General features: G+C 40.6%; 3 protein-coding genes and 2 long non-coding RNA genes across 10 annotated transcripts; 2 read left to right on the forward strand and 3 right to left on the reverse strand.

Annotated features, from left to right (window-relative positions):
- The first annotated feature begins 3,708 nt into the window (after positions 1 to 3,708).
- LOC118563219 lies at positions 3,709 to 22,612 on the forward strand. Of its 2 annotated transcripts, none has more exons than XR_004931111.1 (3): positions 3,709 to 3,937; positions 15,623 to 15,713; positions 21,694 to 22,612. It is a non-coding gene; the product is annotated as an uncharacterized LOC118563219 (long non-coding RNA). The 2 variants fall into 2 exon arrangements; XR_004931110.1 differs by lacking the exons at positions 15,623 to 15,713; positions 21,694 to 22,612 and adding exons at positions 5,916 to 6,028; positions 6,280 to 6,356.
- On the reverse strand, positions 17,805 to 22,000 carry LOC118563220. The gene is made up of 3 exons (XR_004931112.1): positions 21,933 to 22,000; positions 21,700 to 21,830; positions 17,805 to 18,156 (listed from the first exon to the last, which is right to left on the reverse strand). It is a non-coding gene; the product is annotated as an uncharacterized LOC118563220 (long non-coding RNA).
- Positions 22,613 to 26,294: 3,682 nt separating the features above from the next.
- Positions 26,295 to 53,190, forward strand: march1 (membrane-associated ring finger (C3HC4) 1). Of its 2 annotated transcripts, XM_036137515.1 has the most exons (8): positions 26,295 to 27,307; positions 38,554 to 38,604; positions 39,856 to 39,911; positions 42,365 to 43,183; positions 45,164 to 45,344; positions 45,426 to 45,570; positions 51,107 to 51,151; positions 51,256 to 53,190. In XM_036137515.1, the coding sequence occupies exons 1-8, from the start codon at positions 27,221 to 27,223 to the stop codon at positions 51,558 to 51,560; spliced, it is 1,689 nt and encodes a 562-aa protein (XP_035993408.1). In that variant the 5' UTR covers positions 26,295 to 27,220; the 3' UTR covers positions 51,561 to 53,190. The 2 variants fall into 2 exon arrangements, with proteins under 2 accessions (XP_035993408.1, XP_012725281.3); XM_012869827.3 differs by lacking the exon at positions 51,107 to 51,151.
- Positions 53,191 to 58,797: 5,607 nt separating this feature from the next.
- Positions 58,798 to 85,196, reverse strand: LOC118563068. The gene is made up of 10 exons (XM_036136676.1): positions 85,130 to 85,196; positions 81,919 to 81,987; positions 80,092 to 80,160; positions 78,278 to 78,346; positions 77,084 to 77,134; positions 65,463 to 65,525; positions 64,992 to 65,135; positions 60,785 to 60,837; positions 60,494 to 60,598; positions 58,798 to 58,996 (listed from the first exon to the last, which is right to left on the reverse strand). The coding sequence occupies exons 1-9, from the start codon at positions 85,194 to 85,196 to the stop codon at positions 60,536 to 60,538; spliced, it is 648 nt and encodes a 215-aa protein (XP_035992569.1). The 3' UTR covers positions 58,798 to 58,996; positions 60,494 to 60,535.
- Positions 85,197 to 116,260: 31,064 nt separating this feature from the next.
- LOC118563221 (lisH domain-containing protein C1711.05-like) lies at positions 116,261 to 131,854 on the reverse strand. 4 transcript variants are annotated; one of them, XM_036137517.1, is made up of 10 exons: positions 131,590 to 131,847; positions 125,690 to 125,770; positions 125,289 to 125,360; positions 123,397 to 123,459; positions 122,817 to 122,891; positions 121,316 to 121,390; positions 117,939 to 118,103; positions 117,749 to 117,791; positions 117,228 to 117,304; positions 116,261 to 116,446 (listed from the first exon to the last, which is right to left on the reverse strand). In XM_036137517.1, coding segments are annotated over exons 1-10 (741 nt in total). In that variant the 5' UTR covers positions 131,678 to 131,847; the 3' UTR covers positions 116,261 to 116,444. The 4 variants fall into 4 exon arrangements, with proteins under 4 accessions (XP_035993410.1, XP_035993411.1, XP_035993413.1 ...); XM_036137518.1 differs by having other exon boundaries at positions 125,732 to 125,770; positions 131,590 to 131,846; XM_036137520.1 differs by lacking the exons at positions 123,397 to 123,459; positions 125,289 to 125,360 and having other exon boundaries at positions 131,590 to 131,854.
- Positions 131,855 to 144,179: the final 12,325 nt, after the last annotated feature.

Consider the following 144,179-nt stretch of genomic DNA (forward strand, 5'->3'; position numbering starts at 1 on the left):
TCTCGAGGGGAGGTTGACTTTGAAGTTCTCCTTGCAGCCTTTTTGGCACGACGTCATGGCGGTCTTTGAGCGGCATGTTTCACGGAGTCCCAGATTTCATCTCTCCACCTCTTGTCCGTCTGTCTTGACTCTGGGATCCATCCACGGCGTTCAAGGCGCAGTCAGGATCACATCAATTGTTCGTTCCTCAGGAGTTTTCTCCACCTATGATGGGAAAAGGGGGGAGAACAAAGTTTAGTTTCCTGCTGAGATGAGTTCAGCCACAAGTTCAAAAGAAATGAGCAGGAATCACCTGCAATGCCCCCCCCCCTCTCCTCCGCCCCATCACCTCTCTGTCCTAACACCCCCTGGCATTAAAGCATTCCTGTTCATCATTAGCAGGATTTATGTCTCAACCTTGTCCTCCATGCTCCCTTGTTCTGCATGAACCCACTCCCCGGCTACTAATCACAGGCACCCTCTTAACCGCCACCTGCCTGGCCTGTAACCTGGCTTTGGTCCACGCATCACGCAGCTTGTAGCTCGGGGTTTACGGCCTCCTTTCGCACAGAAACACGTCTTACCTCAGGGGAACGGGACCCTCGAGTGAAGAGGCATGCAGCGTCTGTGTGGACAGTGGTGTCTGTGGTATTTTCTCCTCAGATTCAGGAAATCTGAAACAAAGAGGGGTTTTATTCAATATTATACTTGCACATGTGACATGGGCCAACTGGGCTGGTTGGCTGCTAATTAAGGCAATTTTAAATGTAATGCAAATAATCTGATGCCGGTGTTGTTGTTGAGCCTCTGCTGCACCACACCTGTGTCCCTTGGACATGCACCAAAAAATGTTTAATTAAAAAATACTGAAGATATATCATGCAATGGCATAAGCTTACTCTTTTTGATAAATCCCATTTTAAACTTGTGTCCTCATCATACATACTTTTTTTTTTTAAAGATTTCTTTAACCCCTTAAAAGGTAATTTTAGCAATTAAAGTGTCTTTTTTTCCCATCCCCTATGCAAATCTCAAATTTTGTTTATTTGTGTCAAAAGCAGCATTGATTAATCTTCTTCTTCTTTTACAGTAGCTATGAATTTATTGCTCTATATGAGTAATTTTTATATCATAACATACAACAGATTCTAAAAAAAATTAAAAAAGTTGATGTTTTTCCACATCAGATATATGATAGTTGAAATTACAGGAAACATTAAATTCAAATTAACTTGATTTTTTTTTTATTGATTTCGAAACCAGTCTGGATTAAAGAAAAGACAAGATAATTGTAAAGAGGCACAGAATGCTCTCCTCATTAAAAGACGCATGAAAAAAAACGATTACAATACACGACCTTGCCACATATGTTTTATTTGCATCAACACAGACGAAGGTATGCCAAAAAATAATTGATTAAAAAAAAGCGCAGAGATAGCTGTGTATTTCCTGTGGCCTGGTTATAAATTTAACCATGCCATAAAGTTAATCCCTCTTGAACACTTGCAACTGTTTTACTGTGCGGAGCAATTGAAAAACACCTGGGACAAAGTGAGAGAGGAGACCTAACACGTGATTATTTTTAAACGTCCCCCAATAAATCCACTTCAAGTCCCGTGGATCACAGACTGCGCGCGGCCAAGCCCAGGAAGGAGATAAAACTGCTGGATGACTTTACGACCCCCTCCACGACCATCTGACTCTTTCTGAAAGGAGCGCCTGGAGGTAAGGCTTCCTTACACTTGGCACTGCTACTCCATGTCATGTTAATAGAGCTCGGGCTGCATTTGCATGGCGTTTTAACACTGTGATTAACAAAAGCCCGCTGAAGCGCCTTCAAGCTCGTGGGGTGGGGTGGGGGCAAATGTGGTCACCCCCGTGGATGACCTGCGATCTCCCGGCGACCATTCTCTCCCCTCCTTCCTTTCTTCAACCACTATGCCCCTCTATGGAAGACCGAAACTGACAGAATTTAAAATAAAAGCAGAAATATATAAAAGTCCCAATCGATACACTTAAAACATCTAAAATTACTTTTATATCAATTTCCAATTTATTTACATGTTTTTTAATTTAATTAACATTCACATTTTTTATTTCTTGATTTTCAATACATTGCGTATTCAAGCATTTGATTTTAACTTTATTACTTTTGTTTGTTTTTATGTTTTTTTATTTATTTATAAATGTTTCTCTTTTATTTCCCCCTTGAACCTTTTTACTGTTCTTTCTCTTACATGTTCTTATTTCTATGTGTTCTATTTACATTTTTCTGTCCCCCTTTTTTTTTTACTTTTCCTTATGTATTTCTTCGTTGGTCAGTCAGAAGAAAAGTAAAGGATCCCTGTGCAGATCTGTTCCCTCCATAGTTATACTTCAGCTGCTAAATGGAGGAATTGATCTCCACACAGATTTTGCACCTTCCCTTTAATTGGTCAATAGTATAGGCGCTGAACCAATGAAGAACAGCCTACTTCATCTGCATAATGAAGCAGAAATGCATAAGGAAAACAAACAAATAAAAAACAAACAACAAAAAGACAGAACTATGTAAATGTAACGCATTGAGATCAAAAAGCTTTTGGGGGAAAAATACTGGGTAAGAAAATTCAAGGGGGAAAAAATACACAAATGCACCTATGAGTAAAAGAAAAACAAAAGAAACCCAGTAAAATTAAATAATATGGTTAAATAATGTGTTGGAAATAAAGACAGAAAAAAGGTGACGGTCAATTCAAGTGTTAGAGTAAATATACACGACAGGCCTACTTTAAACAGACATCTGTTGAGTTTTTTTTACATTTATTTAGTACATTTTAACGGTATTGTTTATATATCGTTATATTTATATATTTCTACTTTTAATTTTTATTTCTGTCAGTCTCGGTCCTCCATACAATCATCGTCACATGAACCCCAATCACACAGCCTTATGCCTTAAATCAACCGAGGTATTCGGACAATGTTACGGTTATATCTTGCTTCCTTGTATGTTTTCTTAAACTAAAATACTTTTTAAGGGCTCTTAAGCTTGTAGAACATAGTTTCCAGGTATTTAGGGACCATTTTTAAAGAAACCCGATAAAAATCATTCCTTTTTTTTCAACAAATGGTTTTACTGATCGCAAACTCTCAAATGCTAACGTTCAGCCTCCTGCTAACAGAAAGATATATATTTATTTTATTAGAGAATTTAACTATTTCTAGATTTTTTTTTCTGTCCTAGAAAGCCAGTTATTATAACTTTTTGACTCATCGAAGTGAGGTTAACATACTTTTCAGCCAGGTATTTGCGTTTTTACACCGGTTAGCCCTGTTAAAAGCGTTAATTCGGTTGCTATGGTTACCCGCCGTTCAACGGGTTTTTTAAAGTGGTTTACAAATTTAGTTTAGCTTCCAGAGTCGGGACAAATACGTTTAAAATTTTAGTTTTGTTTTAGTACAAAAAATATAATTTATAAAACATTTCATGCAAAAATATATTATCTGAAATCTGTTTATAGCCTACATTCAATTTGATCTCTCTTTTTTTTAGTGAAACTGTGTATTTTATTTTATTTTTTTATGCTGTAGGTTTAAGAACGTGTTTAAGCCGATATTTCTGGACAGAAGGACCGGCCGTGTAAATGTGTGGGTGAAGTTTGAGGAGGACTCTTACCTGGCCTGGCTGAAAACACGGGCGCTGCAGTAGCTGCCAGCAGCAGGAGCAGGTAAAGCAAGCTGAAAACCTTCATGGCTTGGCAGCAGTCTTGGACTGGTTTCCAAAAAGTTTTGGAAACTTCCCCTGGTTTCCGATGCTGTCTTTTGTTTTTCTCCGCTGTTTTTAGTCCGCCGAAGGGGAGAAAAATCCAGCGAACAGAAGCCTCTCTTTCCTAGAACCTGTCGGGAGATCCGAGAAGAACCTTTGGGGTCCAGCAAACGTGAGGCTGTGTCCTTCTCTGTGGGCAAAGTGACAAAGGTGCATCTCTCCCCCCATCTGTTTTATACAGCCCTTTGGAGGGAGGGGTCCACCCTGACTACAGCCACCCCTCCATCTCTGCTCTGGACACACACTCCCCCTCCAGCACACACACACACACACACAAACTCAAGCGTTGCACATATTGACCCCACATGTAGAGAGCAATTCAAGTGACAGGAAGCCCCCCCTGGTTCCATTGCACCCTAACTGCTCTGCGCACACAGTCTTGTGCTGCCCTTTTTTTTTTTGGCAAGTGATTGATATATTCAAAGCGAGCGGAAGAGGCTGGCGGAGTGGATTTATCACCATCGGAGTTTAAGAAGCTGTAGCTGAAAGTAGCAGGTCCTTCATGACCCAGATCCCTCTGGTTCTCCCCCTGCCCCCTGCATTAATGAGGACACACATCTGGGGTTGGGCGTTGTAGGGGTGGGTGGGGGGGGGGGGGGTTTGGCCTTTTGCATCAAGCATTTAGCAGCTGAACTGAATGAAATCCAAAGACCTGTTGCGCAAGCCAGTTAGTCTGCAAAGACTCAAAGTCTGTCTGAGATCTCATCTAATGTCTCCCGACTGTCTGCTGGCTGGACAGTTCTTGCTTTGAGATAGTTGTTCTGAGTTTCTGCTATTTCTAAAGAACAGCTTTACTATATGTGACACAACAGCTTGTTATAGTTAAAGTAACCCCCCCTCCTCCCCTCGCCTTGTTTTACATTCAAACCTTTTTAATAGCAGATAAAGATAAAATGAGAAACATGTGGTTTTCAAAAAGATAATTTCATCCATCATTGAAAACGAGATATCCACACCAACCTCTGTATAAAAAAGTAATTTCTCCCTTTGTTAGGTGATAATGTACCAGTGATTAACCACATTTCTTTTTTTTTCTTTTTTTTTTTTTTTTTGAAAAGTTGAGTTAAATTTCAACAAGTCATACCCAAGACAAATTACTGCCCAACTTGTAGGATCAGCAAACCATTTGAATAGAACTAGTCTGACAATACGAAGTAGACTAAAAGACCCAAAGATGCAGCACATCTTGTCGAATACTGAGCCCGTTTCTGCTGGAGGTTTTTCCTTCCCGTTAATGGGGAGTTTTCCTCTCCACTGTCGCTTCATGCTTCCTCAGTATGAGGGATTGCTGCAAAGCCATCAACAATGCAGACGACTCTCCCTGTAGCTCTACGCTTCCCCAGGAGTGAATGCTGCTTGTCTGGACTTTGACGCAATCAACTGGTTTCCTTATATAGGACATTTTTGACCAATCTGTATAATCTGACCCAATCTGTACAATCAGACTCAGACTCAGACTCAATTTAATAATAATATGATTGAATTTGACTTTGTAAAGTGCCTTGAGATGACATGTTTCATGAATTGGCGCTATATAAATTGAATTGAATAATTTCAAGAACAGATGATAAACTGAGTCCCTGACATCTATTATTCTGTAAAGGCGTACAAAGTCATTTAGGAGAATGCGTTACTTCTGTGAACCACAGCGAGAGCCATTAGCCACAAATGAAACACGGTGAACCTTACCAGGAGGTCTACCTACAGAAATTGCTGCAAGAATCCATCAAAGATCATCCAGGAAGTGACAAAAGAACCCAGAATAATATCTAAAGCACTTCCTTTCTCAGTCGCCCCAGTTAAGGCCAGTGTTCACTATTTAACAGTAAAGAAGAGATTGAGCTAAAATGGCAAAAGCCATTAATTGCTGTTCTGACTTTTCCTCAAAAACATCTTAAACATCCCCAAGACTTTTGCGTAGATGTTATGTGTCAAAAAGTCAAAAGTTGGGACCTTTTTTGAAGGTGTGTGCCGCTACATCTGCTGTAAAGCTAGTGCAGCATTTATAGAAAACATAACAACAATCAAATGTGTTTGTGGTAGTCTGATGGTCAGTCGCTGCTTGGCGTCTTTAGGACCTGAACCTCTCGCCGTAAATGATTGAACCATAATTTCCGCTCTCTTGCAGGAATCCTGTGGGTCAATGTCCGGCCATCAGTTTGTGACCTTAAGCTCAGACGAGCAATGATCCAAAGCAAACCAGCAGGTCCACCTCTGAACACTGCAAGAATTTAACTAAAAGTAGGTAAAATCCTTTTGAAATTAGTGTATTTTTCATTGATCTGAGCAGACTATTTGCCAATGGAATAAGATTTTTGCCCTTAAAATAACAACAATTCATCTCCATTGTCTTATTTCAAGTGCAGGATGTCTCATTATCTTATTTTAGGGGTAGAAATTCTCATTCCATTGGCAAATAATCTTATTTAGCTGCTCAAATCAAGGAAAAATATACTCAAAAATTGTACTTACTTTTAGTTCCCTTTTTGCAGTGAAACATCTCAAAGCCAAACAAAATGAAGCTGTTGGTGTGTTCAAGTCGAGGTTTGGACTTCAAGCGGTCTGAAATTTAAGGGTGTTACCTTCAACACGTCGTACATGAAAAAAAAAAACACCAATGTGACAGAAATTCTGCACAGAAAAGTGGGCCAGAATTTCTTTACAGGAGTCAAACAGACTCGTGAGTTATCGCAAACCGTTGATGGCCGATGTTGGCAACAACGACGACACTGCCAGTTACTAAGCTTATATTCTAAACTGGTTAAAGCTTTTTTCACTTAATAAATAAAATGAGTTGAAATCGTTTTTATTTTTTTTTATTTTTGTCTTATATTTAAAAGTAGTTGGTTGGTCAGAAACGTTTAGGTGTGACAAAACCTCCCCCACAATAAATCTATTAGAGGGGAAATGGTTTCCCCAGCACCGTGTATAGGACCAAAACAAACGATGTCTCAAGGCATTTTTTACAAGATAAATCAAATCAGTCCAATAGACCAAATTATAACACGCATTCCAGTTTGATCTGTTCCTTAATACAATGCAGTCATGTTCAGTTTCTATTGTGCCGTCTGATAAAGTGGTACCTAAAAAAGAGATTACTGCCTGACTTGTTTCTAAAAATATTTGCTCATAGATGGTCACAAAATCTTTTATCTTAGACTTAGAGACTTAGACAAACTTTATTGTCATTTTGTATGCACAGAGTGCGTACAGAACGAAATTTCATTTGCATACAGCTTAGGAATTTCAGTGAATTGCAGTGGATTCCAGAATAAAGTAACTTTGCAGGATAATAAAGTAACGTTGCAGGATAATAAAGTAACTTTGCAGGATAATAAAGTAACTTTGCTGGGAAATAAAGTAACTTTGCAGGATAATAAAGTAACTTTGCAGGGAAATAAAGTAACTTTGGAGGATAATAAAGTAACTTTGCAGGATAAATTAAGTAACTTTGCAGGATAAATGAAGTGACTTTGAAGGATAAATACAGTAACTTTGCAGGATAGTAAAGTAACTTTGCAGGATAGTAAAGTAACTTTGCAGGGAAATAAAGTAACTTTGCAGGATAATAAAGTAACTTTGCAGGGAAATAAAGTAACTTTGCAGGGAAATAAAGTAACTTTGCAGGGTAAATGAAGTAACTTTGCAGGATAAATGAAGTAACTTTACAGGATAAATGAAGTGACTTTGCAGGATAAATGAAGTGACTTTGAAGGATAAATACAGTAACTTTGCAGGATAGTAAAGTAACTTTGCACGATAAAAAAAGTAATTTTGCAGGACAGTTTCTGGATAAAGTGCACAGTGCTTTCACAATACAGCAATTGAGATGTAATGTCCACTTAGAAACCATTTTACATTAGAAATTATATGATAATAATAATAATAATAATTAATCCCAACAGCCGTGCACGGCTGTGTGTGACTGTTGGGCTGATTTGCGGTTAATGAGTCCCAAACAAAGCACTTCTCTGCATGTCGTAGGTTGGAGGGATTTTCCTGCAGCAGGTAACCCGTTGGCTTACTGGTGGTGTGGGGACTCATTATCGCGTCTGCTTACTGTGGTCTCTGTGGACTGACTCCCCATTCAGCACCCAGCTAATGAATTAACACATTAAGATGAAATGTCAGCCATTACATGTGAATGAGGATTAGAGAAGCAGCAGGACGCTAATGGACCACATGGCTCATGACAGTCAGAGACTTTGAACAGGCATCTGGACCGTCAACTCCCTTAGACGTCAAAAGACAACCAGTCAGAGTCTGATTTTCTTCATTTAAAAAAAAAAAAATCTTCTTTCTTATAAGTGTGGTGTCCTCTTGTGAGTCCTCATATTTTTTAGGAATGTCCCTTTTTATGGCTTTATGATGTTTGCAAGAATGCGTGGTGGAACGGCAGAGCTGCCTCGTGGTTTGGGTCAGTGCACACACAGACAAACGCTCGCGTACACACATTCATCCCGCTGCAAACACTCTGCTGAGGTATGTAGTTTGTTTCTTTGGCGAGCTCTCTTTGCATATCAGCTGCCATTGTCTTTTAAAAAACTTTTATTTTCCCAATCTGAATATGCTAATTTGGCCTCCATTGTCATTCAGAGCCACCCTGTATTCACTGCCCTCGACCCGCTGCCAGATCTGCGCTTCGCCCCGGTCTCTCTCGGCTTCCGCCATGTCTGCGCTTCAAAACAGAAACGAGACAATCGCACCAAATTCTCCCACCAGGTTTTCTGTGTGAGCGATTAAGGCACGTTGTAAAATTTGCTCTTCCTGGGGATTATACGTCTTTACGAGGATTTACTCGGCCTGTTCAAACACCCTGCAAGAGGCAGGCACACACACAACAGGCAGGGCAACCTTCCATTAAACTATTTTTCAGGGCGTTTGGTACGACTACAATCTGTAGGCCAACGTCACTTTAATTCCTATAAGAACCTTAAGCAAATGAGATATAGCGTTGGGTCATCAAGAGTTGTAGCCCTTTCATGCACCCGTGATGGAAGAATTAGCTCCTGTGCTTTGAAAGGTTAGACGTTTCTCATCAACCCCAACCTCAAACTCCAATATGGCTGCCGGGTGTGTAAAAGCAACCATGGCGGACGTAACTAACTGTCTTTACTCATGTTTGATGGTTTGTATCTCACTAAATCAGCCACATAGTGCTCTGCGTCCTCTATTTGTGAAGATGTCCCTGCAGCCTTTTAATGGCCAGAATACTGAGAAATATGTTGCTATCACCGTGTTTCTGAGCACCTCAATTAGCTGAGCTGCAACCGGACTTGATACAGTGGTAATTTGTTGGTGACGTCCCCAGAACTTAGTTTCAGCTTCAGGTGTGAAGTACAGGTCGAATTACATCAATCTAAAAGTGCAGAATGAGCCATCCCGACTTATTTCTGTTACCCTGAAACGGCTCCAGCTGTTGTTCTTTGGAGCCATTTTATGGTTCCTAATATGCTCAACAGTTCACCAAAACCCGATTGGTGTAAATTTTGTCATTAGTGCCATATCAGAATCAGAATCAAGTTTAATTGCCAAGTAGGTTTGCACTTACAAGGAATTTGACTTGGTATTGATGGTGCAGACAAAAAATAAGAATACAGTAAAATAAGAAGGATATATACACGGAAGCTGCATACTCTCAGCAGACTGTGCGTCAATGTTACGCAGAAGCTTGTAAGTCCTGAACGGGGGAGAGAGACAGTGTCCAGATTCCTGGTATGTAAGGTTCCTCTAAGTTCCTGACACGTCACCATGTGACACCTGGATTATTAGGATTTCACAAAATATTGGGTCCAACAATTCATCTCCTGTAATTCTACTATAATTATGCTAATGAACATGTGGTGAGACATGCACACCACATAGATGAGGCATTGGAGGAAAAGCAATAAAAATGCTTGTTTGATTTAAAATACCGTATAATTGGGTTGCAGCGGCGTAGCTGACCCCAAATGTTTTGATTTAGAATCTGAGTCTGTTGGCATGGTCTCTACATTGATACAGAAAACCATTACATACCACTGGATGTTAAACACAGATAACAAAATCTGAATATTTGAAACAATATAACTTTAAAAAATTAGTAGCTCAAGCAGACTTCTTTTGATTGATTTTTCTTTTAGGAATCGGACCGATTCTCACCAGCTGTTAGCTTGACTTACTCAGCCAGAGCTTTCAGTTCTTCTAAACTGAGGTCGTTCAGATGGCTATCTGCTGACTCCTGATCGTTATCTCACAGAATCATTAGTCAAAAAGTCTAACAAATTCCTTTTTAATAGTTTTACAAAATGCTGCATTTTTTCAACCTGGTCAAAGTTAATCAAAAATGAATAAATAATGGAATCAACAATTATAAAATTGATTAGTGCAACTGTTGAATCTATGAAAGTCAGTATCCTACATAAACTTCCATTTGTTCAACATAAGCATTAGATATAATTGTTCCAATTTACAACATTTATTACATTTTGTTTGTCAGAGGGGGTAGATTAATTTAGCTTTTTTGTAATTTTTCCCTTTCTGCTGTTTTTGACTGTACAGTGGGAAGGTTATTTATTGTTTAAGAGGGTTAACAAGTTAATTGTGAAGTTATGAGCCATGAGAAACTTTGCAATGTCTACCAACCATTTCAACATCTAAAATCTATGCAGAAAACTAACAGCTGATCATTGCAGAGCAGCAATCCTTAGCTTTCAAATTTAATGATCCGTCTGAAATGTTTTAATTTCCTCATTTAACTCTTCGTCTGTAGTCAGAGGCGTTCTAAAGAGGATGTTAACACAGGAAGGCATTTGACTGTACAGCTCCTTCTGGTGTGAACGTTACAACAACCATCGCCTTCGTAGTAGCTGTGATCTTTACGACTGCATTGGAAACTTCACTTTATGCTTCCTCTGTCATCGTCCTGACCAGGATCCACAGATAAGAAACTTCCTCACTGATAAAACGCGTTAAGAACGACAGTGGCTCATAAAATGACTCCAGTTAACGTCAAATTGCTCATATGCCGTGCTTTGCTAAAATATTTACATCATTCCTTGAACTTTCACGTTTTGTCACAAACTTAAAAAGTTGGAAAGTTAAAGAAAAACAACATGTGGCTTTCAATTTTCTTGCAAATGAAAACCTGAAAATTATGGCATTCGTATGCAATTATCCCCTCAAATCTGATTTGTCTAAATATAATCCAGTACAAACAATTAAATACATTTAATCACAATAGAAATCCGTCAGTCCTGTGAAGGCCTCAGAGGTTTGTTTGATAACATTATTGTTCAAATGGCATCATGAAGATCAAGGAACTCAGCAGACAGGTCAGGGAGAGAGTTTAAAGCAAAGTTTTAAAACGATGTCCAATCTAACAGGAAGCTGCGCCACCAATCGTCAGAAAATTTAAAGAGTACGACACAACCAGAGATCTAGCAAGACAGGATTGTTTACCTAAACTGACAGGAAAGGCAGAGAGAGTGTTAATCATAGAAGTAGCCAAGAAGCACATGGTAACTTTGGAGGAGCTGCAGATGAGCTCAGGTCAGAAGATTTAAAAATCTGATGACTATAAGTTGGCTTCATCACAAGTATCCGTTATGAACAAGTCTTAGGATGAAAAGTATTGAAATAAAACCATCATCAAACCACTCGGCGTTTGCTGCAGACCAAAAGAAGGTGTCCCGGTCAGATGAGACTTTTTTTGCTATGTGTGGTTTGAAACAAGCAAAATATGATTTTTTTTTTTTTTTTTGCACATCAACTGACCAGGTCAGACGTGTTAGAACCAGTGGGAACGGTCACATCCAGCCCAAATATGATCTTTTCAAGTCACATCCACATGTGGTCCTGAATCCGATTCGTCTCTGACCTTTTGGAATGTGACTTCAGTGGGAACCAACAAGCCACATTTAATACATCTTTTAATGCGTCTTTCAATGCGTTGTAATCTGCCCCTGTTGCAGTTACTCTCGACTTACTAAATGTTTGAGTGATGTCGGCCTCTGTGATGCTGTTAAAATCCTGGCTGCATCTCTGCAGTCAAACAGACCTCTGTTTAGCCATAACTTTGTAAAATGCCAGAGTTTCACTTTCGTTTCATTTCCCCCTCAGCACAGTAAATGGCTTCCCGTTGGACACTTTACCTCTTAAAACCTGTTTCTTCCATATTCTTTTTCCAATGCGGGTCAGTTTGGAGCTGCAAACAGCTGGAATTGGAGTTTTAAAAGTAACGGGAAGGGCCTTGCAGAAAAAAAAAAAAATCTGAACTGAGCATCAATGCCTGCAGTGGGAACATAGAGTTAGACTTAGACAGATGTTACTATCATTCAAATGCACAATGTACGTTTGAGCGAAATTTTGTTGCAAGGCTCCGAGTAAAAACATAAGACAAAAAAGAAACATTATAAATATTTCAGGAATGTAGCGAAGAAAACAAAAAAATTATTTTATATGTACAGAAAAGTTGTATGGTCTTTGTTATGTTATATCTAAGTTGTGTGTAAGACAATATGACTAGTGCAAGTCTGTGTAGCTGCAGGATGTATTGGAACAAAGAACTGACCATATCATGGTGCAGATGGTACATAAAAGAAACAGAAACTAATAGAAAATATTGCAACCCTGAACTTAGCATGGTCCAGTCATAGCTCAGACCAAAATCCAACTGAGAGGAAAAATAATGGGCTGAGAAGTTAGTCTTTAGATGGGCAAAGCTGGCGGAGAAACACTAAAATACTTTCAGCTCTAATAGCAAAGTACTGACTCTGGGAGCTGAGTTAATACTTTGCTAAACTTTTCAGATAAAAAAAAAAAGAGAACCTTGCGGGATGTTTCCTCCTCCTCACAGCTATGCACTGCTTTGTTGTGATCAATCACATAAAATCCCAGCGAAACACAGCACAGTTTGTGTCTGAAAAGAAAAATGAAATACGTTTGAGGGGTGTGAATACTTTTGCAGCACACTGTATATAACTGGAGGTTAGCTTTACTTCTCCGTGTAGTTTCTTCTCCAAATAAATCCTTATCCTTCCATTGTGATTCTTCAAATTATTTATTTATTTTTGACTTTCGTAAATAAAACGGCACAGCAAAGGACGAGCGCTTCATTTTTAGGAGCCAAGCCTGAACTTAAACAGCTCAGATGGAGATGAAGAAGGGTTGTATGCTGGAGAACAAGTTTTACATTTGAATATTTCCTGAAAGCTGCCATCTATAAACCTTTATATAAACAGAAAATTACAATAAAACAAAATCCACACCAAGCCAACTTTATTTGTAAAGCGTTGTAAGAACAGCTGACATTGACCAAAATCCTGGACAAAAAAAAAAAAAAAAAGAATGATTCAAATAAATAACATAAAACTTTAAACTCCAGCGCTCCGATGGCGTAATTACTGCCGGAGATGAAATGCTTCTTGACGTCTGGACGCTTTGGGGTGTAGACCTTCAGTCTGTGTGCGCGAGCGTTGATTGTGATCTGATGGGTCTGTTCGTTGTCCATCGTTAGATTGATAGCAGCTCCTGTTGTCATGCCACAAGGTCGTCAGAGTTAATGAGGGTCTGCAGCCAGCCGGAGCTTAATTACTCCTAAAACCCTTTATCTCTGATGGCCCGTTGCAGAGCCCAATGAACCTTTTCTGCACATGAACAGCAGTGAACTCCCAATACACAGTAACCAGAGTTTGGACCTTCAGGAGTGTGGACCGTAGCGGACATCTCACAAGCAGAGACCCAACAACACCGGCACAGAGTTAGAGTTTGTTGTTTTCTCCTCACAGTTTCTAAACAACAGCATAATCTCCCATCTGATTAACCCTGTCTCTGTCATAGAGCCTCTCCTCCCTGGCTCTGTCGGCCCGCTAGACGGCTGACTCTATAGAAGTGACGGAGAGCTCAGAAGTCAAAGGGCAAACTCTACAGGGAGCAGCATGGGCTCCGGGGGCCAGAAGTCACTTGTTTTGTTTAATCCTCACCCAGACGTTTAACTTCGCTGGACTTGCAGGGTTTGTTTTTGCACAAGATGTTCTTCTACCCAATACTGTCTTTATCTCGTTTACCTATCACCCAGAGTCCTCAGAGGAACCAATTTGTTGTCCTTGAGTTAGGACAGTTGGGGTGACAGAGGATTAATGTCAAAAATGTAAGAAAAACTAGATGAAGGACGATTAAATAAACCAGAACATTTGAGAGCTTATATATAGTGTTACTATAACAGCTGTTCCAAAGTTTTCTTACGTCGCATCCGTGGGGCCAGACTTTCTTGTAACGTTTAAAAGTGATCTTGATCAATAGTTCCCCTTTTTTTCTGAAGGTTTTTAGATTTTTTTTAAAAACTTGTTGATGCTTGCATGACAGCGTTTTGTTCAGATTGTGGTAAAAGATAAGAAAGTGGACAAGAGAGTGAAGGAAAAAGTAAGAATGATCGGACTTTGTTAACGGTCTCCGGCAGAGATGAAGTACCTGAAAGCCGAGTTTTAAAGAAAACTGTGAAAATTTAGCAAACACCAAAGTAGCTGAGAGTTTTTTTTTATCTTCAGCAAGTTTCCCGGCCCTGAGAGGCATTTTTGTCTTTGGTTCACAGCCACAAAAGCTGCATGAAACAAGTTACCTCATTTTTACAAATTTTAGTTAGATAAAAAAAAAAATTAATAAAGAGCAACAGCTTGATTTTTGTTTTTTAGGTTTTATGATAAAGGAAATCATCAAACCTTAAAAAAGGGAACATACATTTTCTTCAAGGGAACCTTCCGCTTTTATAAAAAATGATTTGAAAAAGCCGCACAGTTTGAAACCAAAGTACAAAAAAAATCTACTTCATGAGAAAGAATAGAACTTACACTATTACTGCTAATCTTTACAAAAAAGTTTGCTTTCTAGGTGTTTTATTGCATAAAAACACCCAGAAAACTCTTAAACCTCGCATTTTTAATTATCTTTACATATATACTTATCTTTATCTTTTTTTAAAAACATGTTAGGGAATCACTTTGCAGCCTTCAGGTAAATCTGTGATTTACCTGAAGACATAGGACCACATTCTTGTTTTTGTGCCAGACTTCTGGTCACAAAATTCCCAAAGAGCCTTTTTTATTTTTTATTTAGTTTTATGCTAACATAACACTGGTCACTGTAGATTAGGGACGTTTCATACCTGAACAGGGAGGAGATCAGCATCACTGAACAGAAAACGAGTGACGAAGCATCCAATGAAAAACTTTTTAAACTCTTCAGAAAGTCCAGAAGATGGTTGATTAAGACCACGTTAAAACGTGTTATAAAGTAGAAGCCTTCAGGTTACATTTTTCATGAATTGGCGTTATATCAATAAAATTGAACTGAATTCAAAAGAAGAACAATGCATGTAAAGGTTTGTGTTTTTAGCGGTTGTGTTTGTCTGTGCTGTGTTCACTGTGCCTTTAAATTTCCCCACAGAGGCATATAAAGTTTGATTAGACTGAATAAAACCAAACCATGTATGACCCAAGACTGCCGCACAGCATTTGTCTTTCTGTTCTGGTTTTGGATCCATGATAAATTCATTAATGAATAATAAAACCTCATCTACTTTCATCAGTCTTTGGCGATGGACAAATCGTTGGCTTTAACACAAAAGAGGATGAAGAAGCAGAAATTATCATTTTCAGTCCCAGTCCAGCTGGAGCTTAAGATGGCTTCAGTTTGTTGGCTTTAAACCTTCTGTCCAGCCGGTTTGGTGATCTCTTTCTGTTTCTTGTTAACTTTTTGGTGAACCTTCTTGCCTTCGTACGGTGCGTCCTCTGAAATGGTGAAATCAAACCTTGCATCAGAACGGTTAACCTTTGCTGTGGTGCTTTTTGGTTGCGTTAGGTGGTGCTTACCCGCTCCTGCTTCCTCCGGCTGGATGCAGACCGAAGCCAGGCTGAAAAGGGAGAAGATGACGAAGGCTAAGATGATGAAGGTGAGCTCGAAGCCGGAGAACGGCACTTCCATCTACACAGCTGCCCAAACAAAGCATAACGAGTCAAACCCACATTAACATGCAGAATTAAAAGCAATAAAAGGCACAGAAAGTCTCGTTCTTGCTACGAGAAGCAGAAAAAAATGGTTTTAAACATGAAGGGATGTTTATTATAAAAACATTTTTTAAGAATATTTATTATTTTTCTGATGCATACATTTTAAAACCGTCCAAAGACAACTTGTCCTGTCACACCGTAATAATCTTTTACTACATCGTCATTTACACAAGGTTGTGTTTGTGTGTAGTTGATAGAATTATTCTTACTATTTCCTACATATTATGTTATTTACTATTTTCTTTATGTACATTGCATTTGTCATATATATTTTCTCTTTACTACTAAGAAGTTTTATGGTTTTAGATCTCTGTCTTATAGTTGCAGAAGGCCTGCAGAAAGCAGAGAAATATGTTGTGACTATAAACATTTTTATGAACTCTATTCAGCCATCTGGAGAGACTACGCATAACTGCACTGTGTGAACTGCTTGGTTTTATCTTGAAGGTCACAGTTTTGCTTATCCCTACCCCTTAGATTCACAATGGAACCAGGGATTCCTTTTCCTAATAAATAGAGAGGAGGCGACGGATTTTGGTTTGAAAACTAACATCATTGTTGTCTCTCCTTCTTGTGTTGTTAATTAATGTTTTAGGTGTTTGAACCTGACAGTAGTGCATAAAAATTACATATTTTTTGACGAAAACAGATGCAGAAAAAGAGAGCCATGCTTTCCGTTTCTTTTCGAGATGATTTTAAGTGCTTCCTCTTTCATGTAATGCTCTTTGTGGTAAAAGACCGAGCTCCCTTCACTCATATACAGTTCCCTTCAAGACCACCACAGACGTTTACTGACATGTTACCTCAGGTTTTTTTCATCTCTGATGTTGCATTTGTTAATTAGCTTCATACGTACTGACATGAAAAGTCTCTTTAGCCTGGCTAAAGCTCTCCTCACTGCAGATATAACCCTTAATCTTTGAAGTTCTGATGATCTTGATTGATTAATGCAGCAGGAACTGCAGATGGAAATTAACCAAGAAGCTAAACTAAGTTTGGGCTGCGTGCTTTTCCTTGGATATTAGTGCAAACACAGGAGGACAACAAGTGTGCTTTTACATCAGTCGGTTTAATAGTCTGGTGGGTAGAGTTTTCTTTCTGTACTCCACCTTTAGCTACGATTTAAAACTGGACTGAGGCGATGGAAGCGGCTGAAGAAATGAGGGAACATGTTTTGTAATGAAAGTGCACTACCCACTTCTCTCCGCCAGAGGGCCTACACGTATTTTCTGCTGCTTGCTTAAAAACCTAGTTTGAGAAACTTGGGCTCTGCTCCGTGTTTACACTGCGGATTTAATAGTTCCTGGCGTGAAAAGCAAGGTTTAAAAATGTCTTGCTGATTAAAACTTTCATCCATACATAAACATTTTAAAATGCATGTTTAAATCCCATAACATCAGCAGTGTCACACATCATGGCAAAGCTGAACAAAGTTAAGGAATGGGAAGCTGTTGTGGTGTGGGCGACTAGACAAAACTGGAGGAATAATCTGCATTAATCAAAGCGTCTAAAAGGTACACAGGTATTGGCAACTTTTGGTTCACTTTAAGTCCCTAAATGGCAACATTTCTAGGTCAGAAAGTCTCAACAATCTTCCGCCACAAAGCCTCAGCTTCCCAGTCCCACCAGAAAGTATTTATGGTGCTTCCCTACAAACATTGAAAGCGCTGCACGGAAACTGTACAGGTTGAATAAATATTTGACCCTTTAACTGGTTCTGCTTGTTAAAATAAAACTGTCAATAGACATAAACAGGTTTCACAGCGAAGTTTCAGTCGTGAAAGCCAACCATGAAAAGCCTGTCGGTTCTTCCAAACAGGTTTAGCTCTTTAATGACCACAATGAGGGAGTCACACCTCCACAACACTATGTCTCCTAGATTTGTTTTGTAACCTCCAAAAACAGAGAACATATGGACTTTTCTCACAAATAAATACGCCCTGTTAGGTTGCTGTTGTGAAACTTACTGGAAGAAGAAGTTTGCGGGCTGTTCCCCAGATTGAGGAAGCTTTCCTTGTTCCCTCTTGACATCCGTAAGGCGAGCAGGCAGGCGATGCTGTCATGAGCCACTTTGTTGGAGCAGGTGTCTCTTTATCGCTTTTTCTGCTTGCACAATGTAAGCCACTCCTTTGTGCCTCATCCTGGGAGCAAGTTACGCGAGGTCCGCGAACAAACACGCATTCAGAGGTCAGCCCGGCAGACGTTGTTTTATGAACTGATAAAAAGCCACGGCCACACACCAGGCGGCACGTTGAGTTTTACTCACAGGAAGGAGTTCACAGGGTCACACCAGCATCTCTGCGCTTTTGGGTTTGTCGTCAGTTTCTGCAGAAAGACAGAAAAAAAAAATGGCTTCATCTCTTTAAATACACTTGATCTCTTCTCTTAAAAACAATCAAAAATGCTAATAAGAATAAAGCAAACACATTTTATAACACTGTAAATATAAGGATCTGAAAGGAAATATTCATTTGTAGTTTTTTTTTTAAAATAGCTCAGAGACTAACGTTAATTTTGATCTACATTCTTATCGACATAAAGGTTGCAAATAAACTTTTATATTAACAGTTGTATTGTTTGTAAACGTTAACCGACTTAATCAAAGTGAGTTACAGTTCAGATACGTCTGTGTTTTCTTTACAGTGAGGAGTTTCTTGGCGTGTTGTTAATGAGTGATTGTGGGATGGAGCAGTCTGCTGTGAAAAAAAATAAAAATAAAGAACTCAATTTACCGGGCCGTCCACATTCCAACCCTCTGGTTATGAAATACGTACCACAATAGAAACAACGACATCCCTGATTAAAGTGAGTGAAATGAGTCTCCATTGGGCAGCTTGGCTTATTGTGACCAGCTGCGTAAGTCTGTCATCTGCGATGGGGTCTTAGCTAGCCACCGCTCCTCCGCATCGAAAGAGGTCGGCTGAGTTGGTTTGGGGATCTGATCAGGACGTTTACTGCAGTCCTTCCCTCAGTGCTTTTTTTGTTTTGTTTTTAGGAGACATGTCTCACTGGGACGCTGGGATTTTTCAGTAAAAATCCAGAAAATTGGGTGTAACCTCTGTACAAGAACAGCCAGGTTGAAAACCCGCACGACCAGCCGCACTGGTTTGTATCTTCAGGTGTATCTGACACAACTGCATTTGAAACCAACACAATTCTGGGCACACAGGAACTTTTTAAGAAATACGACCCACTATTAGGCCCCATACTGTATGGATTTTAGAGATGCAAAACTTTCTGGTGCAGCTTCACCGAAGATGCGTGGAGAGGGTCTAAGATCTGGTGAAGAAAAGATCCAGCAACACTTGAAGTACTAGAAAGCAACTTTTTTTTGCTGATCAACACTTTTTGGCTTATCTTTACATAAATAATCTTGCTGTGTCTATCTATCTATCTATCTATCTATCTATCTATCTATCTGTCTGTCTGTCTGTCTGTCTGTCTGTCTGTCTGTCTGTCTGTCTGTCTGTCTGTCTGTCTGTCTGTCTGTCTGTCTGTCTGTCTGTCTGTCTGTCTGTCTGTCTGTCTGTCTGTCTGTCTCAGTATCCGTGCTCTAATATCACTAATTTATTTAATGGAATAGGAATATCCTTTGTGGTCCCTCTGTTGGGATATTCTGGTGTACCAGCAGCAAGGTGACATGCAAACTGAATAATGCCGAGTCACACAAGGTTAAATATTATTAAAAAAAGAAGAAATAAGAGACAGTAGGGACAAATTTATATTATAAGAAAAAAGAAAAACACTTTACAGTTATTAAAAATAGCATATGCTGGTTTAAAAAAATTGTTCACCATAGTAGGGGGAATTAAAAATGTGCAAAATGTGCTTCAATATTTATCCATAAAAAACAACAGAGTGCCTACCAGGATATGGAAAAAAGTGTGTAAATACTAATGCTTATATAAATAAGTGGTGTCTGTGATCATAATCAGATGATCTGTAATAGCAGCGATAAAAAACAGGTGTTAAACACAACCTTCAGAGCACCCGTTATTAAACACAACCTGGAGACTTTAAAAGTGCGTTAATGAACTGAGCCGAGCTAAACTCTGACGGGTGATTTTAAAACAAACCGCAAGAAGATAAGAGACGGTCGGCTTGTAGTATTCTGACCTTTTATTTTCATTAAAGCAGTTTTACTGTGTGTGTGAGCATACTTGAACTTGCAGTGTAGTGAGAACATGTTTCTTTTCGTATTTTACCACCAAAGTCAGGACCTTTTTTTTGGTTTTCAGTTTTTTGGGGGCTAGGGATTAGGTTTAAAACTAAAGTGTCAACTAGGTTTAGGTTTGGGTTTAGGCCTTAGAAAGGGTTGAAAATGAATGAAAGTGAATGGAAGTTAAGGCAAAGTCCTCAGTAAGCATGTAAAACAAGGATGTGTGTATATGTGTCCATTTTCTTGTACATTTTAGCAGCTCTTAATCTAAACAAAACTCTGCGCTTTCAAATATGGTGCTCACATTGTTTTGTTTGACTTCTGTGCTTATGAGCTCAAAAAGAGGACATTTCATAATTTGGCTTTTTGCCCCACACTAAATAATACAAAAAACAAGGATTGTGAGGTTATGCTACTGCATTAAAATATGGATTTATTTCAGAACATTTTACACATCCTTATTAAAGGTGCTAATAAATCTGGAGGTCGCTGTTTTTAGCCACAAAACAGAAACACTTTACCTCCTCTTGGCTGGAGCTCCTTGACTTTGCACTCAGGAAGGACAATTTGCTTTATGTATCCGTTTTAAGCACTGGTGAATGTATTATCAGAGAGCACCATCTGAGCAATGAAGGCATTTCTGCTTTTAGCAACAACGTGAAAACCAAATCTGTGAATGACGTTGAATTCAGAGGCTGCAGTCGGCTGGTTTACACGAACCTTCCCCGTCACGATTAATTCAAGCCAGATGCTGATTTAGATTTTGAGTTAAGTACAGAAGCTATAGAAAGAATACAGCAGGCTTCTTTTTACACTGGCTTCCTTGTTTATCTCAAATAAAATGAATTTAAGTTCTGCAATTTGCCACCTCCACTAAATATGTTTGATATATATATCTACAGTATCTCTCTCTCTCTCTCTCTCTCTCTCTCTCTCTCTCTCTCTCTCTCTCTCTCTCTCTCTCTCTCTCTCTCTCTCCTCTCTCTCTCTCTCTCTCTCTCTCTCTATATATATATATATATATATATATATATATATATATATATATATATATATATATATATATATATATATATATATATATATATATATATATATATATATATATATACACTTAATGTCTGAACTTTGTGAGCGCTTCAACACCGTGAGCGCTGAGCGAAGTCAAGTTCCTTGATTGTTCACACTATAGCCTATTCTGATTTTAAGTGTTACATACCATCAAACTCACATTACCCCAGAAAGTTTTAGTTTTAATGTAACCTTTTCATTTTATAAGCATTTCTTCTGACTTTAAGAAATTTAAATGTCATAAAAAGAACTGATATCATTGTAATACCAGTGGAATCGCTACTAAAGTTTGTTAGCAGTTATGATAATAGATTGGTTGCTTCAGTGCCAAGAGAGATGTTTCCATTGATAGTAGAGAAACTTATACATTATTTTATATATATGCTATTTTTTTAAAATAAAATGTAAATTAAAAAGATAAAATAAAATATCATCTATTTTTTCTACAACTGTGCTACAACTTTACTTTGTTTAACCTTCCGAGCGATGCCTGTCTCATTTGCTATAAAAAACAAAATAATTTCCAATGTAAATCTCCCATGGGTGTGAATAATTTTGGGTTTAACTGTCGGATCATTTGCAGCAAACATACTCAAAGCATTTTTTTTTTTTTTTTTTTTTTTTACCTGCAGCCGTACCTTCTGAGCGTGGACACTCCTCGTTGATCATCCCGATGAGCGTGAAGAGGGCGAACACCAGAATGGAGAACATGATCGTCCACACTTCAAGCTCGGTCAGCGAGGCCATCGATCCGGACGCGCTCCCACGGCTGTGTGTTGACAGTAATATCAGTAAAATCACCAGCACCGCAAAGGTACGGGGCTCATCACAGCGTATAAAAAAAAATAAAAAATCAGAGTTAAACACTTACCTGCTGGGTCACAGGAGCATTCAGCGGCAGACGATCACGCTGCAGCTGCAGTTCAGGCCTTCTGCGCCTCTCTTTCTTTCACACTGTTGCAAGAGCTGCGAAGGGCTGACTTACACGTTCGGTCTCGAGTTCAAGAGAGATCATGTTCACCGTAATTATTTATAGAGCCCGCGACTCTACAGCTACGTTTTCACTGAATGCGGGAGGTTTTGAGGATACTGAAATGAAAGTTAAGCCAGGTTCTTGTAGCTTACTTCGGTTCTGATGTTCCACTATGTTGTGATAGACGTCTGGTTGCATTTGAACCCGTCTGTTCTTCTGAGCTGCTCTGCATTAAAGCACATTGGCGACCTCAGTCACCACAAATGGTGGTTTTTCTTCATTTTTAGCATTTAACCGAAGAACAAGTGCACAATCGACCTCCCTTGTTTTCCTATTACGTTTTTTTTTTTTTTATGATTGTGCACGTCTAAGTACATGAGTTTGAGAGACCACTTCTCTTCTGGGTTGTGGCTTACAGGACCAGTGCTGCTGCAGGTTCTGCATTTTTCATCTTTGTTCTGCAAAGTTCTTAGCGTAAAGATGTTGCTGCACTGTGCAGAGTTTTGAGCTCATTTCTATAGCTGACATGCAAATTTATTCACACATCACAGTCACTTTACAGCCTTAAAACTTCAATGTTTTATGTTTTAGACCAATACAAAGACGCATGTAGTTGTGAAGTTGTGAAGGATATATGGGTTTCAACATTTTCTTATACATTTATATCTGAAAAGGGTGGTAAGAACATGTTTATAGCCTTGTTTATTCTGATGGCCCTAAATAAATCCAGTAAGTGCCTTCAGAGGTCGCCTGTAGTACTTGGTAAATGGAGTCCGTCTATGTGTAATTTAATCTCAGAATAAATGCAGATGTTCTGTCTCTGGCCTCAGAGGTTTGTTAGATAACCTTAGTGAATAAATGGCTTTGTAAAGAAGTTTAAAGCAGGGTTAGACTCTAAAACAACGCTCCAAGCTTTGAACATTTCACCCAGCCTTGTTCAACTCATAATTTTAAGATAAAAACCGTATGGCACCACTGCAGACCTACAAAGACACCGGAAGGCCAGTTTAAAGGAGCGATAAGTGAAGTTTCACCACTAGGTGGAGCTGTAGACCAAAACAAGACGTGTGACAAGCCCGTCCTCTCTCTACCTCCACTCCAGCTGCAACCCGCCCCCCCCCTTTCCCCTTCCCTTCTCACCCGTTGGCTCATATGCACATATTTGAATAAATAATTAGCAAAACAGCATCACCTTTCGGGGGAACATGCCTAAAGAATAATTAAGTAACTCGTAACTTTCTAATGCTGTTAGCAGGAGAACGTTTCAATCCGCCGGACGTGCTCTCTGTCGTTTTCCTCCTACACAACAGTGTCAGCCGTTCACATGGACCCGCGCGGCCGGCCCGGCTACGTAAACAAGAGACCGGAGAACAACACAGATGGATGGTGTGTGATGTCATACCATATTACCTCTAAAACGATACCTTTAGTTCTTCACATCACTATTTTTTTTAGTTCTTTCTATTTAGAACATGGGTCTTCAACGTTTTCCAGGCCAAGGACCCCCAAACTGATGGCGAGATGGAGCGGGGACCCCCTAATTATATATATTGTATAAAATTGTATTATATCCAACTGGTCCTATAGTGCTATATGTAAATGTACCTTGTTATTGTGCATTCAATACTAAGATACTCAAATAATACACAGGTTCATATATTCATGTTTTTATTTTAAACATGTGCGAGGCACAGTGAGTAGGGTGGCCATGCCACTGCCATTTATAAACATAACATAACACAATAAACTGATACCTGCCAAGATCAACAATGTCTGTCAATTGCATGCAATCATGCATAAAAGCTATTTAAATGGACATTTTTAAAACATAAATGTGAAAAGGAAAATAAGTGATGCTTGTTAGTGCCACTGGCATGCATAAACATACCTGTTATATTGCATACAATACTGAACTATTAACATAACTGACAGATTCATGTTTTAATTTAATTTTTTTTTTTTTTTATTCAACCAAAACTTTCGCGACCCACATGCAGTACCTCCGCGGACCCCCTAGGGGTCGCGGACCCCCTGTTGAAGACCCCTGATTTAGAATATTGACATTTTGCTTATTGCTCCTTTAAGTAACCGGTCATCAGCGAAGAAGCAAAGAGGTCCATGATAACTCTGGAGGATTTCTAGAAATCCACAGCTAAGGTTGGCGAACCAGGTGACAATATAGCTTTTAGTTGTACTTGGTAAAAATCTGCGCTTTATGAAAATGTGGCAAGATCTTAGATTGAATTGTTTAAAGAAACCATAAGAACTCCCCTCTGCAGTTTGCAGCTAGCCATGTAAAAGATACAGTAAACACCTGGAGGAAGTTGCTCTGGTGAGACGAGATAAGATGGCAACCATTTGGCCCACAATAGAAAACCACGTGTGTGGTGGAAAACGAACGTTGCACGTCGTCCCGAGCACCACATCCTCTTGATAAAACATGTTGGTGGCAGCATCATGCTGTGGTTTTGCTTTCATCAGAGAGGCTGGTCAGAGCTGATGGAAAGATGTGCCTGAAAACAAAACAAAGTCTAGAGACGGACAGACGTCTTTTACCTTCCAGCAATAAAACGGTGCATTGTTTTAGAGTCATGCCCCAAAACACACGCACCCTCTAAAACGAGAATGTTGAAACAACTTAAATGAATTGCCTCGATTGGCAACAAGTAATCTAAATGGCGTTCACCTAATTTAATTTATTTACAATGGTTTAACTTGACAACTTATAGACTAAACTGGATAAACCTGATTTAATTACTCGTTACCAACTGAAGCAACTAATTTTAAGTTTTCTCTTGTTAGAGTGCAATCACCGCAAAAGGTGATTCTACAAAGAGTCATTCAGATGTAAAAAGGTGTCAAATTAAAGGGTTCCACCAATGTTGTGTCGACACACACAGAAAACTTTGCAAAGAACTATTTTGATCTTGGGCGCTTTACCGACAACGTGACACAAAGACACGATTTGTTTTAAATTTTAACAAAACACAGATGGGAAAGTAAAGTTTTAGCACCAACAAATGTTATTCCAAAAAAAAAGCTGGAAGCTATATTTTTACCCTGGGTCTCAAAGATTTGACTTTCAGATGCTTTTTAAGCCTTCAGTTCTTTGGGTGTTTAAAAATACAAATGAGGATGACGATGAGAACCTTAACAGAAACTGAGTGACAAAGCAGCAAGAATCTAAACACTAAAGTACTAAAGATTAAAACAGCTGCAAGCTATTACAATAAAGTCTGAGTCATAGGAAGTGAAGATTAAAGAAATAAAAATTGCTTTAAAACTTTTTCACACTGTAAAGGCAGTTTTTTATGTTGTATTCAGACTGAACGCGATTTGCGCATCAGGGGCGTCTGGTTTACATGCGAGGTCAATGGTGCGTTTCACCCGACGGATGCAGCACGTTTTGAGATTTCAAGCGTCTGAGCGTCCAAAGCGGCAGACCAGCGTTGGAAAATCTGAGCTTTTACAGCTGGACGCAGAGTGTCAGCCAATCAGAGAGACGTCGCTATGTGATATAGTGGCGTAAGGACCACGAAAAGCCGGGAAGTGGACAATGGAGGACAAACTCATCGCCGTTGTCTGAGCCGATCCTATTATCTATGATCAGTCGAACTGTCTCTACAGAGACAGTAAAAAAAAAACGTGTCTGGAGAAGGATTAGCGCGAAAGTTGGAATCTCGGGTAATTTATCGTAACTTTTACTAAGGTAAATGTTTCCTTGCATTTGAGGAAAAGAGCTGGGTGGCTCCTCCTTATGTGTGTCAGACGAGTCGGTCCACGTTTTGCTCAATGCGTCAATAACGCTCTGAGCAAAGCGTCCAAGTTGAGGCGTCGGACGTCTTTTTGACGCTCAGATCGTGTTCGGTCTGAACGCAGCATAAGTTGTTTTGTTTTTTCAGGAAATCAGATGCACGAATTTTGTTTTTTTTCATTCTGAATTAAGAGCAAATGATAAAAAGTAATCAAGTTAATCTATTGTAAATTAAAATTTCCTACATTAAAAGTATTACATTTCAATTTACTGTCCAAAATTAGAGCAGCCTGAGGTAAAAAACAAACAAACAGCCGTAGACATAAAGAGGCATTTATTTAACCTGTGGGTTTGCAAGCAAATTTAACACAAGTAATTTGCTCGTCACTTAATTTTCGGACCTTTATTTCCATATCTAGCTTAAATTTAAGATCAACAACGTCTGTAAAAAAACAAAAAACAAAGATGTGTTGAATAAACCTGTTTGGATCTATTTTTTTGGGGGGTGCAGTGTATCCCTCTTAACCCCAGTACCACTGCTGTTTTAGTCATGCCTTTAACTCCCCCACTTTCCTATTATATCAGTCATAATCCTCATGACCCAAAGAAGGCAGTTGTAAAACAGGATTAACCCTTCACCGTCCACACACCTACTGAGTGTGGTCTGAGTCACGTCTTCACTTCGTGTCCAGTTGAACGAGTGATGTTGCTTTATTTCCAGGCAAAGGGAGAGGTGTTTTAATGTCTGTCAGCATATTGCTTCACTGCAGGGAGTCTGCAGCCCGTCAGGCAGTATATATATATGTGTGTGTGTGTGTGTGTGTGTGTGTGTGTGTGTGTGTGTGTGTGCTGTCCATGTGGACAAGTTGTGTAAGCTTATTAGCTACACCACTGGTCAGAGGAGGAGATTGGGGTTAGTCTAAGCCTTAATCCTGGTGGACCTTATGCCTGTTATACAGGGAGCACGACAAAATCCTGGCCCCGCCCCCCCCTCCAGGACAATCACCACACAGACACGCGTGTCACAACAACACACTTCTTCCCCCTGCTCTCTTGTTTACCACTCTCAACTCTTCCTCTCTTGTCCGTCTACCAGCAGGAAAGGGGGAGGGAGGAAGAGGAGCAAACGGTGCGCACTGTTGAGTAGTTTCCCAGTCGCCATGACGACCTCACACCCCTCCATCCTCAGAGCTGTCTCCTCGTTGCCTCGGTGACCTGATCCCGTTCTGTCTCCGTCTGTGATCCGGATTGGGCCGACAAGGGAGAGCAATCCGGGAGCGGGCGTCTTGTTTTTTTTTTTTTTTTTTCTCTAAGCAGAAAAACTAGATAACTAATAAATCCTGCGGACGGGACAGGAGGATTCACATGGGGGCAGCCGACGTGATGGGAATGCGGCGGGAGTAGCACCGCAGCGTTGCTCGGAAACAGCAGCATGCCGGTACAGCAGATAACTGTGGTCCCGGCGAGAGAGACGGCCGGCAACGGGAAGAGCGCTCCTCGCTCCAGAGACAAGAACGAGGTGAGATTCTGACCTCCGTAACTCTGCTCCCAAACAGAACCGTAGAACCTGAAGAAGTCATCTATGTTTTGTGATGACAGGAATCTAAAAAAAAACAAAAACATCCAGTATGGTTTTTAAATATCAGCTTACAGTACTTTTTTTCACTTGACTTGCAGGGACATCGTTGATAAGCTTTTGTCTGATTTGATAGCGAAGGTTTCCATGTGTCTACATCACACACAATTTGTCCTAAGACGTCTCGATTCTGGTCGTAGCGAGACAGTCACAGAATGTCAGAGAACTCCACAGGATGCCGCGTTGCTTCGTTTCACGTTGGGCAACCTCATATCGTCCCACATTGCATTAAAAATGCACGAGGCTGCAAAGTGTTTTTGTCTGAGTGAAGGCAGCGAGAGGAGGAGGCCTAAGGTCATCCTGTTTAGGGTGGATAGCCGAGTTCCTGGAATATTCAGTCTTTAAGCCGTCTGTGTCAGGATAAAACATCAACATCCCAAAAAAAACAAACTTAACAACATTAAGGGTAGAAGGTCGTTTGCTGTGTTTTGTTACGCAACTCTGACAACAGAGGCTTTGATCGATGGCTTCGGTCTTGAAATACTCCTGATTTCAGAAGTTACTGCAGAAGTAAACAATATAGCACAGTTGGATAACGCAGAATATTTAGGGGTTTCACAACCGTTAATTCAAATCCCACAAGCGTGTTTCTCTGGTCAAGCAGGTCAAATAGTCATAGATTAAAATGTATTTTTAAACCGGCTAAGACAATTCTCAGACTACAATAGACCAAAAATAACTCCCTGTCCTGGTTCCCTGGTTTTAGGTCTTGCTTTCCCTCCAATAATACGTGATCCTATTGACTTGTCTATTTAAAGGCTGAAAAAGTGGACCAAAAACTTCAGCAGCTGTGTTTTTACGTACGTCTGTGGTCTATTTTGCTTAAGCTGCTTCCATATAATTTCCCCGTTTTGTCTTATATTGTTTGAGTTTTCTTAAAGGCATACTATGTAATATTTTTCAGTTAATTAATGTGTTCCATACCGTTTTGGATGATTAAATGAGTAATTTCAGGTCAAACAAAGGTTTTCTCGGCCGCCCTGGTGGTCTGTGGGGGAAATACCGCACTTGCAATTGCAGGAGCCCTCGGCCCGCACCCACAGGCTCAGAAGTCTCGTGCAAGACCGCGAGAGTCGGTCTTGCTTTACGGTGAGAACTCCATGTGTTTTTGCCCTGCCATTCACTATATGCACGCGCGAAAGCAACAACAAAGAACCGCGTGTTAACGTTAAATAAACATGCAAGCATATCGAGTTTTATTATTATTATGGTTATTATTATTTTATTTACTTTTTGAATGTTGGTGAGGCGGTAGCGTGAGTTTGGCGAGGCGGCCGCCTCGCCAAGATAGAGCTGCGGGAAACCCTGATGTTCATACCTTCACTGTGTTAGTCATTGTTTGTACTGCCGTTTTTTCCCACTTTTCGTTGCGTTCGCCTGTCTGCTAAGCTCAAAACAACCGCGCCTGGCTTGATGGAGAAACCAGAACAGCTGAGCATATTTACGATGGGGGGAGCCTCGCTGGAAAATCAACCCCGGTTGCATAGTATACCTTTAAAGGGGCCACGACAACACCTTTTATTTTTCTGACGTTTTGTGGGTATAATATGGTCTGTTGTGCATTAATGTCTAAACTGAACACCAAAGGATCTGCACAGGAGCGGTCAGCTTTGTTAATTTGCTCAAAAATGGTCAGATCAGAAAACGGGTTGTCTTTCTATGTATTTTATATTCTCCAATCAGAGCACACCATCTATGTGGCTTTGTATTTCGGGCCAGTTGTGTTAAATCGCGCCGCCAGGTTAAAGCCTTTTTGTGAGCTTGGCGGACCAAAGGCTTTAACATCCTGCAACACAAACACTTCAGCAGCCATAAAACCATAATGGATTTGTAACGAAGTGTTGCGCCGAGATGGGAGGTGTGGGTGGGGAGGAGAAGGGGTGCGTTTGATCGGTTTTCCAAAATATGTTTGTAGCCAATCAGAGCGAAGTCACCTGGGTAGAGCTGCATATCATTACCGTAAACAACCCGTTTACTGAGGAGGGACATTTGGCCTTTTTAAATAAAGTTCTTTGGAGAAATTACATACGCAGCAACATCATCTATGTGAAATGGTTTATATTAAAAAGAGGTTCTGCGTGCAGAAATTAAACCTGTTCTGTAAACACACCAAATCATCTGCAACATCCTGAATCGTCCAACTATTTAGAGCTGAAAGTTCAACATTTAGCATACAGTCTATGAGAGCTGCAAAGAAAGGGAATAAAAACAGCAAGTGTCTGACTTGGAGCATATTTCACTGTTTGGAGGCATCGACTGAAAACGCTCGCCCACCTCTCATCTTCCTCTTTGGCTTCGGGTTAACCAGCGGTAACTGATCTGCCGACCCGAGTGAGCGTGAGGGAACATACATTTGAGTCAGGTCGGACAAATACTGAGGGGCAAGACCATGTAAATGCTTAAAAAGAAATAAAAGAACTTTAAAATCAATGTGAGGATGCCAAACCAGGAGTGGTATGTTCTTGTTTCTTTGTATCAGTTGAAAGGCGTGCAGCAACGTTTTGAACCAGCTGAAGTCGCTTAATTAAAGACATAAAGACCATTACAATAATCTAAATAAGTCATAGTAGAAGCATGAATTAAAATCTCAAGGTGATTTGAACGAAAAGGTTTAACTTTGGCCAATTGATGATAAGATGATGATAAAAACTGGACTTGAAGTTTAATAATTAATCGTCGTCCCGTCTCACACCCAGGTTTGTTGCTGTCTGATCAGTATGGACTCTAGAAACATCGCTGGGTTTAAATAATAATACCTCAGTCTTTTGTTCATTAAATGCAAAAAAAGTGAACAATACAATTTAGAAAATGATTCACTCCAGAGTGCGTAATGAAGAGAATCCTGGGGATAAGCAGTGACCGTCATCCAGCCTTGAAGTAACAAATGCATTGACTACAGCAATGTTCAGTATTATCACACATATTAAAACGACCAATGTCTCTACAGTCCATCCGCAAACAACTTTCTCTATTTTGAGCTGAGGTATTTTTCATAACATTGGTAATAAATTTCACTGAAATCAGAGGATTTCTGCTTCTGAACATAAATAAGTAGAAAAAATTTACTTATGATTTCAAGTAAAAATGTTTTGAGGTCAAACCAGAGTTTAATCCACAATATCGCAGTGTGGAAACAAATTTAACACAAATTTAATAAAACTATGTTTATTGTTGTGGTACATCAGGCCTTGGACATGTTTTGGTTAATTAAATATTCTAATTTCCTTGACTTTAGATCTTTAAAGTGTGCTTTATATTTGAAAAGTTAAGACTACAGTTTCTCCCATGACGTGGGGCATTAGTTGTATGTTCCTCTGCTAAATGTACCGATGACCCTCAGCCTGTGGGAAATGTTTAATGAAAATAATACCTCTGGTGGCTACAGTAAAGCTTCTGACATTTTCAGCAGTGATATTGCTCAAGTTCTGGCCAGACCTCCTAAATTCTGCCTAAATAATAAGAATCTTAAAAACTTTTAAAAAAGTCTACAGATTATAGCATCACTCCTTTTCCTTTTTTAAACATGCATCATTCTTTAAACCTAAACCTCTTCAAAACATATGTTGGACAAATGCAGAGCACGCTCTGCTCCACAGCAGCTAGCGTTGCTTTTCTAAATACGGCTGGAGGTGGAACCAGAATATATCCGCTGGTCCACGCCACAGCACCTAATCCCCCCCCATCAGCACAAACAGGCACATGTCCACACAGACGCTGTAAAGTCTCTGCTGCGCCTCACACTCTGAGTGTTTCCAGAGGAGCAGAGGCTCAGGTAAGAGTTACACATTTTATTCTGCAGAGTAAGGTGGAGGTTCAGCACGCTGGCGAGATGTGGCGATTTTTTTTTTTATTTTTTATTTTTTTTATGTGGATTTGTGATCTCCAGTTTTGTCTTGAATTGTTCTTTAGTGGTCACCTCCTGGTGTTTACCTGCGTTTTACACCTGTAATGCTGCCAGTCATGAGCCCCTTTTCGTGTTTGTTAGCTGCAGACTTTATTTTAACATTATTTTTTTTTGAGTAATTTCTAGATTGTAGAGTATTTCTAACGTAAGCACCAATAAATTATAGACACCTATAGAAAATCACGGGCACAGCTAGTGGTTGTACTTTAGGTGTTAAGAAATAAAAGTGTGTCATCCAAGTTTTCATCTTCACCCTCTGTGGGTGAAAATTAATCTGCTTGAAGTTGCTGATAGCTTCCTAGATGTGTCTCTGCGGGGCCATGTTCTCAGAACCAGAGGTAAAACTACCGTGGTATAACATAGGATACATGCTTTTATTCAAACCAGAAACTATGGTTATAATGATATATAGAATCTCACTGTTTTTTAAATTGTTTTTTTTAATTCTAAACATAAGCAAAAACAATAAGAAACACCCTCTAATTTAACTATTGTAACATTTTGATGTTGTGCTTCTCATAAAGAGACAAAAGCATAACGAGATATTAGCCCGTTAATTATTTGGACCGTCAGCTCAGAGGTGGCCAGTTGTAGTTTTAAAACTGTTACCTAATTTTTAAAAAGAAATTATTCTTTCATGAGGAAATTTTAGTGAGACACCAACTCAGAATCCACACATAACACTCAAACACAAACCAAAGACACCCAGAGAAAAAAATAAAAATGAGCATTCATAGAGAAGACATCTTAAAAAATACAAAAACACACTAGAAAAAATAGCTAAATTTAAAGTTAAGCTGTACAGCAGAGGAAAAAAACGACTTATCAGAAGGAAAAATTGTTAGCAGATGAGGAAGATTGAAGAACAAACAAAAAGGTGTAGCTGCTCTCTTTGAGCCAGCTGATAGGCAGTGCCCAGCAACAGATGGGGGTGGGGCAGTGTTGTCGTTATTGATCTTTGCAGCTGGAGAACCTCGTGTCGCTCTGGTGCTTCTGGCATCTGAGTGAAAACACTTTAAACCGTAGGAGACAGGCTCAAGCCCAGATCCCTGATGATACTAATATTTAGTAAAGCCTAAGCCTGGAAATAAGTTATACCAGTTATTAGTCATCATGTTACTGAAAACATAGAAGTTAAAACATGATTTTTAACATTTAATGAGTTATTTGTGTGCAATTGTAGGTCTGTGTGATCTACAGTTGCAGTTTTCTGGGAAATAGTTGATAATGTAGCGCATGAATAAGCAGAATGTGGCATTGATTTTAACTATTGGGTTTTCTAGAACAGTTTAATAAACTTCAGATGTTGTTATCTAGAACTGTGACTCCGGAAAATCATCCAAAGTTTAGTCTAGCCTTGTTTGTAATGTGTCCAACATTTAAAGGCTCCTACTTCAGTCTGTTGGATGAGTTAGTTGTGTATTCGGCACTGCTAGGAGGTCTTAAAAAGTCAGAAAATATTGTTTTTAGCATTTTCTGATCTGAGTGCTAAAAAAAGAGAATGAAAAACTGTTTTACTTTCCTGTCTTATTTGCTTAAAAATAAAATGTAAATTTCTAACAACAATATGCATGTCATACAGATTTTATGTTTTATTCTCCCTTCATCTTGATTTGTCACATCACACACTGGGGTCAACCTTAGCCGTCACTATTTTGGTTTTAGGGTTACTGGCTGAAAAGTCATAGATGAACCGGAGCTTTGTTTCCTAAGCTGGTTCTGGTTTGGATGCCAAGCAAAGCAACAAAGCAAAACTGCTGATTTTATTGATCTTTTACAGACAGGTAGGATCTCAAACTCTTACAAGAATCTACATGTTGTGTAGAATAAGTTGCCTGTTTGTTATTTATCTTAAGACAGAGCTGATCCGATTCAGTCCTGATGCCAAAAAAACGAACCAGTCACAAGCCGGCTTTGCTGTTGTGTTGATTTCTGATTTTTTTGACACGTGCAGAAAGTAAATCGGACTAATGTGCAAGCATTTTCTAGGTAAAAGGTCCACACTCGCATGTCCAGAATATATTAAAACTGCAGAGAAAGAAAGAACATGAAAAAACAGGAAACTTATTGAATTTTTAATAGAAATCTGCAGGAACCCGACTATTGCAACACTTTCTCTTTACAAGGACTGAGTTTTACTTTTCATCTTCCCCTTAAACCATCTCTGGTGGAGAGGCGCATTTCCTGGTTTGTTCAGAGTTCTTGTCTCGGTGTTAGATTACAAATTTCTAATAGTCTGAAGCACAGTTCTGATCCATTTTGAAAAACATTAAATACAAATAAAAAAAGAACTCTAAAGATACAGATTATGATGTTTATTATTTTATTAGTCGGTTGCTCTGATGATGTCAGATGACGGTAAACCACAGCAAGAACTCACGCTGTCCTCCATTTCACCATCGTCCAGAGGAAGATGTAGGGGTGTCCTTATGCTTCTGGGTGTTTTTTTTCTGTGCAAACCAAAACATAATGATGTTTAATGAGTCTAACAGAACCACAGAAATAAGGGAACCAAAAAAATCATCTGATCCATTTGTTTTCCCTAAAATGAAAAGTAGATTTCTTAGAAACGACACATGCAAGAAACTCTGAGCTTTGGAGTTTAAACCTGCTGGTGGATGTTTGATTGTAAGACATAACGTGTTGCTGCAGTCGTCTTTAATGGCTTTACACCATTTCCACCAAAAGTAACTGAACCGGAAATTAAACTTAAAACTTGTGACAGTGTCAGCTGAGTTGAGAGGCAGCTCATTTGTTTTATAACTCATAATTATTTCCCGGTCTTTCCCTCATGCGCTGGACTCTGTATAAATGTAAACCTCGGACACATGGAGGTGTTAGTTAAGAGTAACAGTCGCTCTGACTCCAAACACGACTGCTGATTTTAAGGCGGCTGGCTATCGGGAAATCCTTTGATCAGCTTAGAGTCTCCCTCGTTTATTTCTCTGATTTACCCAGAGGACACCCGTAGCCGTGGCTTCATGTGGGCTGATAAACGCCTCCTCCTCCTCAACGTCACTGTGGCCGCACACAGGCAGCGTCCTAAACGTTAGTTTTAAAAAGATTTAATCCACTACAAGTAATGAGCCAGAACATTAGTGTACATTTTACTTCTGCCATTATCAAAGCAAAAAGGTTTTTTTTGTCTTCTCCAGAATGTACTTAGTTTTTCTTTTCTGCCCCCAGACCTAAAAAAACAATAATGTCCATCGTTTCTTGAAAAATTTTCCTCTTCGTCCGCTGGGAGATTTAGAAGGCCTCGAATTTCATTTTCGGTTTCTATGATGTAATAAAATCTCTCCAGCTGATTCAGTGTGAATTTTACCATTGGGGAAAATTTAGGACATGATGATTATCCATTTCCATAATTTGTTTCTACTTGTAAATTGGGACTTAGTTCTGATGATCTCTCTGTTTCTCAGTGGTTGACGACTAGTAAAACTGAAGTTGACGCCGATGCTTGAATTATGGATTTCAGTTACTCTATGTGTGCTTGACTGATTGTAATATTAAAAAAGCATAGCTCACTAAGTTATTCTTTTGTGAAATTGGTTTTTAAACGTATTAGTGGTCTTGTCCCTGACATTGACACGATCCTGGTTCAACTACAAAGGGCAGCAGTAAACGGAAACTGCAGACCAGCCCGATGCAGAACTTCTTTTGGACGGAGCATGTTTTACTGTAAAAGGGCCACAGATCTGGAATACCGTTCCTGCTGAACTAAAATCTCTTCCAGATCTGAATAAATATAATAGTAAAATCAAACAACGGCTCAAATCAAATCTGTGAACTTTAATCTAGTGTTCTATTGTTATTGCTTTGTGCTGTTTTTATTTGCTGTTACTGATAAATGTTTTTTGTAATGCACCAAGGACCAGGTCTGCGAATTAGCATCAGCTCAGTTCCTGTGAACATGCCATAAAACGCTCCTCAGTCTGTCCCTAAAAAAAAGAAACCACCCCTGAAATCACACGAAGATTAGCAAATCTAACCTCCAGCTGAAACATGTTTGCTGGGTATGACGTTGCAACGTGTTCCAGCTTTACTCAGAAGTCACAATTTTTCTCAGAACAATTAGTTGGAAGGATAAGATTTCGACATAACAGACCCAAAGTTCACCAAATCCATCTTTAAAACCGAATATGACTGCTGTATATGTAAAGAATAACAGCATGCTTAGATGGATTGTACCTCAATAGATCTGCGAGACACAGCCTCTGTCGGTAATCTGGCTGCCGTAGCATTGAAATATCTAAAAGATATGCGCTGGTTCTGGCTTGCTGTTGGTAGTGATCAGTCTGAGAGCAGCAGTTAGCAAATTTCACTGGTTCTCTGACTTTTAGCCGGAGTACGGCTCAGATCTGTGATCTGACCAACAGAGAGAGATCAACCTGAGTTTCAGGATCATGACGCCCTCCCGAATAGATGCAGGTCTTACTAGTCTTCTGTTTTTGCTTTTTTGTCACACACAAATGTTTTAAATCGTCAAACACATTTTCACATCAGGCAAAAATAACCAGAGGAAAGGCAAAAAGTAGTTTTCAAATGATGGATTCAGTTATTATATAATCCTCTTCCTCCTGGCCCTATGTACGTAAAAAAGTAATTCCGTCTTAAACATCTCATGGCAGCAGCAGCTGCTGTCAGGTGTTTGTGATGACGCAGAATGAGTCTTTTACGTCGTTGTTAGGAGATTTTGGTCCACTCTTCTTCTTTTTTTTCCACCCCAATTGGAGGGCTTTCAGGCTCGATTTTAAGACTGTACGTCCCTCCTCACTACCACACTCCAAAACCGTCTTTTTATGTTTGAAACATTCCCACGTGGACTTGCTCCGGAGAAATGTCCTCCTGCATAACCCAAATGCATTTGAGCTTAAAGTCACAAACTCATTTTCAGACATTCTCCCTCAGGATTGACGATTCTAACAGTAGAAGCCCTGCAACATCACGCCGCCACCGCCATGTTTGACTGCAGGTGTGACGGGACACACCTCCTAAAACGTTTCACGTTCTCTCACCAGTCCACAGAATATTTTCCCAAACGTTTTGGGGATCATCAGAATGTGAGACAGACTTTATGTTATTTTTGATCACCAGTGGTTTTGGCCTTGGGACTCTTTGATAAATGTAGTTTTTCCTCAGGCTCTCTCTCTTATTGTTGAATCCTAAACTCTGACCTAAACTGAGGCAAATGTGTCCTACAGAGCTTTAGATGTTGTTCTGGGTTCTTCTCTGACCTCCTGGATGAGTTGTTGATGCACTCTTGGAGGAGTTTTGGTGGGTCGGCCTCTCCTGGGAAGAATCCACACTGATCCTTTTTTTTTTTTTCATTCATGGTTAAACTCTCTCTGGATGTCTAATCTATAAGGGGACAAATATATTTTCAAGGCACCGTAGAAAGTGACAAGAAATAGTTTTTCTGCTACAGGTTTTCATAATAAACAGTTGTTGGCAACTTCATTTCCAATAATTGAGATATTCTGACATTTGTCCTGACTTTTGACTTCTTCATTCCTTTACTTAATCTTTTACGGTATAAACAGACCTAAACTTATCAATTATTACCTCAGGCTGGTTTAATGCCGCCCCCCAAATGATAGAAATATCCTTTATTGGGTCTCAGTGGGGAGGTCTGAGTGTACCAGAAGCTATGATGGAAGAAGGAATTTTCACACAAGGCAAAATATAATAACAACAAATACAAAATAATAGAGTATGGTTAAATTTACAACATGGAAAAATTAAAAACAAGAATATTGTCTATTTATCAGAAATAGAAAACCCAGATTAAAAGAAATGTGCCAATGGTTGGGACAATTTTACAGGTTTTTATTGTAGATGTGCAAAATGTGCCCTTGGAGCAGAAATTGGACTTATCTAGATGCTGAGGAATATTTGAGTTTTAGGACATTGACTTAATTTTTCACAAACATTTCTGCTTTTGATTATTTTTATTTGCTTTATTATTCTCAAAGGAAATTTGTCTGGCTGCTACATACTCCAAACCATGGCTGTCAAACTACATTCACACATTAAAACACTACTATAAAGATTCCATTATAAGAAAAATAAATACATAAAAGGAGCATGCCACATTACATTCACAATAGAAAAAAATTACAAATGTATAAAGACCCTACTATAAAGAATCCGTTATAAGAAAAATGAATACATAAAAGAAGCATGTCAGTTTAGTTTAAAATTTTGGATAGCATTGCCTACTTCCACAATTTACTGTTTTGCTTCATCTTTGTTTTTAGAAATAACAAAAGGGTGGAATCTGTGGTGTAGGTTTGCACTCTAGAGGATATATTTAAGTAACTTGTTGGTGAAAAAACAGAAAACTTAAATGTTAAAACCAAACAACTGACTTTTTTACCATGGCTGCGTACTATAAAAACGACCCAGCACGAAGCAGACCAAGTCTGTTAAAGTAATCATCTAAATCCCGAATCTTTAACTCCTGCAGCGAGGAGCCGAGGCCACGGTTGATCAGGCGATGGTCGAGTTCAAGGTCTGAACGTTAAGTGGAGACGATCGCTGTTCCGACAGGTTCTAGATAAAGTTGCTTAAGTTGCCTTTAAATAGCCACGCGCTGATGAGCAGCATGGTGCCCCTGGAGCGGGACAAACGCCTAATAGGATTGCTGGCTTTAGCCCGGATCACAGTGAAGTTATGAGGACATGTGACCTCTGATGTTGGATTTTAAAACTGTAAATACAGCAGGATCAGGCAACACCCAGTGCTGCAGAAACAGGAGGCGTTAAAAGCCGGCTACATTAAAAACCATTGTTTTTTTTTGTTTTTTTTATTAATTTATGATGGAGACATTTTATGGGAGTAATTGCCTTTAAATGTCCTATTTGCAAATTAATGTAACTATTCACAGATTCTGATTTCATTATTTTATTTTTTTTAGATGAGACTGAACGATGTTTACAGTTTTCTTTAAGAAATCATGTTGTTAAAGCAACAAATGCTAGTCTTCTGGTTTTAGACATAAAAGCAACAATCTCCACTGATTCCCTTGACATTTTAGTATTTATGGTAATTGTTTTGTTAGCTTTGGGAGGGTTAAGATCACACTAAAACTGTACAATCATCTAAAGATGGCGGGAACTAACACTTTGTGACTTGTTTAAAATCTCAGGCCTGTCTTTCTGTTCATGAAAGCTTCACATTTGTGTCTGATATGTAATGGTTTCCTGTCTTGTTCTCCCTGCAGGGGAAGAAAGCACCTGGGCGCTCAGGCAGTCGATCCAGCAACATCTCCAAGGTTACGTGCAAATATTGAAACCTAATCAGTTAAATAAAGACTTCTCAATGTCTTCCTGGTTCTCTGAGGACACGCTGTTGTGCCGTTTAATGTGTTTTTCTTTGATAACATATTTTGCATCAAATCCGACAGAAAAATATTTGAGCTACTATCATCTGTTCGGGAAAATCATCACATGCAAGGTCACAAATCCCAAGGTTTTACATAACATCTGATATATTGTTGCTCAACAACATTGAGTCATCGCCCACATTGTCGTATTTTTCTTCCAGAGAGTTAGACCTTTTTAAAATGGCAATAATTAGTCATTCAGGTCTCTTTGCATTGTTGTTCTTGTTTTATAAAGACATTTCCCTATTCTGTAAAAGGTGTTATTTGCTGTTATGCTCCTTGCTTTTTTCTTCTTTTGCACAAAGACAAATATGCCTTCATGGTCAGCAACACAGACGGGAACAAAATGAGTGAAAAAGCAGCCAGAGATGCTTGGAGAGCCATTAATCAGGACCCTTATAAAAGATTATCTATCTATCTATCTGTCTGTCTGTCTGTCTGTCTGTCTGTCTGTCTGTCGTCTGTCTGTCTGTCTGTCTGTCTGTATGCTATCTATCTAGGATCTATTATCTAGCTGATCTATCTATCGATCTCTCGAGAGCAGCTAGGAGCGACGAGCTAGCTAGCGAGCGAGCGAGCGATCGAGGAGCTAGCGACTAGCGAGGAGCGACGAGCGATCGAGCGATCGATCTAGCGATCTAGCTATCAGCTATCTAGGAGCGAGCGATCTATTATCATCATCTATCATCTATTATCTACTATCTATCTATCTATCTAGATCTATCTATCATCTATATATATATATATATAGTAGATATATATATATATATATATATATATAATATATATATATATATATATATTATATATATATAAACTACACAAGATTTCTGATGTTGTTTGTTGCATAATCCCAACCTGAAAACAGAACATTTCATGTGCATCTTTAAAATCTCTTAATTAATCTTCATCCCTGGCCTAGATGAGTGTCGGGACTCTTCCCATTAGCTATATTTGTTCCAGAAAAGTCACATAAATTTTCAATCTCTGAATTATCCCACAACACCTTCATAGAAAATATAATAAATCCATCAAACAATAAATAATAATGCAACAAATTCTAGATTTAAAATGACAAACTCTGACAGACTGTTGCTGAAAAACAAAGCAGAAAATAGAGGATTTTGTTTTCTTTTACAGGCCAGCAATGCAGCTTCAAGGGCATCGATAACGCCGTCTGCTCAGGACATATGCAGGTGAGACAGTTCTTTACATCTGAAGGTGCAAAAAGAGGGACTAGATACGTCACATAAAGTCAGGAGTGGCGTGTAATGAGCAAAAGAGAGATAACAGCTTGTCACACTGAGACCCAGCGATGTGTCCTCACAGCGAAAAGGACAGCGTGTAAAACAGAAAATGGGAAAATGTGTCTGAACCTTCTCTGCCGTGTACCATCCTCTCCTCACTTCTCATCCATTCCCCATATCACAGACCCAGTCTCTATTTTTTCTGCTTGTATTTTTTACTGTTCAGTACGTAAAATGAGGGGACGATATGTCTCCCACCAACCCTTTCCCTATAACCCTTTCAACAGGAAAAATGAATTCTGTTTGCAGCAACTCAAACATTTTCACCTTTTCTCTTATTATTGGTTGCAGATGTAATTTTGATATTGTCATTTTTATCAGAACATTGGATTATTCTGGTTCAGATGATCTGTGATCTGAATTGCCTTGTGGTTTGTTCCACGCCTGATATGAAGTTTTCAGATGATTTCCTCTAATGATGTTTTCCAGTGGCCTATTCAACCATAAATCTTCTATTTTTCCAAGTTTAAAACCAGAAATGCTAAATGAGCATTAGTGCGTCCAACAGGGAACCCACTGCTGCACAAACGCCTCGCTAAGATCAGGGGTGGTGCTAGATGTTTGGGGGCCTGGAGCACAAATGCTGTGTGCTGCCCCCCCTCCCCCCACCCGGAAATAAACAATAATACAGGATTTGCGGGTGTGTTGCTATTTATTTCCAAAATAACTTCTCCATAATAATGTTTTGAAAACAGCTGCAGCATTTAAGAGGAGAAATTAAAATCCTGAAAAAAAAAACATTAAACTCATTTTGTATCAACAATGGTGCACAGACTTCCACACAAGACTGTTTTACCAATCAAGGAGGACAATTAACAAAGACTATAGATTTTAAATGGGAATAAAATGAGGAAACAAATAAAGTACAATTAATAATTTAATACAGAACTAGGACTCATCCAATAAAGTGCTCTTAGAATAAGACTTTTTTTATGCTTGTTGATGAAAACCCCTAAAAACCTTATCTTAGATTAACAGACTTTAATGTTTTGGTTCAGAGTAAATCCTTTTTGTTTTTAAATAATGGCAGATCTAACAGGCTGAATGTGGGATCAATTCTCATGTCTTTGTCACTTGTATTTCTCATTTTTCAAGTTTTTTTTTCATTTGTTCAAAGAAGTTGACTGTTACTTTAGTGAAAAATTGCACCTGAAAAGATGCTTTGCTACTATTTTTTTGTAGACAACAAAAAGTTTTTTTAAAACCTTTTTTCCATTCATTCATGACTTTGTTAAAGTTTAACCTGTAGCTTGGGTACCTATTTTCATTACTCAACCACTTATTTGGCTCATGGTGGTGGGGGGTGGGGGGGGCACCACAGGAGATAGGAGAGAGGTCCATCTTTTTCTTAAGCAAATATTTTCGTATTGCTTATATATAATAACACCCTTTAAACACTTTGATTTTAAATAACATTTGTACAAATAATAGGCTCAGGGGAACTGAACATGAATGCGCACCACAGTTTTCAGATGTTTATTTGTAAATATGTGCAATAACTCTTCATAATTAAGTGATGCCGCAGGTTTTTTTTCCCCACATAAAATCCATCGATGTCGTGTCTCTGTGACAAAATGAGAAACATTCAAGCAGGAACTGTATTTCAGCGCTCCGTGGTCGTAAAGCTGCTCTGAAACACTGGGAACACCGAGAAGAATCCTGATCACTGAACACTAAGCAGCAGCAGCACGATGATTGGAGGATTTCCAAATTTTAATAAGTCGTGCAGGTTGTGGAGAGGAGAGTTGGGTTCCTCAACCAGTGTGCACTGCAAAAATGGATCTAATAATAAGTAAAATGTTCTTAAAATGTGTGTTTTTGTCCTAGATTTGAGCAGTTAAATAATATGATCTGCCAATGGAATGAGTATTTTGACCCCTAAAATAAGATAATTAGATATCCTGCACTTGAAATAAGATGATGGAGATGAGTTTTTCCTATTTTAAGTGCAAAAATCTTATTCCACTGGCAGATCATCTTATTTACCTGCCCAAATTAAGGACAGATACATTCATTTTAAGAAAATATTACTCATTTTTACTTCCGTTTTTGCAGTGTGAAAAGAACCTAAAACATCTCAGTGTAACAGGGCTGGAGGAGACCCCTCTCTTAATGAGTTGTTTTTCCCTCCATTGTTTGAAGGCAGATATTCAGCAGATGCATCTCTCAAAGCCTGAGAGATAGAAATCTGCAGAATATTTTATCTTTATTTTTCCTTTCGATGCATTCCATCAAGTCTTTTGCACATCTGGTTCATAATATTCAGGCTTTTCCCCATTCTGTTTCATCCATTGCTTTTATGTTTTGCTCACATCCATCTGCATCTGTGTTTGTGTGCGTAGCTCTGCCCAAGTGACGCGCTTAGATGATATCCCCGAGTCACACAAGCCCAACAAGCACAGACAAAATCCCTCTGCCATGACGGTCACCGGCACCGCCCTGAGCTCCACGGCTCAGGTCAAGAAGAAGCAGGTGAAGAGACGCCACCGCCGCAAGCGGAGCAGCTGCTCCACCTTGGACTGCTTAGATCAAATCGCCAAACGGGAGCAGAGCGACCGCAGTCCCAGCCCTGACCGGAGCGAGCTGGGCGAGAAGAGGGAGCGCTCCTTCAGGAACCGCAAGGAGCTTCCTCCTCGCCTTCGGTGCTCAGGCGCTCCCGAGTCTGACTCTTCCTCTGAAGACGAGGCCTGCCGCGAAACCCGCAGCTGGAGCAAGGAGAAAGCCCGACGGGCGCGCCGCCGCAGCGTGAGCAGCCGGGAGAGGGATGCGACAGGCAACGGGCGCAGGGGAGCAGGGGACGACAACTTGGAGATAATGGAGCTGCAGTCAGTAGAATCGGATGAAGGGAAGGAGAACCAGCCTCTGGTGGAGGACGGTGGCGGTCTGAAGAAGCGACACGGCAACAGGGGGTCCGTGAAGAGCCACTCCTCACAGGCCGAGAGGTCCCGAAGCAGAGAGAGGGACAAGAAGGGCTACAAGTCTCGGAGCTCGAAGGGGAGCTCCTCGTTGCCAGAGGATGGCGAGGAGCTCATCACCAAGAGGTACCAGGAGAGGGGATCAGGAGATGGAGACATGTCAGTGCCCATCCCGCAGAACCACTGCGAGGCTAATGGGGGCACAGCGGGACCCTGTTCAGACGACTCTGAGCTGGAGGTCTGCAGGTTAGTCTGGGAACTCCACCAATGGACATTAAAGTAGGGGCAGACTCACAAAAACATCAGGAAAGTCAAAGAACCCATAAACACATTAAAGACGTTCCATAAATGCTGCTTTACAAAAGTATTCATACCCCCTGACATAATTCACATTTGGTCAAGATACATGCATAAAAGTTTATTTTGTTTTATTAGGATTTTATGTGACAAGCAAACACAAAGTGGTACATAAAGGAGACCTGTGAAGAAAACAAAACAATGTAGCATGTGGTTGTATTTAGGTCCATTTACGATGATACCTCTGGTTAAAATCCAGTGCAACCAATTTCCCTCTGAACTCACCTTATTGGTAAACAGAGTTCAGCTCTGGGTAATTTAATCTGAGCTTTTCTGTGAAGACTTCAGCGAGGTTTGGTAGATAACAACATTAAACAAAGACCCTCATGAAGCCCAAGGAGCACAGCAGAAAGCTCAGGGAGAACGTCGTGGAGAGTTTTGAAGCAGTTTTAGGTTATAAAACAACATGTAAATCTTTACAGAGAGCCGTTCAGTCGATAGAAGAAAGTACGACACAACAGTAAACCTACGAAGTCCTGGATTTCCACCTAAACGTTCAGGCTGGGTCAGGACAGCATTAATCTGAGAAACAGCTAAGAGGTCCTCGTTAACTCTAAAGGAACCACGGAGATCCACAGCTCAGCTGGGATGATAACCAGTGAAACTATTATTCCTGTACAAATCTGACCTTTACTGACAAGAAACACAAGGCTACAGGTCATCCTGAACACCCCATAACTACAGTGAAGGGTGGTGGTGGCAGCATCATGCTGTGGGAGTGATTTTCCTCAACAGAGATGGGAACGATCTTCAGATTTAACGCTGGGGGTCTAAATCCATAACCTAACCCTAGCCAGATTGTTGTCGCTCCGCCTAGCTCCACTCACATACATCTGGGACATCTTCCATAGAAAATTATTTCTCCAACCAATTTTATTGTCTGGCCAATCAGGACGCAGGGCTGGAGTTTCATAGATGTGACGTGAGACTGTTTTGATAGCAATGGCGGCTCGCATCGAGGAAGCAAGCGTTAACATTGATGCTGCTATTTCTTCCGTGTTGTCCAATCTACCTAATATTGTTTCATTAAAAGAACATCAGAGAACGGCTCTGAAGGCTTTTGTTGGTGGAAACGATGTTTTCGCCCTTCTCCCGACCGGATTTGGCAAGTTTTGTTTTCCGGAGCGGTTAGCACAAACCATATTAGGAGGCATTTACTCCTCAACGCGGTCGGCCCGGGATCGACTCCGACCCGCGGCGCTTTGCCGCCTGTCTTCTCCCCTCTTCCTGTCAGCTCACTGTCAATAAAACGCGTGCCACTAGAGCCGCAAACACAAAAAAATTTTTTTTTTCCTGCGTCGCTCTCACAGTGTCACGGGTTGGCTTCGGTGTGAGTGGTTGAAATAGCACGTCGATAAAGATAACAGACAAGTGGCTTATCCAATCATATGCAAGGATTTTTGATTAGGCCCAGCCTTCAATAAAGGCAATTCCTATGGAGAGGTCCCAGATGTATGTGAGTGGAGCTAGGCGGAGCGACATACATCTGGCTAGAGTCAGGTTACTAAATCCATGCAAACCTGCGAAAGAAATGAGATTTGGGTGGAGGTTCAACCTCCAGCAGGACAACAACCCTAGAGACAGACGGCAAAAGCTTCAGTAGCACAGATTTAACTACAGTAGCACAAACAAATGCACTTTACACTTTACTGGACTTTTATTTGTTACATTTTTTTAAAACCCATGTATCATTTGTCTTCCATTTCACTGTTATTTGGTGCCTTTTTGTTGGTCTGTCACCGAAAATCCAATGAAATACTTTCTAGTAACTCGGCGCAATGTGAAAAGGTCCAGGGGTGTGAATACTTTTGAGAGGCATAGTAGATTCCCTCGCTGATCTGCACATGTGCGTTCTGTGTCGCTGTGCAGGATCTGCCACTGCGAGGGGGACGACGACTGCCCGCTGATCACGCCGTGCTGCTGCACAGGGAGCCTGAGCTTCGTCCACCAGACCTGTCTCAACCAGTGGATCAAGTCCTCCGACACGCGCTGCTGTGAACTCTGCAAGTTCGACTTCATCATGGAGACAAAGCTCAAACCTCTGAGCAAGGTGCACGGGATGTTCGCGAAGCCTGCCGAGCGTTCCGCCGTCAAACCCTAACCCCTCTCTTATCCTGTTTCGCTCTTCCAGTGGGAGAAGCTGCACATGTCGAAGAGCGAGAAGAGAAAGATCTTCTGCTCGGTTTTGTTTCACCTGATAGCGATAGTGTGCATGTTGTGGTCCGTCTACATTCTGGTCAGGAGAACCACGGATGAGATCCGGCTGGGGAAGAACGGTCAGTGCGTTTCCATCGTCCCTCCTCACACAGCAGAGACACGCAGGGTGAAATATAAAACCTCGACGCCTCAAAGGTACCCTGTGCTGGTTTCCTGTTTCTCATTTAAAAACAGGAACTAATGGATAGAGAACATAGAAAGTCATTTCTTCATACTTACTTGCATCAAAGCTACTTTGTTTTTTTTTAATGGTCTTAATCAATTGTTCTTCTGATTTACTAAAGATCCATTAGTGGTTTTCTTTGGACTTCAGTATTTTTTAACCTATTTTCAGCTCCAAGAGCTGAATAAAATTGTTTTATTCTTGCAGCTCTAGGAGAGAGAAAGCATTTCTAAATTATCTAAGAGCCTTCAGCCACTTAACTCTGACCTGTAATTCATACCATAGATCAAAAGGCTCCTTACCAAAGAGCCAATTTTAGATTGGATCATTAGGAGTTTCATTATCAGCAGTCTAATGCCAACACTATTTTATTTCCATTTCTGTAATTACTAGAAGCACCACAGATTACACAGTTTGACAAACTGAAAGTAGTGTTTTAGCATCATCAAGGTGACACATTCTTTAGTTTTAAGGCTGGAGATGTCTGCTTTTTCTGTTGGTGAAGATTCTCAGTCATTCAGGTCATAATTAGTCCAAAAAAAGGTTAAAAAATAAAACAACATGACTTCTATTCTAAAGCTGAAGACATTTTGCTTCCCATCCAGGAAGCGTTCTCAGTTTAAAATGTCTGGAGTCGTGTGGAGTTCCAAGCTTTATAGACCTTGTTGTCCTAAAAAGCTTCAGCTGTCCACCTGCACCTCCAGGACAAAGGACACTTTTTTTAGGGCCAAAATGTTCACATTTTGGACAGAGAAGACAGATGGTTTGAGAGAGGGGTGAAGGAACCCATTTATGTAAAACCAGAAAAAACAACTTTAAACAGAGGAAGAGGACTCAGGTTTCTACTTTAAAAAACTTGCAACACAGGGATTGACTTGATTCTTGCCAAGTTTCACCCCAACTCACACCTCCATGCATGTGACCACAACATTCCTCCTGTGAGCCAGGCTAACGAGGAGCCTAACGACTCTCCATTGTTGGGCCGATCAGTTCCAGGTGAATCTACAGGTGAATCTAAGCTCTAATGAGGCCTGCAGGTCTATAAAGCTGGAACTCGACACTACTGCAGACATTTTGAATTGAGAAATCTTCCTGGATGGAAAGAGAAACTTCTTCACCTTCAGAATAGAGGTCCAGTTGTTTTATTTTTTAACCTTTTTATTTTTTTGGACTGATCATGACCTGGATGACTGAGAATCTTCACCAACAAGAAAATGCTAACATGATGCGCTGTTGTTTTCACACATTGGTGCGTGGATTGATGCTCCATGCTTATTTCCTGCTGTTATTCTGCTCTGTTATTTTTTACTGTATGTACGTAGTTTAACATTATTATTTGATATGTTTGGATAATTTACTGTTGACACGATAAAACATCACAGGGTACCTTTAAGCTTTCACCTGTCTGACTCTGACTGTAATACTTTAAAGCCGTTTTTCATTCATCATTGCTCTTTTTTATGTGTTTTTTTTCTAACTTTAGTTAAAACTGTGATTGTGTTGTTTAGTGTATGGTACCAGTAAAAAGTTTGGACTGATATACTAATTCTAAGGGACTTAATCGATGGCTGGGCGCCATAAAAATAAAACAAGCTTTGTACTGGTACTGGAACCTCCTGTGGTGTTCCTCTGAACATTATTCTGTATAATCTGGACAAAAGTGTCAAGGTCAATTATTTCTCACTTATCACTTTTAATTAAGGAACGGGCAAAAGGAATACCGCATAGTTTTATAGCTGAATAAGTAAGTGCATAATGCAACGTTCTGTAGTGCAACTGTAAAAAGTGACACCAGAACAGGGAGAGCTTCCAGTTATCCCTAAACTGTAGTTTCTCAGGCGGATACAGTGAAGAAGGAAAGCTGGACCGAACCAGAACTCTATGTCAGCGTACGCATCTTTCAACAGCAATAAGATACCAAGCTCACGCTGCATTTAACTGAATTACTGGCTTGAAACAATGTCAAGCTGAATGTGAACATCCCAGATACAGAAGAAAAATCATTGGACGTCCAGATAATAATAATAATAATAATAATAATAATAATAATAATAATAATAATAATAATAATAATAATAATAATAATTTATTATTATTATTATTATTATTATTATTATTATTATTATTATTATTATAATTATTATTATTATTATTATTGTCCTTTTATTTATTGAAAAATAATGTCAAACAAATCTCCAGTTAGTTCTTTGGTGGCCATATTTTATTTGTCTGTTGAATGAAGGGAACAGAAAGCGTGCCAAACAACTATTTTAAAACTGAAGTACCGTGGTTTTTACGTATCATTACATCCCAACTTACATTAATGTTGTCAAGTACTTGAGTTAAACTTTATTTTAGGGCTTTGAAATACTTTAGTTTGTGCGTCAATGGCACTATAAACTCATGTTTTAAGAATTAGGTGCAACCAAGTGCATTATTTGATTCTACATGTTCACTTATTTTTATTATAATGATATTTTATTTGTTGAAATAAAAAAGGATGGATGTTCTGTTTTCCAACTAGTCAAAAATTAAACTTTGTGTTTTTCAAACTCAGTTAACTATATTTTCCAAGCTTGAAGAGTTTGACCATGCAGGATAAAGAATATGCTTGAAAAGCAGCCAACGATTTTCTTTAAAGAGGAAATATCATGGAAAATCCACTTTTTTAGCCCTTAAATACATTATTTTGTGTACCTCATGATATAGATATCTTTATATTCTGCTTGGGTCATATTTTTCCAAAGCAGTCTAGTTTTCTACCTTACAATTTTTGAAGAACATTTTTTGTGGAGCTGCTAAACAAAAGTCATGGACTTCCAGCTAGCCAATTTCACAAATCCGCCATTTTTATTTTCTTTATTTTGTACTCAGAGCCCAAAGAGGCAAGAGCTACAGGTGGAAAAGTCTAAATGTTAGGTTCTTCATTACACCGTCCTCCACTATACTATAAAAGTGCAGCCATTTATCCCCAGCATACTACAGAAATGGCTGAACGAGGTGAAAGGATCGCTCTGCAACCTGGAAGGGTGCAAGGTGTGAAGTGCCTCATCTGCATTTAAAGAGACAGCACCAAAACGAGTTACTGTCAGACGCACCTCAGAACAAGAGGGAAAAGAGAGGCAGTCAGGCAACAATAACGAGAAATTCAGACCAAAGCATTGCAGTTCCACTTCATATAGACCACATCTTGAAGGTTTTCAATGTGAAAAGGTAGGCATTAAATGGGAGAATGTGTCCTCTTTAAATCAAAATTAGACCCATCAAACCCCTTTACAGCAACTGAAAGCATCAAAGGATCAAATATTTAAACTTACAGGAATAAAATGTCTGATGACATTTTAAGGTTAAATTACCCATTTCAACCCTGTTGATTTAGGTTACATATTTTTTTCTGTTTTTGAATAATTTACAAGACAATAAATAGTTTTGTAAAAAAAAAATCCAATATTTATGCACGGTAAAAGAAGACGCAAGATATGCAGGGACATTATTTTGCTGGAAAGAAACTTAAAATTCAAGCTTCAAACTTTCATGACCATCAGAAGGAATAAAAATAATCCCCACAAACAACCCAAACCAGCTGTTTCCATGAGACGGGTTTCAAATTGTTGCGAACCGGTCTGGGCTTTAAACATCCAGTGAAACCTCAGTCTGTGGAAGAAGAAGTTGAAGATGGGAGGATAGTTTCAGTTGTGTGAAGGATACTTGATTTTACTACAAAATGTGTTAAAACCTGCAAACTGGTGTTATAAAAAGTAGACAACAGCTGCGATTCCTCACAATGTGCTCGTTGAATCTGGCACAGAAGCACTTCAGCAGATCTGAGGATTCAAGGCAAGGCAAGGCAAGGCAAGGCAATTTTATTTATATAGCACAATTCAGTACAAGACAATACAAAGTGCTTTACATGATTAAGATATACCAAAATAATAAAATGTAGATAGAAAATAGAATAAAAGCAAGCAGGGATAGAATGTAGTAACAAAAAAGAACATTAAAAACAGTAAAACTAGAACAGTCAAAAGCAATTTTAAACAGATGTGTTTTTAATCTTGATTTAAAAGAACTCAGGCTTTCCGCACTTTTTGTTTTCTGGAAGTTTGTTCTAGATAAACAGAGCATAGGAACTAAATGCTGCTTCTCCATATTTAGTTCTGGTTCTAGGTGTGGAGTAGACTGGAGCCAGAAGACCTTAGTGGTCTGGAGGGTTGATACACTGATAACAAGTCTGTGATGTATTTAGGTGCTAAGCCATTTAAGGATTTATAGACTAACAACTTCAAATAGAAGACGTCTTGGTTCTGGACAGTCGTCTATACCTGTAATGGAGATGAATCTCATGGTAGTTTTGAGCCTTTTATTTGAGCTTCTCTTTTCCCAGAGTGGAATAAGAGTGGGTCTGTGGGGTGAGAAGGAGGATGTCTCACATTAGTTGTATTAAGTGCAACAGTTTGAACTGATTATCCTGAAAGAATCTGCAGGACGATTCTCCTATTTATGTCTTCGCTGAGGTCCTTGAACGTTTTCATTCTTCTGAGCATTGGTCAATATAATGAGTTCTCTCACATTGATCCTTCTTTATGTGCAAACTTCTAGCTGCACTCAACCATGATCATCAGCCAGGCGGTGACAAGCCAGAACCTTGTCAAACTTCATTATACAGCCTTTAGCACCTTCTGTTAAAGGTCTGGTCAGGTCTGTTAAACTATATCTGTGCATATTTGAGCTGGCGTGTTTAGTTTTGATCGTCTGGTCACTCTGTGCACCAAATTATTGCACAAAACATCCGCTAACAAAGAGGTAAGAACTGATGCTGTTGGCCTAAGGATGCTCAACCTAGTAAAGAAACCTTTAAATAATTTAAGGTCCAAACAGGTTCAAATATTTATATAAAGGAAAAACCTTTTATTCCCTGCTGTTTGTTAAAGGAAACTACAACTTTTTAAAGATCATCTCAAGAAGAATGACCTGAAATGTTCTGGGTCATTGGAGAAGACGATGTCCTGACTTTAAACTGAATGAAATGCTGTGAAAAGGTTAGAGAAGCAGGCAGGATCTGGTTTAAATAGTTTGGGTCTGAGAAAAGTGTGCTGGTGAATAGTTTATGGAAGCATGAACTGAAGGGTAAGACAAACTTTAGATCCTCTCTAAGATGTGATAAATTAGAGCATTTTATGAATCTGGCCATCGACTCTTCTGGATGAGGTTTATGAAAATAACACCACAGAAGTGTAGTTTGGTTGACTTCTTCCTGTTTTTCACTTTGAAAACCAGAACCAGACCCTCTGAGTGTTGTGTTGTGTTCGGTGTTGTGTGCTGTCGTCATACTTTAGAGGCACCAAACATAGATGCAGTGTAATAAACATTAGAGTCCATCTGAAACATTAGCCTCAGACAAACACAGATATTACTCCCACTCTTGATTGCAGACGAGTTACGGAGATTTTCTCTTCTGAAGTACTATTCGGCTCAGGGTAAGCACAGCTCTGCACACAGCCCCACCTTGACCTCCACCCCCCCCTCCAGCTCTCACCCTGCAGCCCTGCTGACCGGAACTGTGGGTTTTCTGTGTCCGCAGGGGTGCTGGAGTGGCCCTTCTGGACCAAGCTGATCGTGGTGGCCATCGGCTTTACAGGCGGCCTCATCTTCATGTACATCCAGAGCAAAGTCTACCTGCAGCTGTGGCGCCGCCTCAAGGCATTCAACCGCATCATCACGGTGCAGAACTGCCCGGAGAAGAACCTGCACAACCCTCAGGCCCGGCACAGCGCCCTCGCCAACGGCAGGCACGAAGCGGTGGAGGTCCCGGTCGCTCCGGCTCCGGACATGGACTCCGACATGTCGGTGGAGGCCGCGGTGGCGCCGGATCAAAACCCCGTCTGACCGCCTCTCCTGCGTGCCGAATCATGCCCTGCTCAGTTTCAGCGGCAGAGCCAGGTTTGAGCGAGGCACGATTCTGACTCCTGCAGCGGTTTGACTTCCTACTCGGCTGCAGCGATGCAGCAGATGAAGCCAACAGCAGCGATCTAAAGCTGTCATGAGCGCAGGCGAGACTGAAGATAACCGGAGGACACGAGTCAATGGTGTGCTGATGCCATTTTATAGTATGCACTTTCTAAACCTGCACTAATATAAATTACATAGATTACTCCTGAGGATGCTTTCAGTCAAAGGTCTCAGTGTGCTTCAAACGAGCCTAAAGTAACTTAAAACTCCTTTACCGCTGGGAAATATTTCACGTTCTGGCATCACAGCCACAAACCTTAATAATATTAATGGGATTTTATGTGATAGACAAACACAAAATCATGCGAAATTGTGAAGTGGATGAATAAAGGTTAGCTCCCTTTAATCTAATACCACAAAATACAATCCAGTGCATAGTTAGTATAGTTCATCTTTGTGTAGTTTATTCAGTACGAACACAGGTGTTCGAGAACATTTCAGCATCACGAAGATCAGGAAACACAGCAGACAGCTCAGGGAGAAGGTTTTGCACTTCACAAATCTGGCATTTATTTGAAGCGTGGCAAGAATAAAGCTGTTTGCCATAAACTGTGCAGAAGGCTGGTCATATGAGACCAACATTCAGCTTTTTGGCCAACATGTAAGAGTGTTTTGCTGAACTCATTCAACCACCAGGAAACATGTAGAGCTACACAATCCTGGTGGAACTGTTAGAAAAAAACCTTTAGACGGAGGCGGGGGCTGGTCTTCCAGCAGGACACTAAACCTACAGTGAAGGATACAACCAACCTAAAACTATCCAGCTGTGGCGAGACCTAGAAATCCTTGTTTACAGACCCTGTCCATTCAGTCTGGCTGAGCTTTAGGTATTTTGCAAAGATCAAGTTAAAATTTTGGTCTTTTGCTGGAAGAAATATTCCCCAAAACACCAGCAGTAGACACTACACTTTTTATTTTATCTTATTCTGTTTTTATCTGGGGCACTATTGACCTCCATTTGAAAGGCGACTGACAGGAAACAGGGTTGAGAGCAAGAGTGAAAACACACAGGAAGGGTCTAAGGTGCCAGGAGTTGAGGCTCTGAGCTGAAGCACGCTGAGGCCTTCAAACAATCCAGGACAATCAGGTCTGCAGACACCAAAGATGTGTAGTTCATGTAGATATCTAATCTTTAGTCCTGTCTTAATCTAAATATGTGACCCTTGAAAAGTAATTTCCCTCTGGGATTATTAAAGTATGTCTGATTCTGATCTCATTAGGGCAGCTTTTGTTATTTTTCAGTTTGTGGTTCTTACTCTGCAGGTCAGTAATTTAAATGTTAATTTATTAGAGATTTTACAGTTGCCATCTGTTCATGTTTTACATTAGATTACAGATTTATTTATCTCAACCATAAAAAGGGAGTGTTGTTTATTTTTGTCCAATTTTCTACAGGTGTGATTTCCAGTGTCACAGTTCAGCCACAGAACGTACTTTAAAATGTCTTAAACCCACAAATGTCTGTAAGTCCTTTCATAGCTCTGATTGGAAACGCTGCGGGTTACAAAAAAACATTATTTTTTTGTTTGTTTTCTGTGCAATAAACAATGAATGTAGAACCTGTAAAAAGCTGCTGTGAAGTTATTGAGTCATGAGCTGTAAAAGGTTGATGTGGTTAAATCTCGGGGTCTAGCACCATCTTCTGGACGTTTGTGGAACAGCAGCACCCAGCGCACATTTGGCCAGTCTGGTGGAGCAGCTCCACAGAAGAAGCTCTGATGCGAACAGAGGTGAGCCTTAGTGGGACTCTGACATCTCCACTGTGTCATACAGGTCCTCGTCCAAATCATCATCTTCATTGTCCCCACCATCGTGCTCCACCTTGTCTTTTTCCTCCGTCTCAGTCTTTGTATCCAAAGCTTTAAATTCATCCATCCACCCATCCATTTTCTAACAAGCCTATCCCTTCTGAGGTCGTAAGGGGTGCTGGTGACTATCTCAAGCTGTCAATGGGTGAGAGGCGGGGTACACCCTGGACAGGTCACCAGTCTATCGCAGGCTTTACTACATATTTTCAACATTTTTACATTTGGAAGTTTCTACAGATCTCAGAACAAATCTTTGCCCAAAAAAAAACAAACAAAAAAAAAACAAACAAACAAAAAAACAATAACAAAAAAGCTGTTTTTTCCCCTATTACTGGAAAAACATTCAACTTTAAAACAAATTTCTGTATTTTTAACATGTTTTGTATATTTTCAAAAAATTTTTTAAAGTATCCTCTGTCCTTTATTTTTAGGAATCATGTCCACAAGGTTTAATTAGTTGTAGTTTTTTCCCCCCCTGATTCATGTGGATTATCCAAAATTGTACATACAGGCTCAAATATGTGCATACACCCCAACTAATACCAAGCTGCACCTCATTCACACATTTTTTTTTGTAGCCATCACTACTTATTCAAGCTTCTTTCCTGCTATCTCATCCCAGTGAGACCTTGCAAGGATTTCCAGGCATGGACAAACCAAGGGACGCACCCAGGGGGTATCCTGATCAGATGTCCAAACCACCTCAACTGACTTCTTTGGATAGAGAGAAGCAGCAGCTTTACTTTCAGCTCAGCCAGGATAACAGAGCTCTTCACCCCATCTCTAAGGATGAGCCTGGCCACCCTCTGGAGGAAGCTCATTTTGCCCACTTGTGTCCAGGATCTCATTCTTTTGGTCCTGATCCATACTTCATGTCCATAGTTGATGTTCAGGGCTGGACTATTGTAATTCTTTACTATCAGGAAGTCCACAAAATACAATTAAAACCCTTCAGCTGCAAGTGGTTCCTAGCGTCTCTAAAAGTAGAATGGGAGGCAGATCCTTTAGTTATCAGGCTCCTCTCCTGTGGAACCAACTCCCAGTTTTGGTCTGTGAGGCAGATGCCCTGTATATATTTTTTTATAGTGTCCTGTCTGGCAATGTGGAAGAATCGTCTTAATGCTTAAATGAGCTCAACTGATTTTACGTTCACAAGCGGAGCCTTACTGCTTTCGCCTTAGTCCTCCGCTTGATTTATATATGCAAGTAGCTTTATTATAATTTATGCAGGGAATATTTCATGTTATATGGACACTAAAAAAAGAAGGTAGCAGAGTAAACAAAAAAAGGAGAAAGAAAGAGGACAAAAAAGGGAGAGAACCATACAACATCCTCAGTCTGCTTCTTCACCTGCAAAGACAGATGTAAAAAGAACAGCACAACCAGCCGATAAAGTATTAAAGATACAATCAACCAAAGCCTTGATACCATCACTGAAGAATATGCAGTATTAATTAGATGTGCGATACCGGGAATTTTTAATCGATCCGATACCAAGTAAATACAGGGGCAGTATCGCCGATATCGATCCGATACCGATACTTTTAACATTTAAGCTTGAGGTATCATGAAACTGTTGAGCTTCTGGGTTTTGTGATTTTTATTTTATTATTACAATTAAATAATAATAATAATTATTATTATTATGTTATGTTCATAGTGTTTTTTCCTAATCCACCTCTTATATCTTTCAATCCTAATGTAATTTTCTCTGTGTTGTGTGCACCTGCCTGTTGCCTTAATCCTATAATTTTCCCCGTTGTGGGATAAATAAAGGATTAGCTAGTGGTATCTTATCTTAAATAACACTTTTTAATGGGATAAATGTAACGGGTTCTTTCAAGTTCTTAATTATATTTTCTGTGTGGGCTCCAGTAACATATGATAGATAATATCTACTTTGAAAGTTAACATGAAGTGCTGCTGAAGATGACCACTCTGATCTACCTGGATGTTCTCTGGAGGACTGAAATGCCTCAGTCAGTGACATCAGTCTGTGGGTCTGGCCTGTCGGGGCAATCAGAGAAGTTTCCTGTCGCTGGACGTTTTCTTGCTCATGGTTTTTCACATGCTTATATAAATTTGTTGTGTTTCCACTGAATTTAACCGGCTTTTTACAAACCATGCAGCTTAATTTAATTTACGGTATTAAAACAGGCGCTGCGCGCGGCGGTTGTTTGTGTGTGTTGAGTGGAAAGAGCATAGTGGGAGGGCCAGGCTGAGCCTGACTGCTGATTGGCTGGCGCCGCTGAGCCATGTAGGAGAGGGGAGGGGGAGCAGCAGAGCGCCGACACAGAAGGGGAGACTTTGCTGGATCTGCTGAAGTCAGCGCGCGTGGGAGAGAATAAAAAGGATCGATCCTGTTACAAGAATATTGTTCAATATCAATACCCACGTTGGTATCGATAGTATCGATCCTAGGATCGATATGCCCACCTCTAGTATTAATCAATACGATATGTATAAAGTGACAGGAGAGGTGAGTCTGTAAGTACCTGAATCTGCCCTCCCCAACCAAGGAAAGAGGAGAGACAGTCCCAAGGAACAAGGCTAACAGCTACAATGCCGAAGCCCCGGGGAGCCACGGGGGAAGAGCCTGTGGATTCCGCCAGCAGCTAGCTACGGTGGAGCAGATCCGACAACGAGCCCCCAGGGACCCGGGGCACCCGCCCTCCGGTGGGGGCCCCGATCGAGCCACAGGGGGTCAGGCCCCGTGAAGCAGCTGCCAGGAGGGAGCCGGCACCCGCCCAGGTACCTAGCCTCGTGCACCGAGTACCACAGATGCACCACGAGGCCAAGGCGCCATCCAGCGGAGGGAAACAGGACAGGACCACCACCACACACCACCCTCCCCCTCCATACACTAACCTCCGCCCTCCCATAGCACATATTCCAGGGGACAGCCAGCCACAGTCCTGGCCAATCATATGGACCCATCGACTGCTGCCAGCCAAGACCCCAGACCAGGTGGCCCACTCCTCCTCCAGGCCCCAGGCTCTGGGCAGTAAACGGAGAACAGATGTGTGACAAAGACCCCGAGCCTGCCCCCGCCTGCTCAAATGTCACAATGTTGCATGTTGTTCTCAAGTGTGTTTAAAACTGAGAGGGCCAAGGGGGGTGTCCGGCACCATCCACCACCCCTCTGGAAGGTAGCTGGTGCAAGAACCCTCAGTATCTAAGTGCGAGTGGGGGCAGAGGGAGCCATCAGAGGTGAGGCCTATACAATAAGCTCCACCTCAGATGTCTTACCCCCCCAATAACACCCTATATGTCTGTGTGTTATAAGAATGTTATGAATGAAAGTGTCTAAGAAGCATTATAAAAATGGGGGTCAGGGACGTCACCAGACAGCGAGACCTTCTCCCTGGCGACTCCCCCATCCCCTAAAGTCCTACATGTGTGGCGGTGTGATGGAGCAGGCAGAGGGAGGCGTCTGAGGATGGGGAGGAAAGGACTGGGGAGCATCATGCTCACCAAGGACGCCAGCTCCCCTGCTGACTCCAATAGGCACCCCCATTCTCCGAAAATCCAGCTGGAGAGGGAGGCTCCGCCAGCCGCACCACCATAGCCTGAGGGGCCAGGGACAGGCGGCAGGGCCAGAGAACTGACCGCAAACCAGGACCAACCCCCCACCCCACCCCAACCACACAACTCGGCCACCCTTCCTCCGGACTCTCCCGGAGGGGGAACAGAAACATAAATAAAAAAAATAAAAACACCCCTCAGGTTAACCAGCCCGCCCGACCCATGCAGACCCCTGTTCCCCAGATAGAACAAGCACCGGGAGACAGCATGCACCGGGACCAAGATAAGGAGCCAGACACAGAGCCCTCCAAACATCTACCCCCCCACCCCCCCAACCGAGGAAAGAGAATATGATCCCACTCAAACACTAACATTCAAACAACTCCAAAATGTCAATAGACACCCAGGCTGGGTACGCTCCCCCTCCCCCCACTGGCAGAATGCACCCCCTGAAGGAGAGAGTGTCTGCCATGAGATGTTAATGTCCATAACACCCTCCCAGCTCAACAGGCCACAAGGCCCCCCAGCACACCAGAGGCCCCAATAGAGCCAGATACCCAGGCATATACCCGCCCAAACCCCAGACAATATACTCCACGGAACCCAGGCCCCTGAGGATCTGCCAGGACACCCGCCCAAGGATGACACACCCCAGGAACCAGGCCACAGGCCCGCCTAAAAAGTGGATCAGACAGCTGCAGCTGATCCAGAACGCTGCTGCCCATGTCCTCACTAAGAAAGTAGAGAATATCACCCCGTTTCTAAAGTCCTTACACTGGTTCCCTGTATCTCAGAGACTAGACTTTAAAATACTTCTGTTAGTTTATAAATCCCTGAATGGCTTAGCACCTAAATACATCACAGACTTGTTATCAGTGTATCACCCATCCAGACCACTAAGGTCTTTTGGTTTCAGCCTACTCTGCAGAACCAGAACCAAACATGCAGAAGCCACATTTAGTTCCTATGCTCCACTGATCTGGAACAAACTTCCAGAAAACTCTAAAAGTGCTGAAAGCCTGAGTTCTTTTAAATCAAGATTAAAAACACCTTTGTTTAGGACTGCCTTCGACTGTTCTATTTAAACTGTTTTACAGAAACATCATTAGTCAACTTTGTAGTCCAACTGTATTTTGTTCCTAAAATTTATTCCAACTTACTTTTATTCTGATTTATTTTCCTGTATTTTAATCATGTAAAGCACTTTGCATTGTCTTTGTACTGAAATGTGCTATATAAATAAATTTGCTTTGCCTCAATAATAGCATCTAGCTCCTCCTTCTGTTCCTTGACCTTTCATGGGGTCAACACTAGGGTATTCAGAATTGAGCCAATGACTACTTTCCCTCATTATGCTACATTTTCCTACTACTCTTCAGTTTTGTATTGTTTGCTGTTATTTCCGCTTTTAACTTTATGTTCTCTCTCTCTGTTTTTCTCTCCATAGTAGCTACATCTGACCTAGCAATCTGTTTGTGTCTGTATCATGGCATTAGCTGATCTACTGCTGCCAACAACTTCCTTTTTCTCCTATAGATGATACAGTTGGCCCTGTCTCCAGAGTTTAGTCCTGTTTCTCTCCTACACATTGCTCTTGGCTGAGGTTTTACTGTACCTAACTTTATGTGCTCTCATTCTTCTTCTTGAAAACTAGCTCAGAGTTTCTGTTTTTAACTGTGTTTCTCCCATAGATGAAACCATTAGACACATAAAACACATTAAACATATTATTTTATGTGATTGACTATACAGAGGCCCAGAAATTCAAACCAGACATGGAGTTGCATTCTAAAGGTTTATTAGAAACAAAAACTAGTATGCAGGCGAGGAACAAGCTGGATCAACCATGCAGTGATGGGAGCTAGCTCACACACTGCAGAGTCATCAGGCAGGATGGCAGAGGGTGATCCGGATCTGGAGGACAGGCTTGGGTCATGCACAGGTGATTAGCAATGGGCAGTTCTAGAAAGCTGAAGGATGCTAGGAATGTGAATAAACAAAAAACAACAAAAAACACAAGAAAATACCCTTTAAATGTTTCTGTAAAATGTAATAAAGATAATGCAACTTCTTGTGGCCAAACTAAATACTACAAATCCACATGTATACCCATTTCAACTGGTTAAAATCACACACAGGTGTATAACATCTGGTCCAAATAAAGAGGGCGTCATAAGTCATCGTTTAGAAGGATTTAAATTAGGTTTGTTCCTGACTGCCATCTGAGACCTTCAAAAATAAATGCTAGCAATTTATGGGTCTGATAAGAGTTTTAAAGAGGTTTACAAATATTTTGAAATGAGCCATTCCACCCAATGAAAAATAATGTCCAAGTGTAGGACTTTCAAAAGTATTGCAAGCATGCCAGGGTCTGGTCTCCAAGCAGGTTATTGCTGAATGCAGATGGAAAGCTGCTAGAAAGGTCTCTGAAACAAACAAAGTTATGGAAAGCCTAAAGTTTGCCAGCTGTGAAGCATGGAGGTGGAAGTGTCATGGCTTGGGGATTATTTCTGCCTCAGGTTCTGGCCTCTACACGCCCAGACTCAACCATAAATGGTAGATGCAAAGCACCTCATCAGTCTTAATGTGGATTAAAAAATGTTAGTTGATTGTTTTTTTTCATGTTGAAATGGCACCACGGAGAAAACAAACAAATGAACAAACAAACAAAGAGGAGTTTATTATACGTGTAAATCAGAGGTAAAATCACAGATGTTGAGCACATTCAAATAACTTGTTTAAAAAGTTTAAAAACTCTGAGTCTGTGTTCAGATCGATGCACTCTGTGCATACAAAATGACAAATAAAGTTGTCTAAGTCTAAGTCAAAGATCATCTGAGCTTAAAGGCACGAGAAGGTCAAATGATGTCCACACTGAGTAGATGGCAGCAAGGAACATCTCTTGAAGTTATTTCAGTCAAAGCATTTAGGACTGGCTATTAGAGGGAGGGTATATACATTTTGTATTTATTAAAAAATAAATATTTGTGCTTATATTTTGTGAACTTATTAAAATAAAGGTGTTTTTTGCCTGCAATTCAATCACTTTCTTATCATTGATTAAAACGAGGACTGACATCAATAAAAAAAAAGATTTATTTTAAATAATCGAACGGTGTGTCTTAATTTTTTCATATAACTGAAGCCTTTAGTAAAGAAAAGCTGAGCATTAAAGATGGACATATAACAGGACAATGTCTGGAGCGCTGAGTTATGATCAGTTTTTGCAGACCAACACTGACCTCTACTGGACAAACTAAACTATTACACAGAGCTGTTAAAAACGAAGGCCATGGAATTTACGTCATCTTAATAAATATGTTGAATATAACTAAAAGATTTTCCACAGTATAATTTGGCTTCATAAAGTCCAGCTTTACCTTCCAAACTTGCTAAGAGGAAACCTTTGTTTTTCTGTAAAAAATAACCTTTCATTTGCAACTCTGCCACTTAAAAAAAAAAATAGCTGAAACCTACCGTCTTTCTGCATTAATTGGTCCAGGTCCTCCATTTCTAGCTTCAGTACAGACGGTACATCATCTTCACATTGTCCCGCGGAACACACGTGTACACACCAACAGTCTTCAGAACACACCAGAAGATTGTGAGAAAACTTTCAGATGCCGATAATGACCATAATATTAGACACGCACTATTTTGGTTGCATTAACAGGAACTTACTGAGGCAAGGCCAAAACTTTGGTCTGAAAAGATGTTCTTTGCATGATAGCAAACAGTTCTTCATGTTAGCAGACGGTTAAAACTTACATACACGTTGTTTGTGGTGAATCCCTCCAGATCTAGGCCCTCTTTACTTGGCTCTGGAAGACAAAACAAATTAAGGTCATATTAACAGAACAAGAGCGTAAACTAGTAAGATTGAACTAATTATTGTCATACTGCAGTCTCGCTCTCTCTTGACAGGTGTGGTTCATCTCTGCTAATTAGATCCCTACTTAAGGAGCAGAGACCAGAGGGAGAGAGTCTCAGTTCGCACTAGTGAGGGGTAGATGAGGCGTCATGAAGCGTTTCGACACGTTGCCAAACTGTATCGATACTGTACCTGAACACTGACACCTGCTGGACGTTAAAAATCCCTACAGACAACCTAGTTGACACAGTTAACTGACACTGATTTGATGACCTAGTATACACAATAATACAATTTAAGTCATGGTATGTTGCATTGTATTTTATATTAATTTCAATTAAAAAAATATATTTTTTTAAGTCAATAAATAACGTGAACCTGTATCATAACGTAATAACCTCTAAGTAAACATGTTGTGAATGAGGATGCTTGTGGACTGGCTTTTTTTTAACACATTTTTATTCAAAAACATTTGTTTCAATGTTTTGATATTGAGTCTGTTAAGCTTTTTTGATATCACTTCTACAGCTGTAGAAAACACTCGCTCACACGGCACAGATGATGCTGGAGTGCAGAGAAATTGTAATGAAAGATGGAAGAGGTTTGGATAGACTGTCTTTTGTTTTTTTCCAGTATATCATAGGATCCTGGGACCCTATGCCAAGTATCTGTACACATCTTGGATGGTGTCAGCTGTGGCGCTTTGGGTCTGTCTGCCCTCTTTGTTGTCAAGATGTTTCCAAATGTTATGTAAAAAGAACAAATTGGCATTTTAGTGCATGATTTACAAACAAACTGCTCAATAACATGCCTAGAGTGAGGGGGGCACACAGCTTTTGTGAAGATGGTCCTGGCTGAGGCTTATTTGAGGTCGTCAGATGATTTATTTCAATATTCTCAGCCACACATTGCTTTTCTAACACGAGGGAATGCTCAGTTCTGAACAATTTTTGTGCTGCTTTTCGTTTTTATACCAACGGCAGCTTTTTAATAACGTAGGAGACGCAGAAAATCTTTCAGAGGCAACTGTATGTTGAGCTGTCAGAAATGTTACTCAGTTACAGTTTAAAGGTGTTCCATAGTCAGAGACCCACAAGATTAATAAAATAACTACGCAGAATTAAAGCAATAATTTATTCTGTATCAAATTTTGGCACTTCCAGCTCTAATTTTCCACTCCATATAGCCTATGTGGTTAATATAAAGTGAGCTTGGCACAAATTAAACACCTACAATCGGTGTCAATTCATTTTAGAAGGATTGGTGAACAATGGCAAAAAGATGAACATATCAGTTATTTCAATAACACACACCATCCCATCATTAATTGCATATGTTGAACATAGCCAATTAACGCTTTAGTTGAGTACTGTTAAACATAAAACTTGTAACTTAACCTTACCTGGTTAAACTGTACTTTATCATGATTTGTTGGCATGTCCTTTCAATGCGTTTAGTAATCAATGCACCCCCCACATACTCCTCCCTTTTGTGTTGAACGAGTGACGTGTGAGAAAACAGCTTCTCCATCACATAACTTTCATATCGCGCATGCATTGACTTTTTTATAAGCAATTCTCTCTTGCAGTTTTCAGCAGCAACGGCGTTGTTTCCTGTGGTTTAATATTGTCCATATGCCTTGTTTAAAGATTTCTAATTCTACTCTAATTCTACATGTGCACTTCCAAGCTTATTTCCTGTTGTTGCCATGGTGAATCGCGTTATTTGCGTTCCATTGATCGGGCTTTTTTTTTTCATGCTCGTGCTCACGTTCAACTCATGGTTGATCGGACGCTGTGTTACCTGACTGATAATATCTGATCTGAAACCAGAACGCTGAGTATGACAGAGAACTACTTAGAGTAGCAGCTTTCTACTCAGAGTAGATCATCCGTTTTTTCTGAAACGAGGCTCAGAACAAAGGCGCACAGCGCAACCTGCCCAAACATAAAGGCGTCTGCCCAACCCATTAATCAGTGGCGTGCTCCGATCAGCACCTGGCGCTCACAGAGCGGGGCCGCGGTATACCATCACACCAGAGTTGTAAAATGGTTAAAAAAACATAACTTGGTTTATTATTTTGTTTATAGTTCAGCTTGGATTAATTTACTGCGCAGCATAGCTTTGCTGTGCGCGCTGAATCCAGATGCTGTGCACGAATGCACATGCGCGCAGTTCAGAAACAGTTTGCACTAGTTCGCACCCGGACCCAAGACACCACCCTCCCTGGCTTATGACAAACTTCAAACCTCGTGAGTTCAGCGTTCTCCACCTTCCCATCTGCTCTGACCAATTATTCACCACTACCCTCATCTTCCCCAGCAGAACCAAGAGCGATCCTGCCAGACACCGTTACCTGTTCCCCACATAATAAACTTTTCTTAACCGAAACTGACTGTCTCCGTGGTTGCCCCGATTCAGAGTCGTTCTTCTCTAAACATGACAATAATAGGTAATAAGTAGATTTATTTTACTATTCTTTTGGTTGACACCTTTGTACAATGGAATCAATGGGAACTCTGGAGGAGCTCTACAGCTCAGGTGTTGACAGGATAGCTATGAGACGTGCATTGCTCAGATCTGAACTCTATGGAATAGCAGTTGTAGGTGTTCTGGTCAGACGAGACCTAAATTTAGCTTTTTATCTGGCACAAAATTAACATGCGAGAGGAGAGCATGAGGCTGGACACACCATCCACACAGTAAAACATGGTGGTGGTTGCATTATGCTGTGGGGCTGCATTTCTTCAGCAGAGGCAGGGAAGCCTCTCAGGGTTGATTTAAACATGCAAGGAGCTAAAAACAGGCCACTCTGAAACGTGGTTGCGTTTTAAATGTTCGTTCTGATAAATGCTCCCTGTAACCCAAACATCCATGTGATCACAGCTTTCTCCATGCAGAGTTTTAAACCATCTCAGTGGTGTTTGGATTTGTTCCTGGTTACATGAAGACGTCTGGGAGGCTGATGATCAGTCAGTAAACAACCAGAATGTAAACCTCTATGTACTTCTACTTAAAAAACAACCAAAAGATCAGATAAGGTTTCATACATTTAGTTATTTCCCTTTTAAAAGCAAAGTATTTGGAATCTTTAGTTGTTTTTTATGTTTGTGCTATCAAATTCAAAACAGCAATGATCACGTCTCTTTGGCTAATTTCACTACAAACACAACTTAATATTCACTTGTAGTGATGGAAATAAAAAGTACATTTTCTTAGAGATTTAGGGTTTATGTGTCATGAGAAGAGATGTTTACATGTTATTTTTCCCCTCCATTTCAAATCTAAAGTCCCTTATAACTGAATTAAATATTTCCTCATCTGATTTTGGTCACCTCTGACCCAAAGATTAGGAATCCAGACCTGTCCTGTTTGTCGTTCAACCTAAGTTATCACACAAACATTTAATAAATATTTATATTTATTAACATTTATCTCTCAATCTTTTAACATTTAATTCATCATCCAAAAAACTGATCGAGTTGTTTAATATTGAAAATTGTTCAGTATATTTTCCCCTTTAGAAATATTAAATGGACATTTATACTTTAATAGAAATAGATCAAAACCATGTGTTGGTTACATTTCTAAATGAAACAAGGTACTTTTTTGTCTTTGTAATAACTCAGTTAAAACCTGTTTATCCCTGTTTTCATATCATCCACTCCTTACTTTTTGCACTAAATCTGGTTTTGGAGGGTTTTCCTCTCCTGACTTATAATAGATATTGGGAAACCATTTCCTAAATCCACATTTAAAACATTTGTTCCTCATTCTAAAAAGTAAAGATGTTTGATTTTAAAATATAAATTTGAACAAACTGAATTAAACCAAGTGAAGCAGTTTTTGGACTGTGGGAGGAAGGAGGCTTGGTGTACATAACAGTGTTTATAACTTTATTTTATCATAATCAAACAGTGTTTGGTCTTTTTTTTATGAGCATATAACTGTGTACCTTTAACAAAAATAATAATAATAATTATGAGCATTGTCAAAAACTTTTTAAGAATTACAACTCTTTCGGACACAGGACCGAAATGATAAAATGCCTTTGTTGTTTTATTCTGTGACGATGTGATAACAAGGTTCTTGCTGCAGACTCACCTTGGTTCTGTGCGTTGTCTTTGCGGCAGCGCATGATGATAACGACTCCAACAATCGCACCAATGATTACGACCGCCAGAACCGCAGGAATCAGGATGAGAAGGAGATCAGGACCTTCTTCTTCGTCTGTCTGACCTGTTGGACCTATAATTTTTAGAGGGTGTTAAATTTTACAGTCAGACATCATACAGACAAGTGAAGCATCTGCAGAAAGATGTCAGAGAAAAGATCGTAGAACCAGACTTGATCTAGAAATTCAAGGCATTTCTGTACTTTGACCTCGATGTTAGTTAAATACATGAAGCGACCTACAAGCACAGACATCACGCAACGATACAAAAAATCTAGCTGGACCATGTTCTTTTAGACTAGAATTATCTGCAGATGGAACCAAACAAAACAAAAAGGGATTAAACATGAAGGAGCCACAAGCAATCATGTACTGAAAGTGAGAAGCAGCTGTGCGTTTACCTGTTTCTAAGGGGTCAGGGTTTGCTGAAGGATCCAAGGTGGTCTGCAGGGATGATTCTTCATCTGTTCATGTCATACAGCGAAACAGAGATAAACTTTAAAACACAACAGAAACATTCAGAAAGGTCAACCTGAGGCCTTCCAACATCATGATGGTGAAAACCCAACAAGGTCAAAGGTCCAGCTCTGCTTCAGCTTTATTTTCCTTTTTTACTGACCCAGGGTTTCACATTTTCTTCAAAAGCAAATACTTTCTTCCTTCAGAATTATGACTTCTGTGAATTTTATCTTTTGGTTTCTCATTCACTCCTGTTGTGTCTGCCACGTTGACTTCAATGTTAGCTAAATGTTCACCTCATACACAACACATGTCATCTCAAGGCACTTTTCAAAGTCAAATTCAATCTAATAATTTAAACAGGTTGGTCAAAAAGTTTCCTCACTAAGGAAACCCAGCAGGTTACATCAAGTCTCTCCAAGCAGCATTCACTCCTCCTGAAAGAGCGTAGAGCCACAGTGGACAGTCGTCTGCATTGTTGATGGCTTTGCAGCAATCCCTCATACTGAGCATGCATGAAGCGACAGTGGAGAGGAAAACTCTCCTTTAACAGGGAGGAGAACCTCCAGCAGAACCAGAACCAGGCTCAGTGTGAATGCTCATTTACCTCGACCCACTGGGGCTTAGAGAAGACAGAGCAGAGACACAGAAAGCACAGAAGCACACATTGATCCAGGAATCAATAGCTGGCTCGTAATGGCCGCACACCACACTGCTCCACTCAAGGATGTGATGTCAGGAGGCCATTATAAATATGGGCAATAACGGCCGCTCACAGCCGCAGTGATCGAGACAACATTTTATGCTTTTATTTTCTTATTGATTAACGTTAAATTCATTAAATCACCACGAATGATCCACTGATTTTTCCTTGTTGACCGGACTTCTCCTTTAAAGCGTCAACTGGGGGTGGGGACAGAGACAGAGGACGGATGGTTGGACGGGGTCTAAAGCCGGGCGTACACTGTACGAGTTTTTGCCCTATTCGGGCCGATTCTTCAGTCGTGCGGGCATTTTTTGAATCGGGCCGAATTTCAGCTTGATCGTAGAGGGGGGGAGGAGGGGGGACTGGCTTCTCACGACTACCTCCCGATCAGGAATCGGACGGTCGGTGAAAATGAAACATGTTTGAAATTTAGTCGGCCGTCGTCAGGTTTTCGTGAGCGCATCCTGCTGGTGAAGCAGAGCTACGACAGTTTACAAGCCGTTTTCGCCCCCAACCTCGCGCAGTGCGCACGCGCAAACAAGTAGATTCTGCTTCCGTTTTCCTCTCAGACAACACAGAACACAACACAGAACTATGGCGGCAACACGTGTTTCATGGAGTCAGTCGACGGAGGAGCAGCTCGTGGAACTTTGGCAAGCTCACCCCAGTCTCTTTGATGTTGGCTCCCAAAGCTATCACAACAGGAATAAAAGGGAGAAGAGTTGGGTCGATATTGCTACCCAATTACAGCTACCTGGTACGTTCCTGTCTTGACCAACAGCATTTTGTTTTGTTTGTTTTTTGTGTGTGTGTGTGTGTGTAAAAAAAAAGAGAGAGAGAGAAAGAGAGTTAGTGGCAATATACGTGAAAAAATATACTTTTCTTTTGCAGTGAATGAGGTTAAAACCCGTGTGGCATCACTCCGGACGCAATACGGAAAATTGATGAGACCCAAGCCCAGCTGCAGTGCCCAGAAACCACTGACTCCAAATCAGAAGTGGATACTGAAGCACTTAAATTTTTTGAAGGGTCACGTCATTCACAGACATGCTGAATCTACACTGAGAGTAAGTTCATATAACCACAGCAAAAAAGGTATTTTGGTGGGGACATGATGGACATAATGTTAAAGTCCAAAGAAATGCACACTTAAATGTATAAATTCAAACACCTTGAGGTTTAAGTCACTACAGTCAACCTGCACCTAATAATTATGTGTAAAATTATCTGACTGGAGTAACTGATCAAACTTGTTACTTCATTGTAATCACTCTATTCTGATTGCTGTCTACGCTTTTTCCCACAGCCTGGCACTCATTTCCACGTTTTCAAAGTAACAGGTAGATGATATGGGTGTTTGTGAACTACTTCTGTTTATAATTTTCCTTTCTATACACAGTGTATTCCAAAAAAAGAAAAAAAAAAGAAACACTCAGTTTTAACTTTGGTCCTGGACCTACACCATGTTTTCTTGCCATGACACGCTTCCAGCAGGTGAGACAAAGTATTGGCAGAGGACCTCCCTTTGTCTCTTTGCCTCCATTGATGGGTTGCGTGCTTGGCCTGCTGAAATGGACCGAAGTGCCCCCTCCCTCCTCCATGCTCCTTCAATCAGCTGGTTGTTAGCATCCTCTGAATCTACATAACCAGGTGGTACGTAGGCCTCAGACCTCTGCTGTCGGAGAAAGTTGTGGAGACAGAGACATGTGAACACAATGGTGACTACCTTGTCTGGATCCAGGCAAATGGTTGTTCTGAAAACCCTAAACCGATTCACAAGAATTCCAAAAGCATTCTCCACAACACGCCGTGCTCTGGAAAGACGGTAGTTGAAGATCCGCTGATTGTTGTTAAGGTTCCGAAAGGGATATGGTTTCATCAGATCTGGTCGGAGGGGATACGCATCATCACCAATAAACATGTAGGGAATCACATTATCAGTGCCTGGCAGGGAGTCATCGGGGGGGAAATTCAGTATGCCTGTGTCCATAGCATCTCTAAGGTCAGAATGAGCAAACACTCCAGCATCAGACACCCTTCCTTGTGTCCCTGCGCTTGCATACACAAACTTGTAGTTTGCGTCAACAACTGCCATGAGTATGATGGAAAACCTAGACTTGTAGTTATAAAACATGCTTCCACTGTTGCGAGGGGGTTGAATGAATACATGTTTCCCATCTATTGCTCCTAAGCAGTGTGGAAACTGCCATTTGTTTTCAAAGTCTCTGGCAATGGCCGTCCACTCAGAGTCAGTTGATGGCGTCTGTGGAACACAAAATATGATGTATGAAATAAACATTTTTGGAAAACACGTTTTTATGTCTTAAACACAGTTTTTTTTTTTACCACATTTCACAAAGACTGGAGAAAAAAACTAATGACTTTTGGTTTACTTGTGGAACATATTTGAAAAATGTTCAGTAAACCGTTAAGCAGTATAAAAATAGCTGTAACAGAAATTTACCTTCAAGTAAACATCACGCAGCACTGTAGTGAGGGCTGTGCACGTTTCCATCACTATCCGACTCAGTGTTGTGCTTCCAATCCTGTATTGAAAACCTAATGACTTGAAGGTCTCGCCTGACAAAATAAAGAAAGTGATTTAGATAGTTAGGTAGATTTAGATCAGGCGTCACCAACCTTTTTCAAACAGCGCTCCTTTATCGGTGTAGTGTAATAAAAAGGGATACAAGGATCTGTAATGTGGAACTCACTTCCTGGTGATTTAAAGTCTTACCAGTTTTAATAAGACTTTAAATCACAACTCTGGTTTTGCCAAAATAAGACATGTAACAATTTAAGATGTTTTTATTTTTTACTGTATGCCTTTAGATGTTGTCAATATTAAGTTGTGCTATTTTAAATGACTTATTAGTTTTAGTGGCACTTTTGAAAAAAGGCCATCTAGGGAAAAGTGTTGCAAAATAGCAGTAGCTATCGCATTATGATGCCAACATGGGACAGCTGTCATATTAATTTTGCCTATGTCTAGAATAAAGTGGCAGTATAAAGGACAGATGTCCACTCACTGGGCATTAGTAGCTGTAATTGTATGAACTTGGGCGAAGTGATTTATAATGTGATGTGGTTAAACGATTTTTTTTTTTGCATCATGTTCACCTCTGTTAAATGTAATGAGCAATGTTGCATAAGTGTTTTTTTTTTTAAATACACTTACCTGTTGCCAGAAAGCGTACGGTCACAGAGAGCCTGTCCCTGGGGCTGATGGCTTTTCTTAGGTGTGTGTCTTTCTTTATTATGTGTGGTGTCACCCTCTCCAGGAGATAAGAAAAGTCTTCAACCGACATCCGCAGAAGCTCCCGAAATCCCGCAATATCATCTACCTATTGATAGATAGGGCTGTCATTAAATACACACACTTAGAACTTTGAATATTTATGTTTACATATTTCTGATGCTATTAAAGCCATACAAACAAAAATGACTTATGCAATGCAAATCTAAAACATGTTTAGTGTTTAGACAATCAGTGAAAATAAAATGCAGGTCGACATCACATCCACACATCTGGTGAAAAGGTATGCAATTCACAGCATAACAGTAGTTTAATTATAACAAAAGCAGGCTATAGACACCAAACATTTATTTCTGCATTTAACTGACTATCATGACATTGTTGATAAACAAAGAGGAAAAGGCTGGGGTGTTAAATGTGCACAACGTCAGCTTACCTCAAGTTCTTTCTGTAAAACAGACAGACCGTAGATGTCACGTTTCCTCAGCCATGTCTTTGTCCAAATATGTCCTCGCCTTTTCTTTTTAGGGCTTTCTGCACGCAAAATTGCACTTATTGCCAAAGCAGCGCGTTTCTTTGCAGTAGCCATCGACACTTCCGTCTTCTTCTTCTTCTTCTTCCTCTTCTTCCGTCTTCTTCTTCTTCTTCTTCTTCCGTCTTCTTCTTCTTCATCTTCTTCGTCGTCTTCGTCTTCTTCTGTCTACGTTCGGACGTACAGTGTGAGCACTCCGGTCGCGTCCGGGCGTCGCGCCGTACACAGATCGTGAGCGGTGAACTTTAAACCCTGCGGTTTCGTCACACAGTTTGAGATGTATATAAGTACCACGGCTGAAAAACTCGTACAGTGTACGCCCGGCTTAAAGCGACACTCAGGATGTGTGTCCCTATTCCAGGCCTTCCTAGGACAGTAGAATCACTAAAGTGGGTGAAAGTAATCAGTGCGGGGAGGAGTCGATGAGAGCGGGTGAAAAGGGGTGAGCAGTGGAACTTCGGCTAATTTGAGCTTTAAACGTGTTGTTGATAAGAACCTGGAGCTGACAGGTAACCTCTGCAGAAATGAGCTTGAAGCTGGCGATGATGATGGCAGGCAGGATGGCTGAAGCTTGATCTGCTTCCAAGAAAAACAGGCGAGGTTCATACACTAGCAGGCAGAGACAGACTGACAGATCGGGGCTGAGCAATGTTTGTAGTCATGAGAGCAGCCCAGGTCGCGTCGATAAAACCAGAAGGCTCATCGTAGATGTACGACAAGGAATAAGCAAGGCAGGAATATCCGGGGAACGTGGTCAAGGTCACAATGTGAGATCAGACAGGAGAAACCGCAGAACATCTCCTCGCTCTAGTGTCTGAATAATCTGGCGACTGTCTGCTGAAGCCCGATTCGTACAGGCAGACAAACCGGTGCATCAGAAGATCTTGGTTGTAGCGGTTTCTCATGAATGTGGCAGCAAGCAGACAGACAGGCCAGAACAAGACAGTAACTGGATACAGCGACCTACAAGCATAGACATCACGCAACGATACAAGACAACTAGCTTGACTCACCAGGTGGCTCTGAACATGAAACTTGTTCATGTAGAACCAAACAGAACAAAAACAGATTTAAATAGAAGGAGCCATAAACTAAAAAGTATAAAAAAGTGAGAAGCAGCTGTGGGTTTACCTGTTGTGAAAGGATTCCAGGTGGTCGTCAGAGATGCGTCATCAACTGTAACTATTCAGAAAAACAGAGATAAACTTTAAAACACCACAGAAATATGCAGAAATGTCAACCTGAGACCTTTAATTACCATGATGGTGAAAATCCAACAAGCTCAAAGGTCCAGTTCTGCTTCACCTTTATTTTTATTTTATTTTCAGCTGATCTCATATTTTCCTCAAAAGCAAATAATTTCTTCACTCAGAATTATGACTTCTGTGAATTTTATCTTTTGGTTTCTCATTCACTCCTATTGTGTCTGCCACATTGATTTCAATGTTAGCTAAATGTTATGCTACAGAGAGGAAGAGAACCTGATACACAACACATGTCATCTCAAGGCACTTTTCAAAGTCAATTTCAAAGTCAAATTCAATCTGATAATTTAAACAGATTGGTCAAAAAGTTTCCTCTCTAAGGAAACCCAGCAGGTTGCATCAAGTCTCTCCAAGCAGCATTCACTCCTCCTGAAAGAGCGTAGAGCCACAGTGGACAGTCGTCTGCATTGTTGATGGCTTTGCAGCAATCCCTCATACTGAGCATGCATGAAGCGACAGTGGAGAGGAAAACTCCCCTTTAACAGGGAGGAGAACCTCCAGCAGAACCAGAACCAGGCTCAGTGTGAACGCTCATCTGCCTCGACCCACTGGGGCTTAGAGAAGACAGAGCAGAGACACAGAAAGCACAGAAGCTCACATTGATCCAGGAATCAATAGCTGGCTTGTAATGCCCTCACACCACACTGCTCCACTCAAGGATGTGATGTCAGGCGGCCATTATTGCCCAAATATGGTCAATAATGGCCGCCCTCAGACACAGTGATCGAGACCACAATTTATGCTTTTATTTTCTTATTGATTAACGCTAAATTCATTAAAACACCATGAATGATCCTTTGATTTTTCCCTGTTGACCGGACTTCTCCTTTAAAGCGTCAACTGGGGGTGGGGACAGAGACAGAGGACAGATGGTTGGACGGGGTCTAAAGCGACACCCAGGATGTGTGTCCCTATTCCAGGCCTTCCTAGGACGGTAGAATCACTAAAGTGGGCGAAAGTAATCAGTGCGGGGAGGAGTCGATGAGAGCGGGTGAAAAGGGGTGAGCAGTGGAACTGCGGCTAATATGAGCTTTAAACGTGTTGTTGATAAGAACCTGGAGCTGACAGGTAACCTCTGCAGAAACGAGCTTGAAGCTGGTGATGATGATGGCAGGCAGGATGGCTGAAGCTTGATCTGCTTCCAAGAAAAACAGGCGAGGTTCATACACTAGCAGGCAGAGACAGACTGACAGATCCATGGGGCTGAGCAATGTTCGTGGTCGTGAGAGCAGCCCAGGTCGCGTCGATAAAACCAGAAGGCTCATCGTAGATGTACGACAAGGAATAAGCAAGGCAGGAATATCCGGGGAACGTGGTCAAGGTCACAATGTGAGATCAGACAGGAGAAACCGCAGAACATCTCCTCGCTCTAGTGTCTGAATAATCTGGCGACTGTCTGCTGAAGCCCGATTCGTACAGGCAGACAAACCGGTGCATCAGAAGATCTTGGTTGTAGCGGTTTCTCATGAATGTGGCAGCAAGCAGACAGACAGGCCACAACATGACAGTAACTGGATACAGCGACCTACAAGCATAGACATCACGCAACGATACAAGACAACTAGCTTGACTCACCAGGTGGCTCTGAACATGAAACTTGTTCATGTAGAACCAAACAGAACAAAAACAGATTTAAATAGAAGGAGCCATAAACTAAAAAGTATAAAAAAGTGAGAAGCAGCTGTGGGTTTACCTGTTGTGAAAGGATTCCAGGTGGTCGTCAGAGATGCGTCATCAACTGTAACTATTCAGAAAAACAGAGATAAACTTTAAAACACCACAGAAATATGCAGAAATGTCAACCTGAGACCTTTAATTACCATGATGGTGAAAATCCAACAAGCTCAAAGGTCCAGTTCTGCTTCACCTTTATTTTTATTTTATTTTCAGCTGATCTCATATTTTCCTCAAAAGCAAATAATTTCTTCACTCAGAATTATGACTTCTGTGAATTTTATCTTTTGGTTTCTCATTCACTCCTATTGTGTCTGCCACATTGATTTCAATGTTAGCTAAATGTTATGCTACAGAGAGGAAGAGAACCTGATACACAACACATGTCATCTCAAGGCACTTTTCAAAGTCAATTTCAAAGTCAAATTCAATCTGATAATTTAAACAGATTGGTCAAAAAGTTTCCTCTCTAAGGAAACCCAGCAGGTTGCATCAAGTCTCTCCAAGCAGCATTCACTCCTCCTGAAAGAGCGTAGAGCCACAGTGGACAGTCGTCTGCATTGTTGATGGCTTTGCAGCAATCCCTCATACTGAGCATGCATGAAGCGACAGTGGAGAGGAAAACTCCCCTTTAACAGGGAGGAGAACCTCCAGCAGAACCAGAACCAGGCTCAGTGTGAACGCTCATCTGCCTCGACCCACTGGGGCTTAGAGAAGACAGAGCAGAGACACAGAAAGCACAGAAGCTCACATTGATCCAGGAATCAATAGCTGGCTTGTAATGCCCTCACACCCAGGGTCCGAAATTAACACTCGCCAGTCGCCAAATGCGAGTAAATTTCCCGTTTGGCGAGTGAATTTCAGAGGGCTAGCTGCCACATGGCGAGTAAATGTTTGTACCAAATAAAATAAAAGTAACATAAAAATAACAAAACCCATACGATCCGTTCACAGCTCTGTCCATCCAGAGCTCAGTCTAGACCCGCCTTCTGCGGTGCTGGTTCAGCTTCTTTCGCATTCAGAACCAGTCATGGCTGAACGCTGGATCAGAAAACAGAGCTGCTAACCAGATACAGTCTAAAACGCCAATTAGTCTGTTTATAAGTTTCGTTCTTATTTATTCTGATTTTTTTTAACTACCTGCGCTGCGGCTCTGTGCTTCACCGCTCTTACTGCGCCTCCCCCGCCCCCTCTCAGAGCAAGGTGCTTTTATCAGCGGCCAGCCTTCAAAACGTGAATCGCTACGTTTAATGTTCTTCCACTCGTACCAAAATGTCCCAATTAAAGTCAGTAGGAGAGTCGGTAACTGTTTTTCATGCTCTTTTGTTTTTAACGACACAGAACCAGCGGTGCTTCAGTGGGCGTGGTGCGTTGCGCTGAAGGTGCGCAAAATTACGTTACATGTAACCTGTAACATCGGCGGCGCAGCGCACGTAAAATCCAGCAGCGAGATCAGCGTAAACACGCAGCGTGAACCCTGAGTGCTTTAAGTGTTGCAGCTGAAGGGAAAATTTTTAACCATACACAGGGGCGGTTCTGAACAGGGGCCAACAGGGGCCTATGCCCATGTAGAACTGTTCCTGGCCCCTGTTATGGCCCCTGTACTAAAAACATGATGTTAAATTTGTTAGGATGATAAATGCTGACAAAGATGACGTGACTGACTGGTCATTTGGATCAGTTGCATTTTTTTCGTTTATGGTTTTACCCAATAATAAAATAACAAAATAATAAAAAAAAATAAATATAAAAAAAATAACAATAATTAAAATCAAGCTGTTTCACGTTAAGCTCCCGCTGTATTGAGAAAAGATCAGGGGTCTGCAACCTGCAGTTCCAGAGCCACAATTGGCTCTTTGGCTTACTTAATATTTTAAACGATGAAATGTTGACCTGTTAAGTCCTCCCCCCCCCCCCCCCCCCCCCCCCCCAAATCTTTTGTTCTGTGTGAAAAAACACTGGCCCCACCCTGACCCCCCCTGCTACATTTGGTCTAGAACCCCCACTGACCGTACAGGCTTGATGAAACTCTGCCTCATTCACAAATAAGGCCAACATGGATAGAATAATAGGCCCGTTTACACTACACTTTTTTAACCGAGCCGAGACCAGTCCGAGCTCGGTAACCGAGATAACTCTTGTGTGTAAACGGTCAGCAGACTGAACCAGACCGCGCTAACGATAACCGGACCGCGCTAACTGCAGACCAGTTCATCAGTAGGTCTCGGACTGGTTTTTTTTAGCCCGGTTCCCTGATAACGAGGGGCGCATGAGCAGACCGCGTCATCCCCTTACAGTCAGCTGACTGTCAGCGGGTTTTCCGGCGTGTCTGGCTGCACGTCCCGATTCACACTCCATTCAGACAAATTTCAGACATTCATAATAATACTAGCTTCCTTACCGTGCCACACGGTTTCCAGTGATGACTCTGCTTATGAACCTCAGCGTCTGTTGTTGTTTCCTGCATCTGTAAATCCTTATTAGACGTTCATTTGTCTTATCCACGTCCCAAAAGCCGACTCTATGTCTAACAATAACATCCTGAATATTACGGGTGCCGCCATTTCGATTTGCTCGGTCCCGCCTTCGATCCCAAAGAGCGGTAGTACCGCAGATCGCCACTAGGGGGCGAGGAGCAACCAAGGAACAAAAAACCGGGATAACTCTTGTGTGTAAACGGCTGCATTTATCTCAGTTAACTGGACCAAGCTCGGACCGGTCTTGGCATGGCTCGGTTTTTAGGTGTAGTGTAAACGGGCCTAATGATAATCTGTAGTGTTTTTTTATCGCCTGGATGTGAATCTGATAATTCATATTGTGTCTTTTATAATCAACTACAATATATATATTTTTTTTAATTCAGGAAACAAAGATTTCTCTTCCAGGTTCCAGTCAGCCACGCCCCCAACCACGCCCCCCATAATTAACATAATTTCACTCTTAATTTTTATAAAAGTTGAGGTCTGGGCAAAATTAATATTTTGGCCGGTAAAAAATATGCCTGGCCGGTTGATTTTTACATCTACCGGCCAACTTGGCCGGTGAATAACAAAGTTAATTTCGGACACTGCTCACACCACACTGCTCCACTCAAGGATGTGATGTCAGGCGGCCATTATTGCCCAAATATGGTCAATAATGGCCGCCCTCAGACACAGTGATCGAGACCACAATTTATGCTTTTATTTTCTTATTGATTAACGCTAAATTCATTAAAACACCATGAATGATCCTTTGATTTTTCCCTGTTGACCGGACTTCTCCTTTAAAGCGTCAACTGGGGGTGGGGACAGAGACAGAGGACAGATGGTTGGACGGGGTCTAAAGCGACACCCAGGATGTGTGTCCCTATTCCAGGCCTTCCTAGGACGGTAGAATCACTAAAGTGGGCGAAAGTAATCAGTGCGGGGAGGAGTCGATGAGAGCGGGTGAAAAGGGGTGAGCAGTGGAACTGCGGCTAATATGAGCTTTAAACGTGTTGTTGATAAGAACCTGGAGCTGACAGGTAACCTCTGCAGAAACGAGCTTGAAGCTGGCGATGATGATGGCAGGCAGGATGGCTGAAGCTTGATCTGCTTTCAAGAAAAACAGGCGAGGTTCATACACTAGCAGGCAGAGACAGACTGACAGATCCATGGGGCTGAGCATTGTTCGTGGTCGTGAGAGCAGCCCAGGTTGCGTCGAGAAAACCAGAAGGCTCATCGTAGATGTACGACAAGGAATAAGCACCGCAGGAATATCCGTGGAACGTGGTCAAGGTCACAACGTGAGATCAGACAGGAGAAACCGCAGAACATCTCCTCGCTCTAGTGTCTGAATAATCTGGCGACTGTCTGCTGAAGCCCGGTTCGTACAGGCAGACAAACCGGTGCATCAGAAGATCTTGGTTGTAGCGGTTTCTCATGAATGTGGCAGCAAGCAGACAGACAGGCCAGAACATGACAGTAACTGGATACAGCGACCTACAAGCATAGACATCACGCAACGATACAAAACAACTAGCTTGACTTACCAAGTACCTCTGGACCAAAACCTTGTTCATGTAGAACCAAACAGAACAAAAACGGATTGAAAGAGAAGGAGCCATAAACTAAAAAGTATTAAAAAGTAAGAAGCAGCTGTGGGTTTACCTGTTCCTGGAGGATCCGAGGTGATCGTCGGAGATGCGTCATCAACTGTAACTATTCAGAAAAACAGAGATAAACTTTAAACAGAAATACGCAGAAATGTCAACCTGAGACCTTTAATTACCATGATGGTGAAAATCCAACAAGCTCAAAGGTCCAGTTCTGCTTCACCTTTATTTTAATTTTATTTTCAGCTGATCTCATATTTTCCTCAAAAGCAAATAATTTCTTCACTCAGAATTATGACTTCTGTGAATTTTATCTTTTGGTTTCTCATTCACTCCTATTGTGTCTGCCACATTGATTTCAATGTTAGCTAAATGTTATGCTACAGAGAGGAAGAGAACCTGATACACGACACATGTCATCTCAAGGCACTTTTCAAAGTCAATTTCAAAGTCAAATTCAATCTAATAATTTAAACAGATTGGTCAGAAAGTTTCCTCTCTAAGGAAACCCAGCAGGTTGCATCAAGTCTCTCCAAGCAGCATTCACTCCTCCTGAAAGAGCGTAGAGCCACAGTGGACAGTCGTCTGCATTGTTGACGGCTTTGCAGCAATCCCTCATACTGAGCATGCATGAAGCGACAGTGGAGAGGAAAACTCCCCTTTAACAGGGAGGAGAACCTCCAGCAGAACCAGAACCAGGCTCAGTGTGAACGCTCATCTGGCTCGACCCACTGGGGCTTAGAGAAGACAGAGCAGAGACACAGAAAGCACAGAAGCTCACATTGATCCAGGAATCAATAGCTGGCTCGTAATGCCCTCACACCACACTGCTCCACTCAAGGATGTGATGTCAGGCGGCCATTATTGCCCAAATATGGGCAATAACGGCCGCCCTCAGACACAGTGATCGAGACCACAATTTATGCTTTTATTTTCTTAATGATTAACGCTAAATTCATTAAATCACCATGAATGATCCACTGATTTTTCCCTGTCGACCGGACTTCTCCTGTAAAGCGTCAACTGGGGGTGGGGACAGAGACAGAGGACGGATGGTTGGACGGGGTCTAAAGCGACACCCAGGATGTGTGTCCCTATTCCAGGCCTTCCTAGGACGGTAGAATCACTAAAGTGGGCGAAAGTAATCAGTGCGGGGAGGAGTCGATGAGAGCGGGTGAAAAGGGGTGAGCAGTGGAACTTCGGCTGTTATGAGCTTTAAACGTGTTATTTATAAGAACCTGGAGCTGACAGGTAATCTCTGCAGAAACGAGCTTGAAGCTGGCGATGATGATGGCAGGCAGGATGGCTGAAGCTTGATCTGCTTCCAAGAAAAACAGGCGAGGTTCATACACTAGCAGGCAGAGACAGACTGACAGATCGGGGCTGAGAAATGTTCGTGGTCGTGAGAGCAGCCCAGGTTGCGTCGAGAAAACCAGAAGGCTCATTGTAGATGTACGACAAGGAATAAGCAAGGCAGGAATATCCGGGGAACGTGGTCAAGGTCACAACGTGAGATCAGACAGGAGAAACCGCGGAACATCTCCTCGCTCTAGTGTCTGAATAATCTGGTGACTGTCTGCTGAAGCCCGATTCGTACAGGCAGACAAACCGGTGCATCAGAAGATCTTGGTTGTAGCGGTTTCTCATGAATGTGGCAGCAAGCAGACAGACAGGCCAGAACATGACAGTAACTGGATACAGCGACCTACAAGCATAGACATCACGCAACGATACAAAACAACTAGCTTGACTCACCAGGTGGCTCTGAACATGAAACTTGTTCATGTAGAACCACACAGAACAAAAACAGATTAAAAGAGAAAGAGCCATAAACTAAAAAGTATTAAAAAGTGAGAAGCAGCTGTGGGTTTACCTGTTGTGAAAGGATTCCAGGTGGTCGTCGGAGATGCGTCATCAACTGTAACTATTCAGAAAAACAGAGATAAACTTTAAAACACCACAGAAATGTCAACCTGAGACCTTTAATTACCATGATGGTGAAAATCCAACAAGCTCAAAGGTCCAGTTCTGCTTCACCTTTATTTTTATTTTATTTCCAGCTGATCTCATATTTTCTTCAAAAGCAAATAATTTCTTCACTCAGAATTATGACTTCTGTGAATTTTATCTTTTGGTTTCTCATTCACTCCTGTTGTGTCTGCCACATTGATTTCAATGTTAGCTAAATGTTATGCTACAGAGAGGAAGAGAACCTGATACACAACACATGTCATCTCAAGGCACTTTTCAAAGTCAATTTTAAAATCAAATTCTATCTAATAATTTAAACAGATTGGTCAGAAAGTTTCCTCTCTAAGGAAACCCAGCAGGTTGCATCAAGTCTCTCCAAGCAGCATTCACTCCTCATGAAAGAGCGTAGAGCCACAGTGGACAGTCGTCTGCATTGTTGATGGCTTTGCAGCAATCCCTCATACTGAGCATGCATGAAGCGACAGTGGAGAGGAAAACTCCCCTTTAACAGGGAGGAAAACCTCCAGCAGAACCAGAACCAGGCTCAGTGTGAAAGCTCATCTGCCTCGACCCACTGGGGCTTAGAGAAGACAGAGCAGAGACACAGAAAGCACAGAAGCTCACATTGATCCAGGAATCAATAGCTGGCTCGTAATGGCCGCACACCGCACGGCTCCGCTCAAGGATATGATGTCAGGCGGCCATTATTGCCCAAATATGGGCAATAACGGCCGCTCTCAGACACAGTGATCGAGACCACAATTTATGCTTTTATTTTCTTAATGATTAACGCTAAATTCATTAAATCACCATGAATGATCCACTGATTTTTCCCTATTGACCGGACTTCTCCTTTAAAGCGTCAACTGGAGGTCGGGACAGAGACAGAGGACGGATGGTTGGACGGGGTCTAAAGCGACACCCAGGATGTGTGTCCCTATTCCAGGCCTTCCTAGGACGGTAGAATCACTAAAGTGGGCGAAAGTAATCAGTGCGGGGAGGAGTCGGTGAGAGCGGGTGAAAAGGGGTGAGCAGTGGAACTTCGGCTGTTATGAGCTTTAAACGTGTTATTTATAAGAACCTGGAGCTGACAGGTAATCTCTGCAGAAACGAGCTTGAAGCTGGCGATGATGATGGCAGGCAGGATGGCTGAAGCTTGATCTGCTTTCAAGAAAAACAGGCGAGGTTCATACACTAGCAGGCAGAGACAGACTGACAGATCCATGGGGCTGAGCAATGTTCGTGGTCATGAGAGCAGCCCAGGTTGCGTCGATAAAACCAGAAGGCTCATCGTAGATGTACGACAAGGAATAAGCAAGGCAGGAATATCCGGGGAACGTGGTCAAGGTCACAACGTGAGATCAGACAGGAGAAACCGCGGAACATCTCCTCGCTCTAGTGTCTGAATAATCTGGCGACTGTCTGCTGAAGCCCGGTTCGTACAGGCAGACAAACCGGTGCATCAGAAGATCTTGGTTGTAGCGGTTTCTCATGAATGTGGCAGCAAGCAGACAGACAGGCCAGAACATGACAGTAACTGGATACAGCGACCTACAAGCATAGACATCACACAAAGATACAAGAGAACTAGCTTGACTTACCAAGTACCTCTGGACCAAAACCTTGTTCATGTAGAACCAAACAGAACAAAAACGGATTAAAAGAGAAGGAGCCATAAACTAAAAAGTATTAAAAAGTTAGAAGCAGCTGTGGGTTTACCTGTTGTGAAAGGATTCCAGGTGGTCGTCGGAGATGCGTCATCAACTGTAACTATTCAGAAAAACAGAGATAAACTTTAAAACATCACAGAAATACGCAGAAATGTCAACCTGAGACCTTTAATTACCATGATGGTGAAAATCCAACAAGCTCAAAGGTCCAGTTCTGCTTCACCTTTATTTTTATTTTATTTCCAGCTGATCTCATATTTTCTTCAAAAGCAAATAATTTCTTCACTCAGATTTATGACTTCTGTGAATTTTATCTTTTGGTTTCTCATTCACTCCTATTGTGTCTGCCACGTTGACTTCAATGTTAGCTAAATGTTATGCTACAGAGAGGAAGAGAACCTGATACACGACACATGTCATCTCAAGGCACTTTTCAAAGTCAATTTCAAAATCAAATTCTATCTAATAATTTAAACAGGTTGGTCAGAAAGTTTCCTCTCTAAGGAAACCCAGCAGGTTACATCAAGTCTCTCCAAGCAGCATTCACTCCTCCTGAAAGAGCGTAGAGCCACAGTGGACAGTCGTCTGCATTGTTGATGGCTTTACAGCAATCCCTAATACTGAGCATGCATGAAGCGACAGTGGAGAGGAAAACTCCCCTTTAACAGGGAGGAAAACCTCCAGCAGAACCAGAACCAGGCTCAGTGTGAACGCTCATCTGCCTCGACCCACTGGGGCTTAGAGAAGACAGAGCAGAGACACAGAAAGCACAGAAGCTCACATTGATCCAGGAATCAATAGCTGGCTCGTAATGCCCTCACACCACACTGCTCCACTCAAGGATGTGATGTCAGGCGGCCATTATTGCCCAAATATGGGCAATAACGGCCGCTCTCAGACACAGTGATCGAGACCACAATTTATGCTTTTATTTTCTTAATGATTAACGCTAAATTCATTAAATCACCATGAATGATCCATTGATTTTTCCTTGTTGACCGGACTTCTCCTGTAAAGCGTCAACTGGGGGTGGGGACAGAGACAGAGGACGGATGGTTGGACGGGGTCTAAAGCGACACCCAGGATGTGTGTCCCTATTCCAGGCCTTCCTAGGACGGTAGAATCACTAAAGTGGGCGAAAGTAATCAGTGCGGGGAGGAGTCGATGAGAGCGGGTGAAAAGGGGTGAGCAGTGGAACTGCGGCTAATATGAGCTTTAAACGTGTTGTTGATAAGAACCTGGAGCTGACAGGTAATCTCTGCAGAAATGAGCTTGAAGCTGGCGATGATGATGGCAGGCAGGATGGCTGAAGCTTGATCTGCTTTCAAGAAAAACAGGCGAGGTTCATACACTAGCAGGCAGAGACAGACTGACAGATCCATGGGGCTGAGCAATGTTCTGTGGTGTTAAAACACCACAGAAATACGCAGAAATGTCAACCTGAGACCTTTAATTACCATGATGGTGAAAATCCAACAAGTTCAAAGATCCAGTTCTACTTCACCTTTATTTTCATTTTATTTCCAGATGATCTCAAATGTTCCTCAAAAGCAAATAATTTCTTCACTTAGAATTATGACTTCTGTGAATTTAATCTTTTGGTTCCTCATTCATTTCTGTTGTGTCTGCCACATTGATTTCAATGTTAGCTAAATGTTATGCTACAGAGAGGAAGAGAACCTGATACACAACACATGTCATCTCAAGGCACTTTTCAAAGTCAAATTCAATCTAATAATTTAAACAGGTTGGTCAGAAAGTTTCCTCTCTAAGGAAACCCAGCAGGTTGCATCAAGTCTCTCCAAGCGGCTTTCACTCCTCCTGAAAGAGCGTATAGACGGGGAAGGAGGGTGCTGCGGGGGCTGCAGCCTCCCTCGTCATAGCATAAGCCCCCCATGGTGGGGGGCTGTGGAGTTTTTTTTGGTTTTTTTTGCAAAAAAGAACATACAAGAACAATATAGAACAATAATAATTACAAACAGATACACTATCAAAGGGCTTTACGGGGGGCTGTGGAGTAACGTAATAGACCAGTTCACGTGTGAAGTGACGTCAGCGCTACATCCGGGTCCCGCGGGTAGGCAACAAACAGAACTGTTCTCGACTACTATATGACAAAACGGGTGATTTAGAGCATACTTTTAGTTAGTTTATTTTTGGATTTTAAACAATGCCTACGACTTGTTGTGCTCCCGGTTGCACAGAGAGGCATTCCAAACGTTTCTGTCGTTTACCGAAGGACGAAGAAAGAAGAAAGAAATGGATCATTTCAATGAAAAGGACGCAGGCAGACAATCCGAATGGACAGTGGGAGCCATCATACCACGACAGAATTTGCAGTCTACACTTAATCTCCGGTAAATACAACCTAATTCTGTACTAGTCATTGTTCTACTTAAATTGCGGCGGAGGGGAGGTGGCGATCGCTAGACAGGGCCGGGAGAAGCGGAGTCGATACGCTGCAGCAGCAGCACCCCGCATCATTTTAGTTTTCTTCGTGCAATCAGTGTGCAATAATGTTCACCAGACAGCGGCTGCATTACGCCCCCGTTCACGGGCGGGTGACCCTAACGTCAGCCTTCAGCCACAGCCCTCAACATAATGACGTCACGTGTTTTCCAACCCAGGCATCAGCCCCCCTCGCTTGAAACAGCTTCCAGTGCGCCTGAAAGAGCGTAGAGCTAGATTTACTGAGAAAGAATATTAGAAAGAAAAAGAGAAGGTAGAGATTTCCAGAATTGTGTTCCCAAACACAAGTTTTTCCCAAAGACCTCCCCTTCTCATTTTTTATTTAATCTGACTGATTAACTGAGAGATAAATTGTTATGGTTGAGTTTTGGTTTGGCTTTGTTTTTCTGTTATTTTCATTTTTTCATCTCTTTTGGGTTAGGTTTGACTTTATTTATTGTTAGTTTTCAGTCATCAGTTATTTTCTGTCAATTTTCACTTCACCTCCTCAGCAGTCAGTCACACCTGAGAATCATTTACCAGTCAATTAGCCAGACCCTTGTTCCACCTGTGAAGTGCTCTATTTAAACCTCCCTCTGCCTTCAGTTCAGCACTGGGCCGTCATCATTCCACACCTCTCCATGCCAGTCCCTGTTTTGCCTTGGAGCTTTGTTTTGCTCCTGTTGTTAAGGTTAGTCCTGTCAGTCACTCTAAAGACTGTTCGTTCACTGTTTGTTCCTGGAGAGGTTCTGCTCTGTGTCCTGGTGTCTCCAGAGAACTGCTAACTGGACTAGCCATCCTGGAAAGGCTCTGCTCTGTGCCCTGGTGTCTCAAGTTCTGCTAACCTGACTAGCCGCCCTGGAGAAGCTCAGCTCTGAGCCCTGGTGTCTCTCAAGTTCTGCTAACCTGACTAGCCGCCCTGGAGAAGCTCAGCTCTGAGCCCTGGTGTCTCTCAAGTTCTGCTAACCTGACTAGCCGCCCTGGAGAAGCTCAGCTCTGTGCCCTGGTGTCTCAAGTTCTGCTAACCTGACTAGCCGCCCTGGAGAAGCTCAGCTCTGAGCCCTGGTGTCTCTCAAGTTCAGCTTACCTGACTAGCCGCCCTGGAGAAGCTCAGCTCTGAGCCCTGGTGTCTCAAGTTCTGCTAACCTGACTAGCCGCCCTGGAGAAGCTCAGCTCTGTGCCCTGGTGTCTCAAGTTCTGCTAACCTGACTAGCCGCCCTGGAGAAGCTCAGCTCTGAGCCCTGGTGTCTCTCAAGTTCTGCTAACCTGACTAGCCGCCCTGGAGAAGCTCAGCTCTGTGCCCTGGTGTCTCAAGTTCTGCTAACCTGACTAGCCGCCCTGGAGAAGCTCAGCTCTGAGCCCTGGTGTCTCTCAAGTTCAGCTTACCTGACTAGCCGCCCTGGAGAAGCTCAGCTCTGTGCCCTGGTGTCTCTCAAGTTCTGCTAACCTGACTAGCCGCCCTGGTGAAGCTCAGCTCTGTGCCCTGGTGTCTCCAATGAACTGCTAACCTGAGTGCTATGAGGCCTGCTAGCCGAGCAGCACCTAGCAAGTGTGGACTCTCTGTCTCCGGGCCGTCAGCTCCTGCCATCATCTACATCCCTGACTTTCTGCAGTCCTGAACCTCCGGTCTTCATCATCCGCCATCCAGCACACTTCCTTTAAATAAAAACTCTTAAACTTTAGTCCCGTGTGCGCGTCCTGAGTTCATCGGTAAACAAAACCCTGACATAAATGAGTTGTGAAATTTGGTGACCTAATCACTTCCTGGTGAGAAGAAGATTAACTGGAGGACGTTTTGTGTTTTTGGTGACAGTTTGCTCAAATGTGAGGAAACATAATTCCAAAATCTTCAGACTTTTTCAGCAAAAATATGGTTTCTGTCAAGACAAAATCAAGTGGTGATTAAGTCAGAGGATCAGAAAGAAAAGGCAAAGCAGGGAGTGGAGACGGAAAATAACAGAGTTGTTTTCTGTTCATTTAGAGAGAAGAGAAGCAGTAATTTCTCGCCCTACCTTTCCCAGTCAGACTGCTCAGCAGCAGCAGAAACAGCACAGGGGTCTCCAGCCGGGGGCCTCTCATGTTATCAAGCGCAGACATAAGCTTCTTCCTGCTCTGTAACAGCATCACACTTCCTGATCTGACTTAACACTTTATTTTTTTGTGAGGGGATCGGTTTGGATTGGTTGAGCAAAAACACATCCACAGACTCAATCAGAGCTCTTGGTTATGAAGCACCCTGATGCATCTTCAGCTGCAGCGCGATCACAGTCCTATTAGATGTTGGGGCCAAGTGAGCTAACTTTGAGGAAGAAAGGACTCCAGAGATCAGGCATCTTATTACCATAATCAAAGATGTCATTGTTCGGCTTGCACAAAACCAACACCTTTAGTACGTTGAGAATTTGACTGTACTTTAGAGCGAAATAGTCATCGATTACATGTCGTGTTCATGTTAATAAAAAATTTTAGGGTTCACTTTTGAAAACAGGTTTTAATGATTTGTGGTTGCTGAACAGAGATATCGCAAGATCTTTCATTATCCTTGAAAAAAGGTATTCAAGCACATATTCATCAGCAAGAACAGCAGCTGATGCACAAGTCACCTTTTGTTCATTCAAATACAAAACAACACGATCAAGTAACTATTTTAAGAGTCATCTAACAATTTTAATTCATGTCATTGACACTGAAAAACTAGTCAATGCATTTGTTACTTCAAGGCTGGACTATTGTAATTCTTTACTATCAGGAAGTCCACAAAATGCAGTTCAAAGTCTTCAGCTGATCCAAAATGCTGCAGCAAGAGTTCTGATGAAAATCAACAAGAGGGATCATATTTCTCCTATTTTATCTTCCCTTCATTGGCTTCCTGTTAAATCAAGAATAGAATTTAAAATTCTAACGTATAAAGCCCTTGATAATCAAGCTCCATCATATATCAGAGCTCTGATTACCCCGTATGTTCCTAACAGAGCACTTCGCTCTCAGACTGCAGGTCTGCTGGTGGTTCCTAGAGTCTCTAAAAGTAGAATGGGAGGCAGATCCTTTAGCTATCAGGCTCCTCTCCTGTGGAACCAACTCCCAGTTTTGGTCCGTGAGGCAGACACCCTGTCTACTTTTAAGACTAATCTTAAAACCTTCCCTTTTGACAAAGCTTCTAGTTAGTGTAGCTTATGTTACCCTGAGTTATCTCTATAGTTATGCTGGTATAGGCTTAGGCTGCTGGAGGACATCAAGATTTATTTCCCTCAATCTGCTACATTCTTCTACTGTTCTCCAATTTAGCATTATTTGTTGTTATTTTAACTTTTAACTGTAGTTTGTCTGTATAGTGAGGACATCTGGCCTGGCGTTCTGTTTAGCTGTGACGCCGTCCTGGGCGACAGATCGGCTGAGCTACTGCTGTCAACAGCTTCATGTTATAGATAATAAAGCTTGTCCTGTCTCTCAGTCTAATTCTGTTTTTCTCCAACCCTTAGCTTTTGGCTGAGGTTTTACTACAACTATCGGTGCTCTCTTTCATCCTCTTGAACTGAAAACTGACTCAGAGTTTATTTAACTTTCTCTTCGATATACAAAGCCATCTATGGAGCTAGTCTGCCATTAAACCCCTAGTCATTTGAGGCCATGGGGGAAGCTAGAAGGATTGGACAGATGATTGACATGTCACAGCACAGTCACACTCAGAACAGATGCATCCAGTATTCGAGACAGACAAACAGATTTCTGAAACAGTTTATTAATAAATGAAACGGAGCGAGCGGCGTCGGTGTCTACGGCAGGAACCTCTGCAGATGGAGACAACAGGTTAGTGACCACATCTTCCTGAGAGTGATTAATCATGAACGTGAGGCTCCCTAACCTGGTCTTAATGTCCAGCTCAGGTCTGGTGACAGGCGTAGGTTCCAGCCGGCTGACTCTCAACACAGCGCGGCAGTTGCTGCTCAGAGTGTCCCAGACGCTGGTGTATAAGAAGTTGGCGGACAGGCAGATGGTCAGTGCCAGAAGGTCGAGTGTGGGCAGGATAATCAGGAGGACGAAACCAAAGCCAATGTCGCAGACGAGGTCCGGTGTCAGAGCCAGAAGGTCAAAGGCGCCAGAGGATGATCCAGGACGTAGTAGGGTCATAGTTCCAGGTTCAATACATGATAACGCTGACAGGCTGGACGAGGGCATGCAGGCTCAGAGGTCAGGTAACAGATCCGGTCGGTACACAAGCAGACAGAGATCAGGCAGGCAGAAGTCAGGTAGACAGGTTAGGCAAACGGGACAGATGTGATCAGGCAGGCTCAGAGGTCGAGAGGCAGGACAGGTCAGGATTAGGTAGTCATAACACAAGGAGCGGTTTGCAGCCGAGTGCGAAGCGGCCAGGATGAAAATCAGTGCCTCCAAATCCGAGACCATGGTCTTGAACCGGAAAAGGGTAGAGTGCCTCCTCCGGGTTGGGGAGGATGTGCTGCCCCTAGTGGAGGAGTTCAAGTATCTTGGGATCTTGTTCACGAATGAGGGGAAGATGGAGCGGGAGATCGACTGGCGGATTGGTGCAGCGTCAGCTGTGAAGCGGGCGCTGTACCGATCCGTTGTGGTGAAGAGAGAGCTGAGCCAAAAGGCGAAGCTCTCGATTTACCGGTCGATCTACGTTCCTACCCTCATCTATGGTCACGAGCTTTGGGTCGTGACCGAAAGAACGAGATCCCGGATACAAGCGGCTGAAATTAGTTTTCTCCGTAGTGTGTCTGGGCTCTCCCTTAGAGATAGGGTGAGGAGCTCAGTCATCCGGGGAGGACTCAGAGTAGAGCCGCTGCTCCTCCACGTCGAGAGGAGCCAGTTGAGGTGGCTCGGGCATCTGGTCAGGATGCCTCCTGGACGCCTCCCTGGTGAGGTGTTCCGGGCACGTCCCACCGGGAGGAGGCCCAGGGGAAGACCCAGGACACGCTGGAGGGACTATGTCTCCCGGCTGGCCTGGGAACGCCTTGGGATTCCTCCTGAGGAGCTGGCCCAAGTGGCCGGGGAGAGGGACGTCTGGGCCTCCCTACTGAAGCTGCTACCCCCGCGACCCGACCCCGGATAAGCAGAAGAAGACGGACGGACGGATGGACGGAACACAAGAACGCTGGAATAAATCTCACCAAAGGCTCAAAATAATCTGGCACTGATGACTGGTTTGAAGGCTGGTTATATACTGAAATATGCAGGTGCCTCAGATGAGAGGTAATGAGGAAATGGGCAGAGCTAAGCAGGTGTGTGAGATGAGTGATTAGACCAGGCATCAGTGCTGAGATCATGACAAGCACCAAATTGCTCCTGTACAATAGCTGGAGATATGCAACACAAAGGGTGGTAATCCACCTAACTAGACATAGGCGGAAATCCCAGCAGGGGGATCCAGGGGATGTGCCCCCCCCCCCCCCCCTTCCATAAAGATGTTCCCCCCCAAAAATCATTGGGAACACAAATGGATTGTTTTTGCAGCAATAATACAAAAAAGCTAAATAAAAGGACAACTCTATAAACATAAAATGAGTTTAAACATTAAAAGATCATGATACCCTATCCCAGAAAGCGGTTCAGTTCGCATGCCATTTCCAATGCGTGGGGCTACCAGCAGTTCCGTGTGTTTAACAGAGCGTCAGACTCACCCGATGAGGAAACTGCAGCAATGCGTTAAAGCCAGAAAGTCATTTATCAAACCATTTGTTCAACGAGTAACATTTGTGATGAACCATCTGCTGTTTGTTAAAGAAAACTACACTTTTTAAAGATCATCTCAAGAAGAATGACCTGAAATGTTCTGGGTCATTGGAGAAGACGATGTCCTGACTTTAAACTGAATGAAATGCTGTGAAAAGGTTAGAGAAGCAGGCAGGATCTGGTTTAAATAGTTTGGGTCTGAGAAAAGTGTGCTGGTGAATAGTTTATGGAAGCATGAACTGAAGGGTAAGACAAACTTTAGAAAACCAGAACCAGACCCTCTGAGTGTTGTGTTGTGTTCGGTGTTGTGTGCTGTCGTCATACTTTAGAGGCACCAAACATAGACGCAGTGTATTAAACATTAGAGTCCATCTGAAACATTAGCCTCAGACAAACCCAGATATTACTCCCACTCTTGATTGAAGACGAGTTACGGAGATTTTCTCTTCTGAAGTACTATTCGGCTCAGGGTAAGCACAGCTCTGCACACAGTCCCACCTTGACTTTCACAAGCGGAGCCTTACTGCTTTCGCCTTAGTCATCCGCTTGATTTATATATGCAAGTATGACTTCCTGTTTGCGGTAAGGCGTATTGTATCACTTCCTGTTTTCACTGCGTGAGCAACGGTTTGTTGCTCCAGATTCTCTCGCTTTTATCTTTAATCTCTTTGCTGTAACATCTGTTTCTAACACATAAGCACTTTTAAAACATTTTCTGTTGCTGCACATCACGCTTGGGAACTCCTCGTGTTTCACGGTTTGTCCTCTTGGCGTGGTAGAAGGGCGCTAGCCTAGCTTTAGCCTAGCCTAGCTTTAGCTCCACAATGGCTTCCTCTCCTACTATTACTTCAGCTTCTCCGTCTCTGACTAAGTCTCCCCTTATCTCCTGCTCTCTGTGTCAAATGTTTAGCTATTCCTCTGCCTCCTTTAGTGATAATGGTACTTGTAATAAATGTAGTGTTTTTGTAGCTTTGGAGGCGAGGGTGTCAGAATTAGAGTCCCGGCTCCATGCTATGGACTGTCCCGGAGGGGGAACAAAAACATAAATAAAAACCCCTCAGGTTAACCAGCCCGCCCGACTCATGCAGACTCCTGTTCCCCGGATAGAACAAGCACCAGGAGACAGCATGGACCGGGACCAAGATAAGGAGCCAGACACAGAGCCCTCCAAACATTTGGAGACTTTAAAATACTTCTGTTAGTTTATAAATCCCTGATTGGCTTAACACCTAAATATATCACAGACGTGTTATCAGTGCATCAACCATCCAGACCACTAAGGTCTTTTGGTTCCAGCCTACTCTGCAGAACCAGAACCAAACACGGAGAAGCAGCATTTAGTTCCTATGCTCCACTTATCTGAAACAAACTTCCAGAAAACTCTAAAAGTGCTGAAAGCCTGAGTTCTTTTAAATCAAGATTATAAACACATTTGTTTAGGATTGCCTTTGTACTGTTCTAGTTAAACTGTTTTACAGAAACATAAGTTCAACTTTGTAGTCCAACTGTTTATATTTGCTTTTAGTTTCTATTTTCCCATGTTTTATTTTGTTCTTAAAATTAATTCCAACTTACTTTTATTCTGTTTTATTTTCCTATATTTTAATCATGTAAAGCACTTTGCATTGTCTTTGTACTGAAATGTGCTATATAAATAAATTTGCCTTGCCCTTAATAATAGCATCTAGCTCCTCCTTCTGTTCCTTGACCTTTCATGGGGTCAACAGTAGGAACTATGTAATGGGGAGAAAAGGAGGTAGGAACTGCTGTGCTGATTTCAGACAGCCTTTAACTCCGATGTCATTACGTGACGGAAACGCTCATGGACGATGCGAGTCAAATCCGGGTCTGCAGCCTTCCAAAAATTAACTATAAAGTGCACGTTCTCTTCTCTTCGGACATTTTTGTTGATTTCCATGAGGTGGGCTGCCAAGTCACGCAAAGGACTCTGGGATATGTTGAGGGTTCTTAGCGCCGATAAGGGACGTCGGAGGATTCCTAGGCAAAACTAGCCGCGGGGGTGGGGGGGGGGAATAGAGGCTACTTTTTCTTAATGACTGCACTATTTGGACAGTACTTTTCATGGCGCCTTCACGTCTGCTTTGGCTAAAGAGTCCTTACTCTATAAGGGTATTCAGACTTGAGCCAATGACTACTTTCCCTCATTATGCTACATTTTCCCTACTACTCTTCAGTTTTGTATTGTTTGCTGTTATTTTCGCTTTTAACTTTATGTTCTCTCTGTTTTTCTCTCCATAGTAGCTACATCTGACCTGGCAATCTGTTTGTGTCTGTATCATGGCATTAGCTGATCTACTGCTGCCAACAACTTCCTTTTTTCTCCTATAGATGATACAGTTAGCCCTGTCTCCAGAGTTTAGTCCTGTTTTCTCCTATACATTGCTCTTGGCTGAGGTTTTACTGTACCTAACTTTATGTGCTCTCATTCTTCTTCTTGAAAACTGGCTCAGAGTTTCTGTTTTTAACTGTGTTTCTCCCATAGATGAAACCATTAGACACATAAAACACATTAAACATATTATTGTATGTGATTGACTATACAGAGGCCCAGAAATTCAAACCAGACATGGAGTTGCATTCTAAAGGTTTATTAGAAACAAAAACTAGTATGCAGGCGAGGAACAAGCTGGATCAACCATGCAGTGATGGGAGCTAGCTCACACACTGCAGAGTCATCAGGCAGGATGGCAGAGGGTGATCCGGATCTGGAGGACAGGCTTGGGTCATGCACAGGTGATTAGCAATAGGCAGTTCTACAAAAGCTGAAGGATGCTAGGAATGTGAATAAACAAAAAACAACAAAAAACACAAGAAAATACCCTTTAAATGTTTCTGTAAAATGTGATAAAGATAATGCAACTTCTTGTGGCCAAACTAAATACCACAAATCCACATGTATACCCATTTCAACTGGTTAAAATCACACAGGTGTATAACATCTGGTCCAAATAAAGAGGACGTCATAACTCATCGTTTTGAAGGATTTAAATTTGTTTTGTTCCTGACTGCCATCTGAGACCTTCAAAAACAAATACTAGCAATTTATGGGTCTGATAAAAGTTTTAAAGAGGTTTACTAATATTTTGAAATGAGCCATTCCACCCAATGAAAAATAATGTCCAAGTGTAGGACTTTCAAAAGTATTGCAAGCATGCCAGGGTCTGGTCTCCAAGCAGGTTATTCCTGAATGCAGATGGAAAGCTGCTAGAAAGGTCTCTGAAACAAAAAAAAAGGTTATGGATAGCCTAAAGTTTGCCAGCTGTGAAGCATGGAGGTGGAAGTGGCTTGGGGCTTATTTCTGCCTCAGGTTCTGGCCTCTACACGCCCAGACTCAACCATAAATGGTAGATGCAAAGCACCTCATAAGTCTTAATGTGGATTAAAAAATGTTAGTTGATTGTTTTTTTCATGTTGAAATGGCACCACGGAGAAAACAAACAAATGAACAAACAAACAAAGGAGTTTATTATATGTGTAAATCAGAGGTAAAAGTACAGATGTTGAGCACATTCAAATAGCGTGTTTAAAAAGTTTAAAAACTCTGAGTCTGTGTTCAGATCGATGCACTCTGTGCATACAAAATGACAAATAAAGTTGTCTAAGTCTAAGTCAAAGATCATCTGAGCTTAAAGGCACGAGAAGGTCAAATGATGTCCACACTGAGACTGGTAGATGGCAGCAAGGAACATCTCACTGAAGTTATTTCAGTCAAAGCGTTTAAGACTGGCTATTAGAGGGAGGGTTATGAGTTATGATCAGTTTTTGCAGACCAACACTGACCTCTACTGGACAAACTAAACTATTACACAGAGCTGTTAAAAACGAAGGCCAGGAAATTTACGTCATCTTTATAAATATGTTGAATATAACTAAAATATTTTCCACAGTATAATTTGGCTTCATAAAGTCCAGCTTTACCTTCCAAACTTGCTATGATGGGCAGATGTGTATTTATGGTTCATTCTAAGAGGAAACCTTTGTTTTTCTGTAAAAAAAAAAATAACCTATCATTTGCAACTCTAACACTTAAAAAATAGCTGAAACCTACCGGCTTTCTGCATTATATGGTCCAGTTCCTCCATTTCTAGCTTCAGTACAGACGGTACATCGTGTTCACATTTTCCCGCGGAACACACGTGTACACACCACCAGTCTTCAGAACACATCAGAAGATTGTGAGAAAACTTTCAGATGACGATTATGACCACAATATTAGACACGTACTATTTTGGTTGCATTAACCAACAAAAAATTACTGAGGCAAGGTCGAAACTTTGGTCTGAAAAGATGTTCTTTGCATGAAAGCAAACAGTTCTTCAGGTTAGCAGACGGTTAAAACTTACATACACGTTGTTTGTGGTGAATCCCTCCAGATTTAGGCCCTTTTTACTTGGCTCTGGAAGACAAAACAAATTAAGGTCATATTAACAGAACAAAAGCGTAAACTAGTAAGATTGAACTAATTATTGTCATACTGCAGTCTCTCTCTCTCTCTCTCTCTCTCTCTCTCTCTCTCTCTCTCTCTCTCTCTCTCTCTCTCGACAGGTGTGGCTCATCTCTGCTAATTAAGGAGCAGAGACCAAAGGGAGAGATTCTCAGTTCGCACTAGTGAGGGGTATGTCACCATAGACATATATAAATTATAAATATTATGTCTATGTATGTCACTACCCGATCCGTACCGGTAGCACGATCCGTACCATCAGCTCATTTGCGCAAGCGCAAACAGAATAACTTCCGGTTCGCCAAAAAAATAAAGTAATTACGGTACTGAAAATAATTATTTCTATACTTAAATCATTAAAAAATGCTAAACTATATCGTAAATAAATATTGAAGACGTTTCTGAAAGAAATTGATACGTTTTACATTCTCTCCATTGCATTGCTTGACGTCATCATCGGATATGCTCCAGCATCCTCCAATCCGGAAAGTTATCATTGCATAACGTTTATCTGTATTGTCTGAATGCACTCTGTTAGTTTTATTGCTTCTTCAAACAGGACTGGAAAAAATATTTAATCCTTAATTATATGGTGAATTTCGTTATACAAATATTCTTGTTCTAAACATTTATTTTATTAGAAAGTTAAATTATCGATTGAGAAATTAGCGCCCTCTGGTGTACACATCATAAACTAGAGAAGACCTCGTGATTATAGTAGCTGCATTGTTTTTTTTTTTTGTTTTTTGTTTTTTTTACAAAAATGAACAGGGAATAGAACAAAGAACACACACAAAGCGAAGGCATACCTTATTAAAATACATTTATTACGCACAAAATACATACATATGCAAATAAAATAAATGATAAAAAAATTCAAAAACAATTCAAAATCAAATAAGTTTCTGTACTCCTATATGTGTTTATAGCTGGGGGTTTATGTACTTTAAGAAATGTTTTATATATTTTTATTTCCCTAACCACAACTGGGAAACATTTTTGCTATTAAAAAAACCAATGTATTTTTTATGTATTTCTATTGTTTATTTTTTAGAATATGCATTATTGCCGCAAATACAAAGATATACAAAAAGAAACCCATGCCTCGAAAAAATAAAAAAGTAAGAAAAATGAAATATTTCCCACCGGAAGTTATTCTATTCGCGCACGCGCAAATGAGCTGATGGTACGGATCGTGCTACCGGTACGAATCGGGTAGTGACAGGGTAGATGAGGCGTCATGAAGCGTTTCGACACGTTGCCAAACTGTATCGATACTGTACCTGAACACTGACACCTGCTGGACCTTAAAAATCCCTACAGACAACCTATTGACACAGTTAACTGATACTGATTTGATGACCTAGTATACACAATAATACAATTTAAGTCATGGTATGTTGCATTGTATTTTATATTAATTTGACTTAAATTTTTTTATTTTTTTAAGTCAATAAATAATGTGAACCTGTATCATAACGTAATAACCTCTAAGTAAACATGTTGTGAATGAGGATGCTTGTGGACTGGCTTTTTTTTAACACATTTTTATTCAAAAACATTTGTTTCAACGTTTTGATATTGAGTCTGTTAAGCTTTTTTGATATCACTTCTCCAGCTGTAGAAAACACTCGCTCACACGGCACAGATGATGCTGGAGTGCAGAGAAATTGTAATGAAAGATGGAAGAGAATTGGATAGACTGTCTTTTGGTTTTTCCAGTATATCATAGGATCCTGGGACCCTATGCCAAGTATCTGTGCACCTCCTGGATGGTGTCAGCTGTGGCGCTTTGGGTCAGTCTGCCCTCTTTGTTGTCAAGATGTTTCCAAATGTTATGCAAAAAGAACAAATTGGCATTTTAGTGCATGATTTACAAACAAACTGCTTAATAACATGCGTAGAGTAGGGGCACACAGCTTTTGTGAAGATGGTCCTGGCTGAGGCTTATTTGGGGTTGTCAGATGATTTATTTCAATATTCTCAGCCACACATTGCTTTTCTAACACGAGGGAATGCTCAGTTCTGAACAATTTTTGTGCTGCCTTTCGTTTTTATACCAACGGCAGCTTTTTAATAACGTAGGAGACGCAGAAAATCTTTCAGAGGCAACTGTATGTTGAGCTGTCAGAAATGTTACTCAGTTATAGTTTAAAGGTGTTCCATAGTCAGAGACCCACAAGATTAATAAAATAACTATACAGAATTAAAGCAATAATTTATTCTGTATCAAATTTTGGCTCTTCCACCTCTAATTTTCCACTCCATATAGCCTATGTGGTTAATATAAAGTGAGCGTGGCACAAATTAAACACCTACAAGACAATCGGTGTTAACTCATTTTTAGAAGGATTGGTGAACAATGGCAAAAAGATGAACATATCAGTTATTTCAATAACACACACCATCCCATCATTAATTGCTGAATATAGCTAATTAATGCTTTAGTTGAGTACCGTTAAACATAAAACTTCTAACTTAACCTTACCTGGTTAAACTGTACTTCATCATGATTTACTGCCATGTCCTTTCAATGTTTTTAGTAATCAATGCACCCCCCACATACTCCTCCCTTTTGTGTTGAACGAGTGACGTGTGAGAAAACAGCTTTAAATCTCCATCACATAACTTTCATATCGCGCATGCATTGACTTTTTTATGAGCAATTCTCTCTTGCAGTTTTCAGCAGCAACGGCATTGTTTCTTGTGGTTTAATATTGTCCATATGCCTTGTTTAAAGATTTCTAATTCTACTCGCAGGACATGCGCACTTCCAAGCTTATTTCCTGTTGTTGCCATGGTGAATCGCGTTATTTGCGTTCCATTGATCGGGCTTTTTTTTTTCATGCTCGTGCTCACTTTCAACTCATGGTTGATCGGACGCTATGTTACCTGACTGATATTATCTGATCTGAAACCGGAAACGCTGAGTATGGCAGAGTGATGTAGAACTACTCAGAGCAGCAGCTTTCTACTCAGGGTAGATCATCCGTTTTTTATGAAACGAGGCTCAGAACAAAGACGCACAGCGCAACCTGCTCAACCATAAAGGCGTCTGCCCAACCCATCCATCAGTGGTGCGCTCCGATCAGCACCTGGCGCTCACAGAGCGGGGCCGCTTTATACCATCACACCAGAGTTGTAAAATGGTTAAAAAAATAACTTGGTTTATTTTGTTTAGAGTTCAGCTTGGATTTATTTACTGGGCAGCATAGCTTTGCTGTGCGTGCTGATTACAGATGCTGTGCACGAATCCTGCCAGACACCATTACCTGTTACCCACATAATAAACTTTTCTTAACCAAACTGACTGTCTCCGTGGTTGCCCCGATTCAGAGTCGTTCTTCTCTAAACATGACAATAATAGGTAATAAGTAGATTTATTTTACTATTCTTTTGGTTGACACCTTTGTGCAGGGCCGCTGGAAGCAATTTTGAACAGGGGGTGCTGTGAAAATTTTTTTTGTGTTTTTGGACAAAAGACCTATTGTATTTAAAATACAATAAATAAAAATAAATAAGTTGAGATTCACTACTTCATTGTCATATAAACTTCAGTGCACACATCCAGTGTCTGTAACACAGAGACATCATCAGTTTTCAGTTCTGCGCTATTAATTGAACTTCACAATAACACTATAACAACATAAATTTGAAAAGTCTTTCTTAAATTTGTCTCTAGGTATGACTGGGCTATTTCTTTTTCCTCGCCATCAAGATCTCTGCCAACTGGCACCAGAAAATGCTATTATTGGGCTTTCTTCGTCTGGAAACAGATGCATACAACACCTTATGGGTGCAGCCACAATGAACTGGTTGAACTCGCATAGCTGAAAATACGGCAATATGATTGGCTGAGCAGCAAAACTCAAATCACGTGAACTCTTGGACAGGAGTGCAACAGTTTATATTTTTTATTGACTATAACTTATTAATGTGCAAGTGTAAACGTGGGAACATTGTTGTTTTGAGATCACTGCTATATTTAGAAACTGATCCAAGTGCAAGAAAGTTGCCCCCTGACAGCTCATACGAAAAGCCTATTACTAGTCTGCTGCCGTGAGCGGGATACCCCTTTACTCGGCGACCACTAGCTTGCTTGATGTTGCCATGACAATGTAACTTCCATGAAGTTGTGTTGATTAGGCCTCAAAATTATGAAATTAAAATCCAAATACACGTAAACACGTAAATACACGTAATAGTAAAATAAAAAAAGTCAAAATCATTTCCCAAAATATTGATAAGAAATGTATAAATTGTGCAAAGTATTTCTAATATTTCTTTTTAATCTCCCTCCCGCCACTAGGGGGTGCTGCAGCACCCTCAGCACCCCCACTTCCAGTGGCCATGCCTTTGTACAATGGAATCAATGGGAACTCTGGAGGAGCTCTACAGCTCAGGTGTTAACAGGATAACTATGAGATGTGCATTGCTCAGATTTGAACTCTATGGAATAGCGGTTGTAGGTGTTCTGGTCAGACGAGACCTAAATTTTGCTTTTTATCTGGCACAAAATTAACATGCGAGAGGAGAGCATGAGGCTGGACACACCATCCACACAGTAAAACACGGCGGTGGTTGCATTATGCTGTGGGGCTGCATTTCTTCTGCAGAGGCAGGGAAGCCTCTCAGGGTTGATTGAAACATGCAAGGAGCTAAAAACAGGCCACTCTGAAACGTGGTTGCGTTTTAAATGTTCGTTCTGATGAATGCTCCCTGTAACCCAAACATCCACGTGATCACAGCTTTCTCCATGCAGAGTTTTAAACCATCTCAGTGGTGTTTGGATTTGTTCTTGGTTACATGAAGATGTCTGGGAGGCTGATGATCAGTCAGTAAACAACCAAAATGTAAACCTCTATGTACTTCTACTTAAAAAAAAATAATTATAAGATAAGGTTTCATACATTTAGTTATTTCCCTTTTAAAAGCAAAGTATTTGGAATATTTAGTTGTTTTAGTTATTTTTTATGTTTGTGCTATCAAATTCAAAACAGCAATTATCACGTCTCTTTGACTGATAGGTTGTGTTTGTAGTGAAATTACCTAATAATCACTTATAGTGATGGAAATAAAAAGTACATTTTCTTAGAGATTTAGGGTTTATGTGTCATGAGAAGAGATCTTTACATGTTATTTTTCCCCTCCATTTCAAATCTAAAGTCCCTTATAACTGAATTAAATATTTCCTCATCTAATTTTGGTCATCTGTGACCCAAAGGTTAGGAATCCAGACCTGTCCTGTTTGTCCTTCAACCTAAATCACCACATGAACATTAATAAATCTCTTTTTATTTATTAATATTTATCTCTCAATCTTTTAACATTTAATTCATCATCCAAAAAACTGATCGAGTTGTTTAATATTGAAAATTGTTCAATATAATATTTTCCCCTTTAGAAATATTAAATAGGCATTTATACTTTAATAGAAAGAGATCAAAACCATGTGTTGGTTACATTTCTAAATGAAACAAGGTACTTTTTTTTGTCTTTGTAATTAAAGCCTGTTTATCCCTGTTTCCATATCATCCACCACTTTTTGCACTGAATCTGGTTTTGGAAGGTTTTCCTCTCCTGACTTATAATAAATATTGGGAAACCATTTCCTAAATCCACATTTAAAACATTTGTTCCTGATTCTAAAAAGTAAAGATGTTTGATTTTAAAGTATAAATTGCAACAAACTGAATCAGACCAAGTGAAGCAGTTTTTGGACTGTGGGAGGAAGAAGGCTTGGTGTACATAACGGTGTTTATAACTTCATTTTATCATAATCAAACCGTATTTGGTATTTTTTTATGAGCATATAACGTGGCTAAATGTACCATTTAATAAAAATAATTATGAGCATTGTTAAAAACTTTTAAGAATTCAAAAGTGTTACAATTATTTCGGACCCAGGACCGAAATGACAAAATGCCTTTGTTGTTTTATTCTGTGACGATGTGATAACAAAGTTCTTGCTGCAGACTCACCTTGGTTCTGCGCGTTGTCTTTGCAGCAGCGCATGATGATAACGACTCCAACAATCGCACCGATTATTACGACCGCCAAAACCGTAGGAATCAGGATGAGAAGGAGATCAGGACCTTCTTCTTCGTCTATCTGTTCTGTTAGACCTATAATTTTTAGAGCTGTTAATCAGACATCATACAGACAAGTGAAGCATCTGCTGAAAGATGAAAAGGTTGTAAAACCAGACTTGATCTAGAAATTCAAGGCATTTCTGCACTTTGACCTCAATGTTAGTTAAATACATGAAGCGACCTACAAGCACAGACATCATGCAACGATAAAAAACAACTAGCTGGACCATATTCTTCTAGACCAGAACTTCTAGATGGAACCAAACAAAACAAAAAGGGATTAAACATGAAGGAGCCACAAGCAATCATGTACTGAAAGTGAGAAGCAGCTGTGGGTTTACCTGTTTCTACGAAGTAATAGTAAGCTTCGTAAGGATCGAAGGTGGTCTGCAGGGATGATTCTTCATCTGTTCAGCGAAACAGAGATAAACTTTAAAACACAACAGAAACATTCAGAAAGGTCAACCTGAGGCCTTCCAACATCATGATGGTGAATACCCAACAAGTTCAAAGGTCCAGCTCTGCTTCAGCTTTATTTGAATTTTTTACTGACCCAGGGTTTCACATTTTCCTCAAAAGCAAATAGTTTCCTCACTCTTATGACTTCTGTGAATTTAATCTTTTGATCCTTCATTTATCAAGTGAGAATGCTGAGTCAGCATTCTCACTTATTGTTTTCCTGTTTTTCTTTACTTTTTATTATTATTCCGTACGTTTTTCGACGCCTAACTCGTTCCGCATTTTTCAACCGATTTCAACGATTCTGGTATCAAAACGTTCAGCTCCTTCAGGACATTACTGCTATGACTTTTGGTAATTATAACTTTTATAATATTTAAAATATTCAACTTTTTCTGAGTTTTTGCTCTCATTGAAAATCAATGGAGAATCCTTCAAATTCTTCAAATTTTTCATACAGTACCTCCTTAAAATAATTTTGGCTTTTCAAGAAATTCAGAGAAATGAAAGCGTTGCTATGGTTGCTAGGGAGTTCATTTAGAGTGGCCACTCTAACGATTCTATAGATTTTCCTTCTCTGAACAACTTCTTCTCACTCGCTCAATTTACAACCTATCCACATACATTATACATCAAAACGTAGGAATTTTTGTCTGGATTCAGGAAATGTAACCTTCATTGGTGTAGCATTTATAGATTTTTCGCAAATCACCTCAGAGCGACACAAACCCGAAACCTCCCCCATTCATTTCCTATGGAGCGGTTTTGAAAAATGACGTCTGAAAATCCAAAACATCACACGTTTTCGCATTGTCGCTACTTCTAAACCATTTGATGTACAGGCATGAGACTTTCACACATGAATGTCCCAACCCTTCTGGCACTCACAAAAAAGAATTTTTTGGATAACTGTTACGGTTTTGCCGCAGGAGCAATTTGTTCAGGAGTAGCGAATGTGCAAAATCCTGAAAATGCTTAAGAGCTGCATTTTTCCACATGATTCACTATTTTACATCATCGCTGTGCCTACACCGATTTTTGTATAAACATAGAAATGAGCAACATAGTCCTCAAAAGCCTGCTAATACTCACAGTGAAAGAATTATTTTGATATCTCTTATACTTTTTCAGCTAGAGTGATTTGTTCGGGAACCTTTTTAGAGGATTTCTGAAAATCCTTAAAAATCCCCTTTATATCATAATTTTTTACGCCTTTATTAAAATATTTCCAGCAAAAAACGATAGCAAGTCTTCTTCCCCTATCCATTAAGAAATAAACGCAGAAAAAATTACGTCTCTACCATTTACGGATCAGGAGATATGGAGCGTTGTTTGAGGCAAAGTATTCCATTTTATTCCAATGAGGCAGAGTCTGAGCAAAGTCTCTGCACTTCGGTAGAATGGTCAGCTGCAGGTGTGAGTGAGTTTCCATGACGACGGAACTCTGCAGACCAGAGGGACAGGCTCCATTGGGATAAAATGGCAACTTTCAACACCCACTGCAGTGGCTGTGATTAATGTAGGAATCTGAAATTCGAGTCACTTCCTCTTAACATTTTAAAATTTTCATGTGATTATCAGCCATGTGTCACTTTTCTGTCCTATTTTGGATTTCACATGCTTTCCTATTGGGCCTTTGCTTCCAACAGAACCTGGCATGATGCCCAGACACGACCCAATTGGCCAATACAGCACCACCCACCTGTGGGAAATGGCGGTTCACACCATTTTGGTCAAATGTTGAGTTCTGGGCCCAGATGTGGTGAGGCTGAGTTGCTAAAGGAGGCCGATCTGACACATGAACTTTGGTCACGTTTGGTGACATTAAGTATTGGCACCCCTTTTTGAGGAACTTCCCAGTACAGGATTTGGACCAAACTGACAGAGTACAATCACCCGGTTATACTGAACACAACCATGTTAGCGGCTAACTGTTAGCATGTTGCTAACCGGAAGTAGCTCTAGAAAGACAATTCTTCAACTTTTTCAACTTCTTCAATGCTTTTCAGCTATTTTTTCTCTTCTTCAAAGAACTTCTGCATCTTTTGCTTAATCATTCAGCTTACTGCATTCACAGTGCATTTTCGCAGGAAATGGAAATTTTTCTAGTTTTCTTATTGATTAACGGTAAATTCATGAAATCACCACAAACGTATTAGTTTTAGGTAAAGCTAATGATTTTTCCTTGTTGACCAGACTTCTCCTTTAAAGCGCAACTGGAGGTGGGGACAGACACAGAGGACGGAGGGGACAGGGGATGGTTGGACGGGGTCTAAAGCGACACACAGGATGTGTGTCCCTATTCCAGGCCTTCCAAGGATGGTAGTAACACTAAAGTGGGCAAAGGTAGCAGGTAGCAGGCGGAGACAGACTGACAGATCGGGGCTGAGCAATGTTCGTGGTCGTGAGAGCAGCCCAGGCCGCGTCAAGAAAACCAGAAGGCTCATCATAGGTGTATGACAAGGAATAAGCAAGGCAGGAATATCCGGGGAACGTGGTCAAGGTCACAAAGTGAGATCAGACAGTAGAAACCATGGAACATCTCCTCGCTACATCTGACAACTGTCTGCTGAAGCCCGATTCGTCCAGGCAGACAAACCGGTGCATCAGAAGATCTTGGTTGTAGCGGTTTCTCATGACTGTGGCAGCAAGCACACAGACAGGCCAGAATATGACAGTAACTGGATACAGTGACCTACAAGCATAGACATCACGCAACGATACAAGACAACTAGCTTGACTCACCAGGTGGCTCTGAACCAGAACCTTGTTCATGTAGAACCAAACAGAACAAAAACGGATAGAAAGAGAAGGAGCCATAAACTAAAAAGTATTAAAAAGTGAGAAGCAGCTGTGGGTTTACCTGTTTCCGGAGGATCCGAGGTGGTCGGCAGAGGTGCGTCATTAAATGTAACTATTCAGCAAAACAGAGATAAACTTTAAAACACAACAGAAATACTCAGAAATGTCAACCTGAGACCTTTTATTACCATGATGGTAAAAACTCAACAAGTTCAAAGATCCAGTTCTGCTTCACCTTTATTTTCATTTTATTTCCTGCAAATAGTTTCTTCACTCTTATGACTTCTGTGAATTTAATCTTTTGATCATTGATTTTTTCCTGTTAGTTCTGCCACAGCATCACCTTTTGCATCATTATAATTACAATTCATAAGGAATTAATGGGTCTAATTAGTGAGGGTTAAGAAAACCCAAACAAACCATGAAGCTGTAGCCTAATAAAGGGTGACTTTTAATGATCACATGGTATTTAAAACTAACTTTCTCTGAGGAAGTGCATTTTTTTCAGTCTGAGGAAAACCTTAAACTTAACTTAACTTAGGCCTTCTTAAAAATGTCTTTAATTTTCAAAAATATCAACGTCTATTTTCCTATTTAAGCACATTTAAACCAGTGTGTGTGCGATGTGGACAACGTGGCCTAGAAAAAGCAGCAGACAAAGAGACAGATGAAAAGAAATATTACAGTTTTAGGAAGACTTGAAATACCTGCCTGATAGTTTCTGATTAAATTACATTTAAATCACTTTAAATGTAAGCAGAGATCAATGAGTTGTGAAATTTGGTAGAAATAAACAGGATGACCTAATCAGTTCCTGGTGAGAAGAAGATTAACTGGAGGAAGTTTTTGTGTTTTTCAGTGAAAGTTTGCTTAAATGTGAGGAAACGTAATTCCAAAATCTTCAGACTTTTACAGCAAAAATAGGGTTTCTGTCAAGAGGAAATCAAGTGGTGATTAAGTCAGAGGAGGATCAGAAAGAAAAGGCAAAGCAAGGAGTGGAGACGGAAAATAACAGAGTTGTTTTCTGTTCATTTAGAGAGAAGAGAAGCAGTAATTTCTCACCCAACCTTTCCCAGTCAGACTGCTGGGCAGCAGCAGCAGAAACAGCACAGGGGTCTCCAGCCGGGGGCCTTTCATGTTATCAAGCGCAGACATAAGCTTCTTCCTGCTCTGTAACAGCATCACACTTCCTGATCTGACTTAACACTTTATTTTTTTGTGAGGGGATCGGTTTGGATTGGTTGAGCAAAGCCACAAAAACACATCCACAGACTCAATCAGATATAGCTCTTGGTTATGAAGCACCCTGATGCATCTTCAGCTGCAGCACGATCACAGTCCTATTAGTCAGGAAGGCAATGATGTTGAGGCCAAGTGAGCTAACTTTGAGGAAGAAAGGACTCCAGAGATCAGGCATCTTATTACCATAATGAGAGATGTGATTGCTCGACTTGCACAAAACCAACACCTTTAGTAGGTTGAGAATTTCACTGTGCTTTAGACCGAAATAGTCATCGATTACATGTTGTGTTCATGTCAATAAGAAACTTTAGGGCCACTGAAACAGGTTTTAATGAATTGTGGTTGCTGAACAGAAATATCGCAAGATCTTTCATTAACCTTGAAAAAGGGTATTCAAGCACATATTCATCAGCAAGAACATCCAGAACATCAACAATCTCTTGTTGCTTCTCTGATGAGAAGCAACAAGAGATCATGTTTCACCAATTTTAGCTTCCCTTCAATAGATTCTTGTCAAAGGAGATAGAATTTAAAATTCTCCTTCTCACATATAAAGCCCTTAATAATCAAGCTCCATCATATATCAGAGCTCTGATTACTCCATATGTTCAGTTCAGTTCAATTCAATTCAATTTTATTTATATAGCGCCAATTCATGAAACATGTCATCTCAAGGCACTTTCAATCAAAGTCAAGTTCAATCATTATATACAGATTGGTAAAAAAAATTTCCTACATAAGGGAACCAGTTGATTGCATCAAAGTCCCGACAAACAGCGTTCACTCCTGAAGAAGCGTAGAGCCACAGGGAGAGTCATCTGCATTGTACATGGCTTTGCAGAAATCCCTCATACTGAGCAAGCATGAAGCGACAGTGGGAAGAAAAACTCCCCAATAACGGGAAGGAAAACCTCTAGTAGTACCGGGCTTAGTATGAATGGTCATCTGCCTCGACCGACTGGGGGTTAGAGAAGACAGAGCAGAGACACAACAAGACAGACAAAAAAGCACAGAAGCACACATTGATCCAGTAATCTGTTCTACATTAGATGGTAGTAGCGGGTGAGCCGTCTTCTCTGGATGATGTCTCAGATAACAGAACGCCAGACCAGGTGTACATACTATGAAGAAAAAAGAGAGAGAACAAAAAGTTCCAAGCAGAAATTACGACAAGCAATGCAAAACTGGAGAACAGTAGAACTCTATAGAGTGAGAAAATTAGGCTCTGCTGTCCTCCAGCAGCCTAAGCCTATAGCAGCATAACTATAGAGGTAGCTCAGGGCAACATAAGCCACTCTAGTTATAAGCTTTGTCAAAAAGGAAAGTTTTAAGATTAGTCTTAAAAGTAGACAGGGTGTCTGCCTCACGGACCAAAACTGGGAGTTGGTTCCACAGGAGAGGAGCCTGATAGGTAAAGGATCTGCCTCTCATTCTACTTTTAGAGACTCTAGGAACCACCAGCAGACCTGCAGTCTGAGAGCGAAGTGCTCTGTTAGGAATATACGGGGTAATCAGAGCTCTGATATATGATGGAGCTTGATTATTAGGGGCTTTATACGTTAGAAGAAGAATTTTTAATTCTATTCTTGATTTAACAGAAAGCCAATGAAGGGAAGCTAAAATTGGAGAAATATGATCCCGCTTGTTGATTTTCATCAGAACTCTTAATGCAGCATTTTGGATCAGCTGAAGACTTTGAACTGCAGTTTGTGGACTTCCTGATAGCAAAGATTTACAATAGTCCAGCCTTGAAGTAACAAATGCATGGACTAGTTTTTCAGCATCACTCCTGGACAGAATGTTTCTAATTTTGGCAATATTCCGGAGGTAAAAAAAGGAAACTCTGGAAACCTGTTTAATATGGGATTTAAATGACATGTCTTGGTCAAAAATAACACCAAGATTTTTTACTTTATTACCAAAGGCCAAGTTAATGCCATCCAGATTAAATGATTGATTAAGAAGTATATGTTTTAAGGACTCTGGCCCAAAGATTGCAACTTCTGTCTTGTCAGAATTTAAATGCAGAAAATTTAAAGTCATCCAGCTTTTGATGTCATCAAGACATGCCTGTAGTTGAAGTAATTGATTGGATTCATCTGGATTTATGGACAAATACAACTGAGTGTCATCAGTATAACAGTGGAAATTAATCCTATGCTGTCTGATAATTTTGCCAATCGGAAGCATATATATATATATATATATATATATATATATATATATATATATATATATATATATATATATATATATATATATATATATATATATATATATATATATATATATATATATATATATAGTAAAGAGAATTGGTCCAAGGAATGAACCCTGTGGTACTCCACAAGTGACCTTAGAGTTTGAAGAAGATTTATTATTAACATGAACAAATTGGAATCTGTCCAACAGATAGGATTTAAACCAGCCTAATGCTTTCCCCTTAATCCCGCACCTTATACAGTATGCTTAAGTCTTTGTAGGAGAATATTGTGATCAACTGTATCAAATGCAGCACTGAGATCTAACAGGACAAGTACAGACACAAGTTTATTATCTGAGGCCATGAGAATATCATTAGTGATCGCATGTTCCTAACAGAGCACTTCACTCTCAGACTAGCCTCTCAGAGTTGACTAGTTGGTTTTTTGGGTGTCTTCCGTGAGGAAGATTAAGACTAATCTTAAAACTTTCCTTTTTGCCAAAGCTTCTAGTTAGTGTGGTTAATGTTACCCTGAGTTATCTCTATAGTTATGCTGGTATAGGCTTAGGCTGCTGGAGGACATCAAGATTTATTTCCCTCAATCAATTCATGTTATAGATAATAAAGCTTGGCCTGTCTCTCAGTCTAATTCTTTTTCTCTCCAACCCTTAGCTATTGGCTGAGGTTTTACTACAACTATCTGTGCTCTCTTTCATCCTCTTGAACTGAAAACTGACTCAGAGTTTATTTAACTTTCTCTTCCATATACAAAGCCATCTATGGAGCTAGTCTGCCATTAAACCCCTAGTCATTTGAGGCCATGGGGGAAGCTAGAAGGATTGGATAAATGATTGACATGTCACAGCACAGTCACACTCAGAATAGATGGATCCAGTATTCGAGACAGACAGGCAGATTTCTGAAACAGTTTATTAATAACTGAAACGGAGCGAGTGCCGTCGGTGTCTACAGCAGGAACCTCTGCAGATGGAGACAACAGGTTAGTGACCACATCTTCCTGAGAGTGATTAATCATGAACGTGAGGCTCCCTAACCTGATCTTAATGTCCAGCTTCCGGTCTGGTGAAAGGAGTAGGTTCCAGCCGGCTGGCTGTCAACACGGCGCGGCAGTTGCTGCTCAGAGTGTCCCAGACGCTGGTGTATCAGAAGTCGGAGGACAGGCAGATGGTCAGTGCCGGAAGGACGAGTGTGGGCAGGATAATCAGGAGGACAAAACCAAAGCCAATGTCGCAGACGAGGTCCGTTGTCAGAGCCAGAAGGATAATCCAGGGTCAAAGTTCAAGGTTCAATTCAATTCAATTCAATTTTATTTATATAGCGCCAAATCATGCAACATGTCATCTAAGGGCACTTTACAAAATCAAGTTCAATCATATTATACAGATTGGGTCAGATTATACAGATTGGTCAAAAAATGTCCTATATAAGGAAACCAGTTGATTGCATCAAAGTCCCGACAAGCAGCATTCACTCCTGGGGAACCGTAGAGCCACAGGGAGAGTCGTCTGCATTGTACATGGCTTTGCTGCAATCCCTCATACTGAGCAAGCATGAAGCGACAGTGGGAAGAAAAACTCCCCATTAACGGGAAAGAACTGGAGTTACAGAAGACAGAGCAGAGACACAACAAGAGAGACAAAAAAGCATAGAAGCACACATTGATTCAGTAATCTGTTCTACATTAGATGGTAATAGCGGGTGAGTCGTCTTCTCTGGATGATGTCACAGTTAACAGAACGCCAGACCAGGTGTACCTACTATGAAGAAAAAGAGAGAGAGCAAAAAGTTAAAAGCTGAAATGACGACAGTCATTTCAATGTAATACAATGCAAAACTGGAGAACAGTAGACTGAAGAACAGTAGAAATCAGTAGAGTGAGAAAATTAGACCCTGATGTCCTGCAGTAGCCTATGCCTATCACAGCACAACTATAGAGATAGCTCAGGGTAACATGAGCCACTCTAACTATAAGCTTTGTCAAAAAGGAAAGTTTTAAGATTAGTCTTAAAATAGATGCAAGGACTAGTTTTTCAGCATCACCCCTGGACAGAATGTTTCTAATTTTGGCGATATTCCTGAGGTGAAAAAAGGAAACTCTGGAAACCTGTTTAATATGGGATTTAAATGACATGTCTTGGTTGAAAACAACACCAAGATTTTTAACTTTATTACCAGAGGCCAAGTTAATGCCATCCAGATTAGGTGATTGATTAAGAACTTTATTTTTTGAAGACTCTGGCCCAAAGATTACAACTTCTGTCTTGTCAGAATTTAAATGCAGGAAATTCAAAGTCATCCAGCTTTTGATGTCATCAAGACATGACTGCAGTCGAAGTAACTGATTGGATTCATCAGGATTTATGGATAAATATAGCTGAGTGTCATCAACATAACAGTGGAAATGAATCCCATGCTGTCTGATAATTTTGCCAATCGGAAGCATATATATAGTAAATAGAATTCGTCCAAGGACTGAACCCTGTGGTACTCCACAAGTGACCCTAGAGTTTGAGGAAGATTTATTATTAACATGAACAAACTGGAATCTGTCCGACAGATAAGATTTAAACCAGCCTAATGCTTTTCCCTTTATCCCTACAGTATGCTCAAGTCTTTGTAGGAGAATATTGTGATCAACTGTATCAAATGCAGCACTGAGATCTAACAGGACAAGTATAGACACAAGTCCATTATCTGAGGCCATGAGAATGTCATTAGTGACCTTCACCAGAGCTGTTTCAGTGCTATGATGAGCTCTAAAGCCTGACTGAAACTCCTCAAGTAGGTCATTACTTTGTAAATGTTCACATAGTTGATTAGCAACTACTTTCTCAAGAATTTTAGATAAGAAAAGATTAGATATAGGTCTGTAATTTACTAACTCATCTTGATCAAGAGATGGTTTCTTAAGTAAAGGTTTAATAACAGCTACTTTAAAAGCCTGTGGTACATATCCATTTACTAAGGATAGATTAATCATGTATAAAATAGGACCACTGATCAGAGGGAATACCTCTTTAAACAACTTGGTTGGGATTGGGTCTAACATACAGGTAGAATTTAGATGAAGCTAAAATTTTAGATAGCTCAGAAAGCTCTACTGCTTTTAAACAGTTCAGACACTGCGCAGGTTCTAAGGATTCCTCCAATGCTGCCTCACTTACTGAGGACGAGGTAATCATGTTTGGGAGGATGCCAATTATTTTATTTTTAATGGAATCAATTTTATTTATGAAGAATCCCATAAAATCATTACTGCTAAGAGCTAAGAGAATGGATGGATCGACAGAGCTGTGGCTCTGGGTAAGTTTGGCAACTGTACTGAAGAGAAATCTAGGATTATTCTTATTCTCCTCAATTAATGATGAAAAATATGCTGCTCTAACTCTGCGAAGGGTCTTGTTATACAACAATAGACTGTCCCTCCAGATTAGGTAGGATTCCTCTTGGTGTGTAGAGCGCCATTTTCTCTCCAATTTCCTAACATTGTGCTTCAAGGAACACAGCTCTGAATTAAACCAAGGAGCCAGCTTCCTGTGAATAATCACCTTCTTTTTCAAGGGGGCTACATTGTCTAATGCTGAACGCAATGACAAAGTCATACCGTTTACGAAGACATCTATTTGTGAATTGGAAGAAACAACATTGCTGCCATCTACAGGGCATTTCTGCAATACGGAGGATATTAAAAAACGGACAGACTCTTTAAGTTTTGATACAGCATTATCCGATGAAGATCTACTATGATGGAACCCTCTTTTGGGGGTGGAGAACTCAGTTAGATTAAACTCAAATGTTATTAAAAAATGATCAGATAGGACAGGGATGTGAGGAAATACTGTTATTTCTTCACAATCAATGCCATATGTCAGCACAAGGTCTAAAGTATGGAGCCAAGAGTGCGTCGGTTTATGCACATTTTGAGCAAAACCAATTGAATCTAGGATAGTTTTAAAGGCTACACTAAGGTTATCACATTCTGTGTCAACATGGATGTTAAAATCACCCACTCTAAAAACCTTATCAGTATTTAACACCAAATCAGATAAGAAATCTGACAACTCATCCAAAAACTGAGTGTAAGGGCCTGGTGGACGATACAAAACAACAAACAGAAGAAGTTTTATTGCTTTGCAGTTTGGATAAGGGAAACTGAGGGTTAAATGTTCAAAAGAACTGTAGTTATTAATTGGCCTGGGACTAATTAATAAATCAGACTGAAAGATGGTTGCCACTCCTCCTCCTCTTCCCACAGATCTGGGAATGTGGAAATTTGAATAATTGGAGGGAGTTGACTCATTTATACTAACGTAGTCCTCTTGTAGCCAGGTTTCTGTGAGACAAAATGAATCAATCTGTTTATCATAAATCAATTCGTTAACTAACAAAGTCTTTGGAGGGAGAGACCTTATATATAATAGACCACATTTAATTGTTTTATTTTTAGGTTCAAGGTGAACCGCATTGATTTTTATTAGGTTTTTATGATTTGTTCCTTTTAGATAAGTTTTTGATCTGTTAAGTTTTGGCCGTGGGAAAGACACTGTCTCAATAGGATAATGGATGGGTAACAGTACAGAAGCTGCAGAGAGGTGTGTTAAACTACGGCTCTGCTTCCTGGTCTGGACCCTGGGTTGTCAGCATTTAGGAGAACTAATAAATCCGGCCAGATTTCTAGAAAGAAGAGCAGCACCATCCAAAGTAGGATGGATGCCGTCTCTCCGAATCAGACCAGGTTTTCCCCAGAAAGTTCTCCAGCAAACTCACACATCGAAGCAACACCAACTTTAGTGACCTCCGATCGGCGTGACCGGGTGTCATTACCGCCAGCGTGAATAACAATCTTACTGAATTTACGCTTATCCTTAGCCAGCAGTTTTAGGTAAGATTCTATGTCACCCGTTCTGGCCCCTGGCAGGCATTTAACTATGGTCCCTGGTGTCTCTAGTGCCACGTTTCTGACTATTGAGCTCCCAATCACCAGGATCGGCTTCTCAGTGGGTGTGTCGCTGAGTGGGGAAAATTTGTTCATTAAATGATAATGCTGACAGGCTGGACAAGGGCATGCAGGCTCGGAGGTCAGGTAAAAGATCCGGTCGGTACACAAGCAGGCAGAGATCAGGCAGGCCTTCAGGTCTGGCAGAAGTCAGGTAGACAGGTTAGGCAAACAGGACAGATGGGATCAGGCAGGCTCAGAGGTCGAGAGGCGAGAAAGGTCAGGATTAGGTAGTCAGAACACAAGAATGCTGGAATAAATCTCACCAAAGGCTCAAAATAATCTGGCACTGATGACTGGTTTGAAGGCTGGTTATATACTGAAATATGCAGGTGTCTCAGATGAGAGGTAATATGGGCGGAGCTAAGCAGGTGTGTGAGATGAGTGATCAGACCAGGCATCAGTGCCGAGATCATGACAAGCACCAAGTTGCTCCTGTACAATAGCTGGAGATATGCAACACAAATGGTGGTAATCCACCTAACTAGACATAGGCGGAAATCCCAGAGGGGGATACAGGGGATGTGTTCCCCCCTTCCATAAAGATGTCCCCCCCAAAAATCATTGCAAACACAAATGGATTTTTTTTGTAGCAATAATACAAAAAAGCTAAATAAAAGCACAACTCTATCAACATAAAATGAGTTTACTAAACATTAAAAGATCATGATACCCTATCCCAGAAAGCGGTTCAGTTCGCATGCCATTTCCTATTTGTGGGGCTACCAGTAGTTCCGTGTGTTTAACAGAGCGTCAGAGTCACCCGATGAGGAAACTGCAGCAATGTGTTAAAGCCAGAAAGTAATTTATTAAACCATTTGTTCAAGGAGTAACATTTGTGATGGTTAATGAGGTCAAACGAAGACAGAGATAAGGAGGGAAAATAGAGGAAGGCAGGAGAGAAACCAGAGAACACGTAGGCCTGACCCCGTAATTCCTACATCCTCCGCTTCTGTACATGTCCGCTCCAGGTTACTTCCGTGTGTCCGTGAAAAGCAAAGCCTACTACCTCCGCGGTTACTCCATCTAGCTACGCTCCAAAGTTTCTCATGAGTCCGAGGAGAGCATGTGCGATCATAGTCATTACAAGCTGAATGCAAATCTATTTGGAGAGGAATACCTCGTTTCAAATTAAATGTTGAACAGAAAAATCTGATCTGGTGCAAAAAGAATGGTTTGCGTCCGATATTTAAATAAAACAATGAATTTTATTGTGAATATTTTTTAAATGTATTTATTTGTGGTTAACAAGCTCTGTTTACCCCATTTATATTAGACAAACTGGAGGTTGTTGACATTCCTTTTCCTGTTTGACCCGACCGGGCCTGACACAACGCAGTTGCTCCGTCGGTCAGACTTTCACAAACGTGAACGGAGCGGAGCGGTCACAGAGGATTTGGAATATGGGGGTTAGGAAAAAAATAAAGGAGGATAAAGAGGAGAGGTAATGAAAGATTTTTCATTACAGTTGTGTCAGATATAAGCCTAATTTATATTTAACTGACATTGTAGATTTGTTCTTAGAGAGAGATCAAGATTAAGTATTCTTAATTAAAGTTTGAGGTCAGAGTTTTGATTGTTTTCTAGGCTACTAGTTATCACATGACTTAAATGTTTGGTTTGTCACACATCTAATTTATTTTAAAGACAAAGATTGTTCAGTTTAAATTGGTAAAAACAAACAAAAAAACTTGATACAAGATATAACTTTTCCTCTTTGGGTAAAATTTATATTTTATTATTAATTAATTAATTAATTTCCTCTGTGAGGAAAGCGTTGGAGCAGAGCAGAGTTCTTCTCAAAGTGTTGGCTATGTGAACATTTTGTTTGGTGAACGTTGATCTGGAAAGTACAGAATGGCCTCCTCACTCGGAGTTAGATGATTCTCTTGATCGGTACCCTGAGCTGAACAGAACGTCTCTCTCTGTGAGGTTGCTCCTCTTTCGCAACAAATGCCCATGTATCAGCAGTGTGGAGGACGCAGAGGATATTAGATCAGGTTGAGTTTCTCATCAGGATTTTCACAGTTAAAGTGAGAAATTTACTGTAAAATAAACATAAATCATTTTCATTTGTTACCTGGGATGGAAGTAATATTCCCTATAAACAATCATTCCTCTCCATCAACAATGTCTCCGTCACGTTTTTCTCCCATCAAACCTAGAGGTATGGCGGGGAACTACTTTGTTGCAGAGTGAAGCCTGTGTTTACTTCCTGGCTCCTCAGCCAATCATATGAGAGTTCCCAGGGTTGCCAAAACAAAGCGCAGCATTTAGTATTTTATTTTGGCAAAAGAGCAGCAGCCTGCAAACATGGAAGCTAGTAAGAGAACTGGGGCCCGTTCTTCGTACGTCGCTAACTCAGTTAGCTGGATTTGATTGTTGACAATTTGGCATGATCTTGGATCGTTTGGTTCTTTGAAAGACATCCTGCACTTGTTGTCATAGCAACATGTGCTCAAGCTTAAGCCTGCTCTCGAGCAGGCTTATTTAATGTAAACAGGATTAGATCGCAGCTTTATAAGCGGAGGAGATAGGGAAGTCTGTTGTAGCCACCATGTCCATTTTTACGACTGCAACCTGTTGCAGTCGTAAAAATGTGCAAGGTGCAAGAATAATTTCTTGCACCTTGAATAATAATAATTATTCCCGTACGAAGAACGGGGCCCGTTCTTCGTACGTTGCTTAAAACATCCGAGATCAAATGACACATCCAAGATGATTTCATCCGGCTAATCATGATCCGGCTAATTGGGTTCTTCGAACACACCTGTTGTTTATGATTAGTATGGCTGGATTGAGTTATCTGAGATAATTGCGCTTTGATGTGTCGGTTTAAAAGGGAAATGTATCGATAGTAGAAACAATGATCAGCAGCGCTGCTATTGGCTGTTCAGCATGGCCAAAGAACGCCCACAGTTTTTTCTCCCAAGCAGAACAAGAGCTTGGAAGGTTATGCCGAATTTGAGTCATTAATTAAAACGACAGGGAACACCTCAAAGTCTGCTAAAGCCAGGAGAGAGGGCTGGCAAAAAATAGCAGACAAATTAAATGCGTACATACTGTCCATGGTAGATGTTTCTATCACTTTCTACACTATGTATTTTTGCATTTTAATAATTTCATAATTACTTTGTTCTTTTATATCGGAGCCTCCACGGGACCCACTAGAACATGGGGACAAGTAAATATGAAATACAAGAATATTGTACAAAATGGTAGCCTTTAATTATTATACTTTATTTTAAAAAGCCACTTGTTATGGCAACAGATCCAATATCTGTGTCATTCCTTAGACACTGGAAGTAAAGGACACGTGCAAACTGGGAATTTTTACAAAAAAAATTCTTTATCTATAAAAAATTAAGTTCTTCCTTTTCCAAGTCATCCACAGTTTACACGGTAAAACTGTATTGCTCCGTGTCTAGATAATCCGTGTATAGTTTTTTCTAATACAATATACGGCTCGACAGGAAGCAAGCCATTCAAAGTAAAACTAAACTTCACAATAAAATGGCCTGAACAAATCTTCTTACTGAATATGATAAAAATAAAAAGCAAACCATCATACAAATAACTTAAATATTTTATATTTATGGCCACCAAGAAAAATCTCTCTACAATTACACTGTCGCGCTGCGCTGAAGGATCCTGTCTATTGCGCAATACGCGATTAATTCGAAAAACTTTGGAAATTATTCCTGCACCTTCCACAACAGGTTGCAGTCGTAAAAATGGACAAGACATGGCGACGACATACTTCCCTATCTTCTCCGCCTATACAGCCGCGATCTAATCCTGTTTACATGAAATAAACATGCGCACATGTTGCTATGACAAGTGCAGGATTTCTTTTGAAGAACCAAACATTCCAAGATCATGCCAAATCGTCAACAATCAAATCCAGCTAACTAAGTTAGCGACGTACGAAGAACGGACCCCTGGACAAGAAATAGAACATAATACAACATTATATACCTGTCCTGTCCTGTAAAAATTCAGTGGAGTTTTACAGCAGCAACGGACCGTTGGTGAAATGGAGGTTCTCCGTGGCAGGCGTTTGTGTATGTATGTGTTGTTCAGATTTGCAATGGTAGGTGTCATTATTTTTTATTGCTCCTTTAAAGATTTGTTGTCTGTAATGTCCATAAAATGAGAGTGGACAAGCTGGACATAAACATCTGCCAGGAGTTTGTTGTAGCCAGCATCGCTAGAGCAACAACATTTGGTTCTTTTGTTTAGTGGTGCTTACCTTTTGCTGGGTGGAAATGTTTTAGTGTGGTTAACATAAACTGTAGTTTAGTATTTCACAGACAGATAAGATCACATACAGCACATTAACTGATAAATGGGTGGTTAAAACATTGTATTTATTTAACTACTGTTACAATCTACAACTTCAAAGTAATGTGCATTCATAAATTGGCATATTTTCTGGGATAGCTGTAATATCTTTTGCTAAAGTAAATATATGTTTTTGAAGCCTAATTTGATTTTGTTGGATCATTCTTGAGGGTATTTTCTTTATAGTTTTGGAATTTCCTTTGAGCTTCAGTTTCTTCTGAGACTACATTGGTGGACTACAGTGGAAATTAGGGCAGGATGCAAATAAATTCTGTTCAATGTAATTAAAAAGGTTTCATCCTAGCTCCAGCAGTTATTGGGCAAAAGTGAGGCTACGCCTTGGAGAAGTCGCCAGCTCATCACAGAGACACACAACCATGCACATACACACTGAATACAACATCAATTTAGAGTAGCCAATTAATCTAACTATGGTAGGAAGCTGGAGTACCCAGAGAGAATCCATGCATGCACAGGAAGTACAAACTCCATGCAGGTAGACCGCAGGCTGGGATTTGAACCCAGGACCTTCTTAGTGTTAGACAACAGTGATATCAACTGTACCACTGTACAGAAACAATGTTATAAATACTATCACTACTACTAGTAATAATTATGTCTGCAGAGGCGGCAGCTTGTTACTAAATAAATACTCTTTCATACTGCGGCGGCTGTTTTAGATAAACAGCTTTTCCATGATGACAGAAGGAATTTTAAAATATCTATAGCTGCATATTTATAATATATAACCATACTGAAGAAACATGAAACTGATTATTTTATGTCATGAAACACACAGAAGGCTCAAAATTCAACCAGACACAAAGGTACATTTAAAGGTTTTATTACAAACAGAAACCAGGCGAGGAACCGCTGCTAGAACAAGCTGGAACAACTTGGCGGTGATGGGAGCTGGCTTACACACTGCAGAGGCGTCAGGCAGGATGGCAGAGGCTGATCGGGATCCAGAGGACAGGCTTGGGTCATCCACGGGTGATCAGAGATAGGAAGGTCCTAGAAAGCAGAAGGATGCTAGCAATTTAAATAAAATTAAATAAAAACTCAAGAAAAGACCTTTTAAATGTTTCTGTATAATGTAAAAAAAAAAAAACAGTGCAACTTCTGGTGGGAAATAAAATACCACACCTCTATATTTATACCCACTTACTTGGCTAAAATCACACAAAGGTATGTAACGTCAGGTCCATGTAGGAAGGCATCATAATTAATAATTTTGAAGGATTTTTGTCCTGTTAAAACCTCAGACATTTAGTTTGGTGCTGTCTAAGGCCTTCAAAAAGAAAACTGTACCGATTTATTAGTCTAAGAGTTTTAAAGAGGTGTCAGAAGAATTTGAAATCAGCCATTGCACCAGACGGAAAATGATCTTCAAGTGTAGGATTTCCAAAAGTATTACAAGTGTGCCCAGGTCTGGCCTTCCAAGCACGTTCACCCTGAATGCAGACCAGAAGATGCTAAAAGAGGTCTCTGAAATAGAGAAAACGTGATGCTAGCCTGAAGTTTGCGAGAGAGAACTTAGACATTTACAGAGCAACACTGACCTCTACTGAACAAACGTCTATCACACAGAGCTATTAAAAACTAAGGCCAGGAAAATTCCATCTAATATGTTCTGAAAAAGCTAAAATAAAAACTCTTAAAGTCCAGTTTCATCTTAAAAATGACTATGATGAGCAAATGTATATTTATGATTGATTCTGAGAGGAAACCTTTGTTTCTCTTTCAAAAACAACCTCTCCTGTTTGACTCTTGACCACTTTGGGTTGAAACTTACAATGTTTCTTCATCCACTGCTCCAGTTCCTCTATTTCCAGCTCCAGCACAGATGGTATATCGTCTTGAAACAGTGGCCTGAGAAACAAACATGTGTACAAACAGAAACTCTTCAGAAAACCTCAGAAGATTGTGAGAAATGTTTCAGATACTAATTTTGACCACAGCATTAGACCTGCATGCCAGTTTGGTTGCATTAACAGGAACTTATAATTATAATCATTGCTAATATTTATAATCAGATGGGTTAAATTGCACAAGATAGTTGATAAAAAAAAAAACTTTAGATAAAGTTTGTAGAGCAACCTTCCTTGACCTGCTGCTGCCATTCCACTGCAATGTACATTTTCTCTTCTTTTGTTGTGTTCATGTACAGCACTTTGAGTTCTTTTGTTACTGAAATGTGCTGTACACCTAAACTTGCCTTGCCTTGCCTAAAGTCTTTGCAAAATGTTGGTCAGAAACCATCTTCTTTACATCACAGCAAACAGTTCTTCATGTTAGCAGATGGTTAAAACTTACATCGGCACCTTCTTTGTGCTGAATCCCTCCAGATCTTGGTCCTCTTTGGCAGAAAAAACAAATTAAGGTCATTTTAACAGAACAGGGATTAATTTCTTCACAAGAGATCAGGAAGCCTCTCAGAGTTGATTGGAAGATGCAAGGAGCTAAAAACAGTGCAGGCCTGTGAGAGAACCTGCAGCAGACTCACCTTGGTTCTGCGCTTTTTCTTTGCAGCGGCGCATCACGAAAACAGCGCTAACAATTGCACCAATGATTACGACCGACACAATCACAGCAATCAGGATGGGAGAGGCTTCTGCTTGATCTGCTGAAGACTCTCCATTCGATGGAGCTATTGCAGCTACATCAGGACCTAGTGGAGATGTTGGATTTTTACAGTATGTCGTACAGATAAGAGAAGCATCGGCACAAACATGCCATAGAAAAGATCGTAGAATCTGAACTCGAGTGGTGTTTTGTTGTTGGACTTCTGTGCCCGTCATGGATTGTCCATCACAAACGCCATGTACAAGCATAAGGGTGTCCATATGTGCTCTTGGCACCAGGACACCCTAGGTCGCAGTTCAATGATCGACTTTGTTGTCGTTCCATCTGATCTGCGGCCGTATGTCTTGGTCACTCGGGTGAAGAGAGGGGCAGAGCTCTCCACTGACCACTACCTGGTGGTGAGTTGGCTCCGATGGCGGGGGAGGAAGCCGGTCCGACCGGGCAGGCCCAAACGCACTGTGAGGGTTTGCTGGGAACGTCTGGCAGAGTCCCCTGTGAGGCGGAGCTTTAACTCCCACCTCCGGGAGAACTTTAAACACGCCCCGAGGGAGGCGGGGGACATTGAGTCTGAATGGACCATGTTCCACGCCTCTATTGTTGAGGCGGCTAGTCGGAGCTGTGGCCGCAAGGTTGTCGGTGCATGTCGCGGCGGCAACCCTCGAACCCGCCGGTGGACACCAGCGGTGAGGGAAGCCTTCAAGCTGAAGAAGGAGTCCTACCGGGCTTTTTTGGCCTGTGGGACTCCAGAAGCAGCTGATGTGTACCGGCAGTCGAAGCGGCAGGCAGCTCGGCTGGTCGCCGAGGCAAAAACTCGGGCGTGGGAAGAGTTCGGAGAGGCCATGGAGAAAGACTTCCGTACGGCTTCGAAGCGATTCTGGTCCACTATCCGGCGTCTCAGGAGGGGGAAGCAGTGCAGTACCAACACTGTTTACAGTGGGGGTGGTGTGCTGCTGACCTCGACTTGGGACGTCGTGCGTCGGTGGGCGGAATACTTCGAAGTACTCCTTAATCCCACCAACACGTCTTCCATTGAGGAAGCAGAGCCTGAGGACTCTGGGTCGGGTTCTCCCATCTCTGGTGCTGAGGTTGCCGAGGTTGTTAAAAAGCTCCTCGGTGGCAAGGCCCCGGGGATGGATGAGATTCGCCCTGAGTACCTTAAGGCTCTGGATGTTGTGGGGCTGTGTTGGTTAACGCGGCTCTGCAACATTGTGTGGACATCGGGGGCAGTTCCCCTGGATTGGCAGACTGGGGTGGTGGTCCCCCTATTTAAAAAGGGGGACCGGAGGGTGTGTTCCAACTACAGAGGAATCACACTCTTAAGCCTCCCTGGTAAGGTCTATTCAGGGGTTCCGGAAAGGAGGGTCCATCAGATAGTCGAATCTCGGATTCAGGAAGAGCAGTGTGGTTTTCGTCCTGGCCGTGGAACACTGGACCAGCTCTACACCCTGAGCAGGATTCTGGAGGGGGCATGGGAGTTTGCCCAACCAGTCTACATGTGCTTTGTGGATCTGGAGAAGGCATTCGACCGTGTCCCCCGAGGGATCCTGTGGGGGGGTACTCCGGGAGTATGGAGTACCGGACCCTTTAATAAGGGCTGTCAGGTCTCTGTACGACCGGTGTCAGAGTCTGGTCCGCATTGCCGGCAGTAAGTCGGACTCGTTTCCGGTGAGAGTTGGACTCCGCCAAGGTTGCCCTTTGTCACCGATTCTGTTCATAACTTTTATGGACAGAATTTCTAGGCGCAGCCAAGGTGTTGAGGGGATCCGTTTTGGTGGCCTTAGGATTGCGTCTCTGCTATTCGCGGATGACGTGGTCCTATTGGCTTCATCAGGGCGTGATCTACAGCTCTCACTGGAGCAGTTCGCAGCCGAGTGTGAAGCGGCCGGGATGAAAATCAGTGCCTCCAAATCCGAGACCATGGTCTTGAACCGGAAAAGGGTAGAGTGCCTTCTCCGGGTTGGGGAGGATGTGCTGCCCCTAGTGGAGGAGTTCAAGTATCTTCGGGTCTTGTTCACGAATGAGGGGAAGATGGAGCGGGAGATCGACAGGCGGATTGGTGCAGCGTCTGCTGTGAAGCGGGCGCTGTACCGATCCGTTGTGGTGAAGAGAGAGCTGAGCCATAAGGCGAAGCTCTCGATTTACCGGTCGATCTACGTTCCTACCCTCATCTATGGTCACGAGCTTTGGGTCGTGACCGAAAGAACGAGATCCCGGATACAAGCGGCTGAAATGAGTTTTCTCCGTAGTGTGTCTGGGCTCTCCCTTAGAGATAGGGTGAGGAGCTCAGTCATCCGGGGAGGACTCAGAGTAGAGCCGCTGCTCCTCCACGTCGAGAGGAGCCAGTTGAGATGGCTCGGGCATCTGGTCAGGATGCCTCCTGGACGCCTCCCTGGTGAGGTGTTCCGAGCACGTCCCACCGGGAGGAGGCCCAGGGGAAGATCCAGGACACGCTGGAGGGACTATGTCTCCCGGCTGGCCTGGGAACGCCTTGGGATTCCTCCTGAGGAGCTGGCCCAAGTGGCTGGGGAGAGGGACGTCTGGGCCTCCCTACTGAAGCTGCTACCCCCGCGACCCGACCCCGGATAACCGGAAGAAGACGGACGGACGGACGGATAGTGAAAAATATAAACGGCATAAAATTTAAGAAATGCTTTTTCTGGTCTCTGTGATCTTCAGGCTGAGGCCAGATGTTTCCATCAACCTTATATTCATTGTCACTTATGATGTTGGTTTTCTAGAAATGTCCTAAAGTGGTTCAACTCATGTCTTAGCAACAGAAATTTCTTTGCAAATATTGTAAACTGTTCATCAGAATTTATAATCTAAACGACTAGGATAAAATTCTGACCCCACAATTTTAAAAATCTTTTTATGCTATGGTTGCATGATGGCATCAGGAGACATGACAGTTTTTTTCACTTCTACGCTGATGATGCACAGCTTTATATTACCTCCAGTGGGTCCTGATGACTTTTGACCCATTGAGGCAATTTTCAAGTTTACATAAGATATAAAGTCAATTTTGTCTTTCAGCTCAATCAGGGTAAACCTGGGGTTTTAGTTAATGGCAGACTTTCAGGAAAATAAAAAAAAATCTACACATACAAACTGCACTATTAATGTCACAAAAAATGCATTTTATCATCTGAAGAACATTGTGAGGCCGTTTCTCTCGCAGTGCAGTGCAGAGACTTTAGTTCACAACAAAATAAGATGAATCTATTTAGTCTGGCTTTTAGTTGAAGTCTATCATATAATCTGTCTAATAAAAGTTATCATTATCTTCTGTGTCTTTACCTTCTTTGTTACCATTATCTTTTTCTGTGTCTGTCTCATTTGTTGTCTGAGAAACTGTGCCGTCATCTTCTGATGCTGCAATGAAAGAACTCACATTATTTCAAGCACACTTAATACAAAAACATACTAACTCTTAAAAAACAACCATATTTACACTCTAGATTAATCAAAACACAAGAAATCTGATTGAAAATGTAATCAATATGTTAAGAAGTAGCACATGTTTTCAACTTAGAGCATATGTGCAATCAATGAAAGCAGAGTTGTGAATTTGTTTGCATTGCAGAAACTATATTCCGTGAGCTTTAGGTTTTGTATGTTAATGTTGGCATCTAATTTTAAATTTTAGGTGACTGAAATGTAAATCTTTTTTCTTTTACTGTGTAAAGCAGGAGATAGAGTAGAAAAGCAGGAAATGACTGAAAGGCTGCTGACAACATGGCCATAAAATGTAGAAAAACACAAAATGCATTAATGGAAAAGGATAGTGAAAAATATAAACGGTATAAAATTTAAGAAATGCTTTTTTTCTGGTCCCTGTGATCTTCAGGCTGAGGACAGATGTTTCCATCAACCTTATATTCATTGTCACTTATAATGTTGGTTTTCTAGAAATGTCCTAAAGTGGTTCAACTCATGTCTTAGCAACAGAAATTTATTTGCAAATATTGTAAACTGTTCATCAGAATTTATGCTGAGGATGCTCAGCTTTATATTACCTCCAGTGGGTCCTGATGACCTTTGACCCATTGAGGCAATTTTCAAGTTTACATTAGATATAAAGTCAATTTTGTCTTTCAGCTCAATCAGGGTAAAACTGGGGTTTTAGTTAATGGCAGATATTCAGGAAAATTCAAAAAAATCTCTACACATACAAACTGCACTATTAATGTCACAAAAAATGCATTTTATCACCTGAAGAACATTGTGTGACCAATTCTCTCCCAGAGCAGTGCAGAGACTTTAGTTCACAACAAAATAAGATGCATCTATTTAGTCTGGCTTTTAGTTGAAGTCTATCGTAAAATCTATCTAATGAAAGTTATCAATAGATTCTGTGTCTTTACCGTCTTTGTTACCATTATCTTCTTCTGTGTCTGTCCCATTTGTTGGCTGAGAAACTGTGTCTTGAATTGAGTTATATTACCTCCATTGGGTCCTGAGGACCTATGACCAATTGAGGCAATTTTCAATTTTATTCTAGACATAAAGTCAATTTTGTCTTCAGCTCAATCCAGGTGAAACTGAGGTTTTAGTTAATGGTAGACATACAGGACAATTTAAACAAATATTATTATCATATTTAAAATACACATACAAAATGCAATATTAATGTTAGAAAAATGCTTTTTATCATCTGAAGAACATTGCCAAAGTGTGACTGTTTCTTTCCCAGTGTTGTGCAGAGGCTTTAGCTCACAACAAAATAAGATGTATCTATTCAGTCTGACCTTTAGTTGAATTATCTAATAAAAGTTATCAATAGATTCTGTGTCTTTACCTTCTGTGTTAACATTATCTTCTTCTGCATCTGTCCCAGCTGTTGTCTGAGAAACTGTGTCTTCATCTTCCGAAGCTGCAATGAAACAACTCACATTATTTCAAGCACACTTAATACAAAAACACAAATGTACATGTAGATTACCTTTAGATGATGGTTGAATCAATATTGATTCCAAACTTTGATTTAATATGTGGAGATCCAAATTTAGATGATGGTTTAATCAACATTGATATAGTATCAGTTATCGTTGAAAACCTAACATTGATGGAATACTTTTTGTATAATTTAAATGTCAGGCTTCAACGTGGATTCAATATTTCTGCCTGACCATATTTCAGTGTTGATTCACTCATATTTAGCTATCTGGGAACATATTGAACATGTATCCGTGTCTGTCATTATGAAAAGTTAACCTTGCCACAATCTAAAGTTTTTTTTAGAAAATAGACGCAGGATTTCCTTAACATTAAACATGAATTTAATGTTATACACATTCACTTTAAAGCAACTTAGGCCACGTATATGCAGTCTGGCTTTTAGTTGAATTCGATCATAAAATCTGTCTCATAAAAATTACCAAAATCTTCTGTGTCTGTCCCTTGTGTCGTTGGAGCATCTGTGCTGTTATCTTCCAAAGGTGCTGTAATGACACATCTCACATTATTTCGAGCACACTTAATACAAAATGTCACTAACTCTTTAAACAAACTATATTTTTACTATACACAAATTTCCTAAAAACACACATAAGTAGCACATGTTTTCAATTCACAGCATACATGAAATCAATGAAAGCACACTTGTGAAGTTGTTGGCATTGCCGAAATTGCATTTGAGGATTTTTATGTTTCATAGTTTGATGCCAGCATTTAATTTTAGATTTTAAGCAACTGACAAATCTTTTTTTCTTTACTGTGTTCAGTCGGAGGAATAGTAGAAAACAGGAAGTGATAGAAAGGCTGCTGACAACACAGCCGTGAAATGTGGAAGAAGAACAAAAGCAGTTATGGAAAAGGCTAGGGAAAAATATAAACCCAATTAAATATTGTTGTTTTGTGGTCTCTGTGATCTTCAAGTTTAGGTCAGATGTTTTCATCAAAATCCTATTTAACGATCCTAGAAGTGAAATATTGTGGCTAAAACAATTCAGTGTTGGTTTCATCCTGTAATGTCTCTCCAGCCGACATTCTTAGCATAAAAACAATAGTTACAATATGAATCAAAATAAACCTGCAGTACTATAAATAGACCTTAGTCCAGCCTTTGATATTGTTGACCACACCATACTACAACACAAGCTCAGATAGAATTTCTCGAAATATCCTAAAGTGGTTCAATTAATTTCTCTGTAAATATTGTAAACTGTTCATTGGATTTTTACAATCTAAACAATGGTATTTTACTAGGATAAAATTCAGACCAACGATATAATTTTTTTTTTATGTTACGGTTGCATGATGGCATCAGGAGACTTGGCAGTTTTTCTCCCTCTTATGCTGATGATGCACTGTTCTATATGTTAAATCAAGAAAATAATTTAAAATTCTCCTTCTCACATATAAAGCCCTTAATAATAAAGCTCCATCATATATCAGAGCTCTTTTACCTTTTTGTTCTGTCATTTTTTTCCTTCATAGTAGGTACACCTGGTCTGGCGTTCTGTTAGCTGTGACATCTTCCAGGGAAGACAGATCATCTGCTATTACCATATAACTTAGAAAAGATTCCTGGATCAATGTTTGCTTCTGTCCTTTTTTGTCTCTCTTATTGTGTCTCTTCACAATAAGAGCCTGGTTCTGGTTCTGCTGGAGGGTTTTCCTCCCTGTTAAAGGGGAGTTTTCCTCTCCACTGTCGCTTCATGCATGCTCAGTATGAGGGATTGCTGCAAAGCCATCAACAATGCAGACGACTGTCCACTGTGGCTCTACGCTCTTTCAGGAAGAGTGAATGCTGCTTGGAGAGACTTGATGCAACCTGCTGGGTTTCCTTAGAGAGGAAACTTTCTAACTAATCTGAATAATCTGATTGAATTTGACTTTGGAAAGTGCCTTGACATGACATGTTTAAAGAATTGGCGTTATATAAATGAGTTTGAGCTGAATTGAGTTATATTACCTCCATTGGGTCCTGAGGACCTATGACCAATTGAGGCAATTTTCAATTTTATTCTAGACATAAAGTCAATTTTGTCTTCAGCTCAATCAAGGTGAAACTGAGGTTTTAGTTAATAGTAGACATACAGGACAATTTAAACAAATATTAGTATCATATTTAAAATACACATACAAAATGCAATATTAATGTTAGAAAAATGCTTTTTATCATCTGAAGAACATTGCCAAAGTGTGACTGTTTCTTTCCCAGTGTTGTGCAGAGGCTTTAGCTCACAACAAAATAAGATGTATCTATTCAGTCTGACCTTTAGTTGAATTATCTAATAAAAGTTATCAATAGATTCTGTGTCTTTACCTTCTGTGTTACCATTATCCTCTTCTGCATCTGTCCCAGCTGTTGTCTGAGAAACTGTGTCATCTTCCGAAGCTGCAATGAAACAACTCACATTATTTCAAGCACACTTAATACAAAAACACACCTACTCTTAAAAAACAACCATATTTTACTACACTCTAAATTCATCACCGACCGTTTCTCTCCCAGTGCAGTGCAGAGACTTTAGTTCACAACAAAATAAGATGCATCTATTCAGTGTTTTTCCCTTCCGGGTTACCATTATCATGTATTATATCATGTTGTATCATATCATGTATCATATCATGTATCAGCTGCAACAAGAAGAATAACTGAATAAAATATGTCTGTATACATTCAGTTAGCATTATTGCTTCTGGATGTTATTTTCTTGGTCTAACCTGGGCTGTTATCAAAATTAACAACTTCTGCGTCCGTCCCACCTGCATCTTGCGTAGAGTCTGCGCCGTCATCTCCCGTTGCTGCAATGAAACACCTCAAGTTACTTTGAACATTAATACAAAAAGTCACTAACTCTTAAAAACCAAACACATTTTTACTGCACATTAATATCATCACATTACACTAAATCTGATTTGAAATGTAATCGATCAGTGAAGAAGTGACATGTTTTCATATCACAGCAGAAACTGCATTTTTAGGATTTGTACTTTACTTTTGAATTCTAATTAAATTCTTAACGGGAGACAATTACACATTTTTCCTTTACTGTGTTCAGTACGAGGTGTAGTAGAAAAAGCTGAAAAAGCTGCTGACAAAGTAGCCATGAAATTTAGACAAATACAGTAAGCAGTAATGGAAAAGGAAAGGGAAGAATATACATTTTTAACTAAAACCATTCAGGTTTGGTTCTGTCCATCCGGTTGTATTGTCCCCCCGGGCAAAATTCATAGCATAAAAACCTCAGATATTATATGTATTAAAGAATCATCAACACTATAACTAGACCTGAGTGCAGCTTTTGATATTGTTGACCGTACCATCCTACAAGACAGGCTCAGATAGGATTTTCTAGAAATAGCCTAAAACTCATATCTTAGTAATAGAAAATTTGTGCAAATATTGCAAACAGTGTTAAATCAGAAACAACTAGACTTTCGCACAGTTTTCCTGAAATCTTTCGACACCAATCCAGGAGTCTTTATCCATTCTGGTGGCTCTTACAGCCACCAGCGTCCTGGACAGGTGTCAAAATGTTTTTCAGAAAATGAAGCCAGACTCTGCTTGCCTCTGTTTTAAGCCTGTTTGCTCTTGTGATGAGCGAGATAGCTGAGAATTTGCACAGGCACTTTGTAAACTATTCACCAGATTCTTTCAATTTAAGCTACGGCGTTCCACTAGGCTCAGATTTAGGCGCCACACTTTGTAAAACTTATATGCACAGGTTGGACCGTGTCATCAGGAGACATGACAGTTATGGTTTTTCACTTCTACGCTGATGATGCACAGCTCTATGTTACACCACAGAGGCTGAGATTGCCAGATGCCTGTTTATGGTGGCTTGGCTGTCGATCTGCTCCTTAGTAGCTTGGAAGGTTAGCAGAGATGAAGGTTGGTGTGTGCAGAGGACGGACAGACAGGTGAGTGATGGATGGGCAGCTTTACACTCTTCTCAGGGCCTAGGGACCAGCTGAGAGACTCACATGGCTTCTTCAGGGAGGTTTCTGTGTTTATCCCAGACAACAGGCCTGGTCAACGCTTAAACAAAAGAAATTGGAAGTTCTTGCATGAACCTCTCCCTCCATATTACCTGGTGGAGTAAGGGAAACACAAGACTTGGGGCAGTTCCACAGAAAAGGTTTTTAATGGAAGATCACAGTACAATCTTGACCTGATTATAGGCGATAAAGTTCTGGCATCTTCCTCTTCTTCTTGTGTTATTTATTGCCGATTGGCAAACAACTCAGAGGTGCATTACTGCCACCAACTGGTAAAGCGTGTGGATCAGGATTCCAAAAAATTAAATGAATACATAAATTAATTAAGTCTTCCCAAATGGGCCAGTACACTGAAGAAACTGCAGTGTTAAAGCTGCAGTAGAGAGTTTAAAGAAAACTGTGAACTTAGCCAGAAAATTTGAACAAGCACACCTTACAGGTCCCTCCCTCTTGCTCTCTCCCTCCGCACTTCCTCCCCCACGGCGGAGCCTGTTGTGCAGCTGCAATTATTACCTGTCTTTGTTTTGTGGGCAGGTGTCACCCAGGTGACATAGGCAGTTTTCTTGTAAAGCTGGTTGTTTCTTTGCCATTTCTTGGCACAGGTGCAGCCAGAGGCAGACTGGGCCAGAAAACCAAACCAAAAACAATACAACCCTGGCAGTTTGGACCTACCACATTCAATATTGCACATCTTTTCAATCTTTCAGTCTGCTGAATGTGTATACCAACTTCTTAACACCAAACACCTTAAAACATACAATGGATTAGTAGAAGTTAGTGAGAGGTGAGACATTAAACACCTGCAAAAAGTGTCATTTATTAAAACTTCAAAAATGTATACTCTACCACACCATAGCAGTAATTCCATTGGGTGTGCCCAATCAAATGGGAAGAATATAGTTGAACTCCTGGATGGAGTTCAGCTATATTCTTCCTTTACTTGCAACCCTTTTCCATGGGTTGGACTCAAGGAAAAAGGGTTGGCAGTAAAAATAAGCTCTATAGAGATCCTCCATTTACAAACCAGTGAAGGCATGCCTGCTGATTTACCGTTAGGGATTATTATTAGTGAGAATGCTGTAGGCATTTAAACCTTCGACAGAAGGTTCTGCAGTGTTCAGCCTGTTGCACCAGTTTATAGTCTTTCTGTTGTTGATCATGTTTGTTCTTATTTTGTCATATTTCAGCCATTTCTTTCTGCAAACTTCAGCTGTTTTCTCTTTCAGCTGAAATCATTGACCTGACATTTTTGCAAGGAATGCATTTTTTTCTAGTTATTATTATTATTATTATTATTATTATTATTATTATTATTATTATTATTATTATTATGTTGGTGAATGGTCGAATGTTCTCACATTCAATATTATTTAGTTCAGGATGGAAGACTTGAAACTATTAACCTAGGTTTATTTTCTCACCCAGTCAGAGTACATAATGTCTTCGAAATAGTAGCTGGTAGTAAGTATCATAGATGTAGAGTCTCTGTGTCTCTGTCGCCGTCTATGTTAAGGACATTAGCTAAATTCATACCATACCCCCTTTATTTATAAAGCCCTTTAAAATAACAAAGGTCATCAAAGTGCTGTACATACCACTGAACAACAACAGTAAAATTAAAATAAACAAGTAAAGCTCAAACAAGCTAAAATAGAAAAATAACATGGTTTAAAACTGTTAAAATAATTAAAACAATAATAAAGAAATACAGTCAACCTCTCTGGATGTGCAAATGCTTCAGCTAACAGGTGTGTTTTAAGAAGAGTCTTAAACTCTGAAAGAGATGAGGCCTGCCTGACATCCAAAGACAGATTATTCCACAATTGTGGAGCCGCTACAGTGAAGTCACGATCTCCTCTTAGTTTCTGTTTTGATTTAGGGACAATAAGGAGATGCTGGTTGGCACCTTAGGGAGTGGGCAGGTGAGAGTGAAGCAGCTCAGAAAGATAGGGATGGGTGGGGCAAATCATTCAGAGATTTAAAAGCAAATGAGAGATTTTTAAAACAGATCCTAAAATGTATGGGCATGTGCTCAGACATTTTTGTTCCAGTTAAAAGTCATGCTGCAGCATTTTGCACAACCTGCAGGCGTCTGATGGATGCATCACTAACCCCAAGATAGAGCGAGTTACAGTAATCCAGCGTAGATGTTACAAATGCATGAATCCCTGTTTCAAAAAGATGCCTTGATATAAATGGCTTTACTTTGTCTGGCTGCCTCAAATGAAAAGAGGCTGGATTTAACAGCCGCCCTAATCTGGCTTTTGAGTTTAAGATCAGCATCCATCCTAAATTCCAGATTTGTGATAACTGGCCTAACAGAGAACCGAGAACTATGTTGGAGATGTCAGATGTGCCGCCAAAAACCACAACCTCTGTTTTTTGCTCATTCAAATGCAAAAAAAGTTTGAGGCCATCCAGGACTGTAAATCATTTTAAAGTCCGGCCTAACACTGACCCTGTGGGACCCCACAGTGAATTTGAGCAGCAGAGGACACAAAGTCACCCAGTTTAAATAAGAAAGTTTGCTCTGCCAAATAGGACCTGAACCACTGTAACGTAATAGCCCTGACACCAACACACTGCTCCAAATGAGAAATAAACATTTTATGATCAAGTGTGTCAAAGTTAAATCTAGAAGCACAATAATAGCACACGAGTCAGTTACTAAAAGCACATTGTTAAAAACTCTTAGTTTCAGTCTCAGTGCTGTCTAAAGCTTTAAAACCAGATTGAAAAACCTCTAAAACACCCAGTTCCTATAAAAATGCCTTTAGTTGCTTATAAACCACCTTTTCAAGAATTCTTTTTAGATAAAAGGCAATTTGGATATAGGCAAGTAATTATCTGAAGTATCAGGATAAAGAGCAGGTTTCTTAAGAAGAGGATGAATCACTGCCTGTTTAAGATTAAAAGGAACAACTCCAGAAGACTGGCTGTCATTTATAATTGAATGTAGAACTGGGGAAATTGTAAGGACAATCTCTTTTAAAAATCAAAGGGGGAGAAGCTCATCTGCATTTACATTACAAATTAAATTGGCCAAAGAACTTTAGAAACATAACCTTCATTTTATCAAATGAATAATTTAGACCCCATTCATATAACCACTCTTAAATATTTGTAATAATTTCCTGTAATTTCTTTGCTATAAACTCCAAAACAGGCCACAATAATCAATTTGATGTGTGTGTGTGTGTGTTACTGTTCAATCTGGTGTTGTCCTTTTTTGGACAGTTGAACGATGTTTGTCTGTTCAATGTACAGATGTAACACAGACGTTGTAATGCAGTGCTCTAAATTATCTTTACATAGAAAAATAGTGCTTTAAGTTCACATTGCAGGACAGTGAGTTTACATGGACACTATTGACAGGCATTGGCAGGTGTGGAAGGTGTTATTGAAGTTATTAAAATTAACACCCAGCCAGCATATCTGTAATCTTCTTTGCAGAGTGCCAACATTCAAATGGTGATATATTTAATTATGTTTTGATTTCCACAAGTTTGACATCATTGGATAGCTTACCCTGACAGGATCACCCGCGGAGACTTGTTCATGGGTTAGTATCCTGTCTATGCTTCATGTGGCATAAAGGTAACTTATATCTTTAATTATCTTTAATTATCCCACTCTACCTGCTCCTATCCCCAGTCCTCTCTCTCTACTTCTTCTCTATTGTTCATTTGCATAGGGACAAGCCCTAGATGTAAACCAATACTGAACAATATCACATTTATCGCCTTCGCTAACAGGCAATGCGCGTCTCCAGCCAACTCTTCCTCCTAGATATTTTTTCCTTATCCTTTGCTCTGATTTGTCCATCAGTCTCAAACGTCTTACTTTTATGTGTTTATGTAATAAATGTCAACACCGGGTTTTCTGTCAGATTTTAATCTAACCGACATACATCAAGGCATCAGTTATTCAATGGTTTATGGTTTGGATTACCTAGGTTTTTTTTACTTGTTATAAAAGCGAAAAACACCATCCTTATTTTAGGGTTTTTGGGGTGAATAACTCCAAGAAATATGTTCGCTGACAGAATTATTATTTAAAAATTACATGAAGGTGTGATTATAGATTGGACAAATGAAAAAAAACAAATAAACTTATGGGGCGGCTTTGAAAAAGAACGCCATCAAAACAGAGTCACACAGAAACCCTGGACTTCCTACAGGACCAAATTCCCTTAATTAGACAGAACAGAGATGGTGGAAAAGACCAGAAATCTGTTTTCCAAACACAAGCTGTTCCCAAAGATCTCCCCTTTCTTTTCTATTTAATCTAATCGATTTATCTTAGAGATTAACAAGTCGGGAAATTTGGTAAAAAGGAGTCCGGTTGACCTAATCATAGAGCCTTGAATCTGAAAAGCAAAATAAATAAGTTTGTGGTGTGAAGAACATTTACCGAAGGAACATCTAGTGGTTTTTGATGAAAGTCTGCTCAAATCTGAGGAAACATAATTCCCAAATCTTTAGACGTTTTCATAAAGCCATATAGTGATAAAGTCAGAGGAGGATCAGAAAGAAAAGGCAAAGCAGGGAGTGGAGACGGAAAATAACAGAGTTGTTTTCTGTTCATTTAGAGAGAAGAGAAGCAGTAATTTCTCGCCCTACCTGTCCCAGTCAGACTGCTGAGCAGCAGCAGCAGAAACAGCACAGGGGTCTCCAGCCGGGGGCCTCTCATGTTATCAAGCGCAGGCATACAGTGCCATTCTGAGCACGCTTCCTCCTCTTTTGTATCACCATTCCACTTCCTGATCTGACTTAACGTGTTTCTTTCATTTTTTTTTTTTTTAAAGAACCACCCCCAGACTATCAGATCCTGGATGTGATGCAATCTGACGCATCCTCAGCTGCAGAGTGATCACATTCCTATTAGTCTGGTAGGCAATGACGTTGGAGCCTGGGGAGCTAACTCTGAGGAAGGAAAAACTCTTTCCAGAGATCAGGCATCTTATTCCCACAATTAAGGATCTTTTTGTTCTTCTTGCATGAAACTAACACCTTTAGTATGCTGGGAATTTGACTGCGCTTTAGGGCTAAACAGTCAGCAATGACATGTTGGTTCATGTCGATGACGTTTAGGATTTTCTTCTGAAACAGGGATTTAACCGTTGCTCTGTGACTGCTGAACAGAGCTACCACAAGACTTCTCATTAACATTGAAAGTGTAAACACATATTCATCATTCAAATACAAAACCTTTTAAAGTACTCAATAATAATACACATAAGGTGTCATAATCATTTACTTTTGATGGAAAACAAGATCCACTTATCTCTGACAAAATCCACTTAACTCTGTCCAAGAGATTTTCTCTGTTGCCGAAACATCTGTCTGCGGTACATGTAATAAATGTAATATTTTTAGCTTTGGAGGAGAGTGTGTCAAAATTAGAGGCGCGCTGTTGAAAAACCAGCAGATAATCAGAAGTGGGTAGTGTATCCACAAATTGTACGTAAGAGTGGCACTACTTCAACATATTTTTACTCAAGTAAAAGTAAAAACTTGTCAGCCAACAAATTACTCAAGAATGAGTAAAAAAGTATGCAGTAAGAAGGCTACTCAAGTACGGAGTAACTACTCATAACAGCTGATGATTTAATAATTTAAAATAATGTAATCGGACAGACAAAAATTTAAAATTATGTGCAAATTCTGGTATTTTAAAGACAGAAGAAACAATTTTCTAGATCATTGTTTGTTCAACATTAAAGTTGAAAGCAATACTTACAACAGTTAATTTATATGCAGTATGTTAGAACAGTACAAAGTACTTCCAGTGACAATATCTACTGTTTACTGCACGTTCATTAGAACTCCAAATGGTCCAATGAGCTCAGCAGATAGAAAATAATATTAAAATAAAAAAGATGTGTACAAGTTAAAGTCTCATTTTAACATAAACTCTAGGGTTTGTCTCTGGTGCATTTTTGTTAAAAACTAATATGTTCTTTATTCATGAAGTTACTCACACTAGGTAGAGTATGACATGTTTCATGAATTGGCGCTATATAAATAAAATTGAATTGAATTGATTTAATAGAGTAGCCAGAAATTTTACTCAGGTAAGAGAAGCGATACTTGAGTAATAATATTACTCAAGTAAAAGTAAAAGGTACAGTGCAGTAAAACTACTCCTAAAAGTATGTTTTGCTCAAAAAGTCAGTCAAGTAAACGTAACTGATTCTATGTAACTAGTTACTACCCACCTCTGCAGATAATAACAAGGAACAGGCAATCACAGTGAGTAAGTGTGAAGATATTTGAACAAATGTGTGTTCTTTTATCAGCTAAAAAAAGACAGAAATCATAACTAAAAATCAAAGGATACATTGAAAAGAGTTGATTAGCACAACAGCATTTAAGGTTACATGGTACACCCACTGAGGAACACACAAGTGTGTCAGGATAATTTCTGAATAAAAAAGGATACCTAACATGCTTCTATAGAGAATGTGCTGCTATTTAATCAAAACTGTCGGAAGGACCGTGGTTTTTACTCAGCCCTCCCTTTGCCTGTAAACAGGTCCGATCCTTGCCTCTGGGACATGAGTTGTCAACATTTCTTCAGATGTTTCCTCCCCGAGACCGTAAGTCAAACCCACTATTCCTATAATTATACACCTCTGCTATTGTTTATGAAACCCAATGTGACTGGGACTGTTTAACTGCTCATAGTGAGAGAATCCATCTTGTCCCGTTCCTGTCTCAATCGTTTAGGTCTGAACCAAAAGCGGTTCTGGCCTATCACGTGGCAGTATTTTTTTAAGGCGGGACATACCAGCTGTAACCAAAGCTGTCACGATTTGGGTTTTGTCTTGGTTCTGTTTTGCACTTTGCTTTATTTACTTAGTTCTTCAGTCTTTAATCAGCCAGCTCACATTTCCTCTCTGTCCCCACCCAATGTTTGTCTGTCACCTTTCAGCCACCAGTCACCAACCAATCAGTTCATTCCTCCTCTAGACCCACCCTCCCTCTGATCAGTCTCACCTGTCACCTGTAATTAGTTTGCTACTCTGTTCACTTCACTATTTATACCTGCCTCACTCCTCTGTTCAATGCCAGATTATTACGAGCCTTTCTGTGTGAATGCTTTCTTATCCAGCATTGTTGTTTTTGATTGTCCTGTTGATACCGACCCGATTTGCCTCCGGATATCTGAGCCAGCCTGACCCCTGTATCACCTGTTTTTTCCTACCTGATCAGTCTGCCTGTGTTTCCTGACCTGTTCTGTCCTCTGTTTTTCTGAGCCTGTCTGATCCCTGCCTGATTCCGACTGCCAGCCTGTATTGCCTGACCCGATTCTGTTCCTGGACAATCTGAGCTTGCCTGACCCCTGTCTGTTAATTAAGCCTGCCCGTTAACAAACATTGATCTGTTTACCGACTCTGCTCCTGATTCCGCTCTGGTCGTTCCTGCCCTTCTGTCTACCCGGTTTGACCTAGGATTGATATTGACAATGAGCTCTGTCTTATCCTGCCCTGTTTATCATTCCTCCCAGTCTGTCATCCCGGTTCCTACCCACTACCTGTCTGTAAATAAACCTTCTTAAAACATAACTCCTTGTCTGGTTCAAACTCTGGGTCCGTCAGTTCCGTTCTTGACAAAAGCAAGAGCTGCTGAGCCCACAACCAAACTAAAATAAACATGAACCATAGTTGCTGCTATCACATCTGGTTTGTCAGAATCCAGAATTTCGTCTTTGAAAGAAGAACAGCAAGGAGTGCCTTGACTAGTTGTGGTAGGAAAATCAAACAATAACTGACTTCCCAGACTTATTGAATAAGGAAATGGTGAAGTGGTCAAGTTCCAGCACTTTATTTAGAAACAGAGCAGAGACTACATAGATGAAAGTAATCGCACCCACCCGCTGCAGCCTTTGTCTGCCCTGTTTCTGTCCGGCCCTTATTCTCGCCTCTTACTAATACCTGACAGCAGCCTTGCCGTGAGACAAAACAAAGACAGTCATGTCCAGGACATTCATTATCCTGCACAGTAAACTACACAAGCATTGGCCTTTTTTTCCACATACTTGATTTTACAGCACTTTTAACACACAAGATGCCATTTAACTGTGCATTAAATATCACTGACTCTTATGGTAAAATGCTTTGCTGCACTGACATACTTTGGCCCATCAAAGGTTTTCAACCTTGGACAATGAATGTTACATAATTTAAATTGAAATTGTTTCTGTAAAGACATGTAGCCGGGGCATCTTGTCCCGGAAGTAAGGTGCTGTGCACTCTTCCTCTTGCCCATATATGGAAGACGCTGTGATAGAGCGCAGCTGGTTTGTTAACGAGACAGGTAATCAGCATTTACATTTAAAAGCAGGTAGATCACTGAGGAGATTAGATCCCAGGCTGATGATTCCCCACAAAGGTATGTTTAACATTGAGCGTAAGGTGGGTTTAGAATTATTTCTGATTTCTCCTTTTGATTGTAGGTGACGTACTTCTAGAGTGACGTTGACTGGTTTCACTTTAGAGAAGGTAAAGGCAGTTCCTTATTACCTGGCTACTTAAGGCGCTTGTCTAACTTGATCTCTTTTGTGTGTAGGTTGGCCTGCTACTGTTTCAGTTTTACTTTCAATTTTAGTAAAGGAAGGGGGGAGTTTTTATTGCTTAGCCCTCTGGCCTGTTTTAAACAAAATAAGGACTTATGTTGTCCCTGGGTCCTATGCTGGTTTTATCTAGATTGAGAAGACTAGTGGAAGGGGAGTTTTTCTTTTCTTTGTTGTATTCACTAGGGTTTGTGGAGCGAGTGTGTTTTTGTTGGGGACACCAAGGTGCATTTAGTTGTATTTGTGTTTTCCTTATTGTTCCTCCCCCCAAACAGTCTAATTTACTTAATTGGGTTTTAACTATGTCTGTCAGCTACAAGGCTTCCAGGGCCAGCATAGACTCCTACTTTTAATTTGGTCATGTTTGTACAATAAAATAAACTGATGATCTCTGTCCATAGGAACTTGTGAGTTCAATAAACTGTATTAAATTTGCAATAAATGGTAATTCTTACAAACTTATCTGTGGGGTCTGGTAAAAAGAGGACTTAAGGTCCTCCACACATAACAAAAACTGTAACCAAGGTCACACACAGTTCATAATCATAATAAGCCTATTAAATGTTTACCACAACATAGGAATTTAACTACACATCTTTAAATCCATCTTTATGCAAAACATTTCATGAATACAGAGGTAAATGCTAACTCAAAGGAAATAATTTGCACTCCTCTTAATAATTCACAAAAACTAAGCAAAACATACTGCACACACCAAAACCATCTGTGGTTACCAAACACACATGAAGACAAGGTAACCTCACCTATTGTTTCTGGCACTACATTGCCCTCTTGTGTGGAAATAATTTACCAACAGAGTAAAACCAAAAACACATTGAATGAAAATACTTATGCAACATAACAACTACTAATATTATTTTTCAATAATTTTCCAGCTGTTTGAGACAAAAGGACACAATTTAGCTAATTTCCTCTTCATTTTATTGATTTTATGCTGTTCACAATAATACAGTTTGATGATACACAGCATATGTGAAAAACACATTTGGCTAAATTGTGCCAAAATCATAGATCTACACTGCCCACCAAAATCTTTGTGGAACAAATATCCCTCAACTGATTCACTTCATATTTGCTGCATTTATAGTCACGATGTGGATCTATAAAATATGAGGCATCAATATTTTCAAAAAGGTTTTCAAGATGTTTTGCTAAGACCACTTGTCACTCAAATGCACACACACAATGTACATTTGAGCCAAATTTTGCTAAAAGGCTCCGAATAAAACCAGTTCAATCTGAAAAACTCACAGAGAAAGAAATGGCAATTAGAAGGATTTTATTGACACAATATTTTAAGTCTTTGGCGCTCAGACCTCGGCAGGAACATTAATGCTGAATTATACTTTAATATGCATAAGTAGATGTATGAGAACAGGGATGTTCCCCCCCAGGTCTGAAACTGGTGGTGGAGTGGAGATAGAAGAAGTTTGTTCAGTCCATATGATGATCTGTTTAAGATAGATGTCCAACTTGATAAACACAGGTTTGCATGAACTGTCCATGATGAGCAAGCTTGAAGCGACTGTGGAGAGGAAAAACTCCCCTTTGGGAAGAAACCTCTGGCAGAACCGGGCCCAACATGGTGGTCTTCTGCCGGACCAATAACGAGGTGATAGGGAGTGCTGAAGACTGAAGGGAGAAAACACTCTGATGGGTTGAGGATGGAGGAACATCATGGAAGCTAGATGAACTCAGCTACGATGGTGGAGAAGGGGTTGGGGGTGGGTTGAATCGGACATCTGATTCGAAATCAGACATGCAATCCGTTTGCGCTTGCTGGTTAGCAGGCTGAGACGTGGATTTGAAGTTGCTTTTAAGATGAGCGCGGGATGCGGATTGGCTTCATGGAGGTGCGGTTCGTAGCTGATTGGCTCACATCAGAGGCGGATCGGACACTGATTGAATGGAGGCAGGCGATGAGTTTCTTGCGCTCCAGCTTCATAAGACAAAAGACAAACCTTACAAATAAAAGTATGTAATTTGTCAGGAATGTAGTAGAAAACCAAAAAAACAATTCATATGTACAGAAAGTTATGTTTAAGACCATATGAGTAGTGCAAGTGTATTCAGCAGCATAATGTATTACAACAATGAACACAATGATGAGGCATAGTACAGTTCATTTGACATTACTTGTGGCGTCCCCCAGGGGTCAGTATCAGGTCCTAAATTGTTTATTTTTGTGTAAGGTCTCAGAATTACTAAAGTGTGTGCTATTGCACTGTTCTGTATATGAAGGTTTAAGAATAATGCAAATAATTTACTGTAGGCATTAATGTATTATCAAAGAAGCTTTGAGTGACAAATTAATACAACACAGTCATGGTAATTTTAAAAGGGACTGACTATCTGGAGCTCGGTATGAGTCCTAGCAGACTCTAAAGACTGTTTTGTACGCTTGGGCTTCTCAGTAAATGTGGTTGACCAGTGCAGCCAACTAACTGACTTAATCTCTATATTTTTAAAAGTGCCAATGCCCGTAATGTCTGTTGTTTGTGTGTATCCAAAGCCGGTGTCTGTCTCAAAGATTTCACTACGGTAAGATGTGGTTATAATGACAGATTCTTGATTCATAATCAGTGCAATAGAGTTCCCAATGACCATATAAAGTGACTAGCTATCCAAAATAATATTCTATTTAATAATAATAATACTTGAGACTGGAAAACTCACCTATTCCCCCACTGTTTCATCTGAGCTTCAACCCTCTTCCACCCCATCTCCCCCTCCGTTCTCTCATCCACCCTCCACCACCAGTGTCCAGACCCTGAGGGGAAGACTTTCCTAATCCTAATCCTAACATTGAACATCCAAGCCATTCGCTGCTTTCACGTCTTCTGATGGAGTTCGTGCGAACTCTTTTTGATTCATGTCAGTAAATCTGTGTAATTGCCTTTCCTGTCTGTATGAGTTTTTCCAGGTTGAAATCCTTGATCCACCAACATCTGTCGAGCAAGTGGAAACTCTCATAGACAGGAATCTGAATGCAATGTTTTTCGCAGCAGTGAGTGAGAAAGAAATAATAGAAATTGTTTCTAAATGTACAAATAAGACATCTAATGAATAATGACTAAATAATATTGATATGTTGGTTAAAAAAGATAATTAAGGGAATTTCTTAACCATTATCGTACATCTGCAACTTATCATTTCAAACTAGTACATTTCCAAACAAAATTAAACTGGCAAAAGTTATACATATATATAAAAGTGGGATTAACCACCATTTCACAATCTATAGATCTACCTGACTCCTAATTCAAAACAGCACACAGTTGGATTATTCCTAGACCTGAAAAAAGCATTTTACACCATAAATCACAGCATTTTTTATTCATAAATGTTATGGCATTAGTGGTAATGTTTCAAATTGGGTGAACAGCCATCTTTGTGACAGGAGGTAGTTTTTCATAATTGATGATTACTGTTATTTATGCTTGGACATTACTTGTGGCGTCCCCCAGGGGTCAGTATTGGGTGCCAATTTTTTTTTATTTTGTGCATTAATGAGTTGTGTAAAGTCTCAGAATTACTAAAGTAAGCGGTATGTGTAGAAGATAGAAGATTATCACCTGAGCAAACATTTTTTGCTCGGGTGATAATTTGCAACGTTTAGTTCAAATAATTAATACAGAACTAAAAAATATAAGTTTGGTTTAAAAGGAATAAACAATCATTTCAGTTTCACAAAACCAAATTCATTTGTTTCGGATATGGAAGACCTAAACCAGTTACAAGTTCATTTAGATGAGTTTTAAATTGAAAGGGTAAAAAAAAAAAAAAAAATTCTGTGAGAACTTAATGAACAAATATACTGGAAATCTCACATTTGACATGTACAAGCTAAAGTGTTGGGGGAGGGGGGTGGTTGCAATACTCAATAATGCAAAACAGTTTCTGGATTATAAATCACTTCACATTATATACAGTTCAATCATTCTTACATACTTCAACAACTGTACAGTGGTTTAGGGCAATAATTCTAAAAGTGTAATACAATAGTTATACATCATTCATAAGAAAGAAATATGGAATATTCATGGAGTTGGATACGGGGACAACACAAATTCATTATTTTTTCAATCAAAATTACTCAAATTCACAGATCTTGTCAAGAATCAAACAGCATTATTAATATTCAAACCAAAAAAAAAATTACCAGATAATATTTAAAATGTATTCGCTGAAAGAGAGTGGGATTGTCATCTAATGATACTTTCACTTGTATCTTTACTGTTGTAACATACATAAACATTGTGTATGTGTGCAACTATGTGCAGTGTATATATATATATATATATATATATATATATATATATATATATATATATATATATATTTGTCCAACAGATTCCAGTTTGTTTGCATAAATAAAGAAATCTTTAAACTCCAGAGTGACTTGCAGAGTACCACATATTTCAGTGCATATAGTACATTCTCTTCACTATATGCTTCTAGCATGGGATTAATTTCCAGTTATGCTGATGAGGCTCAGCTATACTTATCCATGAATACTGAGGAATCCAATCAGCAGTGGTGAGCACAGTCGCACTAATCCACAAACCCATAATTGCAGAGCTACCTTTTTGTTCATTCCATTAATGTTCGCATAAAGTTTTGAAACTGTTTGCGGACCGGTTAGTGTTAGCGGTTTTCGATACCTGTAAGTATGATGACAATGTTCAAGATGTTCTGATGCCATTTACGTCACTGTCCTGGTTCTCAGTACACATCCACACAGGAGCCACTGCGGCTTCACAAAAACCATTTATAGCCTTGTTGTTTTCCTCTTACCTTTCGTCTTGTAATGATGTGGTCGTTATTTTGAGCCGACGATATTGAGACACCACTATCTGTTTTTTTTTTCTGTAAACAGTGTGCTGCTGTGTGACCCTTACCCTTTAATTAGTTGTGTAACCCAGCTTTCTGGGTTTGCTATCAGTACCGCATAAGGTAGGGTGACCAAACGTCCGTATTTCCCGGGACATGTCCGTATTTCACGTCCTGTCCCGGGCGTCCCGGGTTTTTTTTATAAAATGAGGAAATGTCCTGTTTTTTAAATTCCCTTCATTGGTACGTCACGCTGCGTGTGACGTAATCCCTGAGCCGCGTCAGTGTGGGCAGCCCTGTTATTAATCAGAAGATAGAGACCTCCCTCGCGCTTGTCGCCCCCCCCCCCCGCTCGGCCGCGTTTGCCTTACACCCCCCCCCCCCCCATCCCCCGCTCGGCCGCGTTTGTCTTAGAACACCCCCCCCCCCCCCCCGGCTCGGCCGCGTTTGCCTTACCCCCCAACCCTCCCCCCACCCCCCGCTCGACCGCGTTTGCCTTACAAACCCCCCCCACCCACCCCCCGCTCCGAGGTGTCCTGGTTTTCCGAAATGAAAATATGGTCACCCTAGCATAAGGTGGAAGGAGACTGGACTCAGAGCAGGGTTTCTGGGTCTCCACGTGACTCAACAGGACTCTTTACTTTTTCTAACACTAGTGCTTCCACAGCCAATCAGTTATGTAGAACTACAGGCATGTCTTGACGACATAATAACAGTGGTGGGGGCAGATAGTTAGCTTCGCTAACTCATATTCCACAAACAAAAATATTAGCTTTACTACCACTAACCGATGATAAATAAGGAAGTTAGAGAAAGCTAATGCTAGCTGCTAACCACTAACTAACCAACCATTTTGTCCGTGTCACTCAACTTTAGATAAAAGACGCAGTACGCACTCAAATGGCTGACGAATGTGTGCGGCGCTGCATGTCTGAGGGAATAGCTGTTTTAGCTCGGGAAAAATTACTTTCAAACAGCAGTGGAAGAATTTGAGAAACTTATTCTACCTTCTGTGCCCAGGCAGCAGCATTTAAAAACAACAGTGTTAGTTTGGGCTGGAAGCCAGTGTTGCCAGTTCTTGCAAGAGAAACAAGCAACCAGTTCCATTAAAACAAACAAGCCCAACAGGCATCCCACCACGTGGTAATACACAGGCCGCTTGCTAACAGTATAAATGATGTGCCAAAAAGCCCAATGCTGAGTCCAGTCTCCATCCACCTTATACGGTGCTGGTAACAAACCCAGAAAGCTTGGTTACACAACTAATTAAATGCTACCACCATCAGACAAAAAGACGTCACACAGCAGCGGACACCACTGTAGTGTTGAGTAATGGAATCTGGCAATTAAGATCACATCATTACAGGAAGAAATCAGCACAGCTATTAACAATGTTTTTTTTGTTGTTTTTTTTTGCGGGGGGGAGGGGGGTGACTACTACTGCTGTAGTGAAGTAACACCTGCCCCTATCTACAGCAGTCATGGGCCCACCCTGGACAAGTTATCAGTCCATCACAGGGCTTCACAGAGCAGACAACCATGCACACACACTCATGCATAAGGGCAATTTGAAGAGATTGCCATTTTGTTTTTGTTTGGACTGTGGGAGGAAGCCAGAGTACCTGGAGAGAAGCCACACATGCACAGGGAGAACATGCAAACTCCATGCAGAAAGACCCCTGGCCAGGTGTAATTTAATTATTAATTGATTAAATAACTAATTGTTCATACTGTGGCGGTTTCGGATTAACAGCATTTTCATAATGACAGAAGGAATTTCAAAATATCTAACCCAAAATATCTAAATATGTGTGATATCCATCTGTACTAAAGACATATGAAACAGATCATTTGATGTCATAAACCAGAGGACCCGAAATTTTAACCAGACATCAAGCTGGGTTTCAAAGTTTTATTACAAACAAAAACCAGGATGCAGGAAAGAAACAAGCTGCAACAATGCACCGGTGATGGGAGCTGGCTTACACACTACAGAGACATCAGGCAGGATGGCAGAGGCTGATCGGGGTCCAGAGGACAGACTTATCCCATGCATGAGTGATCGATTCAATTCAGCTTTAATTATGTCGTGCCAACTCACAACACATGTCATCTCAAGGCACGTTACAAAGTCAAATTCAATCAAATCCTCCAGACAGATTGGGTCAGAAAGTTTCCTCTCTAAGGAAACCTAGCAAGTTGCATCAAGTCTCTCCAAGCAGCATTCACTCCTCCTGAAAGAGCGTAGAGCCACAGTGGACAGTCGTCTGTGTTGTTGATGGCTCGATGGATCAGAGATGGGAATGTCCATAACAGCTGTAGAATTCTGGCAATATAAACAAACAAAACTCAAGAAAAGACATTTTAACTATTTTTGGTAAAATGTAATAAAAAACAATGCAACATCAGGTGGGAAATAAAATACCACACTACATTTATTCCTACTTAAAAGTTATTGTTTGGTGTGTTCCTGACTGCTGTCTGAGGCCTTAAGAAAGAAAACTGTAGCAATTTATCAGTCTAATAAGAGTTTTAAAGTTTCAAAACTATTTGAGATGGCCTGTTCCATTGGATGGACAACGGTCTTCAAGCGTAGGACTTTCAAAAGTGTGACAGGTATGCACAGGTCTGGCCTTCCAACCAAGTTGTCCCTGAATGCAAACCAGAAGATGCTAAAAGAGGTCTCTGAAACAAACAAATATGATGGCTAGCCTAAAGATTACCACAGAGAATTTAGACATTTACAAAGCAGCACTGAGTTTGATTGAACAAACTTCGAATGACCTCCACTTGTGGAGTACCACAGGGTTCAGTCATTGGGCCAATTCTCTTTTCTCTATCTATCTATCTATCTATCTATCTATCTATCTATCTATCTATCTATCTATCTATCTATCTATCTATCTATCTATCTATCTATCTATCTATCTATCTATCTATCTATCTATCTATCTATCTATCTATCTATCTATCTATCTATCTATCTATCTATCTATCTATCTCTATATATATATATATATATATGCTTCCAATTTGCAAATTATCAGACAGAATGGGATTAATTTCCACAGTTGTGCTGATGACATTTATCCAAAAATCCTGATAAATCCAATCAATTACTTCAACTACAGACATATCTCGATGACAGCAAAACCTGTATGACAATAAATTTCATGCTGACAAGACAGAAATGGTCATCTTTGGACCAGAGTCCTCAAAAAATAAACGTCTTCATAAATCACTTAATCTGGATGGCATTAACTTGGCCTCTGGTAATAAAGTAAAAACTCTTGCCATTATTTTTGACCAAGCCATGTCATTTAAATCCCATATTAAACAGGTTTCCAGAGTTTCCTTTTTTCACCTCCAGAATATCGCCAAAATAAGAAACATTCTGTCCATGATTAATGCTGAAAAACTCGTCCATGCATTTGTTACTTCAAGGCTGGACTATTGTAATTCTTTACTATTAAGAATATAATTTTGAATTCTCCTTCTCCAATATAAAGCCCTTAATAATCAAGCTCCATCGTATATCAGAGCTCTGATTACCCCGTATGTTCCTAACAGAGCACTTCGCTCTCAGGCTGCAGGTCTGCTGGTGGTTCCTAGAGTCTCTAAAAGTAGAATGGGAGGCAGATTCTTTAGCTGTCAGGCTCCTCTATTGTGGAGTTGAAACCTACCGTTTTCATGCATTAACTGGTCCAGTTCCTTTATTTCCAGCTCCAGCACAGGTGGTACATCGTTTTTAACCATTGGCCTGAGACACACATGTGTACAA

The sequence above is a fragment of the Fundulus heteroclitus genome, chromosome 5, assembly GCF_011125445.2.
Source record: "Fundulus heteroclitus isolate FHET01 chromosome 5, MU-UCD_Fhet_4.1, whole genome shotgun sequence".
Classification (NCBI taxonomy): domain Eukaryota; kingdom Metazoa; phylum Chordata; class Actinopteri; order Cyprinodontiformes; family Fundulidae; genus Fundulus; species Fundulus heteroclitus.

Coding starts and splice junctions, on each gene's coding strand:
- march1 (XM_036137515.1), top strand. CDS start 27,221: ATGCCGGTACAGCAGATAACTGTGGTCCCGGCGAGAGAGACGGCCGGC. Junction 27,308..38,553: donor GCTCCAGAGACAAGAACGAG/GTGAGATTCTGA, acceptor TTCTCCCTGCAG/GGGAAGAAAGCACCTGGGCG. Junction 39,912..42,364: donor TCTGCTCAGGACATATGCAG/GTGAGACAGTTC, acceptor TTGTGTGCGTAG/CTCTGCCCAAGTGACGCGCT.
- LOC118563068 (XM_036136676.1), bottom strand. CDS start 85,196: ATGAGAGGCCCCCGGCTGGAGACCCCTGTGCTGTTTCTGCTGCTGCTG. Junction 77,135..78,277: donor CGTTTCTGCAGAGATTACCT/GTCAGCTCCAGG, acceptor TTTTCTGAATAG/TTACAGTTGATGACGCATCT. Junction 65,136..65,462: donor CCCTGACCCCTTAGAAACAG/GTAAACGCACAG, acceptor TAAAAATTATAG/GTCCAACAGGTCAGACAGAC.
- LOC118563221 (XM_036137517.1), bottom strand. CDS start 131,677: ATGCCTGCGCTTGATAACATGAGAGGCCCCCGGCTGGAGACCCCTGTG. Junction 125,771..131,589: donor CAGCAGTCTGACTGGGACAG/GTAGGGCGAGAA, acceptor GTTTCATTGCAG/CAACGGGAGATGACGGCGCA. Junction 117,305..117,748: donor AGCACAAAGAAGGTGCCGAT/GTAAGTTTTAAC, acceptor TTTGTTTCTCAG/GCCACTGTTTCAAGACGATA.